At 43.1% G+C, this 143,101-nt stretch overlaps 7 protein-coding genes across 19 annotated transcripts in view; 3 read left to right on the forward strand and 4 right to left on the reverse strand.

Annotated features, from left to right (window-relative positions):
• Positions 1 to 645: 645 nt before the first annotated feature.
• ankrd13a (ankyrin repeat domain 13A) lies at positions 646 to 9,019 on the reverse strand. Of its 3 annotated transcripts, none has more exons than XM_034541642.1 (16): positions 8,901 to 9,019; positions 7,459 to 7,615; positions 6,409 to 6,544; positions 5,984 to 6,108; positions 5,830 to 5,875; positions 5,401 to 5,544; positions 5,126 to 5,315; positions 4,147 to 4,213; positions 3,951 to 4,032; positions 3,797 to 3,858; positions 3,583 to 3,713; positions 3,293 to 3,450; positions 3,008 to 3,160; positions 2,763 to 2,923; positions 2,568 to 2,632; positions 646 to 2,402 (listed from the first exon to the last, which is right to left on the reverse strand). In XM_034541642.1, the coding sequence occupies exons 2-16, from the start codon at positions 7,564 to 7,566 to the stop codon at positions 2,204 to 2,206; spliced, it is 1,827 nt and encodes a 608-aa protein (XP_034397533.1). In that variant the 5' UTR covers positions 7,567 to 7,615; positions 8,901 to 9,019; the 3' UTR covers positions 646 to 2,203. The 3 variants fall into 3 exon arrangements, with proteins under 3 accessions (XP_034397533.1, XP_034397531.1, XP_034397532.1); XM_034541640.1 differs by having other exon boundaries at positions 7,459 to 7,649; positions 8,901 to 9,013; XM_034541641.1 differs by having other exon boundaries at positions 7,459 to 7,652; positions 8,901 to 9,008.
• A 161-nt stretch (positions 9,020 to 9,180) lies between these two features.
• Positions 9,181 to 23,850, forward strand: git2a (G protein-coupled receptor kinase interacting ArfGAP 2a). Of its 5 annotated transcripts, none has more exons than XM_034541637.1 (20): positions 9,181 to 9,654; positions 11,999 to 12,132; positions 12,487 to 12,599; positions 12,744 to 12,849; positions 12,966 to 13,052; positions 13,148 to 13,278; positions 13,473 to 13,567; positions 13,902 to 13,947; positions 14,399 to 14,450; positions 14,537 to 14,609; positions 15,738 to 15,835; positions 15,952 to 16,063; positions 16,162 to 16,304; positions 16,391 to 16,540; positions 18,048 to 18,296; positions 19,184 to 19,273; positions 20,797 to 20,879; positions 21,020 to 21,211; positions 22,067 to 22,130; positions 22,488 to 23,850. In XM_034541637.1, the coding sequence occupies exons 1-20, from the start codon at positions 9,603 to 9,605 to the stop codon at positions 22,698 to 22,700; spliced, it is 2,283 nt and encodes a 760-aa protein (XP_034397528.1). In that variant the 5' UTR covers positions 9,181 to 9,602; the 3' UTR covers positions 22,701 to 23,850. The 5 variants fall into 5 exon arrangements, with proteins under 5 accessions (XP_034397528.1, XP_034397529.1, XP_034397530.1 ...); XM_034541638.1 differs by lacking the exon at positions 19,184 to 19,273 and adding an exon at positions 21,465 to 21,599; XM_034541639.1 differs by lacking the exon at positions 16,391 to 16,540 and having other exon boundaries at positions 14,402 to 14,450.
• Positions 23,851 to 23,873: 23 nt separating this feature from the next.
• tchp (trichoplein, keratin filament binding) lies at positions 23,874 to 28,916 on the reverse strand. Of its 4 annotated transcripts, XM_034541647.1 has the most exons (15): positions 28,737 to 28,891; positions 28,253 to 28,444; positions 27,889 to 27,978; positions 27,221 to 27,431; positions 27,063 to 27,119; positions 26,689 to 26,757; positions 25,919 to 26,092; positions 25,725 to 25,837; positions 25,561 to 25,627; positions 25,288 to 25,460; positions 25,116 to 25,197; positions 24,830 to 25,015; positions 24,518 to 24,661; positions 24,370 to 24,430; positions 23,875 to 24,103 (listed from the first exon to the last, which is right to left on the reverse strand). In XM_034541647.1, exons 3-14 carry the CDS (start codon positions 27,891 to 27,893, stop codon positions 24,398 to 24,400), a joined length of 1,314 nt encoding a protein of 437 aa, XP_034397538.1. In that variant the 5' UTR covers positions 27,894 to 27,978; positions 28,253 to 28,444; positions 28,737 to 28,891; the 3' UTR covers positions 23,875 to 24,103; positions 24,370 to 24,397. The 4 variants fall into 4 exon arrangements, with proteins under 4 accessions (XP_034397534.1, XP_034397538.1, XP_034397536.1 ...); XM_034541645.1 differs by having other exon boundaries at positions 23,875 to 24,430; XM_034541644.1 differs by lacking the exon at positions 27,889 to 27,978 and having other exon boundaries at positions 23,921 to 24,103; positions 28,737 to 28,899.
• Positions 28,917 to 29,482: 566 nt separating this feature from the next.
• gltpa (glycolipid transfer protein a) lies at positions 29,483 to 34,178 on the forward strand. Its single transcript, XM_034541648.1, has 5 exons — positions 29,483 to 29,767; positions 31,991 to 32,049; positions 32,146 to 32,279; positions 32,393 to 32,543; positions 32,693 to 34,178. Exons 1-5 carry the CDS (start codon positions 29,665 to 29,667, stop codon positions 32,873 to 32,875), a joined length of 630 nt encoding a protein of 209 aa, XP_034397539.1. The 5' UTR covers positions 29,483 to 29,664; the 3' UTR covers positions 32,876 to 34,178.
• Positions 34,179 to 35,646: 1,468 nt separating this feature from the next.
• On the forward strand, positions 35,647 to 48,120 carry trpv4 (transient receptor potential cation channel, subfamily V, member 4). The gene is made up of 17 exons (XM_034541444.1): positions 35,647 to 35,921; positions 36,938 to 37,019; positions 37,458 to 37,906; positions 38,446 to 38,621; positions 39,750 to 39,902; positions 40,514 to 40,654; positions 42,062 to 42,360; positions 42,472 to 42,651; positions 42,816 to 42,974; positions 43,358 to 43,450; positions 43,584 to 43,657; positions 44,019 to 44,184; positions 44,271 to 44,337; positions 44,939 to 45,243; positions 46,270 to 46,397; positions 46,482 to 46,603; positions 46,725 to 48,120. Exons 2-17 carry the CDS (start codon positions 37,011 to 37,013, stop codon positions 46,823 to 46,825), a joined length of 2,622 nt encoding a protein of 873 aa, XP_034397335.1. The 5' UTR covers positions 35,647 to 35,921; positions 36,938 to 37,010; the 3' UTR covers positions 46,826 to 48,120.
• Positions 48,121 to 51,286: 3,166 nt separating this feature from the next.
• fam222a (family with sequence similarity 222 member A) lies at positions 51,287 to 116,760 on the reverse strand. 4 transcript variants are annotated; one of them, XM_034542199.1, is made up of 4 exons: positions 99,047 to 99,945; positions 75,525 to 75,667; positions 57,057 to 58,108; positions 51,287 to 56,960 (listed from the first exon to the last, which is right to left on the reverse strand). In XM_034542199.1, the coding sequence occupies exons 2-4, from the start codon at positions 75,619 to 75,621 to the stop codon at positions 56,643 to 56,645; spliced, it is 1,467 nt and encodes a 488-aa protein (XP_034398090.1). In that variant the 5' UTR covers positions 75,622 to 75,667; positions 99,047 to 99,945; the 3' UTR covers positions 51,287 to 56,642. The 4 variants fall into 4 exon arrangements, with proteins under 4 accessions (XP_034398090.1, XP_034398089.1, XP_034398087.1 ...); XM_034542198.1 differs by lacking the exon at positions 99,047 to 99,945 and adding an exon at positions 116,704 to 116,760 and having other exon boundaries at positions 51,287 to 58,108; XM_034542196.1 differs by having other exon boundaries at positions 51,287 to 58,108; positions 99,047 to 99,961.
• A 24,118-nt stretch (positions 116,761 to 140,878) lies between these two features.
• Positions 140,879 to 143,101, reverse strand: part of mvk (mevalonate kinase) — an 8,152-nt gene continuing 5,929 nt past the window's right edge. Inside the window, exon 10 of the mRNA XM_034540751.1 lies at positions 140,879 to 141,805. Within this exon, the coding sequence (XP_034396642.1) occupies positions 141,654 to 141,805 (152 nt within the window). The 3' untranslated portion in view covers positions 140,879 to 141,653. The remainder of the gene's footprint in view (positions 141,806 to 143,101) is intronic.

The following is a 143,101-nucleotide window of genomic DNA, read 5'->3' on the forward strand; positions in this document are numbered from 1 at the left end:
AATTTGCTTGTGTGACACATAAGGACTTTAAATCTCATAGTTGTAAATAAGTTAATTTTGTTGAACCTTTTCTTTAAAAAAAAAGGAAATGTGCCAATATTAAAAGGTGGAGTCCTGCAAACATTTAATTGACAATAGTGGGATTACAAAGTGAGACGGCATCCATGCAGATTAAATCCAGTGGTACCAAGAAATAACTTTTCCCCCTTGAAATAAAACCTCACATCTATGTACATATCATTTTGTTCTGGGTTGATTAGCCAGATGAAGATGGCCTTTTCATTCTTTTCATTTGACTTTGTGTTAATCTCTAAAGTTGATTTAACAAACTAAAATACACAATAAAATTAGAACGAGGAAGTCATCAGTATATCCATTTAGAAACCATTGAAACTGGCTCCCAATCTAAAATATATTTTTGACAACAATAACAGACTCTATTTTTATTGTTAGCCGTTTATAATTAGCAACTAGCCAAACATAAAATATATTCAATGCAGATAAATCAAGTCAAGATCATGTTATCCTCAATAGGTCAACGCTTGACCTGAAAACAACAACTACTGCAATAAATATATAGAAATCCAACTATTTACAGTGTGTTTTGTAAATAAAGCACATGAACAAAGTCACATTTAGTCCTCATGGAAATAAAGTGCTTTTATTTTAGAACATTTTTTTAAAATTTAAAACATATAAAAAAAACTTTGCAGGTGGAACGAAACATTACAAAGACCTGCATTAAATTACCCAACGCTAGCCTTTTTTAAGTTGACGGTTCAGCAGTTTGGAAACTTGAGCGTCATATAATAATTAGTTCTTCAGACACCGCTACAGAGAGACCTTTGATAAGTGGTTGGTTGTCAGTGAAAGCAGCTATAGTGGTTAATGCATGCCACTCAGCATCGCCCTGGCAACTGAAGCCTCTTCATCTTGTTTAAGTTACAAAATTGAAGAAAAAAAGAAAAGTTTTGTTCAAAGGTTTAGTGGCACCACATAAAGTTGTCACGACCTCCTGCCTCCACCAAGCGGTTTCAGATCAAAGCATCCCATGGCACATGCTGAAGTAACTAATCCTAAATATGGCAGACATGCTTGACCTTTAGAGTCTATGCTGTCTTTTCTTATGCTCAGAGGTCAAGAGTTGTTTGTGGCTACAAAAAGCTCATCGTCTGCCTTTAGAAACGTGAATAATCTCTGCAGCATTGGTTGTGTGACGGATACAAATCCACAGACGGACCGGTCACTGCAATTTAGTTTTTTACACTGAGGTGCAGTTGCTCAGTGACGGTTAACAAAAATGTTATTTTTCAACATTAACACGCATCCGTTTTAAAGTTTCTCTCACAGCAGCATGCCTCTGTTTAACCATCTGTAGAGTGTACATTCACAAAGTACAAGAAAATGCATTTACTTATGAACCTTTGACTCCATGAACTCAGCTGTCTGGATTCAAATAGACATGCATGAGGGACATGATTTTGCACCAAAGAAACATTTCGGATAAATTTACAAATTAATTCCAAAGTAAAAGGGAAAATGTGTAAAATTGGAACCCTGAGATTACCGTTATTCAGTGAGCCCACAGTCCTCAAAAAAGTGACTCTGCAGGAAGACCTCATAGTGAGCACTCAGATCTGTATTTTCAGGTCCACAGTACTATTAGCTTTGTATTGTGCCAGGCCGTTTCATTAACGCCATCCAAAACACCAGGGACTGATGCAACAGGTAGCGTGAAAAAAACAACAACAACAAAAACAGTGCTCTGGACCTTAAGTGCTACATTTGACTGTCAGAACATGAAGTCAACTTGCGTTGTCATTTTGTTCATAGAACCATAATTACACTGATTTGGCCCCACTCTGGACAACACACGTGGGATGCTGCTGTGATTCCGATTTGGATAGGAAATTAATAAAACGTTGAACCTACCAGAAATGATCTGAAAGAGTCCACGAATTGAGCTTGAGGATGGAGACACACTATGCTGAGATATAAATGTATAAAGGAGTATGCTCTTACCAAAAATACCTCTTGGAAAATATTGGATAGTGAGAATCTGATATTGCCTGTGCAAGAATGATCTGCTACAGAAGGAAACCTGCAGTTGCATAGATGACTACAGTAGTTAGGAAGGAACGTTGAGGTGTCGTGGTTTCTTCTAAATCTAGAAAGGTTGCAATATTATTCCCTCTTATTCATTTTACTTCTCAGTGAGTGATAGCTGCAAGATCCTCTCCAGGTCCTCTTCCTCCCGCTTCCTCATCTTGTCCTCTTCCTCTTGAGCTTGTGCAGAGAGCTGCATGGCCAGGTGGAGCTCTGAGTCGGGGCTTGAGGCAGAGGGGGAGCTGACAGGGCTGGGGGGGTCTCCATATTCCACTAGCACCCCCTCTGGGATACTCCTAGAACGACATTGACAGGAGAAAGTGAGAACCGGCTCTGGCTGCTCCGACACGTACAAGGGGTGAACTGATACAGTGTCATCCTAATCCTCGTAGGACAAGAGAGTAGCGAGGACTGCTCCTTTTACCACATGTGACTATGTAATTGCACACCCGTGTTCCTACCTGTCACTCTGGCTACTGGGCATTACATCCGTGAATTCCCCATCAGCCTCATCACAAATCCCCTCCTACAATGACACAGACAGCAGGGACATTTAAAGAATGCAGCTAACTGAGAGGCGCGCAAAGGAAAGCGATGACAACAGATCTGTATGTGTCGAGGTATTTGCGGGAGAGCCGAGTGACGATCGTTCTGACCTGGTCCGGCGCGGTGCGAGTCTCCAGGAGGCTTTGATGGATGGCGTACTGCAAAAGCTCCTCGTCGTTGTTGGACATGGGTGTGTGTCGGCTGCCTCCTCTGCGATGATAACTGGCAGGCACCTCAAACACTGAAGGACAAACCTGAAACGGAGGCAGCGCTGGATGGATGAAAAAAGAGGTTTAGGAATCACAGACATGTGACTATTTTAAACATTTAATGGTCAAACTGGCTGTACTGCAACCTGCAGCTTCTTCCTCTTCCTCCTCCTCCTCTTCCTCTTCTCCGGGGGATGTTGGTGTGGCTGCTGGTGTTGTGTTTGCATCCTCCTCAGTACTGCATTTATTGACATTACCAAATGTAATTCTGGCATTCAGCACATGAAACAGGGGGATCTCTGCAACATATGAAAGGACAACAGATTAGATATAGAAAATAAAAGATTTAAAAGGGGGGGGGGGGACTAGGGGTTAGCTTTACATGCTTCTTGAAAGGTTAGCTTCTATTAAACTCGATAAGAATGTCATACCTATTTTAACAGGAAATCCAGGAGGAAACTTCAGGGTTACAAAGTCTCGTAGACGTGCAAAATGGGAACTGGTCCGAGCCATGAGGTCGATAATGGGAGTTACCTGCTCCACCAGAGACAGAGGATGTTCCTCGCTCATCCACAATGTACCTTTGAACCTGGATGAAACAATATTAAAAAGTGAAATACTGTTGCAATGTGCACACATCTTAATTCATTGATAAAAAATAACGTACGGCAGTGGGGAATATAAAGTATGATGTTTTTGTGGCCTTGAAGCGTTTTCTTACTTCTGTGTTCGAATGCTCAGTTCAATGGGTCGCCCGATGTCTCTGTTCCCCAGGTCAAAGTCGGGATCAAAGTATTCCTCTGGAGTGATGGCAGTGGGATTGGTGGCAGTTGCATACTCAAGAGTCAGGTCCTATAAAGTTGAACACTTATCAAATCAGTAACCAGGTGGGAACAAAACTAATAACTTTAATGCAGATCCAGAATGAGTCTTACCCCTTGTGCACTTATGTGCTGCTCCACAGTCCCAAGCAGAGACTCCAAGATGTTCCTTTCACCTTTGAACAAAACAGTTTGAATTCAGCCCACTGATTCAGTTCCCGTCAATTGTAGATTATATAGTAATAGATGTAGAATATTTTCCACTTACTTTTTATCCTAGCTTTCTCCTCGTCTGTAAGATGCTCGGTCCTCGTCCTGATTACCACATTTACATTGTTCACACTGAAGACCTAAGAAAACCACCAGAATCTTAACTCATATACTATTATAAGTGTGCTCCACAGTTTGAAGTGGAACTAATATGTTGTTGTAATGAAAAAGAAAATGTTTTAAACCCTGCTCACCTTTGCTTCAAATCCATTGACCATTTCCGTTTTGTCAGCTCTCCAGCCCCAAATCCCAGACTTGTTCCTGTGAGAAACAAAAACAAAACATAGTGTGTGAAAACTAAAGCATCATTACAGGCAAACTCCACCATCATATCCTTTAGAGATAACACAGAGAATGCAACAATGCAATACAAGTTATAGATGTTGGATATTTTAAGTTAATGTTAATGCATTTAAATAATTTGCAGTGTTGCAGCCCATTGTTACGTTTTGGTGTTAGCTAAGGTAAGTTCCATATAGCGTCAACAATTTATTAATAAGAAAAGATACGCTCTCATTACGATGGCAACGCGGCAGCATGTCAAGAAGGAGAAGCACAGCTGTAATTAATACCATTAACGATAACTGAGCTACGACACAGGATGTCCAGGCTGTGGCACCGAACACCTTTATGGAGCGCAGCCATCGCTAATGTTATTAGCTGCATCCGTGTTTGACAAGTCAGGGCCAGCGGACGATTATTCATGACCACTATAATCACAGTTGTCTGTCGACTGCTGCTAGTGTTTGAGGACGTTCTCCAGATTAAGATTAGCAAGGTTAGATGGAGACAATATGTGACCTCAAGATAATTACATGATGTATGACCAACATGCCAAGTTAAATTTGCTCACATTATTAATATCTATTAGTTAGTTTGGTTACACAGGGTCAGACAACCTCTGACTGAATAAGTCAGTGTACACAATGCATACCAGACAAATGGCTGCCAGAATTCTATTGAGTTATAGACATCAGAGCTAAATAATAATGAATAAACTAAGTGGCACCACAGTAACCTCACTCAGGGAGCAACGACATTTAGTGTGTAAATGCAATGAGATGCCAACACTTATTAAAAACTGTCGCTCTAGAGCTTCTTCTTGGCTGATCAAGGAAATTTTAAACTGTGCATGTTGTGAGAAAAATCAGCAGAAAAAGATGTGACTCTTGCCTCTCAAAAGCAATGTCCTTGGTGTCCAGGTAGGTGTTGACAACAGAAGTGGTCAACCTTTTGGCAACTTCCTGCTCAGCTGGCTGCATTGACTCTAGCGTGACATCCTCGATTTCTTGGGATATGTTGAAGCGTTCAGTTTCCACGATTTCATCATCATGGTTCACCTCCATCAACTCGGCAAACAAATCTGTAAACATTCATGCAGGGATAGACTGATATCATTTTACAGGAACAGTACAAATCAAAGAGAGAACTCTTTTTTGTGCACATACCATCTCCTCGGAAGATGTAGCTTCTGCGCCCTCTGATCCAAGTCATGTTTTCAAAGCCAAGAAGAGTGGCATCCACTCGCAGGCTGGCCCCACTTTTCCAAATGCGACAAACATCACTTGGACAAACCCGGGACAGAAGAGGGACTGTGAAGCAACAGCATATGAATGTCCCACACATGAACAACAATGTCACTCAGAACTAAACCAAAGCAAACACCAAAAGACAGGTAAGCAGTTTTTCTGAAAACCTCTTAACGAGCAACACATATTTAATTGCAGGGCACAATATTATAAAACTTGGAGATACTTTTTTTTGCATACTGAATGTTGATAACCAGCCTGTTTGCACTACATGAACAGGCCACTATGCACACACACATTTCACTTTACTTTCATGATATACATTCACGCATACAAAAAAGGACGTACTCCAACTGGTGAATTCCCACTTCATTTCCATGTAGAAGTCTGGAGACTATGGAAGAAAAGATGGACAGAGCAATTATTTCCTTGGCCGGTAATTGTTTACACGCACTCGTACAGATGGATGACAAGAACAACAGGAAAATGTATAAAGTAAAACCTCTCGGATCTTTGACAGCAGCTCAGGCACTCCTCCAAGAGCAGTGGAGGCTTTGAGGTAGTCTCTGCGTTGAAGCACCAACTGAACCATCTCCGGGTCTCCGGTGCTGACTGCCTCCTGCAGCACTACACATAGACAGACAATTACAAACTATCAAACCACTAAACCTTTTAAGCAAAGCATTTGTTCTTTAGAAGTACCAACCGGCCATTAGAAAACCTCAACAATGATGGCATTAACCGATGAGAAAGCATTACACTGCAGTCAGAGGGATGGACATGTTTTATCAGAAACCCCATTAACAGCAGATGATGCGAGAAGGGCTCTAAGTGATGAAACAACCCGCAGATTCTCAAAATGGATTTTGGCAAGTGAAGGAAATATTCATAGCATCATAGCATTCTGTATTTGTTTTTGTGACTAACCTGTCCAATTCATGGAGTTTTCTTTAGTCACTTCAGCACCGTGTCTCAGAAGGACTCTCACTGACTCCAGGTGCCCGAGCGACACAGCCAGGTGCAGAGGTGTCCGACCTCTGGGGTCCACGGCCTCAATTTCATTCTGTGAAAAACAAGGAGACCCACACGTTAGTTCCCCCTGCACCTTTATTTGTATAATACAATCGGTTTACTCAGTTAAATACTGCAGTATAGACAAGACAACTTGTTCCATGAAAAAAGGAACATGTTATGCTGGCCTTGTAATATTACTTCCCTTGTAAGTGAGTGCCTTCATATTATAACTCAGTCATAGTTAAGCCTTTCAGTTAGGTCATCAATGGTAATGATGTAGGACTGAAACATTCAGTACATGACACTGACAAGCCTGAGCATCATGTCTGGCCCTCAAATGAGTCATGCTACTGAGGTAAATGTGTTTGTGATCAGCATTGCTACAGGCAGTCACCATGATAACGGTTCATAGTCAACAATATGAACTGTGGTGGGTTGCTGAGAGTGAAAACACAATGAGATTAGAGATGCTTTTGAGTCAACTCGTGAGATTAGACAGCTACAAGTTTGACAGTCACCACGACACACTTCATAATAATAATAATAATAATAATAATAATAATAATAATACATTCATATTCTGTAAACTGTCTGCTAATACACCACACATACATATATTTGGAAAAGCGTGTCGCATCAGATCTAGTCAGATTATAAACTGTGTTTGAGTAATCCAATAAATTGGAGTTAGAAGACTAAATGAACAGCTGGAAACAGGCTTTAAATCTTCTTTTTTTTTAAAGTAAACTTCCAAACCTGTTGACCGGTGAATCGCTGTGTCCGTGTAGACATTGTAAACATCGTGTGTGTGTGTGTGTGTGTGTGTGTGCCAGAGGAGCATCTGTCAACACGTCAGGCCTACTTTTACTGGATGGCTGCGGACGATTTACCATCTCACTCTGGGCTTCATTTAGCTAGCAAGCATCGGTGAAAGGTGAGACACACATTCCGTCTTTTACCAACCTGTGGTACCGCTATCTGCTCCTCCAGCGTCCTGTAGTCGTTCTCCCACACCGCGGAGTGGAGGGGGAACTCCCCTCGGATGTCTTCGCTAACATTAGCCGTGGACATGTTTTTCTCTCCGTAGACGCTCAGTGCAACGTTAGCCAGCGTCTAGTGACTGCAGCCATGGGACACACGGACAGAGCTACACGCTACTTGGGAAATAATGTACGACACATTAGACCCATGCCCTTAATATTTGACAAAAACAACGTCGAGGTGTCGAAAACGGTGTCCAACTTTTCACCAAGCCTTCCTCAAAATAAAACTTTTGAACAAGGAAGTGCCAGGAGCAGTAACGTCCCCGTAATGACAGGGGTGTCCTATATAGAGACAGCCTGACCATCTAATTAATGCTATCGCCTTAAGGTCGTCCACCGTGCCCTTTCAACGGAACTTAGCGCATGTGTAATAACAACTACTTATTTTGGTACATAAATACACGACACAAAACTCATTTGTAAATAAAACCATCGCCGTAAGAAAAAAGGAGTCCTTGGTTCCAGTTGGACGGAACCATTCAACGCGTATGCGTGGGGGTGTTCACACGTCAGACCAAATGTAGGATTCAAGAATAAACGAGATTCCGTGTCCCGCTTTAAATATCTTAAATAATTAAATGTAAACGCAATTTTTCCCTGCAAGCCCAAACAAAACTAATATTCTAAATGTTGTATCAAGAAAATACATTTGATGTGGACTATACTCAGCACTTTTACGTTTCGGGGAGGGATTTGAGATGTTGAGGGTGTTAGACTAAAGTACCACAGTGTCGTAGACTACATTACGACACTTCATAATTATACTTATATTAATCACAGGTTATATAATATGACCAGTTGCAGTTTGCTCTGTTAATGTATGCTTTATCTACAGATACGTAGCTTTTAAGCATCAACTTTCGGTCTGTTGATTCAACCTGCCTCGAGGTGGACCGAAGTTGTGTAATACTGTCGATTTATTGTTTTCTCGTTATTTTAAGTACAAGACAAGTATTTTAGTTATACTGATGAGCGAATGCTGTTTTAAGAGATGACCGCTGGCGATGTACATCCAGTTGGTGTATTCCCATAATTAGTTGTAAAAAGTATTCATGTGTACCGTGCCAGAAAATATGGAAGCCCATTTCTGTAGAGAAAATAAATTATGAGATAGTAAGGGGCCATGGCGCTGGCTTTTTTCTTCTTTTTTTAACCTTCTTTTTTTATTTTTATTATCTGCGCTGTCTTCACAGGTCTCTTCATCTCCTTGTCCAACACTTCACGGATGACGGCGCATTTTGGATTCTGATTGTCTAACAGTGTTATCTATCCGTCTTATAATTTCGATTTTATAGCTCATAATGTTGGTTTACAATCCCACTTTATATCTTTCTATCCCATAATTTCAAAAGTATGACTTACCGTAGGAATATATTTATTATCAAAGCTACATTTTCATCTAATTTTATTCTCTTCCTGTCAGTCTGGTCTTCCATAGATCACATGGATCAAACACACCTAGTTTGAGTAATTTATGCCCTCAGCTGGATCTACCAGGTTGTAGTCTGCGCAGACTCACAGCAACTGAACCAAACAAACTACGTGTGTTGCCTTTAGGTTTTCTTCTAATTTTAGCTCTAGAAGTCAGAACTACGATTAGTACAAATTCAAACGAAAGAGACAAGGAGGTGTGTATATTATGGGAGCCGGGGAGAGACGTTTATTTCCTGAATGGCCGAACTCTGGGCACAGAGTGCCCGTGATAGCAGGTCGCAGTCGCAGCTGCGAAGCTGCCACGGTGACTGCTCGCGCTGCTCGTGTCGTTGTCAAGCAGAGACTGCAGAGTAAACTGACGAACGGGAACAGGCTAGTTAGCTAACGAGGTGCTAGGTCAGCTCACTTGCAGACGAGCAGCACCTTACTATCGTGGGGTAACGTTATAATGGTTGTAACGCCAACGCGAGCCAAAAAGAAAAAGGCGAGCAACAGTTTAATGAACAGGCAGGTCGTTGTTCAGGTTGTTTTTAATTAGCTAGTTGTAGCTAACGCGGAAGGCATCCCACAGTAATCAATGGTTAGACCAACGAAACGGACTTAAGACTGGGCTCATTTGAAAAGGAAAGGATGTCTAAACGCCTGAGAAACACTGAGCTCTGCGCTGACTGCAATGTTCCAGGTGAGCAAATCCACAACACCCATGCAGGTTTCAGTCGTTATCCCTTAGTTATTCACTGGTGTGGTCCCTCGAGTAACGTTGAGACAAATGCTTGCACTTAAAATCAGATCGTCAGTGGTGGCCCATGCTGCTTTTTTCTTTCCAGTGAGTTAGCTACATGTAAGAGTACTTTAGTTGTGGTTGGGTTGACAGGCTACTAACGTTATAGCTCCCTGGTTGAGGATGCAATTAGACCTGAAGCAGCTGTCGTTTTTAACTGTTTCCATCCGGTGTTACTTGCTTTAAATAATCAGGCGGGTGTTACTTACGGTTACTTTCTCCTGTCAGGGGGCTTTTTGTGCAGCACATAGAGGTAGTGCTCGTAAAAGAGAAGACTATCCCATATTGACAATGTGTGACTGAATGTAACCAATTGTGTTGATGAGGAATGACTAATGTGGTTTTTCCACCACTGAACTTAAAAAAAATAAAGTGTCTTTCGAAAATGAATCATAATATTGCAAAACATTAAAATGGTCCATTCTAAAAACTTAAAACGTTTGTCAGATCACTGCACTGTGGTATGTGAAGTCTAGTGATCGGAGGGTTATATATCAGTCTGTGTTAACAGATTAGTATCTGTTTGATAATGTAACGGTAAATAGTTTTGGGGATGAGAGAAAAAGTTATTTAAGGTTTTACAATTCAACATTTCCGTGAAAGCCAAACAAGTATTAGACTAGTTGTATTGTGTTTAAGGTACTTTCAGCAGCCCCATTTATATAAAAATGACGTGATGTTTTTCAGCAGGCACAGGAAGCAAAACAGGATACTGAGTAAATTGACTGCAGGCTTTCAATGCAGAATATATTTTTTTCTATTGTGGCACCACAATATACAGAACATGTGATACACTGTAAGAGTGGAACATTAATAGTTTTTAGAAATGGGCAACCAATATAAAGAAAATGTTATGCTGTTTACTTTACAAGTATGCTAAATATTCAGTAATACTTTTTAGTGTTAGTTCCTTGTCTATTATCCTGTTGAGGCTAGTTAAACCCCTCAGGTCTCCTCAGCAGCTGGCCTGGGTTGCCCTTCCATACAACTGTTACCAGTTGTTGGCATTGAATATTTTTAGAGTCAAGACATGGTATTAAATTTAGCAACACTTGTTGAGGAAAGGGTAAAAGAGGCATGTCAGCACCAACTCTCAAGTCTTGGTGGAGAGAAAGGAGGAGACTCTGAACACTGGATAGCAGAATTTGACCAGCAACCCCTGCAGCTGTTGTCCTACACCTCAGCTGCTGCTAAGCAGTCACAGTGCCAGCCACCCAATCCGCTTAACAGTTTATCGGCTATCCAAGTGTCATATGATTTTGGTTCACAGTATTTTCGGTCTTGAGATGTTCACTGTCAGAAGCGTCTCTGTGTAAACAGCAGACGGCACAACTCTGTGGCATTTGCATTAGATGAAGTGTGCTAAGCAGGTCGAGGTTAAGTAAACATTTATTTTGGTCACAGAGAAAGAGAGACAGAGTGCATGCATTTCCTGAATATGCAGCATCAAAATCATTGAAAGCATTCTGTTTGTTTTTTTGCAATGCTTTGAAAAAGGAAGTTGGTCTATTACTTGACAATAAAGTCGAGGTGCTTCAAGCTACAACTGCTAGTCCTCATTTCCTTGTTACACAATGCATGGCGTCCCGTAAATCTGGGGTCGAAAAGGTCTTTTATTCTTCCCTTCTAGTTAGATTGTGGTTATGGCTGAATATTTGCAAAATGTGTGGCCTATGTTGTGTTAACTGACTATTTTCAGCCAAGGTTTAATACACATTTGGTTCTGTGGGTTCTGTGGGATTAACTACAATACCCAAGTTCATCTCATTATGATACATCCTCATACAACGGTGTGGCTCGCTGTGCGATTGAGTTTTTTTATTTTTGGAATGGAAGTTTTATAACACAGAACAATGAACTGTATAATAATTAGGCATACAATACTTTTTAGTATTTACTTATTTTCTTCGACAAATGTAGAACACCGCCAGTATTATCCTTTCAGCACCTGCCTTTTGACACCATAAGTAAGCGTTTCTCCGGGTGCAGTCAGTAAGGAACTTAAAAAGGAGAAGTGGTGGTGCTATGACCTAGCATGCCGTTTATTTAAATAACGGTACTGAACGTGAAGGGAGCAGGGCATGACGTTACATTTAAAATAAAGCTTGAGCAAATCAAACCAGTGAGAGACGGGTGATACAATATTGTACAATTAGCTTCTCCTTAAATTACATCTTTAATCAGTAATGATTCATCAATTGGATCACTGTCATGGTTTTAACTCTGGTTGTTTCTCCTCTCTTAGAACCTCGCTGGGCCTCCGTCAACAGGGGTGTGTTGATTTGCGATGAGTGCTGCAGTGTTCATCGAAGTCTGGGTAGACACAGCTCCCAAGTCCGTCACCTGACGCACACACCATGGCCTCCTACGCAGCTACAGGTCAGAAGAGGGAAACAATTATATTAGTCTTCGCTTGCATGAAGCTACATGTCTTAATGCTTTGAGCTGTACAATTGCCTTCTTTAAATATTTGATGTGCTATATATGCTGACTTGTTGCTCCCAAAAATGCCTTGAGATCACGTTATCCTTGCACACAATCACTATTACTGCAGTTTTGAATTCAGCAGGCCTCAGTCTTTGCTCAGGATAAATCGGTTGACAACAGTTGTATTGATTTTGTGCAAATATAGAAAGTGTTTGTTCAGGAAGGGAACTGTTTAAAACCAGTCAGTATTCTTAAGTTTAAATCAATGGGATACATTTCACAGGTTTCTTTTACATTTCATCCTAGATGGTTCAGACTTTATACAGCAATGGTGCAAATTCAATATGGGAGCACTCTCTTCTGGACCCTGCATCTGTGATGAGTGGGAAACGCAAGGCCAACCCTCAGGACAAACTGCAGTGAGTCCTTATTGTTCGCAAATGTTAATGCGGGTGTTAATTCGAGAAACACAAAGATGACTGTTGAACTTCCAAATTCAGTATTAGTATTAATTGCTTCTTATGTTCTGGTTGAACCTTTATGTTTCATGGTGTCCCAAAAAGTCCAAACAAATCAGAGTTTATAAAAGCCAAATATCAAATGCTGGCATTTGTCCACCGCATGCCTTGCCGGGAGGACGACAGCTCGACAGCTAAGGATTTAAGCAAGGTGAGGAGAAGTGGCTGCTCAATGTGACCAAGACAAAACTGAAATATGTTTTTCTACAAAGATTTATTTTGAAGCCTCATCAATTCCTTGTAATTGTCTGTTGTTGTTTTTTCCAGCAACTTCATTCTAGTGTACGCACCGGGAACCTCGAGACTTGTCTCCGGTTGCTATCCCTGGGAGCACAAGCAAATTTTTTTCACCCAGTAAGATTAATTTGCTGTATTTAAACCAGAATTGTCCTCTTTGCATTTACTTTTCTGTTAATTTTAGACCATAATGGTTTGCCCTGTGCCTCTAGGAAAAAGGAAACACGCCCTTGCATGTAGCTGCAAAAGCAGGACAAGTGTCTCAGGCGGAACTATTAACGGTTTATGGAGCAGATCCTGGAGCCCCGGACAGCAATGGCAAAACTCCCATTGACTATGCAAGGTTAGTTATTTTAAATAGTTTTATTTGTTATGTATTTGTTTAACATTAACCAGGAAAATCCCATTGAGAGGTGAACTCTCTTTTTTGCAAGTGGGTCCTCCTGGAGTACTTTATAGTTCAAGCACAAAATATTATGGGTCTTTAATTTCACTTTTTGAAGTATGCAATTTTCTTTTTAAAATGTGCCTTTGTAGGGAAGCTGGCCACCATGACCTGGCAGATAGATTGGTGGAAATTCAGTATGAACTAACTGATCGACTGGCGTTCTATCTGTGTGGGAGAAAGCCAGGTAGGCCTTGAGGAAGAGATCTGTTATTTAAATGACAGGCCAAAGAATATGTGCATGTTTGGTTGGAGTGAAAGATATTTTTGACAATTAAGGCACTACAATGAGTGACGGAGTATTTCATGGTACACTTGTCTGTGATTGACAAAATAAATGATACGTGAGGATAAATCTCACTCATGTGGTACTCGAAGCAGATAAAAACAACTGCTCATTGTTTTAAATGTACTTGATTATATACTAGATTTAAATCATGCTTAATATGAAGTGTTTGTTTCCCATACCTATCGATGATGTGTTTGGCAGTCATCCAGAACATACTTGTTGTTCCTTTCAGATCATAAAAATAGCCAGCACTTCATTGTTCCACAATTGGCTGACAGGTAAGATAAGACCAGCTGTTAGTCAACATGATGCACGTGAATATGAAGTGATGTGTCTACGTGAATTTGATGTAAGCCAACCGAGCGAGCCGCTGTGGCAGTTGTTTATGGTTGTACTTTTGCTCTGAGGCCTGTTCTGACATGCTGTTGAGAACGCAGCAGTGTCTACTATCAGTGTGAAAGGATACAGACCCAGAGAAGTAGCTGGCATACCCAAACAATCCGTAATTGAGGCAAATAATGTTATTATTGTTAAACATTTTAAAACGAGCAGAACAGCCACTGTAAAACAACCAGTTTTCTTTTTCAATTTAAATGACACATTTGACCTTTTTGTACTGCTCTCTTTGGATGGATAAGGAACATGTAAGTATTACTTGAATGGAGTGTGCATGATGTCGACCTAGCAGTTCACCAGCATGTGTTTATGAAAGTTATGCTCTGTTTGCAGCAGTTTAGATTTATCAGAACTGGCCAAGGCAGCAAAGAAGAAACTGCAGTCTGTAAGTGTTTTTGCAGAGTTTCACTGAGGTATCTTTTCTCTCCTTACTTAAGTCTAACTAAGTGTCATTTATGTGTTTTCATGCAGCTCAGTAATCATTTATTTGAGGAGCTGGCCATGGATGTGTACGATGAGGTGGACAGACGAGAGACTGATGCAGGTAAAGTAGAATTATCCAGTAAAAGAGAAGATATTTGTACTGGCAGCTCTTCACCACATATACATAATGTAAAAATTGTGAAAAAGTGTCAAAAACCATTGCAATATGACTTACTATAGAAGATTTCTTGAATATCACTATATATACTGTATTGTTCTTGTAGTTCCATATATTAAGTACTGTGTGAAAGGAAACCCATATAAAACCTACACTATTCAGATGTTCACGCTACAGAAGAGAGCTATAAGAATTGTAAATCATTCGTATTATTACAAACCAAACAATGCACTATTTATTCATTTCCATGCTTTAACATTTTGTGATCTAGTTGATCTTTGAAAGGACGTTTATTTTTCTTCCTAACTGTATTCACAGCAGATATGAATTCACTTTGCAAATTACAATTACATTTTTTTTTATAAATAAGGTGATAAACACAAAGAACTGAGGTATGATAACTATTTTGTATGACATTTTAAGTTATTTTAAGTAGTGAAAGGGTTGCATATGTAAAAAGGGCTGGCAATATGTGTGAAAGTGACAAAAAAAAAGAAGATGAATGTAATGCTCTTACTTGATCAATGTTGAAGTGTATTGTTTTTCTTATTTTTAAAATACAATAATGCTTTGTCAAATATTGAAAACTATGATTGAATCCTATATTATACACCATAATAACTAATTGTTTAGTGTGTGCTCTTGATTATGCGGAGATTCTGTTCTTGTTTTATAGCAAATCCCAATATCAGAATCTTTGTGAAATCTGCGTCGGTGGGTTTGAAGGAGAAATCTAGGGTGTGGCGGAGCGTCGTTGTTTGACCAGCGAACGCATCCCCCACTTATTGGCTGTGGATTACACGTTCACATCCAAATGCTCAATGCTGACGCCCAGAAATGTCCCGAACACACCAAAATAGAATATAAAATACAGGCAGAGGGCGGGGTTGCTGATTGAGTCACCATCACACACGTTATTGTGGGTCACGAGTTACGTTTGAGAGGGATTTGTTTACACTCGTTTGTAGGAAATTGTTACAGAACCTTTGGTTGGTGAATGGGGCCCACTGTCACTTGAAATCCTCGACTGGGTTTGCAGCTGTACTATCAATCTTACCCTTCTACTCGTAGTGTGGTTGGCTACACAGAATCACAGCACTCTGGTGACGGAGACGACTGTGGTGCCTTTCCTTCCTGTGAATCCAGAGTATTCATCAACACGAAACCAGGCGAGTCAGCTTCACAACTCGCATGCAAATGTTGTATTGTTTCCCACTGCACACACTTCATTTGAAGATATGTAGTGATCGCATACTGCTGATGTGACTTTGTTTTTCTTCTTTAGGGAAGACAGAAGCTGGCAAGATTTAATGCACATGAATTTGCAACTCTTGTGATTGACATATTAAGTGATGCTAAGCGCAGACAACAAGGGAATTCACTAACCAGTCCCAAAGGTCAGCATCTTATTGTTACGTTACTCCAAGATCCTCCTGGTGCTGAAGTGGAGCACAGATATAAAACCACTATTTCACTCTGTGTCCCTTCCATCCAGACAATGTGGAGTTCATCCTGAAGAGTGTGGCTGTCAGGCATTGCAGTGACAGCCAGGAAAATGACCAGCCTGACTACGATAGTGTGGCGTCTGATGAGGACACAGATCACGAGCTCCCCTCGAGTCAAGGAGACCGAACAAAGGTATCGTGGCATCACACAGATTTGAACCCTGAAAGTCTCACTGTAGATGCCTTCACCGTTTGCTTTTCAACCCCTCTATCCAACAGAGTCTGGACTCTGACCTATCTGATGGAGCCATTACCATGCATGAATACATGGAGGTGAAAACCGCGCTCTCTGCCTCTGAAGCCAAGATCCAGCACCTTATGAAAGCCAACAACAACCTGAGCGATGAGCTGAGGCTGATGCAGAAAAAGGTATCCACCGTGCTCCACCAATAAGATCACTAACACCGGGGGCCGGACTGAGGGGGGGGGGCCACAGTGGTCCGCAGAGCTCTTCTCCTGCCCAGTGTGATTGCTCTCGGCTGTGACGCCCTGCTGGTCCACCCTCTGTTTTGGCCAGCATGTTCGATTTCAAAGCTTGAATGTAAATTGGAGATTTTTTTTTTTTTGTTGGTTTGTTTTCTGGATTTGAGAGGAAGAAATGCACCTTTTCTCCAGTTAATAATAGTTTACCAGTAGCCCTCCTTTTGTAATAAATCGGTACTGTCTAATGTTACTAACAAGCATGTTTTAAGAAAAAGCATGAAGTAATCAACATTGTTTTTTAATCCCTTCATAGTAACTAACTGAAATTGTATGTGTGTGCCTTGCTTCATCACATATACTGTGTTTTCTGTGTAGACTGTTTTTTGGATGATTTCCAGCTGTTGTTTTTGGTAACAGCCTTTTAATACATGTGGATTCATTGTTTGATGTGTTGTCTAAGTGGTCACATTTCATAGAAGTGTCATAGAAAGCATACTCCTCAGCTGACACAAACCTGGAATATTGTTACTCTGTTACACCAAACTGCTGATTTATAGACATGACGATGTTAAGTTTGAGATTCTGCACACATGTATGCAATGTGCTTCAACCTATATCCTGCTGAAAACCAAACTATTTTGAAAATGATCATTTATAGATGTGTAAGCATGTTATGGTTTTTTTATTGTGTACAATTGTCAGTGAGGTTAATTTTCCTATTTGATGATGTGATCTGGCTTTGTGTAGCTGAAAAGATTCACTTTAACAACCACAGGCTGGAGAAAACGGGACATATTGTATATGTTTCAACTTTAATTTGAATGTCAGCCTTTACCAAACATAGTCAGTCAGTCATTGTGGCTGAGGTTTAATACCCAAACCATATCTGACCAGTACACCAGATCGCATCCTCTCATAACTCTTGAGTTATTCCATCTGCATCTTTGACCTGAACTGCACCTGTGTTGCTTACCTCTGCGACAATCTTTTGCTTGCTTATCACTTGCTTTGCTTTTTGTATTACATTTTTTAGACCAAGAACCAGTCCCTCTCAAATACAAAACCATGATTTTTAGGCGGTTGATGGAATACACATACACAAGTTTGTCTTTCTGTCATTATCATCGAAGCAGCTTCAGGTTTTGTACATTTTTGTGAGAGCGTTGTCCAAATGTCGACTTTTTTATATCATGGTAATAACACAATCTCAAGTTTTATAGTATAACACAGATGTGTTGTATTCCTGCCAAATGAAAGCCGTGGCAGAATTCAATCACTATAAGCAGGTGGAGAGTGGTAGGCTGTCAAAGTATAATGTGAATATTTTAGGAACAATGGGACAGAAGCTGAACTATTGTGGTGTGAAGATAGAGCAGGGAACACAGGGAACACAGGGAACACAGCTTGCTTTGCTGAGAGCACCTCTTAGTGTATTGCTGACCGTCTCTTCCAGCTGCACTCTCTGCAAAGCGAGAACTCCTCTCTCAGACGGCACGTCCCAACCAATATCTATCAGATCCCCGGCGCTTCAAACTACCCCGACCCCTCCAGTCCCTCAGCCCTGAAACGCCGGCAGTCTGCGCGGGCCAGTCGGCCCATGTCTATGTATGAGACCGGCTCAGGCCTGAAGCCCTATCTCCCTAAAGGGGAAACTCTCTACCCAGAGGAGGGTCTCCCCGCCCTGCAACCCTTCCCACCTCATGTAAGTAAGACCTGTTCCCTGCTCTCCGTTGCCATTTCCTCTTCACTGCCATGTCTCCCTGACTTTCCCTCATGTCTTCACCCTGTCTGCACACCTTCCTCTCTGCCTTTTCTTTTTAATTGTTTTTTCCTCCTCATTTGCCACTGGGTAGTTTTTTGCAGCATCGAAGATGGAGTCATCAAAACCACCATGTCGTGCATTTAGACACAGCCAGTCACATCTCATCTTGTCCAGATCCATTTGATCTGCTTATATCTGCTGTTTACTGGAGTGCTGCTTGTTTGTCAGGTGAAACTTAGCTGTAAGGAGATGCTGTTATTATGATACACTGTGCAGGTTTGTACTGTGTTTTATGTTGATGAAGCATTAAAACTACCATACAAATACTCTGTGTTTTGTAATGCATGATACTTTCACAAACTCACTTTACCTTTCTCATCGGTTTGGATTCACTCTTTGATTTAAACGCCATATTTACACAGTCAAATTTGATCCTGTGAATCATCATTTTCTTGTACTTTTCACTTGATGGATTAACTCCCAGGCTCTTCAGTCATAATTCTTACAGCACGCGGTGTTCAAAAAGGAAATAATTCTGAGCTACGTGAAAAAAACAAAAACTGCATGACTTTTTTTATTTTTCTTAAAATCATCCCTTCCAACAAAATAGATTTTTCTAATCCCGGATTCAATGGTCATGTTCCTTGCACATATAAAGTTTTCCACCAAGTCAATTCTCAATATACAATTTACGGTTAAGACTCACTGGCTTGAAGAAACTATTGGGACATAACATGATCTCATCTCGTTCATCTCACCTTTTCGTTTGTTTCAGTTTAGTTTAAGAAATGTGTGTCCTTAAAGTGTGATTTGAACCCTGTCTTTAGACGGAAAGGGGCGCATTTGTGACCACCTCTTCATCCCTCCCCTCATTTCCATCCACCCTGTCTTGGTCGAAGGACGAAAGTGCTCAAAAGGTTAAGTACACCCTCACTCGGTCCACATTTCGTGGGACTCAGCAGATCCACTTGGAGCCATCTCAATCCCCCCTCCTCCCTCCCCCCCTCACCTCACCACTGGCCGCCATACACTCCTTACCAGCCCTGCTGCATGAGCCTCCTTCACCAGCTGCCCTCACCATCAGATACCTGCCTTCATCAGCATCATCCTCACAGGCTGTTAAACAACTGGAGTTGTTTGGTTTTATGAAGGCGGACCTCCGTCCCACCGCCGAACGTTGAGCAGAAAGTTGCGCTTGTGATGCAACAGCTGCTGATTTGACCGCTTGCTTTCTCTGCTCCACAAACCTGTGCAGCAGACGACGTTGAACAAGTTTCACTGATAAAGTTTGATGGTCGTGTTTGTTTAATTTTTTCACAAAACAACCTCTTAGAAAGGAAACAAACGGTGTAAATTCGATAGTTAGATTTTAATTTGATCCCTCTTGAGCTGTTGAACTCGTGTTTTTGATTTCAAACATTCTAACAGTATGAAGAGAGGTCATGTTTTAACCCCGTCTCTAACAATTGCTTGGCTTTTTTGCACTGTGAGCTTCCAGCGGCATGCTCTCACTTCTTCCAGTGACGCTCAAACAACATGGCGATCCGAGAGTTGTCAACAATCTCAAAAGATGAATCTTCTGTTCAGCAGCACAAAGTTTTATCTAAATATATATATATATATATATATATATATATATATATATATATATATGCAAATTACATTTCCTGAGGCGATCTTATGATTGCTGCGTTTCTTTTTGTTCTGTGTATGAGAGGAGGATTATTTTTAGATTCTTGGACATGGATTGAAAGACATGTACAAAGGGTCCGGTGTGGCTTGAGTGTACTTGTCTCCGCTTTCTGTTAATACATTTAGCTTTGAGTCTGAAAGGGAATCTGCATGAAGCTTAGTTCCAGTGAACGTCTCCGATGACTGTCGGTGTGAAGATGAGGCGTTCCTATTTTGTGTCACTTACTAGTTGTGCTGCGTGGGATTCACTTTAAATCACAAACTCACCTGAAGCTTGACTTCTCACTCAAACAATGACCCCTGCATGGGGTGGTCTCTTACGTTTGGAGAATGACTAAAGCTTGTGTGTCCGTCCTTAATTCAACATTTTTCACATTTCACTGAGGACGGGCAGAACATCAGGTCGCATTAGCGATTATGTCATACGGATGTGAGTAAACTATATGAACTCTGTGTAATGTGTTGTACTAATCCTCCATTGAATGCTTTACATTGATTATGTGCTCTTGCTTCACAGCTGTATTGGCTTATTTTAGTCAGAGTCATCTGCATCACTTTTACTTGTTTATATTCCAATTTGACATACAACAAACGGCAAGATGCACCTTCCCAATATATGTTTTTGTTTTTTGTGGACCACCATTGAAATTGGGATTTCACCAGAACTGTTTCCGGGTTATATCGGCAGTGACATGGGACGTCTTGGATAACGTACTTTATCATTTTGTGTCTCTTTTCTTCCCTCTAGGCCTCAAAGTTAGAGAAGCAGAGCAGCATGCCGGAAAGTGACTATGACAACACATTCAATGAATCAGAGATGGATGATTCGGGGTAAGAGCACCACTCAAAATGATGGTGAAAAACAATAGGACAGTTTTCTGGCTCCTAAAAACAATCAAATAAATAATGTGCTGTTTTAGCATTAGAGCAAAAGCATTCAGGGCTTTTTTTTCCCGAATCTCCCTCTGCAGTATGTGCAGGAGAGGGAGGCTGAGGAGTAGTGCCTGGCTGGGGGAGGGCAGCTCCATCCCAGAGCTGGAGGATCTGGAGATGGAGCCAGACCCGTTGCTTCCCAGCACGGAGGACGTCATCCGCAAAACGGAGCAGATCACCAAGAATATTCAGGAGCTGTTGCGAGCTGCTCAGGAGAACAAACACGACAGGTCAGAATCAGAAGAGAAAGGGATCTCTATCAGTTTAAGATCTGCTCTTTAGCTTTCATTTCCTCGCTTCCATTTTAAGTCCGAAGTTCCTCTTACATGCATCATTATTCTGTTGTGTTTAGTTGTTTTTATCTTTTATCATCTCCCCTTTTTCTTTGTTATCGCCACTCTTCCCCTTCATTCCCCTTCCAATCTGCTTCGCTGTTATGATGTGGTTTTGGTGTCGCTATGTGCCCGTCCCTCACCCTGCGAGCAGACCATGTGAGCGTGAAGGTGTACGCCGGCTCAGGCACAGCCTGGGATGTTTCAGCACCCTGGTGCCCTGGGCCGAGAAGGCCCCCCCTCCCCTTCAGCCGCTCAGCCAGCGAGCCCCTGACCCCGCCTCCTGGTACTCTGGCCTCTGTCCCTGCCTCCCAGGCACAGTTTGATTTTCCTCTCCCTCACACAGTTTCTGCTTCACCTGCTAACAAGCTGTCTCTTCTGCTTCAATGTGTTGACCTTGAATGTGCTTCACTTAATTGATGCAAAGTTAAGTGACATCTATGCACTGACTTGCTTTTGATATATAGGTACATTTTATTGAACACATTTTTTAGGTTGACGTTTCGACTGTTGCCATAAAAAATGTGCTATGGAGTAAAACTGCCTTCTTCTTACAATGCTAAACATGTGTGCAACAAATGGCATGTTCTGTTGATGATAACGCACGGTGTGGTGAGAAGACTATATAGTAAGTAGTGTCTTGCATGTAAACGCTTTTGGTTAATTTATATGTTATCCATGTTCAATAGTTCTGAGATTTGTATGACTGGACATGACAGTATGCTGAATTCGAATCTTTTCTCCTCCTCACAGCTTTATACCCTGTTCAGAAAGAATACATGTGGCTGTAACAGAAATGGCTGCCCTCTTTCCCAAGGTATGGAAACAAGTTAGTAGATATTTTGCTTTGAGAGAACGGATCAGTCAGCCATATAGTTATTTAAATGTATTATGAAGGTATCACAAGCATATATCATGTATTATTTTACTTGTTTCTTTATTAAATCAAATAGCAATGATTTGCACCTAAATGTACATGTTCTTGTGTCTTAAACTCAGTGTGTTAAAAGGAGAGAGAGAGAGCACGGTAGACAAACCATAGTGGTTTCTGTCCAGGTTCAAGCCAGCAGAGGTCAATTTGGTTCTATATCGCATAGAACCAAATCTCTATATCGCATCTCTTTGCACAAATCTGTTGACATTCGTATTAAGATATTTGAACCTTCCTCTGCAGAAGCCACGCTCAGAGACTGTGAGAGGCTCTCTGCGCTTGTTGACCTCCAGCGCGTACCGGCTTCAGAGCGAGTGCAGGAAGGCGTTGCCTTCCGAGGGCTGCCCGGCTCCGGACATGCAGCTGGTCACCCAGCAGGTCATCCAATGTGCTTATGACATTGCCAAGGCAGCCAAGCAGCTTGTCACCATCACCACAAAGGAGAACACCAACTAACGCTGTCAGCATCTCAGATTAGTTTTTAAATATATTTTGTAATGATTTTTTGGGGTATTAGCAGTATATGCATGCATCATTTTTTTAAATTTATGAATACATAAATACATCGGAGTGTAAAAGGAAAATAAAGCAACTTTACTTCGCTGTTGTAACAGCGCAATTTCTCTTAAGATAAAATAATAACTTCTACGAATCGTGTTAAATCAAGCAGCCGGCCTGGGGACTGTCATGGTTCATAGATTACGAGTAGACCTCTCTTAGTTATGAATCAAATGTAATCAGTCCATAATGTAAATACCTATAATTGAGAGAATAAATTAAGCACAGTACAGTAAATCCACATGATGAGATTGGCTAATGTCCAAAGCCAGAAACGGATGCTGGAAAGCAAAAAATGCTATGGCTAACACTCTTGTGGCTAAAGGTGCGTCCTCATTAAAAGCACTGTAAGCATCATCATACTGTGAAGTATATCTCAAACAAATGGTCGAACAAATTTACCATTATGTCTGAAACTTCATTATTGCACACATTGTTGCTCTGCAATGCAAATGTTTGTTGCATCAAAAAAGCTATTCATGTGGTTTATCATATGGTTTGTCCCTTTCAAAGTGAAATCAGTCTCAGTTATGTGTGCCCATTTGTCAATTCAGCGAATGCAAATAACGCTTGTTCAGGGGCCAAGTTGTATTCTTCACCAGCACCAAGATGTTGTGGTATTAAGTTCAAATGATCTGGTGTTCCTTCACACTGCACTGTGTTCTGCGGTCGTGTGTGCCATTGCAGTGTTGGTGATGTTACAAGATATTTAGAGCTAATAGCCATACTGTGTGTGTATGTTCTGGTTTGTTGTGCTTTCTTCCATTGCTGCTAGTTCTGTATTTAATGTGCAACATATGGGATAGAAGTCTTGACGTCTCTCGTATTCATCCTCACCAAGTGTTTCAGAGTTTATTGCCATTTTGAAAGGTTTTTAGGTAATGTCCCTCTGTACTTGACCGGAGTGCAGGGATACATGTGATGCAGCTGTTATGTTGCACTTCGGAAAAGTAATTATTTTCTAAATAAATTTAATTTATAAATATAGCCTGTTGTGATTTGCCAGATGATGAATGTATCTAGTTTAACTTTGCATTGTTTGAATACAACAACAAATGAAGTTATTAGATTTAAATAGTTTTATTTAATCTACAAATTCAGGATAGAAAAATATAGCTAAAGAAAAAAGTGCAAAACAAATCCATACATATGCAAGATAAAATTATTAACATAAGGATGGCTAATAGGACCTCATAACCTACATCATTGCATCATTAGTTAAAAAGGATACGGTGTGTAAGTTGTGAGACTAAATTCACAGTCCTTGACTTCAAATGGTTCTCCTTGTGTTTGTCTCGTCCCTGTGGCTCAGCAAGAAAACAATATTGAAAGAAAACATCCCAACTTGGTTTGATAAAGGTTGAAATGTTTTCATTGAATGAGGACTGTGGATTTTGTCTATAAGATACTTTGACTTGCTGTAGGAAGGAGTCTCAGGAGGAACAATTAAGGGGACCACTAACTGTTGCAATCCACATATAGGCATGCAAGTTTTGTCTTAAGACACACTTGGAAAAATCGCAAAACTGTTAAAGTTGATTTACAGGTACAAAAATACACATCTCACAATTCTGTCTTGACTTCAGGCAGGTTGCTCATGTCCATGCTGATCGAGGTCTGCTGTGAATCTGAAAGGGACAGTTTCAAGCGTATTTCAACATTAAAGAGCATTTTGGACCTTGGAAAGCTAACGTTCAACTTGACTCATCTTTTACCTTCTCCTGGTACCCTTTTTTGGCCATCCTCTGCATCTCCAGCCTCAGCTCCTCCTCCTGAATTTGAAGGGCCTCCCTGTCCTCCTCCTCTTCCTGCTCTTTCCTGCACTGCTCCTCCCACTTCTCTTGGCGCTGCTGCTCCACCTACAGTAGATGTACAGAAACACTTGTTTACACCGTTTAATTATACAAAGCATATAATCTGATCCTGTGCTGTGGGTTGAAATGCCTGTTAATGTTTCTTAAATATTAATTCTGCTGTGTGGGTCCAAAAGTGCTATGAAAACATAAACCACTGCACTCTGTGCCAACCTGAGCATTTATCTCTTGCATCCGTGCCGTCCTAAGCCCCTCTTCTTGCTGCTCCTCCTGGCGCCTGGTCTCCCTCTCCAGCTCCAGCTCCTGGATCAGTTGTTCTCTTCTCCTCAAGGACTCCTCCTGAGCCTCTCTGTTCTTTTGCATCGTAAGCTCTAGCTGCTGCTGTCTGCCCAAAAGTACCTTTCCAAGAAGAAGAAGTAGAAGATAGGAGAGTTGTTAAATAGTCACATCTTTTAAATGATGTTCAAATAGAGTTTCCTCTTAATTTGAAAAAATTCACCTCTTGCATGAGCCGTTCTCTGGCTTTCCTCTCCTTCTCCCACTGTGCTTCTCGTTTCTCCCACACATGTTGAGCTTCTTCTCTGAAATGGATGAGATGCATTGGTTTGTATTTGAGGAGAAGCGGGAGTCCCTCCATGCAGAGTCAGAGCTTGGTGAGTCTTGGTACTGACCTGTGTAGGATCTCAAACTCGGCCTCCCTCTCCTGCTCCAACTGAAGCTGCTCTTCAATCACACGTTTCATCCAGGCAGCATCAGCGATGGCCCTTTCCCTTCGAGCAGTCTCCATCCTCCTGTCCACCTGCTGTCCTTCTAGCAAGGCAGCCAAGATCTTACGGTCGGCCTCCTGGTGGCCACAGATGACATAGAGGAAGGCGTTAAAGCCAGTCAAGTTGGATTACATGGAGTGATATATACTGTAACAAAAGTGGGTGAAGTAGACCAACCAGTTCCTCCTGCACTTGCTGGGCTCTCCTCTTCAGCTGAGCACGATATTGCCGGATCAAGAAATGCCTGGAGCAACACAAACCCAATGAAACCAATGACTTACGAGAAAGAAATATCATATTCATTTTCACTTGAAGTAATCTACATAAAGAGCTTCCCTTACCCCATCTCGGTCTTCTTCCGTCTTTCCTCCACCTTCCTCCTTTCCTCCTCCATCTTCTCCAGCTCCCATTGTTTGACTAACAGAGCTTCCTGCTCCTTCTTCAAGCGAGTCGCCTAAAAGAGAAACGAAGCTTAAAAAAAACATATCTGTGATCATTTTTCCAAGCAAAAATAATTTGTCCAAGTTCTAAATACCTCCTCTTCCCTCAGCTTCAGTTCTTCCATCTGTTTGCGAAGTTCCTCCGCCCTCTTCAGCTCCTCTACGTTCTTTTTCTCCTCAGCTTGCTTCAACCTCCCCAGAGCCTCTTTTCGGGTCCTCTCGTACTCATTTTCAAAGCGTCTCTTCTTGTCCTGCTCTGCCACTTCCTGCTACATGTTTGGAGAGATGGTCACTTACAGTAGGTGTCTAACTTTCTTAATTATGTACCATGTTGAGCAGATTAACGCGAGTAGATTTCAGACTTGATACTGTGCTCAAAGATGACATGAGCACTGTTTAATTAAGCATGAATCTGTTACATAAATAATGAGTCACCTAAAAGGATAATGAAAAGGTTTAACAACCAGTGTGTCGCTTAAATGTACTGGAGAGCAATTTCTACACATTGAGTACAATTGAGAAATAACCATAGAAAGAGAGTAGAAAGGACATTTGCCATGGACTATCAAAGGAAAATGATGCACAGCACTGTAAACCGACCATAGAAATGTACAGTGCCGTTACGTCGCTCACTTTTTTGCAATGGCACATAAATAACATGTTGAGATGAATGGGAAAGTCCGTTTTCTGTGTTAATAATAAGAGCTTTGACCTGTCGGCCCTTGTTGTGAGTTGGAGATCCCTTAGGCCACTCACAACAAGGAGCTACAGTTCAAAAACACTTGTCATTTATATAAAGTTATCAAAACACTTGAATAAAAAGACAATGAACTATGTTGTCTCATAGCTGTAATGGAAGTCTTACCTGTTTCTTCTCAGATATCTGCTCCTGCCATTGGCTGACAACATGATCTTTATGTAATGCTGACTCGACCTGTGGACAGATTGAAAGGACATAGAGACACCAGAGATACTGATGAACATTGTATTCTTAGGTCAACACTGGACTCAGGTTAACAGAAAGTCATAGAATAGCTGCATCACAAGCCCTATTAGTTTCCAGATCAAGTGGACGTCTTCACAAAAAGTGTCTGTTTTCTCCTCTTGCAGAACTCTTCAGACACTGAGGATGGTTACAGGATTCCTGAGTCCATTTATCACTTCATCAACAGTGAGACTTTGAAGTCAAAGGTTTGGCAACTTGTTGCTTTTTTCCATTAATAGTTGAAACCTAGCTACCTCTCGCAACTCTGTGGTGTTTTTCTTCCAATGCTCCCTTAGCAGCTCTTGTGCAAGCTAGGGATAAAAATAAGAGAAATAACAAGGATTATACACTTATAGCAGAGCACCATAATCAGTACTGATACAGCAAATTCATTTAATTTAAGTAAAACTACCTTTTTTCTTCTTTCCTCTCTTGCTGTACGAAGCTCTGCATTCTTTTGCACCAGCTGACTTTCCAATGTGCTCCTGTCAGGAACGACTTCCCTCAGCTCCGCCTCCAGCCCGTCTTGCTCCTCTTGAAGCATGGCCCTGAGCCGATTCCTGCGCTGCTCTAGGCTGGCCTTCTTTTCCTCCTCCAGTCTCTGTTTATGGTATGCCGACATACTGACACAACGGAGGAAAGGAGACTTTAGTTCTGGCTTAATTTTCTCTCATTTGACTGCTGAAACCAACAGGGGTTCAGCAGACATACTAGAAGACAGAACACAGAATACATATTTACAAACACCATATAGCACATTTATGTGAGGTTACATATATTTATGGGGAGACACACTGATATTTAGTTACAGAGTCCAAAACTAAACATTGAAAAAGACGCATTGACTCTTGCTCTTGGTGAATATCATCAAAACTCTATTACTATAATATTTCACAGTGGAATGATTATTAATGCTGGTAGTCATGAATATACATTACTGTATGACTTACTACTTACGAATGTTCTATCTATGTTACGTTATTACAAGTCACGGAGCAATACGTGTGAATACTATTCACACGTGTGTTTAAAAATGTGTATTTTGACATTTGATGTATAGACAATTGATTGATCTCTCACCACATATATGATGATGATGATGATGATAATAGTATTTCCCTGAACACCTTCCTTCATGTGGCCAAGCTTACACAGCAGATTAGTCAGGTCCTGAGAGAAAAATCTAACTTTGTAGATCCCGGTCTCTCTTTAAACGTTACATACACCTTATATTTATTACTTAAATATCTAGTCTAGTGAGGGGCTGTTGAAGCCCCTTGGCAATCATAAAAATAAACATAAACATTAAACACAAAACACAAGACACTTTGAAGCACTGGTCTTGGCCTGCATTGCTTTGTTTTACCGCCTACTGTAGCAGAGATGTCTGGAATGAAATGAGTAGAGACAGCGGAGTGAGTCCAGTCCAGTGGTGCATAGTCACCTCTGCTGGTAGGACTGGCTCGAGCTCCAAGCCGCCTGTCTCTGGCTGCGGACGCCCTGCTCCCGGAAGTACTGGGCGTGCAGCTCCCACTGCTGTCGACACCGGGCCTCCTGCTCCCGCTGCCGGGCCAGCTGTCCGGCCAGCACCCGGGATCGATTGGGCACGTGGGCCGAGAGGGGTAGAGCCATTGACCTGAATCACATGATTAACATACATGAGGAGAAGAAGAAGCCACCTCAGCACACTTGATGTGTTGTTCATTAGTAACGCGACCTGGCCGACATTGGTAACCTGAAGTCGAGGCATATGCATTCAGAAAACAGAAAGTGTCACATGTAATGGGCCATATCGTTTATTATGTAGCCAGCTGAGGCCAATAAAGGAACATCAAAACGGTAACGCTAAACAAGACGCTAACGTGACCGCTCTCACTAGCAGCCAGCAACACGTCAGGACCATTTCATCGATAATAATACGTGCTTACCTTTTAGAGCTGAGTCGCTTTATCTCGATGTGTGTTCAAAGCAGTCTACGTGTTGCATTACTACGCAGACACATTTCCGTTATTCAAGTATTCAATCCATGGAGTGAATCCTACAGTTTCCATTAGTTACCCAGACGCTTCCTAGTTACTCCCACGCTACGGCATGAAGGAAAGGTCAAAATGGTCTACGGTTGAATGAAAACGCGAAACGCCTTTTCGCCAAATATCGGCGTACCCATTTTATATTTGAAATAAATCCTATCAATATACGTACTACTTTATTTTCTTTTATGACCGTTTGTTGAATAGACAGTTTTATTTTAAAGACAACGCAGACGTTACTCGTCTACTGGGAAAATAAAGCCGTAATGACATTTGATAATGTACTTCGCCATTGATTTTTGATTCACAATTAAAACTCTGGCAATATCGCCAACATCTATCAGTTAGTATTAGTGTTATTATTATTGTTGTTAAAATAAATCGCTGACTACAGAATGAAATGAAATACTTAATAAAATACATATATTAATGAAGTGGAACTAAATAGCAAATTGAGTCAAATGATCATGCTACCAACAGTGTAATTGAACACTTCAAGATGTTCCGCAGAATCCGTTAGTTGGCAGTAAAGAAGCACATGTGATTAAACGGAAGACCAGTCAGCTGATGAGATCACATCAGGAGCCTCCCGTCTCAACGCGGTGTGTCGGTCCTTTCACCCGACAGGTGGCGATGCCCCGGATCTACCAGGACCATCACACGAGCCGCCGGTTTGATAGGAGCTACTTACTGGGTCCAATGTCGGTGACTGTGCGTGCGTGTGCGTGCGCACACGGGTTTCTTCTGGTGTCACTGTAAATCCGGAGTGGAGGGTTGAGAGCCCGTTGCAATCTTTTCCTCTTCAGAGAGTCTGTCCGGACTAAAGATGGCTCTGCTAATGGAGCACCAGTTCAGGCAGATGCCAGCAGACGGACAGGTGGAAACGAGACCGTTTCTGGAGGCGGTGTCATACCTTCCTCCCTTCTTTGGTAAGTGAAGTTTCTACATGTGACACAGCTAACCCAGTAGTTCCTGGATAAAATGTTGTGTGGAAATACATATGAAAAATGCATTCCCAGATGTCACTGGCTGCATTGTATTTCTATTCAACTTATTTACTGAGTTATTTGAGTTGTGCAGTTAGAGTATAGACCAGATTGATGGCACCGACTAAGTGATACTTCTTTCTTTTAAGCATTTAGATTATAAATACTGTATGATTTCGGCCTGATGACTTAAATTGTCTTGACATGCAAGCTGTTTTTTAAAAATATTTCTTCCATCCATCATGCATCTTTCATGTGGGATTTGTTAAACTTTGATTAATAAACACTACACTTGATGTGAGAACTATCTGTCACCACACTTCCATCAAACCTAATGATACGATCTCACTCTTTCCAAATGATAATCTTTTTCGGATCGTATTTCTCACCATCAAGCCACAATCCTTTAGCATGCATAATTTAATCCACTGGCCTAGATTTTAAATTGTGAAAATTGATTAGTACGGTGTTGAGTTCCCCTTGGCCATTCACCGGAGGCAGGGTGCACCAGGGCATCTTTGTGTGACTTCATTCTGTATTAATATGCCAAAGGTCCTCTATTGAATGTGCCATGTGAAACCCCTGAACTAAGTCTGATGTCAGTAATAAGCCCTTTCCTCCTTGTCGCCATTGCTTTACCTGACCTCGAAATTTATTGGCCAACTTTCCTACAACCCATTAAAGTTCTGCTCACTCTGACAGTACATTCACTCGGGTGTTTTAAATTAGTTTGTCTACTTATACCTCTTCTTCAGGACTACATGGACAGTACTTCCTGAATCCCCTGTTAGGGTTGCATCTGTTTTAAAGCAGGGAAAATCATATTTTTAGGATTCTTTTAAGTATGGAGTAACACCTGTGTGGGTGTGCACTTGCCGAGAACTGAACAAACAATGTTGTTTGTTAATACAAAAGTATTCAAAAACTTTGTCGTTGTGAGAGGTTTATAATAGTTTTATTTTTTAAATGGTTTGGTTAAATGGATTTTACTGTAACTTTCCAGAGAGTTTAGTTGTTTCCGGATGCTCTGTGTCTTTGAAACCAAAATCTTGTGAAGAGAATGGAAAATGTAGTCAGAGCCACACAACATGAAATGTCTCCGAAACAAAATACGTTGCCATTAGTGCTGTGGTGATGACATTAGCACAATAGCGCAGACTTTGTCATGAGTAGTTTCCACTAACAGCTCAGGAGCTGAACACTCTCTGTTGTGTCGGTGGGTCCAACGGGAGTCGTGTGAGGTCGGGACTCTGGATGTCTCATTGTTCGCCATCCCGCCACCAAGTACTCCCCTAATGATAATACTGTGATAATGTGTCTATGAAGACAGCAGACACTGAAGACCTCCTCTAGCAATGTAGACTTATTGTAGACCACAAGAGAGTGTCAACCACTTTAGCATGTTTCCGGTATTCCGCTTGAAGAGTAACCTCCAATTGTGAACCGGCTTTGCATTGGATCCTCCTCGACAAATGAGCGGCGTGCGAGCACGGAGCTCCCGTGTGTATGTCAGCTCGGTCCACCACTTAACTAAAGCGATATCATACATAATGCAAATCAATTTAAATATTCAGGAGCAATGTAGTAGCTACATAATTTCATCAATTTCAAAAATTCTGAATGTCTTGTCCCTTTTAATCCTGCTTGACATTTTAGATTTTAAGTCTGGGATTTTGACTTGAATGTGGTGCAATGTGAGTTTTTAAAGACATAACTACAAAAGAGTCTGTAAGGTGGAAAGGTCAAACTTATTAGTGTTGCACCCCAGTTAAATGTATATAGTATTTACCAATTTGAAAATATTATATAATAAATGTTATAGGGATTTCTTAAAATGTTCTGTAAAGCTATAGCTAATGGACGTGTAATGCATTCCAGTGGTGCTATTGAACAATTTGCATGGGTAAGTGACAAGTTAAAATATTTAGACATTTTCATGATTGCAAATTTGTAAACGCAATTAAAAAAGATATTAGATAATATCCAACAAAAAGCCATTCTCGTTTTTACAGTTCTCTTTTCAGCTTCTATGTTGATAGGTTTGTGGTCACCATCAGATGCTCTAAATAATGTAAGAATATTCTCATATAGACTCAATAGTTTTGTTTACATGTGTGGAATTCCACTCTCTAAATTCTCACTCTGTGTGTAAATACTCCTCCTCAGACTGCCTTGGATCTACTATTTTTGCCCCAATAAAGGCAGACCTATCTGGTAACATCACAGTAAGTATGATTATTCTTCGATGTGACCTAAGTTAGATATCTGTGTAAATCTCAGTAACATTATATTACAATAAAAAGGTTCTGATTACCTTGTAGAAAATCAAGGCGATTTACGATACCAACCCTGGACGGTTCAAGACACTCCAGCATATTTTGGAGGCAGAGAAAGAAATACATAAAGCAGAATGGCCCAAAACTGGAGCAACGTTGGCGCTTATGTGGCTTAAAAGGTTTGAGAAATGTTACATTTCAGGTTTCATGGATTGTTGGGTTTTGAGTGTGCATTCAATTTTAAACAAGGTCTGCCCCCTTAACCACTGTGCACGTCTTCTTTATTGCCCAGGGGTCTACGGTTTATTCAAGTCTTCCTGCAGAGCCTGCTGGAAGGTGAAAAAGACGATAGCAACCCAAACCTCATTCGAGTCAATGTCACCAAAGCCTATGAAATAGCCCTTAAAAGGTATCATGGCTGGTTTGTGCAACATCTCTTCAAGGTGAGTTAAGACTGGTCTTCTATGAGAGATACATATATAAGAATGCAGATGTATCATTTTGTCTATATAATTTATTAAGAAATTTATCGTAGAGCGCACAAACTGCACAGAGTTGAGCACATATTTGGTATTTTGATTTGCTCTTCCAGGCAGCTCTTTTTGCCGCTCCATATAAGACAGATTTCCTGAAGGCCCTCTCCAAGGGTCGGGATGTCAAGGAAGAGGAATGCTTGGAAAAAATCAGAAAATTCCTCATCAACTTTTCTGCCACCGTTGATGCTATCTATGAGATGTACAGTAAGCTGAATGCTGATCTTGATTACACAGTGTGACACTCCGCTTTACTCCAGTGGTCCGCTTAGTTTACAAAGCAATTTACATTCTGCTGTCTGCAATCTACATCTTGAAATGGCTCCCTTCCGGTCATCGGACAGCTCGCTGTGTGCGTGTATTAACAATACTCTGTAGTTACACGTCAAATATGTCCACACTTTTAATCATCTGTGTGCCTGTTCTGGCTTTCTCGCGAGGCCTTCTTTTCCTCACTCTTGGTCGCAGCTGAAGATTTAAACTCAGTATTTCTTTGTTTGCCAGATATTTATGTTCGCGATCATAAAACAATTATAGCAAGAATAAAAGTGCAACTCAACAAATGTTTTTGAAAGCTTCAAGTAAGGGAGAGGGGTGTCTGATGTTAACAGATTTGATGAGCCAGATCACGATCAACACTGACTATAAAACAAAAATGTAATCTCTGTTGTTTTACAGCGGATTTTAAATTATAAATGTTGGGGTTCTTTAGTCAAACACAAGATAAGGGCTGCATTTAATTTGTAATCATACAAAAAAAGGACAAATGACAAAACAAAAATTAAAAATGTGGTATGACTTCTAGTTTGACAACATTTAATGCACATAATTCACATGATTTACAAGCAAGTGTTTTCATCATACACAACGAATACTGTGTAGTTGTCCCTGTTTTTTGGGTAATGATTTATAGTTTTTAGTTTTTAATTAACAATTTTACTTCTAAGTTATTACATACTCCTGAGTTATTAATTTAGTTGTACAAAACATACAAAACACACGAATAGAATGTTTTTCGGCGTAGTTTTTAAAAAGCTCAAAAAGTACAAGATTCTGTACTGTAAACAGCTTTTTATAGTGCACACCGGTTTGTGCCTTAAGCTGGAACTATGAAGCATTTAAATACAAAGGTCAGCTTTTCTGCCTTTTAGTAATTTATATTTTTATACATGTCACTTTTTGTAAACCAGGCAGGTTAATTAAAAGTAAAATGTGAATTATGACTAAAAGTGTGGTCTCTTTTTATACTTCCATGGACTCAAACAGGTATCTTAACTATTCTTCCAAAGCACTGCTTCATCAGCACTAAGTGCCTTCTGTCCACTCTGCTCTCAGGTGCTTATGTAAAAGTGAATTTACTTTAAATCTCTTTGTCAAGGGAATATAAAGTGTTACAATAACGTTTTGGAGTCAACATGGTTGTTGGGATACTTTGACAGCATATCAACCTTTAAATAAATGTTGGTGGACTTGGGTCAGTTGGTACTGTTTTGAGTTCATATGCTGAAATGCTCGTCTGATGTTTCTTTTGGGGCTGAAATTATGTTGCAGTGCATGTGTAGTGAAAAATAACAAAGCTTGTATTTTCAACTTTTCAAACCATATAATTTGCAATAAAAACATGTGCAATATTTCATGTGTTTGCTTTCCTTCATCTCTTCAATTTCCCACCAGTTTGCCCTATCACACATCAGAATAGGCAATCTGCAGTGGTGAAAACTACATTAGTATGTTTACTCCATTTTCACACCTGGTACAGGAGCCAAATGCACCCAAATGCACCCAAATGATGCAAGGTGAAAACTAGAGATTATCGTAAAAAGGAATATGGCGTTTTCTATAGATTTTGTTGTACTTTCCAATTTTATTGCAAGAGGAAATCAAGGCTACCTGTGGCGGATGGGCATGACCGACAACAGCTAGTAATAAACACAACACTCAAGAATCAAAGTTATTTACATTAAACTATTTGAAGTTAAAAGGCTCATATGTGTGTCTTTAATTGTTTTCCTTGTTGTGGGATAGTGTACTGTCCAGACTTTCTTCATGATTCGGTTGATAGATTTTCTCTTGCTAAAATTAGGTTTAAAAAGGTGACTAAAGTGTAACTTCACCCCCAGGTCTGAGCCTAATACCTAATTTGTACAAATACGGAAGATAACAATGGCATGGGGCAACTACATTTGATGAATTTACTGTTTAACAGATAAGACCAAGATTACACCCGTTAGTCCCTCCGCCTCATTCCCTGCAGGTGAAAGATTACTTCACTAGAGCAGAGTAGGCGCCATAGGTGAGATAGACTTATGTGGTTGTAGCAACTCGAATTCTCATTTTCATTTTTTTGGAACCAGCGTAATCTTAGTATGAAAACATGGCGTAATTAGCAAGCTAAATTTAGCTAGCTAGCTAACTAGCCAACCACTAAATAAGAAATGAAAAATTAACTCTATCTCCGAAATGGCATGGCAAGATTAGGGCTGATTTAGAACAGTAAATGGCATTTTGAGTCATTTTCAAATGACATTTCAATATTAACAATTGATTGTTTCATCACACTACAGTTATATAATTTAGTTTGTAGCTTAACACGTTTAAGTGTGCAGTTACTCTTTAATCTGTGCATGCGTAACATCTTCACAAGCAGTTTTCTATTTATGGAGCAGTTTTAATGTACAAGCTACAAGATTCACCTAATTCTGCCATTGCCTCAATAACCAGTAATTCTGGACAATATTTTAGGGCAACATGCCATGAAGGTAGTCACGCAAAAGCCACATAGCAAGCCATATTATTTGCTTGAAGAATTCCCCAAAAGCCACCAACACGACAAACACAGCGGAGACCTGACGTGTAACCGACGATAGCCACGCCCTTAATTAAGTCTACTTGTACACTTTAATATAATCTAAATGGCTTGTAAGTTACAATTGTTATGAACAACTAACGTTATATGAGCTGTAGAGACCAACACCGTTGCTGTGTCAGGCTGTGTAAGCGTGTGTATTCCTGCTGTAAAGAGGGGCACTTTAAGGGGGTCGAGGCAGCATCAAGTGGCCGTTGAATGAACTAAATAGTGTTTGGCACTTCCGCGTTGGCTTCACGTTTCAGCCTCGGAGGTTGCGGCTCGGGCGGCACACGGGAACCAGAGGGACCCTGTGGTGGTTCAGTGAAAGCCTTCAGTGTCACCCCGAGGAGGCACCAGAGGAGCGGAGCACCACGGCGAGAACACACGTGTCTAACGAGTTTATGGAGACACTCAACATAAGACCATCACATTTGATTGAGGTAAGTAACACCGCGTATGGTTATTCATCATTAGATGACTCCGAAGGCAATACATTGGTATGTGTTAGGAAAAATAACTAACTGACCTCCGTTTATTATTAAGACCTTGTTTGAGACTCAGTCGGCTCTTAATGATTCCTCAAGTGTTTTGAGATAATTTAACATGTTGTACTGTTTTATGTCCCTTGACACAAACACGGGCGTAATGTGGTCATCCTGCTCTGGATAATGTCTCATCAGCAGTGACAGTGAGCAGGAAGTCCCACATCTCTGAGGCTATTAGAAACCCACATTTAGAAACTTTCTCAAGTGGATTTCTACTTCCAGACCCAGTACGTGGACAATGTGAGCTTTAGGTCTACTTGTTGTTATTTCATTTCATGATCCCCCTTTTATCACCTACAGTTTTAATACTCAGTGGGTCAAACTCCCTAAAAATTACATAATTTTCTATTAGCCTGTTATACTAGTTTATCAATGGCAGCCTGTCTTTTTTCCTCTATCTTTTTTCAATACAAAAACCTGTTGAGGTGTAACGGTATGGTAATCCATGTGTGTCAGCCAGGGATGTGACTCATGCCCCCTTTAGTGGGACCCCAGCTCCCCTGTTTGTGTTGCTCCTCTGCAGCACAGTCTGGCTTGGATAGGTTGTCAATGTCATGAACAAACGCAGGAAAGCGTATGATTTGGAAGGAAGCTTCAGGGGCAACAAGTGATGATGTCATGTTGTCCACATTGCATTGTGACAGCACACTGTAGCAGTAAAGTGTGTGTTTGTGTGCGCTGAGTTGTAATGAGTAAATATCTCTAGTGTTAAACAGACATGTGGTGTGATTCTGCCTGCAAGAGAAAACATATTATGACCCATGACAGGCCGGGCTCACAGCCATGTTATTAATGTTGGCATCAGTCCTTTTCTACTACTTCTCATATATTCCATCCCCAAATGACAGAGCTCTCTTTATGTCACTTAGGACCTTCAGGTTTTGTTGTGTGACTCTTGTTTGTTTCTACAGGACACCCACATGCTTCAGCATCATTTCCAGTTTCCCCTGAAGAGGAATTTGGCACACCATTGTGATAAAAGGGATGAATGAGGTACAGAGGGGTTAAATGCCGAATTTCCAGGGTTCCATTGGTAATAGTCAAAATACAGTTAGTTGTCCATTTTGCGCTTATCATAGTGGCTATAGATACATTAACTGAGTAAATAAAGTAGATTAGTCTTTCATATTTACCTGAAGTTTCTAAACCCTTCAGTATGCAATTTGGCCTGCCGGCTTTATCTCACATCTCTTATTTGTACATCCTCCTTCCTTATGTAACCTGGAAATTGTCTTAGCAAATGTTTTATGAGGAAGGAAATACATTTACCTTAATTGGTACACTTCTATGATACACTCGATGCTTTTTAGCTGAGTAACTGAATGTATCGGCTACATGTAACTTCTGTTTGTTTACAAAACTCCACAGAGCACCTTTTAAAACTTATTTTTCAATTTGTACGAGACTTTCCTGACATTTTGTTTATTCCAGGGCCGTTCTGCTCTCCTCAGAAGGTGCCACCTTGCTTTGTCCAAGGCCGACACCCCCAGTTCTGTTCCTGCCAGAGCTGTTCCCTCTGTGGACTCTGGAGATGGCGCGGCGGCTCAACCTGAGAGCGATGAAGCACTCGCCCTGTCTGAGCTCTCCCATTTGTTTGAGAACGAGGATGGCACCCCGTCAACTCAAGACGCCGGTCCCGATTCAGCCCCGGAGCTGGTTCAGCCCGGCCAGCCGGCGGAGAGCAGACAGAACCTGCGGATGAAGTTCCAGGGTGCTTTCAAGAAGGGCATTTCCACCCCGATGGACCTATTGGAATCCACAATGTACGAGTCAAATGTGGTTCCGGGTGCCAAGAAAGCCCCCATGGACTCGCTCTTTGACTATGGTACCTGCAGGAACACCAGCAACCAGAAGCGACGCAGGAAGAAGCTCCCAAGAGGGTGAGAAGGACATTGCTGTCTCTAAACTACAATGCATGCGTGTCTCCAGGATTTAATAACCATGTGTTCCTTCAGACGTTTTAGTTTAGGGGCTTCTGGTTCAACAGTAGTGAACTTGGGCCGGCTTTTCTCCAGGGAGAACAGGGCTGGTTTGGAAAAATGTTGTCATAAAAATAAAAACCTCCTACAACTACCACTCTGTAGAAAGAGGTGTGCCACATGAGGAAGTATGCACGTGCACACACACACACACACACACACACTGTCCCTCTTTCAGCCCATTCACTGAGCGAACAGAGAGCAGGTTGTTGGTCCCTCTGCAGCCGTTGAGGTAATATTTAGGCTGCCCTACCTGTCCATTACACACAGAGGTCTATTTACTGAAGCACTCAAGGGTGTGGATGATCGCTTAAAAGATGGTTTGTGCATCAAACACCCATTCACTTCTTAATTTGATGTGAATGAAATGTAAAAATAATTCAAAGGGAATCTGTTACGTGACATGTGTGACATCATGTCATGTTTCTGTGTCTCCTCAGCAAAACTGAGACATCCTGTGATGATGGTCAAAGCTCAGACCCACCAAAAGTAATGAAAATATTCAACCGCGCTCTCCTCTTCGACTGCGTGTCACGTGCAGACCCCGAGGCCCTCGAGGGCCTGTTGGAGTACCTGCAAAGTCACGAAAAGAGGTTAACTGATGAGGAGTTCAAAGGTGAGACTGTAGGTTGTCGCTTGCATCAGATATCTGTACTTCTGTCTAAACCAACCACTGAAACCACACGGCAACTTTGGGTTTGGACAGGCGGGGCATGTAGTGATACAGATGTCACAAAACAATTGTTGACCCTTCCTTTGCTCTGAAGCAGAAACTCAGTTTCGTCGAGTGACGTTTTTCCCTTTGGCCTTTTGTATTCCCTTGCCCCCCCCCCTGTCTATTGTGTTTGGCTCAAAGAATGTTAGGAAATGGTGGAGTTGAGTCTCTGCGCTGTTCGAGGCCGGCCCGCAGAGCACTTCCTGTGTGTGTCTAAGAAGCTCTTTCTTATAACGAGGAGCAGAGAGAAATCACAGCAAACTGTCGTCTGCTTCAGATAGTTAAACAGAGCTTTTTTTTCCAAAAGAGAAAGAATACTGAAGGGCTTTCTTGACCCTATTTTGAATTCCCAAAACTCTGTTTTTACGTAACCTACTCGTTTCTCAGTACATTTCGAGCAACACACCAGAAGGTCACATTTTAAATGACAGTACATTCCCAATCAGGGAACCCTTCTATCCAAAGGGGTACTTCTGCAGTTGCCAGTTGTATGTAGGAAGATCTTAAGTAGTTTAAAAAAAGAAGGAAAAAAGGAATAACCATTTGATTTGATAAATTCAACTGAAACACCTTAACACCAGGTGGTGCTATTAAAAGTGTGTAGAAATTAGTTAACTTAAGCAAGAAAGTGAAGACATCTAAACCTGAATGGTGAAATAGATAGCTCAATGCATTAACTACATAGTACATATTAATGTAATTAATTACATACATAAATTGTTAGCTACAGGTAATGTATAAACTGTTGACATAAATATGTGAAATAGCTTAACATAATGAATAAATGGATAAAATCATTAGGGTTGAACAATTGAAACCGCATAGGCTACTGGATAAATGGTTAAATTGCCCAGCGTCTGCCAAACCAATGCACACTTGACTAACCATAAACAATTCAATTGAATGAAAAAACATATTCTAACAATATCCACTTATTTGTTGTTGATGGTGTTAAATATCATTCAGTAATTCAAATGAACATGGTTTTTAATGTTGTGGAAATTAATTTTAATTCCATTTTTCCACCAGAGCTGTCCACGGGTAAGACCTGCCTGCCTAAAGCCCTGTTGAACCTTTACGGGGGGCAGAACGTCACCATCCCACTGCTGGTGGACATAGCGGAGAAGACCGGGAACCTCAGAGAGTTCATAAATACGCCCTTCAGGGATGTCTACTACAGAGGTATGTACATGACACAATAATGACAACAGTCAGTTACATACAAGGGATTTGTAATTTAAAGGAGTTGTTGAAAGAAACAAGTCAGTTGTTCAACAGACGGTCCTGTGTATATTTACACTGCCTGGCTGGGCTTGAGACCCCATTAAGGGGGAAGGACAGTATTTACATCATGTATGTGCACTATTTACAGCTCTCGAAATGAGAAGACCCAGGCCTCATTTGTTTGGCTTTCATCAATGAAGGAAGCATTTCACTCTTTTTTCAAAAAATATGTTTCAACTCAAAATCTGGTGTTCTTCATCATGGTTTTCTCCATGATTTTATTTCTTTCTTTATCACTGTATTTTTCAATTGGATGAAAATCGGCTTCTTTTGCCTCATGCCCTTTTAATGTGACGACATAAACACTTTGTTTCAGTGCGTATTGACCCCCATAAATGCACATAAATATGTCAGTTTTTGTAATTCCCTCAAACTCAAATCAGAACACAACATTTAATAAATGAACTCTTGGATGACATCATTCTTTCAGCTGATATGTTTTCAGATTGAACACAGACCAATAATAGTCCAAATGTTTTCCTGTTGCTGTGTTTTCCTTGCGTTGTCAGGCCAGACAGCTCTCCACATTGCCATAGAGCGCCGCTGTAAGCAGTATGTGGAGCTTATGGTGGAACAGGGAGCTGATGTTCACGCCCAGGCGAGGGGACGCTTCTTCCAGCCCAGAGACGAGGGGGGCTACTTCTATTTCGGTAATGACCTTTTGTCAGCACATACATCTAGTGTGGAAACAAAAGAGTTAATTGTGCTTCTGGATTAATGCTTTCAGCAAACATTGAATCTATCCTAAGTGATAAAACACTGTGGGCAGATGGTCACAGGAAGACGTCTAGAGAGCTGTTACTGTATTTTCTGCTTTATGTGGTGGTCATGACGGTGACACAATAATGACAACAGTTTGTCTGTGGATTCAATGACTTCACTGGTCACTCGTTCAGTTTCCACGCCGGCGCTGAGTTTCTACGTGGTTAGTCTGTCTTTTACGGCACAGCGTTGACATCAATGCGTTGTGCACTACAGCAACTGCCAAGATAAAATAGTTGGTACATGGTCCTGGCAAGGAAACCTGCTGCCATGGAGAAATGACGTGACATAAGACCCCACCCTTTCTTAACGTGGCATGTTTTGGCTGAGCAAACACAGTCAGGTTACTTCTGTGGTCCAGAGGTAAAGTCCACCTCAGAGCCAAAAGTATCGTACGAGAAACCGTCATTAGTGGTGCTCCAAAAACACAAGAAAAGACAAACATTACGTCATATGTTCAAGGAGTTGTTCAGGGAGAGGGGTCCGTGTTCCACAGGGAAGCAAAGTCAACATCCTCTGCTCCCCCTTCCCTGGGCAGGACTTCACTGACCTGTAAGGTAGGGGAAACTGGACTCAACACTGCCCTCTGCGGTGTCTGTTCAGGCACAACCTCCCACACCACTGGAGGCTGCACCCTGTTTCGTGTCCTTTGAGCCTCCACAAGATAATTATAGCAGATGTACTTGATTTAAATGTTACTCTCCTAAAACACTGAAAGAACGGTATCTTGTTATGTTTTATATTTTTTACCCAACCCAATTTTAAGAATATTTTATTTGATTACATTCATGCATTATATTTCTCACTCATCACAGAGGAGATGATTTCTATTTGCACTTAGCACGGTTGTCATTCCCAAATCCCAGCGTGTCCGGACACAGTGTGAGTAATTTGCTGCGGAGCTTTGCAGTGAGGTGAACAGGAACCTGGCAGGGCTGAGGGCTAATGGGATTTAGACTCACGCTAAAACTCTGCATGCACCCGTGCAAATCCATGAAGAGGAGCGTCTCTATGTGTGGTGACAAAGTAATCTGTCACCCATGGCAACAGCTCATTTTCAGCAGCTGCTTTTGGCACTGTGGCCCCGTTGCACCCCTCCCTCAAACAACTGCTAATTGTCCTGTTTTCATTACCGGAATTTAAGTCAGATCTTTGATCCATGTTTAGTATGGTTTGCATAAGCACAGCTACAGTTCTTAATGAACCCTCTTGTTGAATTGCTTATTTTTAATCTAAAATACAGTTCCTTTAATATCCTGAAGTTGTTCTCTCTCTCTCTCTCTCTCTGCCTGTAGGTGAGCTGCCTCTCTCACTGGCTGCATGCACCAACCAGCCTGACATCGTGCACTACCTCACTGAGAATCCACACAAGAAGGCCGACCTGCGGCGCCAGGATTCACGTGGAAACACGGTGTTGCACGCTCTGGTGCACATTGCGGACAACACCAAAGACAACACGCGTTTCCTCACAAAGATGTACGACATGCTGCTCATCAAGAGTGCCAAGCTCTACCCAGACTGCAACCTGGAGACGGTGTTCAACACCGATGGCATGTCACCCCTAATGATGGCTGCCAAACTGGGCAAGATCGGGGTAGGGATGACGCATCAGTATCATAAAATAAGTTTTTATCTCGACAATTCTACAGGCCATAATATGTTTAAGTAAAAAGGTCAATAGGTCGGTTTCTCCATATTCCTACAGGTTTTTCAACACATTATCCGACGTGAGATCAAAGATGAGGAAGTTCGTCATCTGTCCCGTAAGTTTAAGGACTGGGCTTATGGGCCAGTGTACTCCTCCCTCTACGATCTGTCTTCACTGGACACATGTGGAGAGGAGCCATCTGTGCTGGAGATCCTGGTCTACAACAGCCGCAATGAGGTGAATAAACACATTAGGCTCAAGTTCATCCTTGTATTATATGAATGCATGATATATACTATAGCAATATACAGCTGTAATAAAGCATTGTTCTGTCAAGATGAAGAGGATTTTGTGTGTGCACAAACATGATATCAGTGTCACGTTTCTGGTCCTGTTGTCAGAACCGCCATGAGATGCTGGCAGTGGAGCCCATCAATGAGCTGTTGAGGGCCAAATGGCAGAAGTTTGCCGCCGTCACCTTTTATATCAGCGTTGTTTCCTACCTCACCACCATGATTATCTTCACCCTCGTGGCTCATTACCACCCAACGCAGGGAACGGTGGGTGTGAAATGACTGAACGTGTTGTCACAGCGTGGCCAGAGCTCATCGGGTCAGATACAATGCTTCATGATTGAAATTGTGGAATAAAGCAACAATTTAACTTTTCCTGTTTAAGTATGTGCAGTAGATGTAGACCACAAATGCGCTGTACGTCAGATGGCATATTACTGTCTGGACATGACATGGTTAATGTATCATTCCAGAACAACATTATGAATTTGTCCCAGTTTACTTACTGAATGAGTAGACTGGTGACTTACTGGTGAATAGATTTACATTTATTTTAGTTCCCAAAATATTGAACTAATCCTTTACGTTACGTTGCTTAAACTTTCAGATTGAGTGAATTGATAAGTCTCGTCCTTCTTCCTTCCTTCCAGCCTCCGTACCCTTACACAACATCCTCTGACTACCTGCGTATGGCAGGAGAGATTGTCACCTTGGCTTCAGGAATCTTCTTCTTCCTCACCAACGTGAGTCCATACACTCTGACGCCTTCCTATGATCATTGGTTGCTCGCTGCTGTCTCCGAGTCTCTTGCATCAACTCCAAACTGTGAGGACGGTGTTGTTGTCATTATGGAAATGTCTCTCCTGTTCTCTGTAGGTTAAGGACCTCTTTTTGAAGAAGTGCCCCGGGGTGAAGTCTTTATTTATTGATGGATCCTTTCAACTGCTGTAGTAAGTCTACATCCTCCATCCTTGCCCCACACTCCCACTCTTCCTCACCTCGGCCATTGTAGCTCTCGCTGACTCTCACTCGAGGCACATTTTGCATCCTCTAAATTTAGTCACCTAATTAATTTCCTCCCTGGCATGTTCTATAGTTTTCATCTTTAATTTAAGCCATGATCCAAAAAAGAGCAGACAATGTCGAGCACCTTTCTGAGCCGTGTTGATTTAAGTCATTAGCAGCCTGGATTTCTACATCCTGTTAAAAATGGCAGCAACCACGTCCTCCTGCCTTCATGTATTACTTCAGTATCACCGACTGAAGCATTGGAGCTGCTTCCTTGACAAACTTCCTCTCTGTCCTCTCCAGCTTCATCTACTCTGTCCTGATTGTCGTCACAGCTGCTCTCTACCTGTCTGGCATCAAGGCCTATGTGTCTGTGATGGTGTTTGCACTTGTCCTGGGCTGGATGAACACTCTTTACTTCACCAGAGGCCTGAAGCTCACGGGCACCTACAGTATCATGATACAGAAGGTTAGAAAATGGATGAAATTAAGTAATGAAAAGGAATTCACCGTAAATATCACTAACCATGTAATCTTTTTTTTTTCGGTTCACAGATTCTTTTCAAAGACCTTTTCAGATTTCTGCTGGTGTACGTGCTCTTTATGATTGGATATGCATCAGGTACAGTACAGCTCGAAGTGGGCCGGCACTCAGCGATACACAGTAACGGCACTAATACATATTACTCTTTGGCATTCCGGGTGATCTGGTTGATTCATTATGGAAATTCATAAACAAACAAAAAAACATTGTTGAGAGTAGTTGGACGAGCCAATGCATTTTATAGGGAAAACATTGCCAGAATAATTAAATGTTCAGACGAAGGCTGGGATATGTGAAAATCATTACAAATATTATTCAACTAAAGTAAGTTTTGTCTTTTGGGACATTATCTATAATAATGATTATGGTCCAAGATCATATAAAATTGTATAGTTTTAAGTCAAAAACCTTAAAAATGTGTGTTTGATCCATACAAAGAACATAATGGTCCTGTTGTGGTCTTACTGGGTTATGAGCCTGACTACTTCCCGCTGCTTCCAGTCTTTATGCTGAGCTAACTGTCTCCTGGCTGGAGCTTCATATTTAAGGTTCAGACATGAAAGTGGCATCGATCTCCTCATTTAACTTTAGGCAAGAAAGCAAACATTTCCCAAACTGTTGAACTGTTCCTTTAAGTGCTCACAGAAACATAACCCAACCTCCCGTTCCTGCCTCATAGCCCTGGTGTCCCTGCTGACAATGTGTCCGCCACCGGGCACAGAGTGTGAGGGGGGCTGTCCCACCTACCCCAACTGCAGGGACCCAGATACCTTCAGTGCTTTCCTACTGGACCTCTTTAAGCTGACCATTGGGATGGGAGAACTGGACATGATTCACGGTGCACAGTATCCTGCAGTCTTCCTCATCCTGTTGGTTACCTACATCATCCTCACTTTTGTCCTGCTGTTAAACATGTTGATTGCGTTGATGGGGGAGACGGTGGGACAGGTGTCGAAGGAGAGCAAAAAGATCTGGAAGCTTCAGGTGAGCTGGAAATAACTTTCTTAAAGGGTCGGTTCTCCCAAATTATGAAAAACACATATTGTCTCATTAACGCCTCTGGTATAGCCAGATCCCGATAGTTTGGGTTCATTTTTGGCAGGTTTTATGATATTCACCTCTGGGGTTTCTGGTCCACTCAAACTCATAAGAGGTTGGTGGTGCTTCTAGTTTTGAAACATCTTTTTGTGGATTTTCCTGCGGCGAAGCGAGGGACTCCGTGAGACTCCATCAGCATGTGAACTTGCTCATAAGGACAGCGCTAACGTGCAGATGTCAGCAGGTCTAATATTTTCCATCTCAGTGTAGCATGTTGGCTACACTGAGATGGGAAAGTGCAGCTGAGGCTGATACAAATGTCAGTGTTTCTTTTTCCCTCTGTGTTCGGCAAATAACCAAAGTAACGGACAAATTAAAATGTTGACCTTGAAAAAAAGTTAAATGTTCTACATTTTAAATTCAAAGCATATTTATTATCTTCACACAACTCTCAACATGGCGGCTCAGAGCTAACAGTGCAAACAACGGCAACAGTGCTGAGCAACACATACGAACAAATGTTATTTTTGGCCGTACCTGCTGCTTGGAGGCAGTGCGCCAGCCAGTATGGCAGATCCATTCAGGTAGCCATCACTCCAAGATTGATTTGACATCACAATTAGTTGTTTGCTGCTTTATCAATCCTCTGATTGTCGGATAGAGAAACGTTAACGGCCAAAGTGATTCCCATATGAATGTAAACATATTTACCATTTTTCCATGACAAACTATCCAGAAGTTGTTAAAATTCGTTCCGAGGTTTACTGATGCTGTGAGCACCACAAATGCATTTTAATGTACTTTCACTGTTTCTCGGTTGAGGCAGGAATCTAAAATATGAATAGCATATTTTATAACCTGGAAAAATAACAGGAAAACTATCTGCATGGCTAAGTGCCATAGAGTAACATATTTCTGTGTTATTCGAGGGGCTTAAATAGGTTACTCTAATTAAACAATGTTTATTCACAGTGGGCAACGACAATCTTGGACATCGAGCGCTCTTTTCCAGTCTGCCTTCGCAAGTCTTTTCGAGCCGGAGAGATGGTGACTGTGGGGAAGAGCTGGGATGGCACACCTGACCGACGCTGGTGCTTCAGGTATTATGCATGGCTCATAATCACAGTCACTCAGCAGCCACTTCAAAGACTTCTGTCATTCCCAATGGTGTCTTGTTATATCAGGGTGGATGAGGTAAACTGGTGCCACTGGAATCAGAACCTGGCAATAATCAACGAGGATCCAGGCAAGAATGAGACCTGCCAAGCCAACGGGTTGCAGCAGGGTGTCAGAGCCTTGCGGAGAGGTGAGATTCTCACTGTGCTCTCATGAATAAATGCATGGACAAATAAGTATATATTCATGTGAAGCGCACACTAACTCATTCATAAAGATCAAAGAAAACCCTTCTTTTTATCCCCCTGTAGACCGCTGGTCCACCGTGGTTCCGCGGGTGGTGGAGTTAAGTAAGGGTCCGCGGCCTCGTGATCTGGCGATAGAGATGGAGCCGCTGACGCCCAAATACTGACACCTGCAGCAGACTGGTGTAGTCTCTCTTATGAAGAGACAGCCGAGAGCCGCCAGCACCAGTGAGATCACTTTTCAGGGGATGAGTTGGCTAATAACTGTAATCATTTGCACAGATTTAATATGCATTTTGTTCAGAAAAAGTATAGTAAATATTACAGTTAGTCAGTGTAATAGGACTGAGCACACGGAAACACTGGATGTACAATGTCTTAAAGAATCAGTGATCTGAAAAACACCAAATTAAGTTAAAAACATCAAAATAGATTTTTTAAAAAAGGAAAAAGACAAGGCAGCTGTAATTAGTTTAAATTACATGTCACACAAGAATAGAGAATTTACAATAAATATGTACTGTACATCGGCATTTCAGACATCAGTGGCCGATCACTCAGGGATTCAAGAAAGTCCAAATATGTCAGCATTTAAGTCTCATTGTAATCTTATGGAAAACAGAATCATGTTTTTTAATAGCTAGTAGAAGCACCGTTACTGTATTATTGCATTAGCAGTCCAAACAAAAGCGTTGAAAGAAATGCCATCCACATGATCACAATGGGAGGTACTGCTTCAAGAAAGCATTGCAACAACTATTGTTAGGCTTATAGAATATCATTTTGCTTTTATTTGCTTGTTTTACATTTCAGAGGTCTCTAAATGAGATTATATTGTGTATATGGTCATTTTAATAATTGTTTATTGTTCATATCATGGGCGTTCAGTGTATAGAATAAGGATATATCTATTTCATAAAGTGTATTTTGCTAAGTTTTCTATACCGTATTAATCAAATAGTTGCAAAGTCTCTGCTAGTTGTCGCGCTAGCTCAGGCAGCGCAGCTTTCATTTGATTGGAAACAATGCAGTATGCCAATTTCTGATGTGTGCATTATTGTATGAACACAATGACATTGTTCTGAACAAGATGGGCATGATGAGCAGGTTATAGTTGTCAAGCAAATATGCAAATGCGAGACAATAGCCTCCCGTGTTATGGTTTGTCTTTGAATTTCTAGAGTTATTGTTCCTTTGCAGCTGGGGTATTTGCATAATCAACTCTCAGGCCTCGCCATTATGTGCTCCCCCTACTTGCTGCAGTGTTTTTTATTGCAATTGGCTCCTTGCCCTATAGAGCATCTTGTTTATGCGCGACTACTGTATGTATACATGTATTTGTGTTCTTGTACTACATGACATGTTCACTGATTCATCGCGGTCGAGGGTCATTGTTCACTGTGTGTTTATTGCTTTTATAAAGAGACACTATGCATGTTTATATTGTTTGTACATTACGGAAAAGAACAATAAACACACAATTAATTTTCAGAACCACACTGTAGTCTGTTTTCTGATTCCTGCATTGAATGATGAGATTATTTTTCTGAAGATATTGTGCAATCAGTATTTTAATTATTTTATTTGACTATATTTGTTACTAATCAGCATCAGCCAGAAATAATTTAAGATGACCAAATGTCCCAAATTAATTTGTGAGGGAAGGTTAAATAATAAAAATCCTTTTGGAAAGTGCTGAAAACAATACCCATAAACAAGAAAGAATAGTTTAATATAGAACATGTAAGATCTTTTGAGAGATACAGTTTAGTAAGATAAACCTTTAAATATCTACATTCATTCATCTCGCATGACGTGAAAAAAACCACTAATTTCATATTACCTCATGGAGATTAGGGACATTCTTACCATCTAAATAAACTCTCAGAAGGTTTTGATGACATTACATGTGACATGTGTAAAAATGTGTACTCTACACATTAAACCTAATTTTGAGCTGTCAATTATCATTTGCAGTTCCTTCTCTGACCTGTTGATGGCTGCAGAGGTCTAAATTCCTGTGCTGTGTTGTAGGTGGAGATCCCAGGTTAGGCAGACAGGTCTTAGCTGTGTCTCCTGCAGAAACTGTAGGGCACAACTACATTCATATATATATATTAATATATATATATTTTTAATTATAGCTGTTTATATTGAATTGTCAGTGCTAACAGTTATTAGCACTATAACCTATAATAGTTTGGAGGATGCAGTCCGCTTGTGAAACATTTTTCCATGTGGGTCTTGGGTCTCGTTGACCTCGCTGTAACAGCCAGACAGTAATTATGGGCTTTTGCCTTCCTAATGAAACCACAAGCTGGCAACAATTTACGAACTGCTTCACTGATTTCCACCTTTTATCATTACACCTCACCTTTGCTTTTCATCTTTAAAATGCTCCAGTGGTGATTCTCACTCATGATAACTAGGGCCTCACCCCTCACCCCTCACCTCCGATCCTCCTCCTCCTCCTCCTCTCTCCTCTCTCTGAGACCGGCAGCGCTGAAGGACACAGGGAATCTCTCACCACCTCAGAGAAGAGGCTAATCCTCTTTGCCCCAACTTTAACTGGGCCACTAATCCTCCAGGTTTATCTAAGCAGTGAGCACCTACGCTGCTGACAACTTGGCCTGCCCTCCTCCCCGCAGCCTGTTAAGTAGGGCAGGGCTCGGTCCTGCAAGTGTCACTGTCAGCAACTCTGGAACCGCACACTTGCACAGGAAGTGTGAGCTGTTAGCAAAATGGTTTACTTTCTTGCAGCATGTGTGTGCTCGCTGCCACAAATGTGTCTCAACAAACCAAAGTGAAAGCCAAGCAGGATCAAGTTGTAACGGCCCTCATTTAGCAACCGCACATAAGGGAAAGTTGACAGTCTCAGCCAGAGGTCTTAAGTAAACTAACTAGCTTAGATATTGGCAGCACACATTGTTCAGCTATTGTCCAGCCAGTGAAGCTTTAAGGTGTTTAGGTTGATGAGTCCCAAGCGGATACCGGGCTGGATTTAGGCCAACTCATTCTTTATTCACTAAACAGGACTCCAAACAGTCGGATGGCTTCGAGTATAACATCCCTTGTCTGCCTGAGGTCTAGCAGCCTGACGGAGAGAGAGGGGAACCCCCCGACATATTGGTCACACTCTAACTAAACATTTCACTAACTAATATTGTAAAAGAGGTGGGTGGATCATCACTGGGTAAATGTAGGCTAACACCTAAAGTCAGGAGAGCAGGTTTCTCACAGATTTAAGTCAGTTCTAATTTCCTTCCTTGACATAATTCCTTGAAATTCCCTCCATAATCCCCAGTGATGGAACTATTTCACCAAGGTGTGGTATTTCTAAATGGAACGAGCAATCACTGGAAGCACTGGGAGATGAGGAGCCGGAGACATATTGGTGAGGTGATGTGTGAGATGACCTTTCAGTTCATCTAAGATGAAACGAGGCTGCTGAACCCGAAATGATTCAGAGTGTCTAAACTGACAGGCGAGGGCACGGCCGCGCCAGAGCGTCAGGCTGCTGCCCGGCCTCTACAGGCATCTCTCATGATTTATTGTGAAATTGCCAGGGACTCAATGTGGCGTGCAGGTGAATGAGTTTTGCTAATAAGAGAAGCCTTTCTGCTCCATAGAGCTCTTTTTCTGTCTGAGCGCGCATGTATGAAATCAGTGTGCAGTCTCCCAGTCCCACACGCTCTGGTGGAGGCGGCTGGCTCATCAGTCTATGGCTTATTTGATGTTTTAGGTGGGTGGAGAGGTTGGGAGTGAGGAGAGAAATGAGGAGAAAAAGCGTCAATATTGAGTTCTTGGAGGTACCTGTGTTGTGAAACATTTAGACTGCGTGTGTATGTTGTGCTCCTTATCTTCAAGAAGAAATACAATCCTTACAAAGAGATGGAAAACAAGTTAACAAAAATGACATTATTTAATAGCTCAACATATAAACTATTAATGATGCCACTGCACCGTATCCAATGATGCCATAGAAATATAATGCAGACCTAAAGCACGATGCAGTTTGTTGTTTGTCATTTTGGTGGGTCTTTGGAGGAGGTTTAGGAAGCAGAGAGGTGTGAGCGACAGTAAAAGACCAACATCAGTGGCTGTGCTGTGTTTTGGTTCAGGTATTTGAGACAGATGAAAGTCCCTCATTGGATGACTTGAATGTCACAACCTCAGAGACATCTTGTCTTGGCCCCTTTGCGTAAATTGCATGTGAAGAGACTTAGCTTGCCTTTGTCTCTGCTTAAGAGTAGCCTCTCCAAATCCTTCATTCCTACAGTTCAGAAGGGTTCTGCCACTTCCACTGTGGGTTGCTTTCCAATGAGAAGTTGAGGCCACTACTGTAAAGGTGAACAAGGTCAAGTGAACAACAGGATTGTAGGGGCCCATTGTAGGGACTAATATGCTTACCTTTGTTGCAGTGAGGTCTCGTCCAGAGTCTAAACAATTGTTGAATAATACATTTACAGGAAAGGAGTTGAGAAGACCACCACGGATGAGTATGGCAACGAGACAGGCATTGAAGTCATCTGCTTTATTTACTTATGTCAAACAATATTACATAAGAGAGGAGAGATCAAATGAAAACCAACCATCTACATTAAAATAAAGAAATTTCAGTCCTGAGATTGACAAAAAGCAGGGAACAGACAAAATATCTACTGTGGTCATTGGGATGGAGGGGGGACAATGGCAGTTTCAGCAAATTGAAGATGATGGTTGTGGGAGATTATAGGGAGATTGCAAAACTGGAGGGGGGCAGAAGGTAAGCAATCACTGGGATGCTTGACTGTAGGCACATTCAAAAGTTGAAAACCCCACGACTAAAGGATTTTACAGCTTTTTTTATATTCAGACTTCTTGTTTCGAAATCTAAGACTCATATATTGTCATTTTCCAAAAAGCAAGTTACTCTTTACATTTTTTCATCCTGAGGAGACAACATCATTTTTTAAACATAAATACAAGACTGCAGGGAGAACAATAAGAGAGATGCTTAATAGATTTCCCATTTCCATATATATTATTTTCTCAAGGTTGCGGCACCCTCAGACTTTGGCAGCATTGGTGCATTTGAGATCATTTGGGGAAAACAGCCCTGTTTGTCCACAGGAACATTCGGAGAGCCACACAAACAGGAAAAGGAAAAAAAAAAAAAAATCCCCAGACTTTTGTGTTTAGATTGGATACAGCACATAAACTAGATGAATATTTGGAGGCCATAAGCTTTTTCAGCTGAACATACATAGTTGTGACGCTAAAGAAATAAAAAGCTGTAAGCTCCTGGAATTACGACCTGCTGCATTGCTTTTTAGAAAAGGGCTCTGGGACTGTGCCTTGAGAAAAAGATCCTGATTTATTTTGTGATCTGAGCTGATTTTAATGGTATTTAATAAATGCTTGAAACTAAATGTAAACATAATTGTCCATCCAGTTTCATCCAGTAGCACTATAGAGATGGCAATGGGTTGTAAGTCTGTAGAAAAACACAACAAATCTCTTAATGATATTGTGCAATATACAGCTATAAGGCTGGTGGGTTAACTATACAAGCCTCCTCAGCACCATCTTTTATTGATTAAAGTATGTTCTTGCTAGGTAGGAGCCAAATAGAGATGCCTGGTATCATGACTTTATCTTTTGCAGACGTTGAGGAGGGATGCTGGGAAAGACTCTGAGATGAGAGCCCCAGGGGCCCAAGGGCAGCCAGGGGACAGGACTAAAGTGGTGTGGAGGGGACGTCACCCCCCTGCCCACTCCCCTCTGTCATCTGTAGGTGCGAGAAGCAGCGCCAAGACTCTACAGAGCGAGCAGCTGCCTTTATTTTCTCTGTCCCTCCCGTCTCTTCTGCTTTGACAGTGAAAGAGCTGACCCTGTTTTGAACGGTCCGTCCGGGCTGCTTCCTTCTCAGGAATATCTGAGGTGCATAATATGCGACCAGACCTTTGCACTGGGTAAAGATCTTCATGGACTTATTGGGATTTACTAAGGGATTTTTACAAGCAGCATACGTCAATTCCCCTCCACTTTGCCCTCAGGCCATCCCAGAGAGCGTCTCATCACCCTTGATCACGTGCCAACAGTCGATAGCCTATAGCCACAGAGATAAGTTATAGATCTAAATCTCCTCGTTATATGGTGTTTGATTGGTGTTATCTATCCTTTCCTGGGTGATAATACTTTGAATATTTTTCCAAGTAAAAAAGGTCTCCTAAGTGAAGATTTCCCTTCCAAGATTTTAGTAAATTGAGGCACAATAAAAATCTTTCAGTGAAGAAAGTGATGTCCTCAGAGCTTGAATCTGAATATGAGGCAGCAGAGCCAAAGAGGGGAGGCTGAAACCAGCACCGGGAACATGGCAATTATCCTGATTACTGATGCTTCGAGGCTCCTCTGACCCCAAATCCCTCCCTGTATCTCTCTCCCTCTTTCTTTCTTTTGCTTAGATCTGTCACATTGCACAGGGCCCCTCAGCCAGGCAGGGAGCAACCATGTATAATCCAGCAGAAAACAAATCCCCTCGATCAAACACAGCCCAGCTTTTTAAAGCAGGCCTCTGAGCCCAGGCGCCATGGTGCGGTGCTGAGGCCCTCTGAGACGCTGTGGAGGCTGTGATTTAGCAACGCCCTCCCCTTTTTTTTTAAACCCCACTGTCCTCGCCTTCAACGCCAGCCAGCCAGTCCTAACCTTCAGTTTGTTTAAGCACTGCTGAACCCTGTTGGCCCTGGACAGGGGGAGGGTGGGCTTAGATAATGACATGCCATATGCCACTCTGCCTCTGCAGCTGACTGAGCTGTGCATGGATCAGCTCAGGCACAAATCTATTTGAAATTTAATTCTATTATCCTAACATGGGCTAAGCGTCCATTGTCCAAATCAGGAATTGTGGAATGGACCAGAGTTTCAGGACTAAGATGCATCCCATCAATAGGCGCTCATTAATGTGTGTGAAGGACCAGGGAGACAGACCGTTTGGAGCCGGTACAGTAGAACATGTGTCAACTAAGCACAGATGGTAAAGTATTTAAATGCCACCTTATATCATATAAAACATGTGAATGCTGAAATATTTCTACTGATAGATTAAAAAAATGCTTTATTTTGTGTTTCATTCAGTTAAACCTGGTTAAAAATGGACAGATTCCTCGCAGTATCTAATAGGAAACCCATTGCTATTTAAAAAGGGTTTGATTTTAACCCTTTGAGTGAATGAATACTTTCTACTGGCAGTATCCAGAAGCCAGGTGTCACCCAGTATTCCCATTAGCAGAACGGCCTGGTGCCTCAGACCTGCCCTGGTGGGAAAGGCCAGACACCAGAAGCTCCACTGCCTCAAGTGTCTCCTCTTCACTTCAACATCATGTGACAGGGTTTAATGCTCGGATGCAGAAGCCAAACGGAGGGGATTTAGGGACGGGATGTATCTGTAAATCTGTCAAAATATTTCTACAAGACAGAAAATATGCTTGAATCACAGTGTGGCTGGGATATTAAGCTGTTGAAACAACATGAACAATTTTCACTGGAATGTTAAGGAGGCTTACTGTGCAAATTTAAGCCAAGGGGCTTGGTATTCTCTCCACTGAAATCTGTGTCAGAATTCAAAGACAGTAGCGTGTCTAAACACCATTAGCTCAAAATGTAAGGCTCATATTTGAGATTAAGCAAGGGTTATCTTCAGGGGAAAACAGGTGATCAAAGAAACATAAATTTCTCCTTTGTCTTCAATATCATTGTGTAAATCCTTTATTTTTACAACAATGCTGTCTGTCCTTTATCTTTGGGTGGCCAAAGTATTCACATTTAAAAAACGATGTGTGTTTTCTCAATGGCAGTAGTCTACAGTACAGTAAAGGATCTACATCACACTTCACGCTCCGCTCTGGATCTCACAGAGCTGCTGCTGAAACAAGGGCCACATTTCCTACTGACTTCTAGAGGACATACGTTAAAAAATAATGACAGACTTCAAAGCCAAGATGTGGCTTCTGAATATATTCTTAAAGAAATTTATTTTACACCTCAAAACAAAAAGGGATAGGGATTAGGGAGGTGGTACATTGGGAATGTATTGACAACTGTAGTTTACATTTTTTTGGTGTAAGCTCAGAGAAAAATGTTAATACAGTCATAATAATTGCACTTTATAAATCTAGACTGATGCCAGTATTTCCCCATAACAAAGCTCAGACTCCCTCTCTCCAGTTGCGAAATTCAATTTAGCATTGAAATTTGACGGACAAAAGAAATGCTAATTTAAGACCAGAGGACTGCTGCACTGATCCAATTTTTCTCTTTCACTCGAGTCTCACAAGGCAATAAAACATTGCAGTAATTTAAGTGCAGTACATTCAAGGGAATCTCACAGTCATAATAAATATTTCACTGCTCTGAATCATCAAGTTAAGACTGGCCCGGGCTAAATGTATCCCAACCAGGGGCTGAAACGGACAAGGGAAAGCAGTGAGCCTTGTCTCATTTCATCTGATGCCAGAGCATGATTGTTTCCATATTGTATTTGTTTGCAGTATCAGGGGTGACTAGTACCCCCAAACAGAACTTTGATTTGTTCCCACCTCTTTCTGTCATCATGATAAACATTTGACAGCAGTAAGGGATGTAGCACAGTAACTACAGCAAGAAAGGAGTCATGTGGGATCTTGAGCTCTATACTCGAGCTCCAGAGAATATCTAAAGCCTCTGATAAAAGGGAGCGAGATTTGCAAAATATCTCCTGTAGATTACTAGAGATAGTAGATATGGTTCATGGGACTGGGGAATCAGTTTTTCAGTCTTGTTGGTTGAAATCTTATAGTGACACAGTTAAAAAAAAGTCTGAGGATTTTGAGAAACACAAACTAAAATGCACACACGCGCATGCACTCAGCCACATACACGCATAAACATACACGTGAGGTTATGTTAATAACCTCCCAATCACATTCTTCATTGTAACATTTCTTTATCATGTTTTTTTGCGACATTTTCTTTTTTAAATAAGTATTTCAAGATGTATTGTAGATTCCAGTGTTGGTTAGGAAAAAAGAGCTCTCTGACCAGGTTCTTACAGAACCGAAGCAGCGACTATGCCTCACATCAGGACATAAACTGCACATTAGCTTGAGGAGGAATTATCAAATCAAAAAAAAAAAAAGGTTTAAATTAAAAAAAGCATTCGAGACACTTTCCCCCATAGCAGCCAATGCATAAAATATACCTACAAATATATAAAACAAAAAAATAGGTTCAAGTTTTTCAAGTTTCTTAAATATATCATATCCAAACTACCCAATTCCAAACTTCAAAGTTAACAAGATTCAAGCAGTGCAATTTATGTATCAATTATAACAGCAATAACAACTAATATTGTACTATTCTTTTAATTCAACCCTATGATCCTTGTACATACACACCCAAGTATAATTTAAGTCTCCTCACATATCAGTACATTGTGTCTCTGTATGCGCTTGTCTATGTGTGTGTTTTATATGTGTACTGTTACATAGTTTGGGATTTTGAAAGCAGCCCTAAGCTTTGGCCCTTTTAAGACCCTTTCAGTGAAAACCTACACAGTAGCTTCAGCCTTAGTATTTGGAAGGGGGATACCATATGCACTTCATGTCAAGCTATGATTCTAATCAAAAAGTTCAGGCGAGTAAAACAACAAAAAAACGGAAGAAAAAATTAATCAATCCAAAATTCCTATTAATGGCAAACCACACGATGGAACATCTGGAGAATCTTGAAATCCCTTTTTCTTTCCCGTTGGCAATCACTACCACCTTTTATATTTGTGATTCCCCGCCTTGAAACCACCAAACCAAGGGTCACACAGCACAACTGCTCTTCTCTAAGCTCCCACACTAGTTAAAGCAGTGCCACTTTCAACAATCTGTACCTAGAAAAAAACATATCTGTTCTTTAACTTTGATTTTTTTTCACAAATTCCCAACTCTTGATTCTCTTCCTCCTCTTCTTCCCACTCTATCTGTAAACAGGGAGGCGGATGTGTGCATGCTGGTGGTCTAACAGACGTGGCACAGACACAGTCTCGTAGCCTTTGCCAAGCATCTGCTCCTTGATGCAGGGTGGGTGGATGTCGTTGATCAGGTACTCCAGAGACTGCAAGCTGCTGCTCAGCACTGATGTGTTGCACAAGCTCTTGCTGGGCAGGCTGCAGCACAAACCTCCCCCGCTGTCTACAGCAGGGTGATGATGATGGTGGTAGTGGTGATGGTGGTGGGGGTAGCCCATCTCTCTGTGCCCCGTGACCGGTCCTCCTGTGGAGTTGGCCAAAAGCTCCTGGGGGTTGTAACAGTCACTGTCAGGTGTCACCAGCACACTGTTCCATGGCGGGGCAAAATATTGACCCACTGAGAAATTTCCATGCATACCCACACAGTTCAAAGGGGAGGAGCTGACTTTGTCCATCCCGCCTCCTCCGCTGGCACTCGCTGTCAGGTGGTAAGGTCTGGAGGAAGAGGAGGACACTTGTGCCGCCACAAGTCCCCCTGGAACACAAGTTTCTGGGGACTTGCTGATGGCGCCCCCTCCTCCGCTACCTCCGCTGTACATGCGGAGCATAGCCTGTTGATGATTATGCTGCTGCTGCTGCTGCTGCTGCTGCTGTTGCTTCTGCCAAAGGATGTAGTCCATACCATCTGCGTACACTCCAGTCTTCAAAGCCTCTGCATTTTGAACCGGCAGCCCGGGCCCTGTGTACACCATATTAGCCTGAGGACCCATTCCTACCACGTATCCTCCACCCGAGGAGCTAGAAGAGAGCCCCATGACAGTTGTGCCCTGCTTAGATGGGCTGGAATTTGACGGTGCAGTGGCAGCCCCTTGGCACACCTGCTGCAGAGCCTGGGCCTGGCAATGCTGGTTGATCTGGTAGATGATGCTCTGGATGGAGGGGAGGTTGGACTGTGCAGGCAGGGCCAGGCCTCGGCCCCCTGTTACAGGAATCACTGAGCCAGCTAGAGTGACATTTGGGGGAACTGATAGTACGGGACCTTCTGGGGGCTTTGAGGGCCCAGTGTGGTATACCATTTGGCCGTGGCCACTGGCTAAAGTGCTACTACTAGGGGGTGGGTATGGGGCAACAGCTATATGGGCAGGAGAGAGCTTAGTCCGTCTGCCTTCGCAGTTCTTGAGAACACCTTTTGAAGAGATAAAGGTGGCTGTTGATGAGGATGACGAACAGGAGGCCTTGACGATGGCCAACAGGCCATTGTGGCCCCCTGTGTGGATATGTGGATAGGGAATATTGCGTGTCCCTGTGGTGTCATATCCATTCACAGTCCGATTAAGGTGCTTGTGCTGGGGAACCCTGATGTTGGTGGGAAAGATCTTGATGGAAAGAGGGCTGTTGGCCGTCTTCTGAGCGAAGGCATCAAGCTCTGCCGCAGTGGGATAGCGTGGGGAATGTGTGGGAACCACGAGCTCACCTGCAAGACAAACAGAGAAAAAAGTATGAGTGAAATGATTGATCAAGATGAAGAACAGAAAATCAGACCAGGAGTTTAATTCCCAGAAATATCGAAGGAGCAAAACAGCATCGGCAGCCACAAAGATTGATAAATCAATTGCAATATCCACTACTCTGCTGCAACAGTAAAACATGGCAGCATTACAGTGACTACATCTAAAGAAAAATGGTAGCATTCAACAAAAGCAGGTGAATAAAACCAGATGCAAACAGCAGGCACACTGCAGAACAACCCAAACAGAGTTTGCAATGAGTAAATCAAGGCTGACACTCATTCATGTTCCAGCCTTCCTCAATTTGAGCTTTCTTTCCATTCTTTCCATCTAATTTTCACACCCTCCTGTGGAAGTTCTTCCCTAGGCAAATGGATCCTTTTTAAAATTCATTCTGTCAAAGCCTGGTACCTTAGGCGCTGTTAAATCAGTGCATTGTGAAATTAATTCAGACTCTCTTTAGCATTGAATTGGGTTAGCCTTGGATACCAGGCAAGCAGGGACGAAGGGGAGGAGATGAAAGCTTGTTTAATTGCAGTGGCACATTTGAGATTTATAAGTGGTATCACTTACTGGGTCTTACCCTTGGTCACAGCATTTCCACATTTATTCAATCCAGGAGTGTGTGGAGAGGCCCTCACAAAAAAAACCAATTAGACGTCCATGGGGAATTAGTAGCCTGGTTAAGGTGAACTACATCAGACTGGAACCAAGGCAAGAATTCTAAAGTGCTGCTATTTGCAAACTAACAAACTCAAGGATAAAACTGAAAATCGGTTTGAAGATGAGCACACGTTGTTTTAAAAAACATTTAAAAAAAGACAGAAACACATCATTGTGATTGTATGAATCAAAAATAAGACATGCCAATGGTTTGCACTTGTGTGACGCAAATTACAGGCTTTTCTGTTCATGATTATGATTTCACGCATTTATTTTAGATATACAAAATATTACATGACAGAAAAGACAAAAGACCGGCGCAGAGACGTTGCTATGAATGCACATGTAAATGCTGTGTATTGTTTGCCATATGAAACCCAAAATTCAATTCAGCAGTAAACACAGCGAGTGTGACTAGCAATGCCACTCGCTCAATGAGCCACGGCTTGGCCATTGTGAATTGAGGTGGCAAAGAGGAAAATGGCAATTTCTAAAACCCCACCATGTGTCATTGTTTGGGGACTGGGCATGGAGGTGAGAGGCCGCGGTGAGATTGGATTTAAACGACATTATTCAGGCAATTTCATGGCTACTTAGCTCACTGTAACAAAAAGGGTGGGGGATGGGAAAATAACTCAATTTACAAGCAATATATCAGCAGTTGTATGATTGCAACACCTTCAAAAATGACATTTTTATGCAAAAGCTAACAAAACGCACACAAATTAACTGCCATAACTGTGCCGTCAGCAAATGTCTCGGCGACCTAAGGAGTGTGCAGGGTGCAGGCTGGGACTAGGACTCACTCCATTTGCTCTCGGATTGCAAAATCATTTTGACGAGACTCCACAGCCAAGTAGTCACAATTCTCATTTCTTTGCTCCCATTACAGATAGCATGCGGAGTTCATTTCAACAACCCTATGGGTCTCCAACTGTGAAAATGATTAAATCTACAAGATCCATATCATAAAAAAGAAATAAATTGGGAATTTAACAGCAGAGTGGGGAGACTGTGAACTTCCTGAGCCAAATTAAGTGCAAGACCTCTTCCAGTCAGTTTGGTTCATCCTGCAGACAGCATCCTTTCTAAATCAGAAACACTTCAAATTAGAAATGAAATATTTCCTTTTGAAAATAATTTAATAAAATTAATAAAAAACTAATAGAAATAGCTTGGAGTTAATGACTTGTTTTTAATCAGAGTGAGGGAACCTGGTGCCATTCTAATGGGCAACACTGAGTGTGCCAGTCCAGCCTATCTAACATCTAACCAACCTTACTGAGGCAAAGCTCCGCTTCCCTGGTGACGGCAGAGACGTTTGCTTTGATGTTCTGACTTGCAGTGGAAAACTGACAGAAGACTTATTTCATTTGCTCAGAAGATAAAAACATGCACATTTCAAAGCACATTGCTGGTCCACATGCAAATGGAATGGCAGCATTTTTTTCTGATCTTCTTTACATGAGAGCAAAAAAACCCATCTTTGATCATCACATGGTCTAAATGAGGAAAGATACTTGGCTTTCAGGCATATCAAGGGCCCGTGCCCTGTCGTCCCTGCAAGCCCCCAGCTGCAATATGCCCTTCATTCCACCTAATTACTGCCACATGAGGAAAAAAAACTATAAAAAAAGCCAGGAAATTCATTAAAGGGTGGCTAATTCTATTCCTTCTCACTGACTGGGTCCATATTTTCCATGCCCAAGCCTGCATTTCTTCTTAGAGAGACAAGAGAGCTCTCTCCCTCCATCGTTTCCTAGCTTGGCCCTTGTTTGTCAATAGGCAGAGCCTTTGGCACACCAACCTGGCATCAAAGGGTTTCACACTTCACAGGCCACAGGGATTAGAGGCCTTTCAGGCCTACAAAACCCATCTCAGCTCCACAAAGGCTTCCGGTTATTAGAACCCACAGGCATAAAGGAGGAAGAGGAGGAGGCAAATGAGCATCTGGATGCTTCCGATTCCAGCTTCCTCAATGAAAAGTTCCATGGTATAAATGTTAAAGCAAAGTTAATTACAGTCAGTATGGCCACAAACTGAGGTGTAATTTCCCTCTCATACATACACTGTTATACACTCAGTGTGATTAATGTGCAGGGTCTCCACATCTCTCTCCTCCAGAGCAGTACGTCTATAAGTGAGGCCATGGAGGTTAAAGGAGAGAGCCTCTTTTTAGGTTGGCACTTTGTGACTTATTGGTTGAGGCTGCAGTAGATCATAGCTGTGAGCAGCAGCATCCAGATGGTGCTGGCTGATAAACACCCTCCGAGGCAGCCTCCTTTGTGTGAGCACTCAACCCCTCATAAGGCAGGGGGTTTCCTGCACCTGTGCATATTCTCCAGCATGGCCGTGCATGCAAACACGTGCATGAAAACTAAGAAGAAAGGCAAAAACATATAAGCCTGCATCTGCAGTTGTGTGTCTCATTTGCCATCAGTGGAGCATGTTGTTATCCTCTGCTCAGCTCTCACTCATGAAATGTAGGGCAGGGACAACAACAGGTGCCTGTGCGGGCGACAGCCTGCAATGCCTCCTGGGCTAAATGCTTCACACTCGCTTCATTTCGACATGCGACAGCCTTGTAAGGATTAATTATTTCCCTGGGGATGGAAGAATATGTTTTTTCCCTTCCTGTGAGCAGGAGGCTATGTGCACTCACAAGCACATGAAACAGCGTACAGTAAATTTACGGGGAAACCTGGGCTAGCACTGCTTTAATAGCAATAAGCAAGAAGAAAAGTTTCACATGAAAGCAATATAAGCAAACCACGCATATGATTGAACTGCATTGGAGATGAGATAAAAGCTCAGGCAAACACATGCAGCACTACTGAGAGATCACGCGCCAGGGAGCGGAGATGGCAGGGAGGCAATTAATGGGCTGACCTTCGTCCTTAATCACCCAGTGCCTGGCACACAATGCCCATGTGTCAGAGCAGCACATCTCTAAATGCCACCACTCATTAGCACGATGCACATAGTGAGAGCGGCTATCTGTGCAGTGTTACACTCCAGCGGTGAGACAGAGATAGCAAGGCTGGGATAGGATAACATGGCAGCAAAGAGCCGGACTGAGCTGCAGTAGGCCATGATATGATCTAGAAATCCCATTTCACTTGGAGGATGGGCACTCTCCTTTCTCTCCATTTTTGATTGGCATGAAACTCCCCAAGCGCAACGTCCTTTGTGTACCCAGTGCTGTTACTGTGATTGCATGTGTGCGTGTGTGTGTGTGTGTGTGTGTGTGTGTGTGTGTGTGTGTGTCTGTGTGTTTGGTGAAAGGGGTACCCAATTCTGAACACTCAATTAACACTCCTTTAATTAGCCAGCAGTACATTTTGAATTCTGATGAACTAATTTTCTTGGTGTGAGGGTGGAGGAGTGGTGGAGGGCTGGTAAAGATGAGGTCCACTGGGTACAAAACAGCAATAAAGAGGGAACTGGTTAGATTAGACTGTAAAAAATCCATTAAATTCTGTGCACTTCTTCCAAGTGAGAGGTCAAATTGTGTTGATCACAAGAAGCAAAGGCAGACAGAGAAAATATGAGAGCAGGGAGTTAGGTGAGGTGGAAAGAGGAGGGTGGTGGGGAGATAGGGAGTCAGAGGCTGTGCGAGAGAGCAGCACCAAATCCAGAGGACCATGAGAATGCTTTACATTTTAATTAGAGGTTTAAATGAATAAGCAGAGGGAAAAGTCTGAGAGAAGTGCCTGAAATGCCCTTGCTCCCATTTATTAGTGTGCCAAGTGTTCTAAGATTAGGAGCAGGTTGGAGAAGTTTCTTCTTATTAGTGGAGAAAGCGCTCAAACACATCAAAAAGCCTGATCCATTTCCTCACTCACTACAGCCCGTATCCATGCTTACCGCATGTTTTATTCCCCTCTGACCATGTACATTGCTGAGCGGCGGAAAAAAGTGCTTGTTTAAATGGAGGGAGAGGAGCATTTGGTGGAAATGTAATTTAGTTTTCACAGAAGAACGAGTGCATAGTACACATTAACTTTGGTCGAACAAACAAGAGTCGCCTGTGAGGAGGTTAGGGCAAACCACAGGAGCAGAGATGAACGAAAATATGGGGTCAGCTTCAGTCCAACATCAACCATGTTCACTTGGAGCCGTCCCTGGTAACTGTGTGTGAGCCAAGAGGGGACATTAGCTGCTGTATTGATCACGTGTCTATTCAACCTACGTGCAGCTATATGGGGGATTGCTTTCTACCAAAGACCATCACAGGATTCAATTTCAGGATTCTTCAAATATGTGGTGTGCATTTTAGAGCACCGGGCCAGCAGGTTGTCCCTTTTATCCACAAGTCTTGTAACACATTCCACCACTAATGGCCACTTTGCCCTTAACGTCATTGTAATTAAGTTGTTCAAATAAATAATTCATGTGTAAAACAATCTGCAATCCCTCAGCTTGGAAAATGTCTGACCTGTCAAATGTGTTGCAGTCTAGATAGGGCAGAGTCAACAGCATTGTTGCATGGAGGAACCCTTGACCTGTGGCTATTGTTGAGCTCTTTGCAGATAGGATCAGGGTCTTCTCCCCGCCTCCGTTAGCCTGCTGTAAAAGGACGGGCAGGCGAGGGGAAGCCAGAGGCAGCTTCGCATCCTGAACAATACCTGCCTTGTGCTAATGGAGGTGTCATCTGGCACAGGGCTGATTAGTCAGCGATTACAGCCAGGCCTCAATTGCCGTGACAACTGCTGCAAACACAATAGGCCCTGATAGAGCCAGCTGTTTGGTCCTCTGCAATTAACCCTGCATCCCACTCGTCTCCGGCAGTGCGCTGCCTCTAATTGACTATCGGGCACACAAAGCAGGGGTTGTCGGCCAGACCCCCTGGACATAGCCCCCCACCCTCCACTCTGCCGAGGTAGAGATGATAATAATAGAGGCGTCCTGTGGACTCGGCCGCCAGTCAATCAAAGCCTCAGCGCCCCACAGGAGCTTCCTGAGGAGAGTGGGAGCAGAGGAAGCACATGTATGAGCCAGTGATCAACAGGGTACAGCAGCCTTGCAGGGGGCAGACATGTTGAATATGCCCTCAGCTGGAGTACTAATCAATTCAAGTGCACGTGAGGGGAAAGGGAACCCTGCTGCTTGCTTGATATCAGAAAAGCCATTTTTAGGAACACTCATCTCCCTCTGTTCATCTCAAGGTTGATTTTCTGTGCAACAACACAGCAAGAAGAAAATCAAGGCAATTATGCGTCAGGCCTTTGCTATCTATAATTGCAAAGATAAAAATCAAACTGCAATGATTTCTCAGAGGATAGAGCAGTCTGAATTCACGACTGCTTGTGTCATCATAATCATCAAACAGATGCACATTGTAAGACAGTGGAAACGAAAACGCTCTCTTCACCAAACTCCTCTCTGTCTTCTCTAAATTCTTCACATTTGTTTTTTTTAAAGGAGATTGACTTAAAGATTGAAATGCTGCATTCCACTTGAACTGGGTCGGAATTTAAGAGTTCCCAGTTCGAGTCAGATACAGACGACGTCCACCAAGCGCGACCACAAAATCGAAGACGGCTGCTCCGCAAATCAACAGTAAAAGCTCTGTGGTGGCATTCTGTTCATTAGCACTTCATGAGCACTGTCTTAGTCATACATATATACTGTCTGTGAACATTTTGCTACTGTGTTTGTATGTACAAAATACTGCAATAACATGCTGTTAACTGGTATTTATAGTAATGTCTGACCTGACTGGAGCAAACCCCAGTAAGGTGTCTGACTTGTTGTAGTGGAACGTAGTGAATTCGGATGTGACGTCATTTCAAGCTATTTCCGATTGCCTCATTATTTTTTTAAATAGTAAATCAAACACTAAATAAACAATATGTTTCACAGTCACATAGTGTTACGCTTTAATCAAATGTCAGACACTAACTAAAAGGCAAATACTTCAATCAATTGAATCCCTGCGTAAGTAGAATCAATAGTTGGACAACACGTTTTAACAGAGGGTGTCATGCTGCAATCACATATTGGGCTTTTAACCTGCCAACATGTTTCACAAATAGCAAAGAGGATAATGAGAACGTTAGAGCAATATGCACACTGATCCTTCACCGGCACGCAGACGTGGCAACATGTCAAAAATGGATTTAATCATTAAAAGAGTTTTTTATTTTTTTAAATGTGGACAAAACTCCCAAATCTAATCTTTCATTTCATTAAAACCAATTTAATCTCAGATTTAATTTATCTATTTCCTGCATATGCAGATGGAAGAAATACCCAATTGAGAGCCTAATTTGGGTTTCCTCCTCACACAGGCTGCAGCATGAGGTCATTTAGTTAGCCAGCAGTGAGGCGGTTAACACATTACACTGAGACAGAGATACGGTACAGATAACACGAGGAAGGAGGACAAACATGATCTGTTTCTTTTCTCTGTACAACGGGTTTACCCATCAATATTATAAGTCTTTTTCATTTTATCATGTATGTAGTAATATGTGATGATAAACAATGGATCCGATCAAAACAGCTAATTATGTTTCTATTATACAGGTTTTCTCCCAAGAAATGGGAAATAGTATACCACCAAGACACTGCCATGTTTACATTTTCTCGTTAGAATTTATCTCTAAAGCCAGATGTTTCTGAATCAGCCATGAAAATTAATTAGCTGGTTTGATGTGGCAACCTCATGCTCCTTCCAGACAGACCTGGCTTTTATGAGCTGTAGGGGAAATTACTGAGAATTGATTGATCCTGAAGGACTCTTCTGTACACATGGACTGGCTGGCTGGCAGACACCCACTCATACACACATACACACACACACACACACACACACAGACACGTAGATCCTGCTAACAACAGCTGATACAAACATTTTAGCCTCCAGTTGAAAATACATCATAATAGCTTAATAGCTACAACATTGATAACCATTAATCAGGTCAAAATCCACACATGAATAGAAGCTCCAAACATACATTATGTTTTAGTTTCAAAAAGCAGGAGAATGAATGAACAAATAAAACCAGGTTGATGTCTCTTCAGTCTCTTACTCTCTGTCTCTTCATCCTCCTCTCTGTCTCTTCAGTCTCTTACTTTCTGTCTCTTCATCTCCCTCTCTGTCTCTTCATCCCCCTCTCTGTCTCTTCAGTCTCTTACTCTTTGTCTCCTCATCCCCCTCTCTGTCTCTTCAGTCTCTTACTCTTTGTCTCCTCATCCCCCTCTCTGTCTCTTCAGTCTCTTACTCTCTGTCTCTTCATCTCCCTCTCTGTCTCTTCATCCCCCTCTCTGTCTCTTCATCCCCCTCTCTGTCTCTTCATCTCCCTCTCTGTCTCTTCATCCCCCTATCTGTCTCTACAGTCTCCCTCTCTGTCTCTTCATCCCCCTCTCTGTCTCTTCAGTCTCCTTCTCTGTCTCTTCACCCCCCTCTCTGTCTCTACAGTCTCCCTCTCTGTCTCTTCATCCCCCTCTCTGTCTCTTCAGTCTCCCTCTCTGTCTCTTCAGTCTCCCTATCTGTCTCTACAGTCTCCCTCTCTGTCTCTTCATCCCCCTCTCTGTCTCTACAGTCTCCCTCTCTGTCTCTTTATCCCCCTCTCTGTCTCTTCAGTCTCCCTCTCTGTCTCTTCACCCCCCTCTCTGTCTCTTCAGTCTCCCTCTCTGTCTCTTTATCCCCCTCTCTGTCTCTTCAGTCTCCCTCTCTGTCTCTTCATCCCCCTCTCTGTCTCTACAGTCTCCCTCTCTGTCTCTACAGTCTCCCTCTCTGTCTCTTCACCCCCCTCTCTGTCTCTACAGTCTCCCTCTCTGTCTCTTCATCCCCCTCTCTGTCTCTACAGTCTCCCTCTCTGTCTCTTTATCCCCCTCTCTGTCTCTTCACCCCCCTCTCTGTCTCTTCAGTCTCCCTCTCTGTCTCTTCATCCCCCTCTCTGTCTCTACAGTCTCCCTCTCTGTCTCTACAGTCTCCCTCTCTGTCTCTTCACCCCCCTCTCTGTCTCTACAGTCTCCCTCTCTGTCTCTTCATCCCCCTCTCTGTCTCTACAGTCTCCCTCTCTGTCTCTTTATCCCCCTCTCTGTCTCTTCATCCCCCTCTCTGTCTCTACAGTCTCCCTCTCTGTCTCTTCATCCCCCTCTCTGTCTCTTCATCCCCCTCTCTGTCTCTTCAGTCTCCCTCTCTGCCTCTTCAGTCTCCCTCTCTGTCTCTTCATCTCCCTCTCTGTCTCTTCAGTCTCCCTCTCTGTCTCTTCACCCCCCTCTCTGTCTCTACAGTCTCCCTCTCTGTCTCTTCATCCCCCTCTCTGTCTCTACAGTCTCCCTCTCTGTCTCTTCATCCCCCTCTCTGTCTCTTCATCCCCCTCTCTGTCTCTTCAGTCTCCCTCTCTGCCTCTTCAGTCTCCCTCTCTGTCTCTTCATCTCCCTCTCTGTCTCTTCATCCCCCTCTCTGTCTCTACAGTCTCCTTCTCTGTCTCTTCATCCTCCTCTCTGTCTCTTCATTCCCCCCCCTGTCTCTTCATCCCCCTCTCTGTCTCTTCAGTCTCCCTCTCTGAGTAAGTGAGTTTCATCTGGGGTGCTTGCCGGGCTAAATCACCTCAGGGCGAACACTTTATTATCTGTAGTCAAAGCGTCACCACAAATACCATTCTACACACACAAGTGTCACTTTCCATTTGTCTGCACTCTGGCTGCATTAGCGGAGCCTAGCCGGCACAGAGCCTCGTCTCAACAGCACAGCAGAAGAAAACCAACAGCGTGGGAAAGCACTCGTCCTGCATTCCTGCCCCATTAACACCACTGGCATCACCAGAGGAGGCCTACTGCCTCTCTCTGGAATTAAAAACATCATCAGCACTAACCTTTGTCAAGATAGCATTTGAAAAAGATGTTTAGGCAGACATCTTACATTCTTGCTCTTTGATGTTATTTTGTACGCAAAAAGTCCTATTCAAAGAGAACTTAACATAACCCCCTTTTAATTCAAAGCAGATTACTGCACGTGTTAATTACTGATGATCTAGCTTGGGTTGTTTATGTCCTCTTTGAGCCACAAAGGAATGCAGGCCAGCAACTTATTTTGTGGGACACCCGTGAACCAAACAAACACGGAAACTGGGGCAACATGTTTAGTTCACACTACACTCCATAAGGACAAACAAAAAGAAAAGACTCCATGTTGGTCCCCATGAATAAAAAAATGAAATTCAATCAAGTCGGAATATTTCGCCGTTTACAAACTCAACCTCATTTCAGGCACGAGTTTAACCAGGCTCTTTGCATTTGCGATAATTTATGGTCCTGGATAGGCAACTTTGTAAATTATAATGCAATAAAATACCTATATTCATCACAAAACTGCTTTCTGTTTCATAATCAAGTCTGACCAATGGGCTTTGTGGAGAGCATGGTTCTTTAGATGGGGGGACCTAGCCCCCGGTCTGTGGTCCGCCTGTGATGAGCTAGCCCTCAGGCCTGCCTGGGCCACCCTCATTGTGCATACAGCATGGTCTGGAAAGCAGGGCTTATCAGCAAATACCCCGAGTCAGCACAAGCAGCGGGGTGGTTATGCGTTGCGACTGGCACACCAGCCGATATTGTCATGTGCGATTAGGTCTGTGCTCATGGGCCTGTGAACTCATTCCTTTGGCATCATAGTCAAGCCCCCCCCCCTTTCCCCCCTCTCCTCCAGTTACATCCCTGCCTCTATGCTGCCCTCTCCCCCTTCTGAGGTTTTTCCATTTTACACTCAGCCACTTCACAATGTACCCTCACTGAACCTTGTGGAAAGCTGTGGTCCAGTGCAGACATACACAGAGTCAAAATACATTAATGGGTTCGACTGGTTTGATTTACAAAACAAATCTCTGCATCTTAATCAACTCAGTCCACAAGGGTCACCCACAAGTTAGAGCTAGTAGCCAGTGCACCAAGAAGCAGCCGGTGGCAGTTGTTTTGTCTCGGTACACCTCTCCAGATGACAAGGCTGATGGAGAGGAACAAAGGCCGGCTCACAGAAGAAAGAAAGACAAACTGTGAGGCCAGTTATGGGGAAACATCAGAAAAAGGAAACAGAGATCAAAACATGCAGTGATGAAGCAGAGAGCAACGCAGGACGCACAGCCGAGAAAGACAAACAACAAGGAAAAATCCTGACCTGAAAGATTCATATTGAGCCCTCCCTGTCCTGTTTTTATGAGAATATGCCACGCTGAGACACTATTCTCTCAAAGGGCTACATGTACAGCCAAGAGCGAGCAGCATTCATAGTCATGCACAAACTCAGATGGACGTAGAAACAACAAACACACACACACACACACACACACACAGACTTGAAATATGGGACTCCAGAGGTCGAGATTGTAAGCGCATACAGAGATAAGAAAAGGAACCATTGCAGAGAGTAGAGAAGAAAGAAAAGAGGGAGAGAGTGGAGCGAGAGGGAGCGATGAGGAGAGGCTGGAGGCGCCTGGGCCGGCCTGTCAGACTGGAGGAAGTGCTGGTGCACAGGCCTGCAGGTAAATGGAAGAAGAAAGGTGCCTGCAGGCTGCCTGAGGCAAGCCTGGGCCCTTCTGTTCTATCATTTAGGAGACAAGTCCTCCACTGATTCCCAATTAATATTTAACACCGCACAGACAACAAGGCACTCGGCTGCAGTACACATGCCAACGAGGAGAGGAGAGGAGAGGAGAGGAGAGGAGGAGGAGGTACTTCAGTAAGATACATTTCTTTTTAAAGATTTTGTGTCAATGGATTTGTGAAAGCAGAGATTTAACAGAAGCAATGTGGTTTATTTTAAGTATTGCTTAAGGCCAAAATCGGCAATGTTTCATAATTAATATACAATTTGGCAGTAAATAATACTTATGCTTTCATGTTCTCGGTCGGTCGATAACATTTTCAGTGCCTCGCAACATCAGCAAACTAAAACCAACACTACAAATTAGACACTTGCTGCTCCATGATGGAGCTGACAGATACAGGCCTGGGTTCCTCCAGGGTTAGGATTAGTGAAAAGTGGTTGTTTTTCCCTACCCCTCAACCTATATAACCAAGCAAATGTGATTCAGTATTTCTGAAACCAAAAATTATGATGCAACCGATGCATGAGAATGAGCCAGAGGAGCAAAGCCCAGAAACTGTAGTAAAATGTCCCACAGGAGAGATGCTTTCAACTGTGGTCAGTTTACATTCCCACGCTTTCTTCACCAAACCCTCTACACTATCAGAGTGGACTAAAATAACCACAGCCAGGGATGGTAATAAGATTCGGTGCACGTTAACGAGTGGTTTGGACAAAAACACCAAACGGCAATGGCGTTGGCTCTGAACACTTCTTAATTACACTCTTTACAAGAGGCCCTTAGTAACAACATACTAATCAATGTTCACCTTCTGTAAAGTTCAATCAAGGCCGAGAGGTTAGAATCTGTGAGACAATTTACTGCATTACAAATGAACAAATACAGTGTGTAGCTATGGTCGATGTCATTTATGTAACAATCAACTGTGAGAGGGCGCAACCCAGTGTGACCACAACGTAAATGTTGCTAACTGTACTTTGTGTGAAAACAACATTGTACTATATTTGTTTAGCCGGTAGATAATAAATGATTTTAAATGTGCTGTAATTTCTTCATGATTTGGATGGAGTGACAGGACAGAAATAGAATAAAGGTTGGACATCGAGTTTAAAAGCTAATGAAAGCTTTCTTTCTACTTACACACTTTGTAAGTCTAAATGTTGGCCCACCGAAACTCTCATTTTCTATTTAGAGTTTTGTTATGAAGACACAACTCAAACACACTAAGAGAGTGCCAGGAGCGTGCAACACCTTCTGATTGCCTCTCATGGTCAGTCTGTGGTGGGCTCAGCTCGGCGTTAAGACGGGCACAGGCTGTGTGTCGTTTCCTGTGGGACAGCAAGGGACTGCGGACAATGTCTGTACCCTGACTCACAGCCCCCCAACCCATCCCCACTCTCTGGCAGGCGAAGACAGAGGGTGTCCATGCCTTGCACCTGGGACGCCCAAATGCCAGCTCGGAGGCTTTGGAACCAGGAACCTGTTTTTCAACCCAAGTCCTGCTGTGACCAAAACTAAAGCAGAGCCCCTCTTCCTCAAACTCACCTCCCAAGGCAATAAGATTGCTTCGCCCCCCGTGTGCACAGCAGAAGGCAGAGGGCAGAGGGAAGGCATGGCTCTGTGGGACGCCAGCAGCCGGAAATGATCTTCTCTGTGCCAGCGCTAAGGACGCCAACATGACAGAAGAGCCAGTAGTATGCACGAGGTAAGACTAGTACAGCCAATATCACAGGGCAGTCCCTAGTGAACCTCGATTAATACTCTGAATTCTGCAATATAGCAATGTGATAGAGGTGTGAATTACATATTTCAACGCAGTGATCCCCAAAATGAGATTGAATAAGTAGGCACCCAGGAGGATGCAGGCCATGGATAGCTGTCAATCAACTTTCACTATGAAAAATACCTCATGACCTCTGCTTCCCTGCTGCAGACTGTGGAATAATGGCAGTCTGTGTGGGCACTCTGTGGAATTCCAAATGGGAGTTAGGACCGAGGTAGTTCAATCAGTGGGAAAAGGTCAAGTGCATGCAGATCCTCTCTCCTTTGGTTTCCCCCAGTTCCACTTTATGCCCTCCACCTCTAGGGCACTGAGGCAATCAGGGGAAAGGTTGTTATTTCTGCTGCTGCTCGTGACCACATTTAAATATTCAACTGAAAATGCGCTGGTTTCGGGTTTTTTTCCCCCACCTAACAACCGTTGGAAAATCATGCTGCAATTTGATACGGCCAGCTAATTCCCCTGTTATGTCTTGCATCGCCTCAGACAACAGTGTAAGAGAGATGGCTGGAGGTCATTACCTAAGCATATTCCCTCTCACTGGTAGTGTGGCTTAGGAAGAGAAGCTGCTAAAAGTAAAGCAAACTAATGGCTCTGGCAGCTCCGACTGCAGAGGCACAAGGCTATTAGGAACACTACAATCCCCAGGTGAACCCCGATATCATGTCCCGGGGCTGTGTGTGATATGGCCAGGTTGTCTCTGTCGATCAAGCGAGCAGAGGGCTGAACGTGGCCTGACATCACTTGAACCTGTGATATCAGGCCTTCTGGGAACTTCTCATCTACACCTGACTGATTGGTGTCACAGTGGTTTACACCTGCAGGTGTGCTAGTGTGTGAACATGTGTAGACACTTTCTGGACTTCACACCAGTTGATTTAAGACATAACTGGTTTTGTGCAGTTTGATTTTGTGATGTTCTTTTCTCAATTAGAGTTTCATAAGTCATTGAATGCAACCAAAAATATGTTGAAGCACTGTGTGTGTGTGTGTGTGTGTGTGTGGGGTGGGGGGGGGGGGGGGGGGGGGGGGTGGGGGGGGGGGGGTTGCAGCCAGGCCCTGCTGGGGTTAGAGACACAAGGGAACACCCAGGTTTGATTCAATAACAGAGCAAAAAGGGGAGGGGCAGCGGGCTGTGTGATTAACAAAGCAGGACCCGCAGCGGGCCTGGATAAAGAGCACAGACATGCACACCCTATAAGACAATGGTATTCTCAAAAAATGGCAGGCCTGGCTCTAGATCAGTTACCAAGTAAAGAATAAACAAATGAGAACCCGGTGAAATCTGAAAATATATCATTTTGAAAAATAGCCAGCCATAAATATCCCAACCGACCAGTCAATTGAGTGATCCGGCCCTGTTATTCTTTAGCTGACATGTGGCAGAGTAATTGCTGTCTGGGCCAGGGAGGAGGCAGGGTAGTGGTGGGGTCTGCTGGGCCTCCTGTCTGGCCATCTCACTGTTACTCATCAGTGGACCGGTGCACCTCCCTCTAGACTTCTGGAGCACCCCTGCTCCCTGAACCTTCAGACCCACAGTGGAGGACGGCAATCAGGGAGAGGGATGGGTAGCGAGGGAAGTTGCCGCTGGCCGAGGGTGGCCAGGGTCAGTGGCATCCATTCACCCCTCTCCCCTTGCAGGGCCTTTCTCTCTCATCCGTCTGGATGGGTGCCCTCTCTCTGGGGCACAACACGATGAGAGGCCCTGGCTCCGCTGACGTCTCTGCCTTTCATGTCTCCATCTAGGGCAGTGGTAGAGAGATGTGGAGGGGAGGACGGCAGAGGGGGCAAGCTACAAATGTCACCCATAAGGGGGGATTTAATTAAAAATGACATGGGCTGGCGCTGGAGAGTGCAGCCACATATGCGTGGAATTTGGGCGCAGTGAAAGCAAGTGCCTATGATTTATAATTCAAGTAATGATCTGCAGTCCTTTTAATTCTATGGCCAAAGAAAAAAATATCAAAAGGCCGCCTCTGTGAGGCTAATCCAATATGATATTTTTAAGGGCAGGCGGTCAATGGCTTTTTGAAAAGCCAGCTACTCCGTCTCTCATTCTGCTTCTCTCTCTCTCTCTCTCTCTCTCTCTCTCTCTCTCCCACTTGTCCGTCTTTCCCCATCTCCCTCTGCCACTCCCTCCTTTCTCTCTCTCCCCCCTCGAGTCCAGACACAGAGCGGGCTGTGATAATGGAAACATCCCGCTCTCCGCCTCCCTTTTCTCCCGCTAAGCTCTGAGCGCTTGGGGGAAATTGATTGTCTGGCGAGCCGATCTGAACGCTTCCAGCTGATAGTAGAGCCAGTTAAGTCCTTTTTTATTGGGGGTATGAGGGATTTTTAATGGGAGTCGCATCAATGATCTGTGCAGCCACTCGGCATCTGCATGCGGGGGCTTTTGCTAAAACCCTCCTCGCCCTCTGATCCCAACTGCCCTAGTCCTGACACCATATGCACACACACGCACTACTGTTGTGTAAAGGACAGCAGATGCAAATGAAACAGCTCACCTCTCACAGGTAATCCCCCTCCTGGACTCTCACTCACTCTGTCTCTTTGAGGGGTGTATTCTGGTATTCGGCCTCCTGTTGAGAGCCTAGGTCACCTTACTCACAACCCCCATCCCACGTTGGCACAAACTGGGCCACGAACAATCAATCATGGGGACCTGCTCAGCATGGTGACCTGAGTGTGCCCACTTCTGCAGCCAGGCCCAGTGTCTGCCTTTGTGCACCCCTTCTGGGCCTGGATGAACAATTGCCTTATTGAGGCCAAGAACTGCACAGTGGTCGAAATTCAACACTTGCTCCCCTCTTCCCCCTCAAAGGACAGAAAGGAGGCTATTATGTTCAAACATCCTTATTATGAAGCTCAAGTCAGTCGCTGTGGTAGTCATTCAATCATAGGGTTTAACAGGTGGAGAAAGAGAGGGAGAGTCAGACAGAGAGGGTCGGTAAGAGGGAGTACACGGGAAGACTGGAGACTGTTCTTTTTCTCTATTGATTTGAGTCCTGACTCCCACTGGCTGCTCCTCAATAGAGGATCCTGAGAGGAAGTGGGCTAATCCTGCAAGAAGGGAATCGATTAAGACGACTGTTGAGGACTCCCTTCATTTCCCTTCCTTCCTCTCCTCCTCTTTACCTTCTCTAATTCTATTTGGCGCAGTTTCTCTTTGTCCTCTCTTCCACTATAACTCTCTGAAAGCTCATTAGTGAGGCCGGTCGCACCCACTCAACTGAAGAGCTGCCCCTTCCAAATGCACTTGGAGCTCTGTTTGTGTCTCTGGTTCCTTCTGTTTCACTAACATCTATACAGCTCCATATGAGATGTCCCTACAGACCAGTAAAAAACAACTCAAGATCTGACATAAGTAGCACCCAGTCACCTTGTTGTTTGTGACTCTTCTGTGTCGGAATCGAGTTGAGTGTGATGTTGAGCTGAGAAGTAGCTAATTGGCCAGTGAGAAGCAGAGAAAGAAGAAGGCAATGCTTTATTTCTTGCCTTTCCCTGCTGGTTACAGGCCTGATACAATGTCCCACTGATGAGGAGGCACAGAACCTGCATCTCCCTCTAAGCCTCTCTAAGCTGAGGTAAAAACTGGTAGGTTAGTGCTGCACTGCTCTCCATCCGCCAGTCTGCTTAATCGACTTGAGGTAGCTCGTTGGCCTGCCGTGTAAACAAAGGCCACTAAAGACTCACGGTGCATTCAAGAGGGAGAAAAGACATGTCTTCCCTTCATCAGAAAAAAAAGACTCGCTGAAAAAAGCTTATCCAAAAGCTTAAACAAAATTAGGGAGAAATTCACCTTCCAGATGCCTGACTGCCGCAGCCCTCTCTAATCCCAAACTGGTTAGAACTAGTTTTGCCAGCTCTGTAACAGTTTTCAGGCTCATCTCCGTCCCTTTACACCATTTTGTGAGTGGACAGAGGGTGGTGCTCAGGGAGCAAACAGAGCAGCTGTCATGCTTTACAGGCGGCCGACACAGCCAGGGCCAGACACTGTAAATGTTTACAGACCCTCAGGGTCACCCAGGGCCAGTGAGGCACGTTAAACACTGTCTGTTCAGCCCTGTTGCCACGACTGCATGATCAGCACTGCTAAACAGCCCCCCTCACAATGAGTAGTCCAACAACATGGCAATCCAAGGTCTAAGTGCAGAGCGAATGAAACTGTTTAGAATTCCTCAGAGTAGCGAGCGAACAACAGTGACAAACAACAGAAACCGGAAAGTCTATTTTCCTTCACTTATTCACAGTGGAGGTTAACTACCCGGCTCCATCACTCACCATGACCGATAGATTAAATACAAATGACGAACACAAGCCTCACTCATTTTGGGCGAGCTGAACTCTTGACCTCCATCGCTCCCAGTCACTGTGTTAACTCACATTTCCGCCCAAGGGCTTGCAGAGGCTCCAGGGTCTTGCTGGCACACACCGGGTGCTGGGGTGGAGGGTTTTGCCTCCTCTGCAGACAGGCCAGCATGGCGAGGTGGGCACAGTACTACAGCCGGGGGAGTTATGCGGCCAACCTGGAGCAGAAAAAGAGAAAGAGAAAGAGAGGAACGTTGAGTGTGTTGAGCAGGATGATTCGAGGTCACAGCTTCATGGCCGTGTTCGGTAAGGCAGCAGCAGCTGGCTCTGGGCTCGAAGGGCTAGGGTTCTCACCCAAGATTTAATGGGGAAAGAATGCCTACAGCTGCCTGCCTCTCAGCTCTGTGTGCTGAATGATAAACACACACCTGCACTGGGGCAGCGTGGTTGACACGGGTTCAGAGCACAGTCCAGGGCAGTCACTCTGCAGCTTCAAACAGCACATCCACACAGCCATTCAACCGCATCGGCCGTCTATGAAAGCGTTCTCAAAACAAACACACAGGCACACTCAGAAAGAAGAAACGCTCGGGCACATTCCTTCCAGGGCAGCGCGCGTACATGGTGATTGATGGCGTTATCTATGGACAGCAAAAAAATGGTAATGCTGAAAAAACAGCAGTCTGTCTGCTGCAACTTAACATGCAACAGCTCTTGGGGACTGTCAGGAAAGGCCTGGGGACTGAACGGTGTCTGGATGTATGTGTAGCTGTGTGTTGAACTGTATAGCTGCATGTGTGTGTGTGTGTGTGTGTGTGTGTGTGTGTGAAATGCGATGGGTTGGGAGGGAGAGACTGCCAACCGTACATCAGGGCTAGTGACGGCACTAATCAATCTCCCTCTAGGCCATAAATCTCCAGCTCTGTACTCCCCCTTTTCCCCACAGCCACTTTCACTCTGGAACAGGGAGGCAGTTGCTGCTAGTTTCCTTTCAAAAAGCCCATCGCAGCCCCGATGTGTATATATTATAGATATATCTATATCTCTATATATCTATAGATATATTGCAGACCTCATTCATCAGCAACATGCCAGTGTCACATAACACAATGATGACTGATTACGAACTTCTACTTGGATTATGTGCCGGATGAGAACAGCTAAAGCAAACCATTTAGGTCCATGATAAGGATCGAGATTCACTCTTCTATCGTTCACTTTACGGATATTGTTTGGATTCTGGGAAACAATGGTCCCTTACTGTACTGACTGTAACTCTGCAGAAGCCCAGGCTCACCTAAAACGCATGGCTGTCTCTGTATAAAGCATTGTGGGTTTGATCTGCATGTGTTTGAGCCTCATGGCCTCAATGCATTGCTATGAAACACTATCGTTTCCATCTGGGCTGGTCTCCTCTCATATTAAAACAAAGAACAGAGGCAAATATTTCATCCGTGCTGTCAGTGCCAGCGTCTCCTGCCATGATGCGTGGCAGATTATTGAAAAATGATTTCTCATGCGCCTGTCACAGGCTTGTCCCCTGTTATTTATTTTCTCAGTGAATCACTAAATGAACATTTAGCCACCTGCCATCAGTCCATTACTTAGTTTTATAGATTATCATTTAAAGAAAGCAATTATAATGATTACAAGATAAATTAATAGCAGTTCATAAAGCGCCGGCTCCTGTTCTTTCTCATTTCAGGAATAAAGCTAAAATATAGATCACCACTGAAAAAACCTCCTATTATAAAACACTAATAGAAGCATTCGATCAAACTAACCTTTACACAAAACCACAACTATGAGTTTAAAATTATATCTATATATTTAGGTGCAGTTTTATCGAACGAGTTTAACAGAATCAAAGAATTCACATCCATTCAAGATGGATGTTACGTATCTTTTCAGACCCTGCTAAAGCATCCAACCTTCACATCCTGAAGCCACTGAATGTGTTAACTTGTAACACATCAAAAGTGCCATTTAAAATATAATAATATAATATAGTCAAAAGAGGTGTATTTGTATAAACCTTAACAGCGCTCTTTATGGTGTGTAAAGTGCTAAATTGTGATTGAGAAATTGAGTAAGGAAGCATGATAGACAACCACAACACAATGTACTGCCTATAGTTAAGTTTGAACAACTTTCCTGGTCTGAATAGTTAAAAGGCAGGTGTTACAGAAAAAAGCACCACCCCTACAACAATTCAGTCTTTCACTCTGAAAAGAGATGTTTTAATACAACATTATTCACCAGACATTACATTTGACCTCAGACCATGAAGCTTGTATAAAACACTTAACATTCAGTCAAAAATATGTATTTTTTCAAATGTGTCACAAAGCATCACTTTGAGCACAAACCTGGACGTATATGAAAATGGTGTCCACGGAAAAAAAAGATGTTCACCCTGATAAATGTAAGTACATTTTCTCTTTACACTCTTGTTAATTACACAGTTCACTCCCTCACACACACACGCACATGCTTACACACAAACACACACGCTGCAGATGGAAGAGAGGGGCCACTCTATTTCTCGCCAGGTGCTTGAGCAAAAAAGGTCGCTTGCAGTGCCATTTCCTCTCACACACAGGCAGGCCTGGCCCAAACACACTGGCACTTTGAGCTCATTACTGGCTATTCACATAATCCTTTCTCTGTGTCCTCTCTGTGAGGATACTAATTTCACAACGAGCACATCCTCACACAGCCCATTTGGTAAAAGATAGTGGTTGAGAGGCAGGAAAGGGACACATGGGGTAGATTGAGACTAAAAGCAAGTCTTAACTGGGGGATACCTCCACAGTTTTCCCCTCGCTGAAATGAAATACAATTGTGTAACTACCCTCCATTTTTCTCCATTTGCTGCTCACCAAATGTATTCTGAGGCATTATACTTTGCTGTAAGAGACCCACTTTTTTTCAATTCAATTTTCAAGAACCAATTTTCTCCTATTATTGACTTTAAGAGCGAGGCAGAAGGAGCAAGTCTTTGGTCTGTTTGTCATGTTCCCCTTTCCCCTAATCTCCTCCTATTAGGTTATTGTACTACTTAGCAGATGTCTATCAGAGGCAGGTAATTATCTCCAAACCTAAAACCATGTGACCCATCATCCAGCTGCCCTAAAAACAGCCCGCATACCCAGGTCAATCCCTGTGATGGTGGTGGTGTATGCGTACACACACATGCGCGCACATGCGCACACACGCACACGCACACACACAGCGCTTGAAAACCCACCTGCACTTCACTCACTCATCAAATCCACTCACAAGTCTCCTATTACACCAGTGTGGGGATATCTCAAAAGCCAGGATGTCTATCGGCTCTTTCCCGTTCTGCCAACGCTGCTGCAGGGTTTGCAATGGGGGCGGAAGATCAGTCCCCTGAGATGAGGGAATAAGCTGGAATCAAGAGGCGGTGGGTTTGGCAGAGGGCTATTTCTAAGTTAAAAGGTTCTTAAACTGCAGAGGAGATCAGAGGAGATGGCTCCCCACGCCCAAAGCTGTCTGCCCAGATAAGCATCCTGCCAAGTGTGGGGTGTAACAGGGTGGTCATGGGTGAATAGACGGCAAGTATGTGTGTGTTTTGAGCTACACGTGTTTCATGTGAAAGAAAGAATGAAGCAGCTGAGACTTGGGTATTGAAGCCCAATATTTGTAGGTATGGACTAAGTATGAAAAACTGTACCAACAGATGACACATATTCGGTTAGATTCAGTCTTGTTGAGTTATTGTTTGATCAGATTCCTGTGTGCAAAGCTCTTGTAGAGCTGCTTGTGTTTAGAAAACATTTAACATTTGTGAACTGTTGTCAAATTAAATTAGGATTTGTAGCAAAGCCCCCAGCCCAGTATGCCATGAAAAATGTTCACATTAGACATATCCGCACCTCAGGATTAATATCCAATGTCAGGTAGCGTTCCCTCTAGGTAGCCAGGCTGAACGCTAAGGAATGGTGTGGTAGATGGGCATTTATTTTATTTATTTATTTATTTGCACAATTCAAACAATAAAATCACAACAGAGATAAATGAATATCATAGTGCAGGAAGAGACAAAAAGCCAACTGGGCTTATTTGAAGCCTCCACCTATATAATATTTAACATTTTACAAAATTACAAACATAAAATGAAAAATGCATAAGCAAAGGTGCATGTAGGTTGTCTGACAGTTACAACATTGCAACTGATGTCCACCTTTTTCTAAACTTTCTAAACCCTAACCATACTGTCACCATATTGTATTTACCTGTAATCTTTACAACACCTTTACCATACCGTACATACATTCACAGATGCAGGAATTTCATTCATTCATTAGCATTAAAAAAGATAGAAAGTGAGAAATGTTGTCGAATACCAACGGACTCGTCTGGCGAGAAATGTGTTAAAAACCATACTAATATTTTTCAAAGTAACATATCGGAAAAAGTATAATTCTGATATTGAAAGCATTTTCATCGAAAAACCAATTGCCAAATTTATATAGAGGTTTAAAACGTAAAGTGTCTCCAGTGAAGTTCAATCTCCCGGTGGAGGACTGGCAGTGGCAGACAGCCTCCACAATGAGCAGAGGCGGGGCTTCGACCTAATTGAATGGTGACCCTGCCGGCTCACTGTGGGACGCCCCATGCAATGCTTTTAACAAGCTGCTGTGTCTCTCCTCTTAATAAGCCCAAACAAGTTAATCCAATCGACACACTCAAACCCTTTCTTTTTCTTTAACAAGGCACTGCCTCTACCCCCTTAATCCCCGGCTCCCCCTTCTCCGTCACCATGCCGTCACATGAATAGAGCGAGAGTGAAAGGCTCCATTAGGAAGGACTGGCAGTAAAACCCTTCAGCTCGGTACTTTTCACACATCCGCACTAAATAATTTGCACCCATACTTTTTATTCAAAAGACACACACACACACACACACACACACACACACACACACACACACACACACGCACGCTCACATGTGCCTGATATAAAACTGGTCCACTTGGATGTAACACACAATGAGAGGGTTGTGTTCGCCGACCCTGATCCACACACTAACAACAAAACACACAAACAAAAATTCTGAGGGGACGTTTGCCGACAGGCACGCACTCTGGGACATAAAAACGGCATTGTTAACAAACCCCCCCAGCTCCACAAACAAGAGCCACTGATTCCCAAACAATACAAGCCCCTGGATGCACTCACCCACCAGCTCTGCACAACCTCACACCAGAACAATAAATAACCTGCACAATAAAGCGCCATTGTGTGTAAAAGCCTACAGTTTAGGCATTATTGCCATGATATACAGCGCTGGAATAACATATTGGCAGCTGATTCTTATATATACGATGCAGCATATCACTGTTATTGGGGCTTATACAACCTTGTATGCTGTGCAGTCGTATTTTTTAAGAGGTTTCTCTGCAGATGAAGGGCATCTTGGCAAATACACTCGGCTGTTAGCTTTCTATATTCCAGTCAGCTTCAATAGCTTCACCCATGGGATGAAGGGTGAGGAATGTCTGGCAGTCCAATAGCAGCGAGTCGTCTGTCATCTCTAATCAAAACACGCCTGCCTAGACTAATGTCAACCCTGTAATAGCAATGAGGACTAATTGACTTCACAGACAACTGCTGCATCTTTGTGCTGGGTGAGGTCTCATTAATGGTAAATAACAGCCTCAGAAGGCAGCACGTCTTCATGACTGTGCGAGCGACCACATTCAAAATGTAGAAAATGCCGATAGCTGAAATCCAGCAAATTAAGAAGAATGGAAATTTAATTCAGATGAATCTGGAGGTGTTACAAATACTGGGATGAGGGCTTTTGAAGCTCCTATGAAAAAATGAGAATATAATTCTGTATTAAACTATATATTTCTAGCCTCTACCTGAGCAGCATTCAAGGTAAACCGTAAGCCTTAGTGTGGCCTGTCCACCAATCAAATGGTCTCGTTAGATAATAGCCTCTAGTTGTGTATGGTGGATTAGGGGCTAGTGAGTATCCCCACGGTGGTCCAGCGCACACCGTTCCGTCCACCTGGCACCTGCACCACAGATTTGTAATGAAAAAATGTCTTCACATATTGAAATGTTGTAGCAGACTTGCTTATCTACTACAATGGCTCAGCAAGCTAGTAAGGAAAACACTGCAATCATAGGAAAAACCACCAGACGACAAAAGCTGCCCAAAGTATTACATGTGCAGCTTTTGGTAGAGTTCCCCACATAATTTGGCTATGCAAGACTTTGCATACTCCTCCTGTTACACCTACCCCATGTGAGCCGGGCACAAGGGCATGCTGTGAGCTAAGCTCTGATCAGCTTCACCTTGACATTTACACTGAGCATACATGGGTTATGTGTTTTGATCGGAGAGCTAATTCAGAGGCCAAAGTAACACTGATTGAACATTTTGAATTCTTAAGAAGTTTAGAAATAGAGGCTGTGAGAGGCTGTCAATATCATGGTGATCATGCAAAACTATTTAATAGAAACAAGCTTTAAACTCATAAAGCTTAAAGCTCAACACTAAAATACTACAAATAGCAGTGTGACACGAGTCTAAATGCACAGTGCATCACAATAATTATAATCTCTTATTTATAGCTTTAAATAGTGGCACACATTTGCTTGTTTGTATTTAAATCAAAATTGAGCAATGAGATGTAAAACACCACTACAAACAAACAAAATCCACAAGTCATAATTGACATAGCCTTGTATTTCTGTATAGAAAGCGGTGTATCCTGTCCTCCAATCAGCCGCTCCCCTTTGGTAAATCTGTTGGTTTGCAGCGCAGTGTGAGCGAGGTGCTCTCACAACGTGACGGAGCCGCTGTGCTCCTGCTGATGCCAGCGAGGGACTTTGAGCAATGAGAGCGTGGCTTAAGATTGTCAGACAAACCACAGGGGAAACACATCCTCTACTCCTCTTATTGCCTCCGCCTTTGTTGCATTGTTTTGCGAGGCAGCAGCATCAGTTGTCATCTAATACCACTTTCACACAGAAGCTCTGCGTATGTTGTGACATATTGAATGCATGTGGAGGGGAGCTGTGGAGTTTACTGAACTGTGCAGATACACCGGAGGATACACCAAGGGACTGCTGTTGACAAAATACCTCCACAAAGGACCATTTTAAATTTGAATTAATTGAAGACAAATTTGGCTGCGTTAAAAAGTCCTTTCATATCAATCTAAAAAGAAAAAAACAGATGCAACATCACCAGGAAGGACTTTCGAACATAAATCACAAACCCTCAGCACTAACTTCAGCCAAATGTGAAAAATGAGCTGTGCTTTCTTGGTTTTCATGCGAGGATTTATATTTCCCCAGAAAACCTTATTACATACCATTTGTAAAGCATTGTTGATATTGCAAAAATGTCTTATCCCAATGTGACACAATCCTTTATTGTCTCAGACAGGTCCATTCACGGCTTAACGCAACAACAATAAAACAAGGGCTCTTTTTTCCCTCTACCCATCCTATGGTGGCTCACTTGAATATTCAAACAGTGTTCATTGTCTTTGTGTTTTGTGTTCATTGTTTGTTGTGCTGTCATTCCTCAGCTTGGCTCCTGAACTTCAAAGAAAGGCTTATGTCAATTTATGATGAAATGGAGTGAGCAGGCGAGAGAAAAGAGGGAGACAGAGAGAAAACCTTCACGCAAAATGGCCCTGCCTCAAAATGTATGCTTATTAATGGGTGTTCAATAAATCAATGGAATATAATTAAATTCAAACAATGTGATTTCTTCTCTCACTTGCCGAAGCCTGACTCCAAACATCGCTCTCTGCGGAGCCTAAGGTGACCCCAATTCCCATGGTCCAAAGGAGGACTGCGCCGTCTTTCTCTGGAGGGTGTCATAGATCCAATAGTCAGTCATGCATAACATTAGTGTGTTGTGAAGCCCACAAGGCAATCAAATAGTGCACCGTTGAAATGTTGACACTGATCTCATTTGATATATTTGAAGTGTGACAAAGCCATTTTTGCTCTGCTGGATATTACGGACTATAAAAGAGAAGATGACACAAACGCTCACAGCTAAGCTTGCTAGGAAAAGGAAGCAGGCATTCCCCCCCCCATATTTTCTCCACATTGCAGTTTCTGTCACCGAGACTCAGCCAGCCTTTCCCATAATGTGTGCTATCCAGCTGTTGTCATCCTGCTCCCTCTCAAAGCCGGCCCTGGCCATGCCAGCAGAGGGAATCCAATTGGACAGAGTGGGAGGTGAGTCTGCGGTTGGTAATCACCTGCTGGCTAAAGGCACAGATGGCACCAACACAAGCAAGATGTTGTCGTGCAGCAGCAATCCAAGGAGTCTTTTCCGACAGGCCGACAGACAAACACAGAAACCTGAGAAACCCACAGCGAGCTGAGGAATCGCAGCCTGCAGATTTGATGCAGAAACCTGGCAGCCTGGCAGCCAGGGAGCTACCTGAAGTGCACAGAGTTAAAGCATCGATCTCCTGTTTTCACGGGCAAGGTCTCGGTGTCACTGCTCAGTGATTGGGGAAAGTGAAAAAATGGTCAGGTTGTAATGATTTAAAATGGTCGACGCGTTCCATGACAAAAGCAAACTGATAAGAGTTCCCGTTATCAGCGAGCTTGACCCGCCACAGAGAGTGAATTGAGAAGCGAGGTCATCGCGGAGATAACAGCACACGAGGAGACTGATTATCTTTTCCTTTCTCAAGTATTTTTGGATACATTCCGATGATTTACGTGTTGGCCAAAGTCTTGCTCTCACGTTTCAGGTCTCCATATTAAGGAGAACACGGCTGCTCCACCTCTTCAGATTCACACTTGAGCTGCCGTGACTTTAAATCTTCTGACACACTGAGACAGAAGATATATTCATTTAACTACAACAGTTAGAGCGAACGTGCGACTGAATTCAGGTGCACGTTCAGGTTAGCTGTTCTCTCTCAGCTCCATGAAGGAAGTTGGACGAAGTCATTTAGTTGATTGAAGTCGCTAGCAGAGATTTCTTTATGGTACTCAAGGCTCCCAGCACATCAAACATACCAGAGTAAAAACGCCCCGGAGACATCCCTCTTCCTGAAGACTCCCCAGCAGATGAGCTCCTTCTGCTCTGTGTTACTGCTCGAGCCAGGGTTTGTCCTTCACAAGAGACAGGTAACATTGCCAAGACCCAGTAATTAGTGCAGATGGAGACTGTAATACTCTCCTCCCCTCCCTGCAGAAATGCCAAGGGAGGCAATCTATAAATTCCTGCATATTAATGCAATTTAAAACCACTCCAGACACCTTGCTGGAGGCGGGTGATAAAAAGGTGAAAGGCAGACTATCTGGCACACAGCTGCTGATATGTCGGTGACATCAGTCCCGTCTCAGCAACTTCCTGGCCCGACACCCCTCAACACACACGCACACACCAAAATAACTTGATAATCTATCTCCTCTCTCAGAAATGCTCTCCAAATCCTGACCTTAGGCCTTACAACTGGGTCTCTATCAATAATTAAATGGTAATCTAAAAACCCATTTTAGTTGGGTCATCTTTCTGCGCCATTGTCCCTGCTTCTCTTCTTCCTCTGTCTATTTTCTCCTCTTCTGTAAGATCTAGTTAGAGATTCCATTAGCATGAGAGAGCAGGCTGGTAATTGTCTTCACCCTACTGAGTGATCCCTGGATAGAGGATTAGGTGGAGAGAAAGCCCTGTTTCAACTCAGAGCACAGATGCTGCCCAAAGCCACCCACTCCAGATTAGATTAGACTGCAGAGAGATGAAACCGACGAGTAACTTCAAGCAACATTAGACAGAAAGTGTGGGCAGGAGAAACTTTTATTGACCTTACACCAACAGCTGTGACCCCCCTGCCCCCTCATTTTCTTTTTTCTCTTCTCTTTTTGGAAATTTTCTTTTTAATCTACTAATATGCTTTTCTGTTGAAAATTGGGATTTGGGGGAAGGCAGTTTATAATTTCTCTCTCTATGATATACGCAGAGTATTTAGAGCTGAATCTCCCTTAATCATCCCCCTGGGCCACCCTGTCCGTCACTAATCTCCCTACCGCCGCCCACTCATAAAGAGGTGTCACATTTCTGGCACTTCTCCATGGGATAAGCACTTCAAACACCAGAGCTTCTCCTCTTGACCTTTCCACGGAGATGATCGATTAAGCCCGTTGGATTTATTCCATAAACAGGCAACCATTACATCAAAAAGGCGAGGAATTTACCTCACAGGCAGAACTTAAAATCCATATAAGCTTCATGAGGGTTCCAGCTTTTATTGGCTTTTTCCACTTTTCGCAGCACATTAATAAGCACAGCGCCTTTTCAGGGCCTGTGTTGATATCTGAATCACTGCAGTTCTCTACCTGTAATTATTGAAGCAAATCACAATAACAGAGTGAAATTCAACTGCTATCTGTACTCTTTAAAACCTGTGATGCAGAACAAAACAGTTTAGTTACAAAATTAGTGCAAAACGCCTGAAAAGTTTTAAAAGTGAAACACTGCAAATGGTTGCTTTGTGAAAAACAGCATTGTGGAAAGTCTTCACTCTGCTTTTCACATGTCCAAGAAGCTCTGTGGGGTGAAACCAAGGAGCACCAAGGCCAGTAAAAGGTCTGCTTGCTGCATGAGCCATTAAGTTACAACACTGCAGGCTTCCTGTTTTCACGCTTGAACACTTTCTACATGCTTTCAGCAAGAACAAGACTAAACAACCTCGAGTGAAACACCAGGGAGGAGAAACCCACGAAGACAAAGAGTAGTTCAACAACAGAATGCTTTAAAGCACAACCAATCACGCGTCACTGCGAATCCCATTTGTTAAAGTTAAATCAGTAAATCTGAAACCAGTTTAATTTCCTCTGAGGAGCCCGACCATGCTCCTCATGTTTGTGGTCACAGTGGCCAGCAAGCTCTGCTTCAGCTCTGAGGGACTCCTGCTCTATGGTAATCATATCCTATTTGAATAATGAGGCAATAGCACCATTCCCCCTGCATCCTTGACTGGAGTCTTTGATAGACACTAATTCTAGCTCCATCTATAAAGCTCCTCTCATGCATTTTTAATAGAATCTATTACTTTAGGATTAAATTATAAAAGACTGTCCTCCTTAAATTTTTAATAGTTTGCATAATTGGTATCAGGGCCTGAATGCGAACCATAAAAACCCAGTTTGTACCGGTCTGTGCAGACAAAACCACACACTTTGCATGACACTATCGCAGAAAAGTACATATCTGCCTCCCCTCGTGCACGCACATGTGAGCATGGCCATTACTGCTTTGGGTTCATTGCCGTGAAGATAAAGGTGCTGTAAGCTCAGCGCTTTGAAGGAAGGGGACAATAAGGTCAGGGACCATGAGAGCTGCTTTTGGCTGCTGAGCTCCTGCAGGAGCATGAGGCAGGAGGAGTCACCTGGGGGAGACAGGAGTCATAAACCTGGCGTCCACAGACACCTGCTGCCACCATGTCAACTGTGACCACAACACTCGCCAGGGCAAACAGCAAAAACTACTTAGAAGGTTTACAGCCCCCCTTTTGTCACCAACAGTCACCGAAAACTGTGTTCAGTCAGCTTAAATGAAAATGCATGTCCCTCCTTGGTTCCTGGTTCCACGCAGATCAGCCATGAGTTAAATGTCATCTGCACCCTCTCACTCTCTGCATCTTCAGCTCAGCTCATCAGAGCAAACAGAGCAAATGTGTCGGAGGCATCTCTTCTAAACCAGAGCCCCCTTAGAAATCTATGCACGTCACCATCCCCCAAATTAGCACCGCAGGGACACCCCCCTCACCGCCCCCGCCTGCTGGCGGCAGCTCTTTGGCATATCTGTACCGGGGAAAATATTTCACACTCTATGAATTATTAAGTGCGGGGCCAGTGCTAAGCAGTGTGGAGATAGACCAGTTATTCACAGCTCTATTGGGACGGATGCGTCGGAAACCCGGGCCGCTCGCCTATCAGATCGTTTGTCACGAGTGATAGACAATTTACAATGAGAGAATTTTCCAATTTATTCATTCTGCTGTCACTGCAGTTTTCTACCTCCACTCATTCCACTCAGTAACCCCCCCCCCCCCCCCATAACTCTGTCTCGTCTGGCGAGGGGGCTTCACGCCTGAACCAACCGCCTTCTTCTCTGCCTCATTCTGTTGCTTACTTTGTCTTTCCTCAGCCCGGGGAGAGAGGTTGAGGTGTCACATGTGCAAAAGATCCCGCTACCATCTTAACTGTGGTAATGGTGTGTTGGGGACATCCTGTGACAGCTGAAGGGTTCGGGCCCTATTGGTGGAGCTGTGGCTCTGTGATAAAGGAAAGGGGCAGGTGAGGGTGCTTGTATGACCCACTTTCAATAGAAACAATAGAAAGATAATTGAATTAAACTGCAGCTGAGTTATTTACGCTGTCAAAAACACATTTGTGCTCGAAGGAAAGAAAGTTTTGTTAAAGTCTCGATAATAAATAAATATGTTCAACTTTCCAAAGGCAAAATCATCCTAAAGACATGTTTTTCTTTTAGTTGATGGGAATTTTATTCAGGAGAAAGAATAGGATTGCGGAGGGCAGTGTCCTGCTATAGAGGAAATGCCAAATAACAACTCCCACGCAGACATACACAGGACCTCAGCACTAATGTCTGGCAGACTTTAGAACATTAATTACTGAAGGTGAACCAGCAGTCAAAACAGCCACAGATTAGTTTTTTGTTCCCAATACTCAAACGCCTAAGCAGCAGTCTTCCAGTATTTCATGTGACGCAGCTCAAATTCATTAGAGACAACACGGATAATGTTTTCAAAAAGGGTTTCATTTATTTTTTTCTAAGCTAAAGATAAATAAAAATGAGATCAGCAGGCGCGTTGGTCTAAATGCTCAGTGAGAGCAGTTTGACCTGTAAAGTATCCCAGAGTGTTTCTCTATCTGTGATGCCCTTTGAAAGCCTGACGCAGACGGGCTGCACTGAATAGGCCTTGATGTGAAAGGCAGAGATGTTAGATAAATGTCCTCGCAGCCAAGGCCTCTGCCCTCTTCCTGATGATGCATTCTTATACTCAAATACACACACACACACACACACACACACACACACACACACACACGCGCGTAGTGCCAACAATCCCACTGAGGGCAGCATTTGTTTGGGGACAAGGTGACCCTGTTGCCTAGGGGCCTGTGAACAGGCACAATGAAGGCCTCTCATCCTGCACACACCCAGCCGGCTGTGTTGGGCTGATGACGGGTGGAGGGGTGGTGTGTGAGGGGCATCACAACACCCTGCTACTGCAGTTTTAAACCCCTATTCAGGAAGCCCCCTGAGATAGCTCCTTTCACACCCTGCACAGACGGAGCAAAATCCCCGCTTGTAACCCAGAGTCACGCAGTCAACAGATGGAGCAGCTATTGAGTGAAGGATCGCGCCGGCAGAGGCGGCTCCCCATCCATCCCCGCTGGAAACAATGGGGCAGCAGGTCAAGAGTGCTGTCTCCAGAAGGAGGGGTCAGGGAGGAGGGGGCATGCTTTGACACAGTCGAGCTATGCGAGCGCTTTGAAACTGGAGGAACTGAGAGAAGGGGGAGGAGGCTCGTGGCTGGCTGTGGGCATCAGACTTAGGAGGTGGGGGCTTGTGTGTGAATCTGGGACGGCAGTGTTTGTGTTTAACCTGCAAACAAGAACAAAAAGACATCCCTGTGTGCACACATTTGCATGTTGTGAGGAAACACAGACTTGCAGTTTAATGCACATTTCAAGGACCAACAGTTACAGACACTTGTTTGTCTTCTTCATTGTTGATAAAAATAAATAAAACACATTGCAGTGAGGCTATATATGCAGGCAGTCAAGAATACCTTTACAACTGCAACACAGTTGCAGTGCCCTCAGGAATTTGTTTCATAAAAATAACTTGAATGTGAAACTTGTGTCTAAAACCAGGCCACAATTAGTTATTAAAGTGCATAAATAAAAACAAATGCTTCACCAATTGTTCAAACTCTCAATAATCTCCCAGCAACATCACGTGAGATTACAGGGAAGTGCCGAAATAAAGCCTTTAAAAACAATGGTTTTGCATTGTTCTGAAGTCGTTATTAATGGATCGATTTTCTGTGGAGAAACAACTGTGAGACAGAGGGTGAACTACTATGAATAGCTACATGCTCAAATGCCCATGCGTGTATGCATGCACGGTGCGTGATCACACAGATGGTTCACAAAGCAGCCATAGCTCTCTGTAGGGGAAAGTATATCCATTTCCATTGAACAGCAGTCTTGCTTTCATGTGGCTCTGACCTGGGAGTCAATTAGTCATCTAGGTTGCCCTGCCTCACTGGGTTTCTATGGCTGGAGACGAGACAAAGACCCAGGAAAGGCCTATATAATGATCCCATAACTTCAAAATCTTCATATGTCGTAAACATCCCAACTACTGAGCCACCAAATGTTCCTCACCCTTGGCAGGTTTGGTTTATGGGGCTATTTTGCACAGGAAGGTTCTCATTACAAACCAGAAGGTGTCAGGAGCAATGCAGCCATCCTCCATTAACAACCACTTGACAAGAAAGTACAGAGACTCCAAAAAAAAAAAAAGACTTCCTACCTACCAATTGGGAAATGTTCATAAATCACACCTAATTAAACACAAAAGCCTAGTTTGTGAACTCAGAGTGCAGAAAGGCTTGTCAAGACAGAGGCCACATAGTTTTTTCTGGGTTGTAGGAAACATACGTTCGTGCAAGGACACCGCTATTTAATTCTGGTTTGTCAGCTCAGTACTGAGGGACATAGGGTTGAGCCGTAATTCTTCTAAAAGTCAGATGACAATACATAAATGTTTTGCCATTTCAGAATATGCCACTGCTATGCTGTTTGAAAAAATAAATAAAGCCTGTTCCTACCACACTGAAAGGGATCAATAATGGCATAGAAAAAGGAAATGGCCATAAACACAGGGGGCTTTTATTCAGAGTGCCACGATGCAGATGAAAGCACACAATGCACCTGGAGAGCAAAGCCGAGAGCGGCGGAAGACACGAGAGCCCACAGGGTCATCAGGTGGGGTCAGAGAGCGCTGTCTATGTTCAGGCCTCAGCACCATCTATCTCCACAGCAGCTATTAGATTTCTAATATCGTTGATTTTAAGGAGGCTCGGCTTTCCTGCCACAATGACGGGGATTCAGCCCCAGTTGCCCCCTTTTCCTTTTCAGTGTGGTCTCTCAAGGTCCTCTCGGTTTTCTGCAAACAATACCGCTGGGCTTCGGCCCTTATTTAAAAGATTAATAGGATGCTGTCTTGGCACAGAAGCAATCAGTGAGGTTTCTGTGACAGCAGAAAAAGTGTGAAAACAAGGCAAAGAGAAGAGACCATTGTCACGGTTACCAACTGGCTGCCGCAGCTCAATTGAGATGGCTGTGGCTTTCAAACCCAGCTGTCAATCACAGCAGCAAGCATCAATGGGGTAAATTTGAATGATAAAACGATAAGTCATGAGCAGCAGATTTTCCTGTCATCGAGACAGGGGCTGTTTGAGTGTAACTCACTATGGGTGGAGGGATTTCACTGCAGCCATATGGAATTTGGTTTTGCCTCAAGTTGCTGGCTTCAGCCCTCAATCATGACAGTATGTGTAATCACCAAATGTCTTCCTCTCAATCCCTGTTACAATTGGCAGCACGGTGCTGTCACCAGAGATGGGGGAACAAAATGGAAAGCTGACTAAAAGACAAGCTTTAAGTGACACTTAATTTGAGATACCCAGGCATTCTCTCAGCTCCAGTAAACAGGATCCATCAAACCTCGCCCAGAGCCTGTATGAGTCTACAGCTGTCTGTCGGGAGAGGCACAGTATGCCTGAGAGGACTGGGGAAGAAATCAAGTGCTTTAAAGTTCCTAAAGACAACAAAAAGAGGCACCGGATTGATAATGACACATTCAAGGAGCACATTTTCATCTCATCTATATCTATGGCAACGCGCGATGCCTTTTCTCCTTTAAAGACAAACTTGCCACAAAAAAAAACCAAGCATGACAGAAGCTAATGACAGATACAAATAAAACCCACAAGTGAGCTGGTGAAGAAGTGAGAGAAAAACACTGAACAGCTGCTTTCTGCCGTCTTCCCTTTGCTCATCCCAGGAGAGTCCCATGTGATCTCCCTGATCCTAGTTTGTGGCTGACAGAGGGGACCGCTGCTCTGTTCATCTCCCCTCACACGGCTCTGTGCCCCCCCCCCTCCTCCCCCCTCCTCCTCCCCCTCCTCCCCCCCTCACCGCTGCCAGGAGGAAAAGATGGTGGGGAGGGGGAGTGGGCGAGCTACATCAAGGAGAGACTCTCCCAGTGGGTTCTCGTCAGTTCCAGGCCATTGCACCTTGCTCGCTGGGATTTTGTTTACACACACAGACACACACACACACACAAACACACACACACACACACATGCACACACACACACACACACACACACACACACACACATGCACACACACACACACATACACACACAGAGGCAGATTGCCATCATGTGGTGTGTTTTTTTGGGGGCTGCACAGTTGCATGTTTAGTTTTTAAGAACTCTTGTAAAAATGTTGTGTTGGTGACAAAACAATAAGTGTGATGCCTCGCAGAGCTTATTAAAAGTGCCACAGGAGCAGGTAATGTTCAATCAAAACCCAGTGCTACGGTTGACGTGGTCAGCGGTATCGTGCAGCCAAAAGGCTTGACACACTTTCATGGTCTTTGGGGACGAGCAGAGAACGCCAGGCTGCCCTTGTGCAGTCAGTCTCTACAGATGTTGCCTCGGAGAGCGGCTGACTGGCTGGCTGCGGTGACAGTTGGACAGCTGTTCCTAGAGATGCAGCCACAGAAGCATGCCACAGAGATGGGGGTTGGGGGATAGCGCTGTATGTTTAGTTTATCTGTATGAAGTTCCCAGGACATGCAAAGCTGTCACTCTTAGCAATGGTGCATGAGCCTGGATATGGAAAGATGGCACCGAACGGGATATGGAGAGAGAGCACAGATGGGTAAATATCAGAAACGGCTGACATTATTTGAAGAAGCGCCATTAACAAAACAGATTGTTTTGTGAATTGTAATTTTTCTCTCCAAAAATGAAGCAACACCAACTGGCTACACTGATGTAAGTCAAAATATCTAACTTGATCCACGAAGTCTGTTTGAGCATCCACAACTTTTTTTATCATCATAAACAAGACAAAGTTTAATATGAACTTCACAGAGAATTTTAAATGATTTTTTTCTACTTCTTCATAAAAGAGTGGATGAAAAAAAAATCTATTTTCAACAGCAGAAAGGATAATTGGCTAACCATTAAAACAACTCTGGCCAACATCAGTGGCTGCTGGTGATTAAAAGCAGTTTAAATTGGGGTCATGTTCAGATATTACACCTTTTTCCTGCCACTTAAAAACACAGTTACCTAAAATGATGGAGACCTGCAGGAGAACGGTGCAGGTTAAAGAAGATGAACGTCCTGCTTTAGTTTGAAAAAAGCAGTTAAAAAAGAATTGAAACGTTGGAACACTCTGCAGTATTAAATGCTGTCACCTGCTGAATAAACACACTGCAAATCACGAGTTAAACTGCTTGGATTGACGCCAGTCACTTCCGCCAAAACTCTCTTTTGCTAAGCAGGCCGGGCTATTTATTATGCCACAAAAGGTCAGCAATTTGTTCAACTCAATAAAAATGTTAATAAAACTAAGAGCTCACAAGAAGAAGCACTCATAGCCTCTGCTCGCTTATCAAAAAACGGGAATATGTGAGTGTGTGTGCAGATGCATCTATTTGAATGCAACGTTGCCACTGCAGCATTACATTAGGTCAAAGGTTGTACAGCAGCAGCTATCTAGTAGGAAATATAGCTTTGGCCTTGTCGTAATCCCGGTCAAACTCCACCAACTGCTTAACACAAAGCGGATATATTGTGAACACACACACACACACACCCACACACACAGACACTACAATAACCAGGCGCTCCAATTCCAGCTCACACCCTCAACCCACTCCGCTAAATAAATGAAAAGTCCCATTCAGGCAGATTTCAAAGACTGGGAGTGCAAGGGCTTATAATTATATATGAAATCTTTTAGAGAAAAAAAGTGATTACTCTGGATGCAAGTCTGGGAGTGAGTGGTGGTGGGTTATTGCTAAGCAACCAGTCATTATCCTCCAGAGTGGAGCGAGGTGACCGACCATCCGTCTAACTCCGGTGGCTTGCCTGGCTCCTGTGCAAATGCCCCCCCCCCCCCCCCCCAGCTCTCTCCCTCTTTTCCTCTGCCACTCTCTCCCCCTCTTCCCCGCTCTCTCTCTCTCTCTGCCGTCTCCCCGTCCGAATACAAACAGAGATAAAGAACGCTGCAATCGCTCTTGACACACAAATAGGTTAACACAATAAAGCCGGCTTTGCCTGGCTCACTCGAGGGAGGAAAGCAATTCCAGCAGCAGGCAGGAGGTAATAAAACAGGGCTAGAGTGTGTGTGTGTGTGTGTGTGTGTGTGTGTGTGTGTGTGTGTGTGTGTGTGTGTGTGTGTGTGTGTCCATACATGTCCTCATGTCAATGTTCCTATGTTTTTATATGTGAGTGGAGGCACACAGGAGCTCTTTGGCCTCGGGGCCTAATATCCCAAGGATTTCCAACCCTTTCTTGACACAAATAATAACACAGTAGAAAATGCCGGAAATTCCAGGCTACTCCTCCATTTAGATTAAGGAAAGGGTTGCTTTATATTAATAATATAGCTGACCTGCATCAGCCCCATGCAAACACATAAACGTTTCCCTATGGGTTGTATGCCGGCTCCCTTGTAAATGGTCTCCGGCTTGGTTAAAATTCAACAAGTAAATTGAATGAGTTTTATCTGCTAGCCTCAGCTTACACTCCCTGATGCGGCTGCCATGCCTGGCAATACATGATCAAAATCTCTAGAGTTTTATTAAATCGTGTTGCATTCACGCTGAACTCAGGAAAATGGTGAGGTGGCTTCTGCAATTACAATCCAGAGCAGACAACATTGTTTTCTCCAGTCAGTGGAAATTTCATTACCTTACAGCAACCGTCTTAGAAATGGGTAATAGCCTCTTTTTGTCACAGACACAAACCGTCTGTGGGAGGTGTGACACTCCATAAGTGTTATCCATTTGCAACAATATGCATCCAGCCAGTCACAGTCCGGATGCGGGTCAGCATAATGTGTACCATTATTCAGTGATTGGGAGGAACTGGATGGAGGAAACAGCGGTCAATAGCTAATTCCTGGATTGAGTGTGGTGTGATCAAACGCATTGAACCTTAATACAGCCATGCAGCTGACTGTATCTCTCCTCCGGGCTATTATAGACATATGACATGGGTCACACATGGCCTCATTTCTTGCATGTCAATAAAGAGAGAGTGAATGACTGAACTGTGAAGAAACCCCAATTATCGTGGAAAAGTTTCACACATTTACATTATACAGTATAGCCATTTGTAAGTGTCAATCAATTCCCCTGCTTTTATCCGCTGTTCCTTCAACCAGGTAATCACACAGCAGAGATGTAAAGCGGTGGCCACAATCAACAGGGAATAAATTACCTAAGCATGACAAGAAAACACCTTATCTGTCTGATGTATTTCCTGCTTCTGCAGAAAGCTACAAAGCCCGAGGGAGGGCAGTCAACCAAAATGCTCGGAGATGGAGATTAGGATGATGTGCAGTTCCTTGTTCCATTAAAGTTTGATCTTCCTCAATAGCCGAGGAGAATCAGATATCTCCCATTGAAGATTAAAGTACACCAGCGTATATATATGCTGGTGTAGAGATTAATCAGAGGCCTGCATGAGATAAAAACACTCTTGCTTCTGGCATGGAAAACAGCAGCAATAAAGAGTTCAGCTGATAATGTGAAACATGGTGAGCAACAATAGCAAATCAAAAAGCACGCACAGGCCTCCAAAACAAATCAAAGCGTTGACTCGACTGCGATTCAGTGGCTGAAGAAGTACAGCAGGGGCTGATCTGATAGTAACCAAGGCCTTCATTTTATTACTGGTTAAGGTTGAAGAGGGCACACTGAGGATTTTCCCATGTTGCTCACTGTCGCCAGGCTCTCATTCCCTCTCCTCCTCCTCTCCTTGAGATCAATGGCGCTGGGGAGATTTCACAGCAGCCTGCACTGTCACCCAGAACAAATCAATGTGACCATGAGGAAGGCAAGAGCGGCATTGTTTTTAAGGAGAGCAAATGCGCTGTTGGAGAGCTTGTCCGATTTGCTTTATTCTCTTTCTTCCACCAAGAACACTTTAGAAGGAGCATGCCTCCCCTCGCTTCTCTGGCCGGGTTATGGAGTAAGCTGCAAAGCACTACATGCTACTGTACTCATTAACCACATATAATCGGCACAGTTGCTTTTGACTATATTTCACACGCACAAGAGCATTTATAAACAAAGGAAAATGGACTGACTGCGCTAACCTTTCCAAATTAAAGGCTCTATATTAACCTCGGGCCTGGTGAGACGTGACTTCCACTCAGCCTGACAGTGGGTGAAAGGGGAGGAGAGGGAGGAGGTCAGGGGATCGCCGCTGTCCGTCACACGTTAAGTGGCTACCGATAACCATGATGAAGAGCTGCCAACATCTACCATCGCAGCAGATTGGATCACATGAACAGACCTATGGTCAGGTGGACCTTTTACAACAGCCTAAACAACAGGAAATCATGGGCAGCGTAACGAGCAGAGAACCACACGGCGTCTCGCTAACACATAGCACTCATCAGAAACACTGCTGGGGGGGGGGGAGAGAGTATGCAATCAAATGCCTGTCGTCTGTATTTGCGTCGCTAAAGGTTGAAGACAATGACACATTTCACTCAATCTGCTTAAGATGTGCGTATTCAGTGCGTGACATGAAGCTAATAAGATTGAGGGTTAATCACCCAGCGTGCAGTTTGACGTATTGTAGCAGCAACATCAAGGAACTGCAAACACTAACACAACATTCACCAACAGAAGCATTGCTGTTAATTCTGCCTTTAAAAAGCCCATCAACACTAAAATCTCTGCTGGAAAACGACACAACGTTTTCACCGCTATTCATTCACAGACTGGCTGAAGGGTGTGTTTGTTTCTCCACGATCATTTCTGCGTAATGCTTTGGTTTTATGTCTCTGTAGTTTTTTTTTCATGCTCTGTCTTGCACATCGTGAGAACTGATGTGTAAGACAAATCTCGCTGCAGTGACAACGGAGTTTATATTAAATCATGTAATATTGTACAAATACAAGAAAGGGCACGTCTCTTTAGTGTTAAAACAAGGACTGTTGTAGACAGAAACGAAAGACTTTGATCAGGCATCTAATGAGCTGCTGGTGAACGTTCACGTTCCTTTAAGTGTCCGGTGATATTAAGAAATAAGATGCTTCTTGTGTTTCTAGGATATCAGATCATCTAAGAGCGCCTGTCTTGTCCTTTCTTTGACAGGAGAAGAACATGTTTTCCATGATTATTTACATCTACAGTATATTTTCTTTCTACAAATGGATGTGGACAGTACATCTGATTTAAAAATATTATTTAATTTGTGTGAATAAAAAGAAGAGCTTTCATTTATAGAATCTCTCTCACACACCCACACACATCTGTATCTACTATTTTAGTCATTTAAAGTGCCAAAATGAGTTTTGCTGCCTCTGGGTAGGTGTTGAGACAATCAACCCATGCAGGGATTAAAAAAGATTAATACACAGCACAGGAAATTAAACTTCAGTGAGCTCACTTATTCACTTCAAGCAGGCGCTTTAATAAGCAAAGAGTACAGTAAGGGACCCAACCGCTATCAATCAATCAAACTGATATGCAATTTAAGTAGCACATTGATAAAGAAATATATAAAGGTTAGGCTTCTTTTGGTGTATTATGTTTACTTTTAATAGTACGATGATAAAAATATGTTCTCCACCTCCCAGCTACTAACAGCAAAAATGAGTAGAATAGATTAGATTTTACTTTTGTAATTAAGGTGTTCATAATTTCCTCAGCAAGCAAATTAAAGAATAAATTGCTGATGTGTGAACAAATATCGTTCGTAAACATTTTAAGATTATTTCTGGACTTTTGCCATTGAAGGAACAGTAATGTGAGTAACGTCTTGCAGCGGGACACTTGAAGGTCCAATGTTACAGGAAAAAAAGATCTAACATTCAGACAGAAAATAAAAAGGCAAAACAAGAGCTACAAACTCCAAAAGGTAATTCAGTGACCTAGATATTAAAGCTTTTCTGCCATTGTGTTCTCCTCTGCCTTGTCCAACCTTCATGTTGAGTTAAGGCAAGCATTATGCTGGGAAGACTATTTGTTTAGGTGAAGAGCAGCCGCAGAGCTAATATGAGCACAATTTGCTCAGCAGGTCACAGGCGCAGAGTGGAGGAAGTAAATGAGGCAGTTCTGCCCCCTCGGGTGCAGCCCCTGCCTCATACATCACTGGATGTTTTATTCAATACAGCCAGGATGGCAGGTGCCCTGACTGTGGGGGCGCCTGCCCTGCTGTAGGGGCCCATATTACATTCAACGAGCTGCCTGTCTGCGGGGCTGCTGGGGAGAGAATGACTGGAGCCAGGGAGGAAGATACATTTTAAAGGACGCTTGTATAGTCTAATGATAAAACATACTGTGTGCAGCCTTTTTCACTGCACAGTCAGCATAATGCGCCGGCTCATTTGTGTGCAGTGTGAGCGATGAAGCTAAATATTGCAAAGCAACCTCAGCAACCCACGAGGTTCAAAGTTCACAGCAGTGGAAACAGAGTCAACTTTATCAGCCTGTATTCATATTCAATAAAAACGTGGACATCAGTTACATTCGCGATAATCAGACTTTTTTTTCTATTTGCATTCAAGACTCCGGCTGCTGAAGAATCCACAGGACACAATAACAAATCGCCTCCAGACCCCAAATGCAGCACCGACAAAGTGAAAAGTTGTACAGTGTTCAGCACACATCTCGATGAGTTGTCCTTAAAACAAGCCTGTCACAATATAAAAAAACAAAAACAAGAAGGAGATTGTATCATCAACACTCCGGGGTGAACGATCACTAATTGCAGCAGTCACTATAGTCACCGTCCCCACACGCAGTGACGCACGGGGGCGCGCAGATGAGAAACTCGCACCTTTTGCTCTGAGCAGCAAGTCCTCCAGAGCCACATCTTCCTGCCTGTGGTGCCCGCGGTGTGATACCCTCGACAATTCACTTAATTGCTACCCATACTTGAAAAGACCAATATTACACATCAAAGCGGTTCCTAAAGCCATTCGGGAGCGGCGCTCTAACAAGTCGATTTTACAACACTTCCTTTATTGTGGGTCACGCATGGACACAAAGGCTTTAAACCCGATACCTCGTTATGTGGGCAGCATCCTGGGAAGAGGGAGCATTTACAAACAGTCATTATTTGTCCGCTGTTCCTCTTTTCGCCCTCCCAAAAGGATTCAGCGAGGCTCTGGCCGTAACCACCCAAATGGTTACAAAGAATGACCCAAACCATTCTGAATCGGCAAGACGTAGAGAAAAATAAATGACCATAAAATATATTTACCATAAATTGCTCCGTAGTGCAGACTAGAACTCCATGCAGATTGTAGCATTCGCTGAGCAATCTGCCTCTCGTACTTCTGTGGTCTAAATTAAAAAGGATTCATTCTGTTCTCCAAAATCCAGCAGCTGCTTTGCCGATGTCAAATGTTGATTAAGTTTATCCTCTTCTTCCAATGGTATGCAAATATACCGGCAGCCCTGTGAATTAGATTCCACACTCTAGCCTCAAGCATGCAAAGTTAATAAGCTTTGCCTTTTTTTCTCGACTCGGTTGCCAATTTTTGTCGAGGGCAAAAGCGCAGGTCGGCAATTTCAGGAGCGTCCTCAGAAGGATTGCGCACCAAGTGCACTCCGGGTTTTCAACGTTCAGCCTCCGGGACAAAGTGAAAGGTCCTGGTGTCTCTTCTTTTCGCTTATAGATATCTCCAAATAACAACGCGGACAGCCGAAAGACGTGATGGTTGAACTGCTACGCAGTATTCCAACATCCACCGCTGTTACGCATGGGCTTAAAGTGGTCCGCCTGCTCGCTATAGGCGACCTCGGGTGAAATATAGCACGCGATTGTTAGAACTATGATCTACTATTGTGTGAAGGTACCCTGGAAGAAACCACGGCTGGACCGAAGCAGCTGCCTGGAATATCCTAAACTGATGCGATGTAAAATCCCGGTGATCTGGCTCCGCTCCGTCCGTCACTTTCTCCGCGGTGTCGGCTGCCTCTCTCCGATGTCTTGTCTTCCGATTCAGACTCCGATGTCCAGCTGAGGCTGTGGAGTGACCTCGATAGCAGAGTGCTCCGAGACACTCTCTTTGGTGTAATAACCCAGTAAGAAGCGGTGAAGTCTGAATGGAGAGCTAGCTGCTTCAGGCAGCTCCGGGATGCGGTCCTGCCCTTGTGCCGAACTGCCGAGACTGACAATAACCCGGAACGCTGCAGCCTGTCAGGCGGCGCAGACCGCCCACCGACCAATCACCGCGCAGGGGGAACAGAAACATTCCCACGGGTTGGCCAATCATCGGTAATTGAGGACTGTTACCATAGAGATGCGCTCGGCGTCCAAGCGTCTAAAAGCACGTTGTTTATTCGCGGAAGAAGAAAAAGAAAAACCCGTCTGATATAAATTGCCGTGGCAGAATACAGATTGAGATATTTAGTCTCTCTTTTATCAGTCGCCTGGGTAAAGGTTGAAGGCGACATCCTTTCATGGGAAGACCAGCAGCTTCTGCTCTGCAGGGAGACATTAAGTGTTATCGCGCAACCAGAATACAATTAAATGCGATTACCATGCAGAATTAATCTACTGTTTATGAATTGGCGACTGTAAAATGCTATTTAACTTAATTGGTTTTAAACTCCTATAGGAGACATTTCCCATACAGATAATAAGCCTGATAATAATCAGTTTATAATATCAGACGTTTCCCTGCTGTGTGAACAGCAGTGTATTGTCCTATATGAGCTCAGATGTATTAAGTCATCCATACTGCAGGATGCATCACATGCACTTTTCATTAAATATATACCAACAACATTGATTTGTCTTCCAAATATATTTCGGCAAGACAATCTTTTAAAAAGCATGACATATATGTGCCTGTCTACTTAACTTTGCAGAATTCCTTCACTGACACCTCCAGCTTATATGAGTCACAGGAAACCTTGCAAAATACCTATTTTTGTAAAATGTCATTACAACAGTTGGGAAGTGGGTTTACTGTGACAGAGGCCCTTAGCATTCCTCTTCTTCTTCTTGCTAACTGTGTCCGGTGCACACAGACCTCGGGACACACAAAGGCAGTACAAGCAATCACACATCATGGACTCTCATAATAAGCTGACGCTGGGAAGTGGGTGATGCAGCACTCAGCTTATGCCAGTGCTGATAAGAGCCTGAAAGTATTACCTCGGTCTGGCAGCCCGCTCCAAGAAATCCATCCTGAGCCAGGTCATCAATTCTGCCCTATCTGATTGCTCACCAATCCCTGGCAGCCCCATGTCGCTGCCCTGGCTTCTGCCTTTGAAATTCTCTCTATGACTTGCACTTTCTAGTTCTTTTACAGAAAAATAGGTCCATGTATATGGGTCTTTTGTGTGGTCTTACATGACAAGAAATTAAATAAAATAAAATAAAAGTGTGCCTGGGGAAAATGATGACGCCTGAAATGTATTCCCTGTATTCACATTGCTCCAGTATACATATAGAGCAAAATAAAGCATGTGGAGTTCAATCACATCACCATTGCTGCATATAGTCAATCAAACAGATGAACAATTAATTGAAAAATACTCAACTAGAGCTGTGTTGTGCTCCAGTGAGGCACATAAGCCATTTGATTAGCTGATAAGCAGATGACTCAACAAACATTCAAGGCATGTTTATTGTGGTTTGATTAGAGTACGCCCAATATGCAGAAGATTGGACACAAATACGTTGTGAAAACACTCAGCTGTTCCAATCCCCAAGGCAGCATGAGGGCACATAAAAACAATGAATTATTTATGGGGGAGACTAGTGAAATATCACATTGGATAATTTTCAGTGGGCTATATTAAATGCAGTTTTCAAAATAATATGTCTGAGTCTGTGCCTTCCTCAGAAATCATTCCCAATGACAGGATCTAGAGCCCGTAGAGAGATTGGATAGGAAATCATGTTAAATATTTCCCTGCCAAGAAACCTATGCACATTTAGCTAGAACCCAGTAGCAAAGGTTATTCACATGCTAATTGGGTATCCATCTCTCTTACTAAATATGATCAAAGGATATTTGCTTTGTCTCTGTTTCAGGTATTAGCTCTGGTTCAAAATGAAAGACCTCACTATTAAGGAAAGCCTTGGGCATGACTCATCTGAAAGAGGGTTCACAATACCAATAAATCCAGGTTCAGCTTCAGTAAAAAACACTGCAGCTTCTGCTTGAATGGGGCATCTCATAAATAAAGCTCTTATACGCCCCCATCCAGAGCTAACATTAGTGTCTGTCTCCGAGCTGAAAGCCTTACGCTGTTACAATTTGTTCCTGAAAGTGAACTCAGTTTAATTGAGCAGAGTTCAAGTCTCCACAAACAGCAAAGTAACAGGAAAAAAAATCAATGGCAGCAGAGGCATGGAAAAAAGAGATAGCATTGATTTATCTGCCATTGATTCGCAGGGATCGCTGCATTGTGCCCTCTGGGTGAAATGCACGCTGTCTGCCAACTGATGGGGATGAATCTGAAAAGGTGTCAAGTGGTTAGAGGACACAGAGGTGTAGGATGAGATGGGGGGGGGGGGGGGGGGGGGGGGGGGGGGGGGGGGGGGGGGGGGGGGGGGGGGCAGAGGTGGCAGGGGAAGAAGAGTAGCATTAGTGAGTGCGCAAGGGCATGAAGTATCAAACAGAAAGAAGGCAAAAGGCTTGATAAGAAGGGATACTGTTGCGTGGATGACACCACCACTACACAGGGTTGAGTCTCTGTAGTGTTGCGTTAAATGTCTTTGACAGATGCAAGAAGAGATCAACATGAAAGCAGAGAGCTGAGCGAAAAGCCTGAAGCTAAAACTATCATATAAACCAAGACACCAGTTGAAACCAGCAACCAAGACTTTGCTGTCCTGTTGACACTATCAACATCTTAAATGAATAAACTATGTATGCTGCACCACAGCAGTTTTTTAAATGTACTTATTCAAGTCAAAGGCTGTTGGCTACAATGATAGTGTGTGAGTAAGCATCTATCAAGTGTTGCAAGCGCTTGACGAGACAAGCATCTTTTGCAATTTTCTAAGTCTCAGCAATTGGCAAATGTCTCCCTAGAGATTTCATACTGACAGACAAATGTTGAGAAGAGGAGGAGAAACCAGGACAAAGTTCAGAGGCCAGAGCAGCCACGCAGACCCAGAAGAAGAAGCCTAAACTTTGGTATCTTTACATCATCCCTCTGTCTCCTCAGAGGGCTGTTGGCAATCTCACATCCACACTGACACTGAAGGAGAAGTGTGTCTTTGCTATTGCGGGTCCTTGCTTGTAGAGCAATCTGAAGAAAAGGTTTGTATTTGGTATTTGGTATTTGGTAGGAAAACCAATACACTATTTCTTTACTAAAGCCTCGCTACTGTCAGCATGGTGACATTCCACCAGGTTTTTCAAAGTTGAATTGTGTCTCATGATTTCTATGTGAGTTTCTAGAAGTGTTTTAAAAGTGAAATGTAGTTGAGTTGAAAGGCAGTCGGCCACTCATTTGTACAAAAGACAAGGTGTTCATGAACAGCTCTGTGCAGTGCTTTGTAACCTTGTTTTTTTTATTCAAGGTGCAGTTTAAGTGAACCTGATTTCACTTGACACAAAGATTGTCACTTGTTTATGTCGAAGAAGGCTTTTTCCTTGAACAGTGTTTTGGTTCAACCCTCAAAAGCATCTGGTTTCCTGTGTGGCCAGTCAAGAGATGTCTTCCTGAGACACCACCCGGTGCCTCATCGTTCACACAGGAAACCGCTTGCAGACCTGCTGGGTTGAGGTCATATGGGGCCCTTTATGTATGGAATAAGTGTGCTTTTGGGTGGACACTGTTATTGCCATCCACAGGCCATCATTTCCTTTAAAAAAGCTAAATCAAATTACTGCAGTAGCATAAGGGTGTGAAAAGCAGAAATTGAACAGGAAACAAGAATCAGTAACATTAATCTCTGCATTTTAACAATTAAACAAATTCCAGACAAAACATGCAGGTGGTCAGAGAGGAAATGTTGTTGATTTCACATCGTCTTTGCATGTCAGAGAAGACACACCGAAGAGACGAAACTGTTTGAATGTGGTACATGTAGTTCAGGAAGTTATCTTTCCATTAATGGTTAAAGTTTGAAGAAGAAGTAGCTGTCTTTACCCTGTACGGAAATAAATAACGCATTCTCATTCCAACTATTCACATCCTGACACTTTGTCAGACCCCGTGGAATCACTTTCTAACGTACTGTATTCACTTGAAAATCCGTTGCGTCTCAAGTCAATTAAAGTGTTTGCATCATAATGTGTAAAATCAACATCCTACAAAATCTAAAGTGCCAAATATTAACGACTTAATTGATGCAAGTGTCCATGTGATCCCCCCAACACACACACACACACACACTGTGTATTTACGCTGTTGTTTTTCCTCCTAGCAGCAGCTGGTTGAGGCAGGTCTGCCAAGAACACAGCTAATCGTACTGTTGTCTGAGAGCTTCACATGCTGGACACAGTACAATGCCGAGTCAGCGCAGCACTGGTGTCTGTGACAGGTGAGGGGCCACTGAAAACACTTTGCTTTACTTAAGGCCTACTTGCACCCAAGGGAACAGCTCAAACACAAGCATTCACATATAATCAATATGTGTGTAAAAGTACAGCATAAAAGAAAGTCCATTTTAAATATCCACACATGCTCTGGCCTTACATCCCTCCTCCTCGTCTAGCCAAGACAGGTTGTGATGATATCTGCACTGATTAAATATCTTAATCTTGTGAAAGATGTGGCAGTCATTTCAATAGAAATTGATTAAAATCCTCACTCTATAAGAGCACATATATATATATATATATATATATATATATATATATATATATATATATATACACATTTATTTATTCTAAATGTGTTTCAAGTGTGTCCTGCATCCATTCCGAAAAGGTGACTAAATTAAGTATACTCTAAAAATATGGAATTACTTGATTTTTGAGTGTGGTGTTGAAGGACATTATTGTCCCACAATCCAAACAGGAAAACAAATCTGGAGGAGATGCTCACAGCTGGAAAATACATAAACAAATAAATATATCTAACTTTGGAAAATGTTTTTGACAAAACCAAAAATATCAGAGAAATTAGGGGATTTTGTCGTCCCTGTTACTGTGTTCATGTGCCTGTGTTGCATTTAGAATTGCTTCGGCTTGTTCATTTCAAGTTGAGAGGCAGTCGGTTGAACACTTTCCATGTCTCTCCATCTCAGCCAGTCAGGCTCCAGAGGACGGAGGGACCATCATACTCTGCTTCGCGCAGTGCTCAGTCTGCCCAATTTTGCACCTCCGTTCTCAAGTGATAGAGCACTATCAGTTCTGACAGCTCCCCAGAGCCACTGGGATTTGAGTGCTCCCTTTTTTTCACCCACCCTGCACCCCTAAAACACAATCACACGCACACACACACACGCACGCACACACACGCACACACACACACACACACACACACACACACCTCTTCTCTACTGTCTGTCTCCTTAAAGGAGAACGGCTGGAAATGAAAGGCGGAACAAAAGCTGTCAAAGTAAAGAAAGAAACAGAGAAGTGAGGATATCTGTATGGATGCTAAGGACAATGGAATACTTTGTCCCTAGTTTCATTGTTGGCTTGTGTTTAATTTGAAACCGACAGCTAATCACATTAGAGACAACCTCTCCACAACACCCGAGCACCGCTGTCTCCTCGAAGCAATCCCCACGTTGAAACCGTCTCATTGGATTCTCGGCCCGATTACTTAACTCCGTACTAATTGTCCTCGATGAAACTGAATTGTGAAGTTGCAATTATTACAAAAACCTTTATAATCCATAACTAGAGACGTTTAACTACAGGAGGCATAAACATGATGACAATGATGACAATCATTACTATGTTGATAACGATGACCATGATGATTGCCCTTTGTTGTTTTTTTTCAGCCATTTTGTATGCATTTGCCTTTTTTTGTCGCTGGAACACTATGCATTATAAAAAAGAATAAAAGTACCATCGGGATATAACATGTACCGTCTTCTGATAACAAATGACAAGTTGAGTTCATAAACCGTCAAACACGGCTTTGCTTAATTCAATATTCTCAGAGGTTTGCTGCCAAATCTTACTTGTTCTGGTATGACCAGTATCTCATGGTGGCTAATGTTAGCAAATATTAGGAAACTGAAGATACATATTGCTGTGTAACTAGAATTACTGAGGTGACGTTTCTTTGTGCTACCATTTCTGATATTTACTGTTAACCACTTGTGGCTGCTGCACAGCAAAAGGCACACATTCTCACACAATATGATATGATAACTCATTTTTTGAGGACAGTGAAAACAAGCTGTCGACACAACATTGCTATATCAACTTTTAAGTTGATTAATAAATTGGCCTGTTTTTTGAGTTTGTCTGTTTGCCATTTGTGCTGGACAAGAAGCGTCCAGTGTTTTGTTTTTGTTTGTCTTTTTATACACTGAAAACAACGCCATGAGAACCTTGAGAGTGAACCAAGCTAAAATCAGTTTTAAAAGCTCCACACAGCTGAGGAACTGCAGAGTCTGGTGCTAATTATCTGTGGGCTCATCACTGCAAGTGACTACTTTCACATACAAGTAGCCATGTGATAAATTAGTAATATCACACTCCAGTTGAAAATCAGCAGACATAAACGACATATGATGGTTGGGAAAAAAAATTGGTTTGGACATAACCACGAATGAGAGAGCAGGTTAAAAGTCTGTGTTAACAATCCCAGCAGGACTTCTTCGCTCAAAGCACAAAGTATGAATGAGATCAGAGAGAAATCTAAAGCCGAGGAGCTGGAGGCAGAGAGCCCGAGCAGGATAGACACATCACATGAGAAGAGAGACCAGCTGAAGTAAGCAGCATGCAATTACCCCGAGTTAGAGGTTGCTTTGTAAAAATTAAATAGACCATTTCCCATTTCACCATGACATAATTGACTCTTGGAGTGATTTGTATTTGTTCGGCTAAAATTACTGCGTGAGAAACTGGATCCAAAAGACACCCTCAGAAATCCAGGTGTTCATTTACATGTCCGTCTGCCGTTTACATGTCCGCATGTCAGCCGCTGGTTAAAAGCTGCAGAGACAGAGGTGAACGCTCAAGTTAAATAGAGGAGTGACCTCTGTCTAGCACCACGTCTTCTTCTTTCTCCAGCTGTTCTGTCTCTACTACGCTTCAGTTGCTTCACAGAGTTTTTATTCTACACCCACCTACTCATTTCTATCTTTCTGCACAGCTGCTTCTAACCTTTTGACTCCCACTACCACTCTTAATCTTTTTCTTTTGTTTCAAGGAAGGATCTTAACTGCATTATTCAATATTCATATTTCCATCTGCATTATTCCTCCTCGCTCAACTCTGACCTAAAAGAAAAGACGCCTTTCTTTTGCTTGGTGAATTATTATCCCATCTTCTGTGAGACCTTGCCAATCTATTAATCTAACTTGCCATTTACTGTCTTCTCTCCCCAGCTCTGTTAAAGGTTGGCTGCCTCTCCTCTCACTCTATCTGTCAGTCAGTCTTTGTGTGCAAATCCCACGTCTTTCTCCCCCAGACTGAATTATTCAATTTAGATGCCATTTGTTTCACAGTTGGCAATAGGGACTGTGTGTGCACTGTCCTCTATATAAACTGTGGTTCTAAGTGCCAACTGTACGCACCCCTTCGCCCCTTTGACCGTTAATATTCACTCATAATGCAAGACCATTTTCTATTTCACATTCATTGTATGTAACCCATTTCCTCTAAATTAGCAGCCTATACGTGTGAAGAGGGTTTTAGGAGCTGTTGTCTCCTGAGACAACTCTCTGTTTCACACATGGAAATCAATTTGTCGAGACGATTGTCGCACAGAAAGGTGCCATTAATATTCGCTTCATCAGTTGGGAAGGGGCGGAGCTATCGGCCCCAGACCTTACTCCTTTTAAATGGGTTTCCTTCGAAGGGAGGACACCGGGCTGACTGCAAAAACTGTTTTCTTGATGACGTACAGAAAGATGTCAATTGATATCAGCATTTTCAACAGCTGTTCTTGTATTGCTTTTAATAAAACATTAAAGAAAACAAATAAATAGAACAGAGGTGAATCTTACACATGTGGAAGGGGTGGCCTCCTACCGCTCTGCTGAATGTCGCTTAAGTACTATTTTATGAACGTTTCCCAGTTCACGCCATTCAAAGTAAACATGCACACTACAACAAGAGCGTTTTTGTTTCAGAAATAATCTCGGTCAGCACAACCACGCATGAAAACGCCTCACACACGACCATTCACATGCACGTTAACCATGTTGGCATCAACCACTGGTGGTTATGGCTTGTGTTGTTTATCATGGGAGAGAGGCGTGACTAAGAACCAATCACAAAGCAAACGTGGGTATCTTTGTTTTCAAAGACCTCTCTCTTGACACATTCAGACTAAAATGCAACAAAAATAGTTTTCAAACTACTTTTTTAAAACACCAGGAAAAAGTTTGGCATTGTGAATTGAAAGATTGGTCGTACAAGAGAGGACATAACATGAAAGATGTCGTCGACATATCTATTCAAATGTAAATGTCTCTGCTGATCCGTGCCAGTTAATATGGTCAACAGTTGGACCGTAATGCACCAGAAATACTTCAAAGATCTTCCCCTCCAACGCTACATTTAAACTGTGAATTGATGCTGGTAGCTCTTTCAGTGCCAGTAATGCACTCTGCTACCTGAGCTCTGACAGACCAACCCTGTCTCACTCACACTCAATTATGTTTGGAGGGAAAACAGTCACAATGTAAAACTGTTTCAAACCCTGGTTAACAAAAGTAGGTGAAATAAGTTAAGGGAACCAAACTACTGTGTTGGGTTTATGGTTTGAACTAAAAGGACTGATACTAAACAAAACTACTACTTGGTTATGTTTAGGCTGCAAAAAGACTTCAAAAGACGAGCATCAAGCTCCTGGGTGAAAGCCGTGTGATCAGACTCCTTCACCACCCTGACCTCCTCCATTACCCTGACCTCCTCCACCACCCTGACCTCCTCCACCACACTGACCTCCTCCATCACCCTGACCTCCTCCACCACCCTGACCTCCTCCATCACCCTGACCTCCTCCATCACCCTGACCTCCTCCTCCTACGACGCTGTCTTCCGCATTGAAACTTACTTGTGATATGACGCCTGTAATTTACAATGCATTTTCATTGTATGGGAACGTCATGGACAGGACTGGACAAACAAATGTATTCTTCTATAATCTTTGATGCCATGGTTTCCAACTCTTCTAGTAACACCTATGCTCCAAGTGCAAATGGAGGCAATCCGTTGCCCGGGCAACAAATTCCTCTCCTTGCTTCTGTCATGCAAATCCCTCTAAAGAAAGTGCAAAAAGTTAAGGAAGCTGATCCAGACACTTTGCAAAGAGTTATGACAGAGACCAGATTTCGTGAAGGTGAAGAGACTCCTGTGCCAATAGAGCTGCAGGGTTGTCTTGCACTCATTTTCATTCTCTCTTCGCCAGTGTCCTCATCTCTTCTGGAAAGATGGTCCATATGGTGTGGAGATATTACACTCGGAATCGCTTACTGGCTCACACAGATACATGAATCAAAAAGCTACTTTTGTCAGGTACATTTTGAATTTCTCAAAACCAAAACGCATTGTTCTTTCATTAAAAAAAAAAGATTACAAAGAGGACCAAGGTAATAACATTCAAAGCTCTAATATCACAGAGAGGAAAAGGGAATGACTAGTCTGCCAAATTAAATCTAGGAGAGCCTCTGTGCACCCAGAGACCCTCATAGGGGCATTTTCTCCTCGGTGGCCTTAGAGCACCCTTCCTCCTAATGGAAGGGAAGCAGAACAGATGGGACACAAATTGCACTTTCATACACCTCAAGGTTCAAGGCAATTTCCCCTCTGCGCCTGTGAAGTTCTCGGATTGCCTCTCCATCCTTTGAGCCTTTCACTCTTCAAAGGGGTTTGGGTTTGTTCAGTGCCCTGACTCATCCACACACACTAAAACATACTCTAACACCAACATGTGTACGTGCACACGCACATGCACATGCACACACACACACACACACACACACACACACATACACACACACACTATCACCTAAAAGCAGTTTTCAAATCGGTCGCCCTGTGAGTTTTCTTCATCACATAGTTATTTGTGTGACTAGTTTTAATATCCACACTGATAGTATCAGTGTCGATATAAAACAGTCCCGTACTCACTGTTTTCTAGGCATTACATGTTGCTGGGTGTTTTTGCAGGCTGTAATAGCTTCAGTGTTGTTAGGCACGTTACAATATCATCATGTTAGTCTCCCATCTCACTAACCATGACAGCCAAAAGAATTGCAATTTATCAGACCGAGGAGATTTCTTCTCTGTCGTTTGATGCGGGCTGTGCTGTATACGGTTGAATGGCCCAGGTGCTAGCAGAGCTGCTGAGGAGGTAATAAAAGACTTCCAGCACTATTGTTTACTGCTCCATTAACAAACAAACATTAGGGCCCATTTGACTAAATAGTGCTGACAAAGAATATGGTGATCAATCACCATGGCAACCATCCCCATTAATTAATATTGTGCTGGGAGATTTAGGAATGCTTGCATGATGAGGACAGAGTGTGCATGTTGGGGGGGGGGGTTATTGGATTTTGTGGGTGGAGTTTCCAGTGCTCCATCTTTCCTTTCTGGCCTTTGTCCGACGTTGGCAGAAGTAGCCTCGCTCTGCATACCAACCAAGGGGTTAACTGAGTCCCCAAAGCAATTACGAGCAATTGTGGAGCTAGTTAGCAATTAGTGGATTAAATGTAATGAGTCTGACGTTACCATGGAGACTGAATTTTTCAATGGTACTTGTCAAAATGAAGAGCCTTTTTTTTTTTTTTTAAGTCGGATGGAGGCAGATAGGTCCAGTCCATTTAGTGCGATCGTCACTTCAATCACAGTTTGTTATTGAATGTAATTTGTTGTTTTTATGTGAACCTGAAAATTACAAAAAACATTGTAATTAACCTACAGAATCAATGCAACCAGTAAAGAAGGCTAAGCATAAGAGGGACCCTCATCTGTGGATAAGAGCACCTGGTGTGGGCGGCTTGAAAACAACTGCAAACTCATTTTCAGTGTTTCAACAGTATTGTGTTTTGAGCTCTTTTGTATAATATACAACATACAATGCATTGAAACCATGACGACTTTGAATGTACATAAGATTAATAACGAGGCAGGCTTGTATTTTGGACAAGTTGTGTGCGCTGAGCTTGTATGTTGTTCACTTAGCTGTCAACCATACTTATTAGACTGTTCAGTCATATGCATATTGCACATATACAGTACCATCTGTGCTTTTGTCCCTTCAGGGCCCGAGCTGACATATTACAGTGAGAAGACTCTTATTGAGGAGTATAATGGATTCCAAACTACAGCATTTCATATCCCGTGTAATTTGATCGCTATTTAGTCTGGATATCTGATGCCCATTCCTCTCCCTTTATGAAACCGTCTGTGCAAACGGGGCCAGAATCCAAAAATGATTTATGACAGATTCATGAAGAGAGGCCAAGGGGAGAGAAACAGATTAGGTAGAAATCTGGAGAGATAAAGATGAGACGTCTGTCTGCTGCTGAGGGCAGCGAGACAAGCCCTGTCTGTATCAAGCTCAGGGAAATGTGCTCAGGGCCTGACAGACAGCATCGAACCATCTCAGAGCTGACACAGACATCATCTTTCTATTCTTTTCCTAGGGCAAGGGGAGAACAGTGACATTGCCAATTATAATGTCCTTAGGTGGCCATCGTGTGCTTTATTTTGCCGTTTCTGTGAACGTATGCAACCCCGATGAAGGCTCTTGTAGACATTTCTTCTCAATAAACATGCCGTCATGTTTCCAACCAGTGAGTGTCACGAGAGAATGGTATATCATGCCCAGAAGTGTGTGCAGTAGACGCATCTGATAGCAGCTGGAAACGGAGAGGTCTGATCCTGTCAGCCTGTGCACATGAGGAGTGGACAACATGATTTATCCAGTGTGCTCCTCTGCTGTACTCAGCTGCTAACGCTGTGGTATCAACTCAAGAGTGTTCGGATAGCGTGCAGATATCCCCGTTAAAACAGCAAACAGCCACTGCCTGGCATTCAAAAACCCTTATCAATCAGGGAATGTCTGTTCGAGTCATATCACCGTTACATCACCCCGAGCACAGGGTCGGGCGGACTATGACATTCGATCACACCGAAAGAGTTGATGTTTTCTCACTGTGTGAACTGGCATCTGTGCTGACAAATCAACAGCAAAACCCGGACTGATTCAGCCCATTTTTCAGCTTCCATCTCCTTTTCATTTCTCCCCTCCTCTCAGGTACGATGACTGTCAGCCATGATGCCGGTCAGCGTGAGCCCGGCTGCAGTTGAGCAGAGTGCTGGAAGGCCTTTGCGATTACCCCTGCCCCCCTGCAGTGAGCACTGCAGAGGTGGAGGGACTGAGAGGGAGAGTGGTGAGCTTTTAATACCACGCACAATAGGGCACCTCAACCCCAGACAGGCACCATATTTACACTGAGCTAAGGCTCTCTCTGAGCCTTATGACAGAGCAGGCAGAATGATCACCCCTCGCCTTGCAGCCAGGGATCCATAATTCATGAGAAGAGGTGGATGGGGTGCAAACAGGGCATGCTTACAGAGGGGGGGCCGCCGCCTGAGGAGTGTGTCCTGAGCCCTGTGTGTCTAAGTAATTAAATGGGATTAGGTATGCGCTGAACCCATTTTCAGAGAGATTGGCTGGCAATGCCATTATTATTGGAAAGGATCAGAGGGGCTTATATGCATTGGGGAGGAAGGTAACTGAAGAGAGAGGTTTGAGAAGATTTATTAAAAGAAAAAAAAATACTCTCTCAAATGTGGGTGGCAGGTTGGAGACAATCATCTTGTACGTCCTATTTAAGGGAGAAAGAGGTGAGAGACACTTCAGCTTCCTGTGCAGGTGTGGAGGTGTGTTAACAAGTCAAAGAAAAGAACTTTGTCCACAGACTTTGCAACTCTGCTCTGCCCAAAACATCCGTTTCTAATTTGTGTGACAATGCCACTGCGGATAGCACCTGATTTGCAAGAGGGTGCCCGGAGCAAAAGCTATTTGAATAAGCACACATCCGAGTTATCAGGGATCAGGAGTAAGAGCTCCCAGACAGACAGGGCGCTACATCTTTCCTCAGTAGCTCAACAACTCAACACACTTGGCTAACAATGTGTCTCTGTGTGCACCTGGACTGTAATCCTAACAATGCAGCTCACAGAAAGGTCTACACACATCGTGTATTGGTACCTTTTTTCCTAATCTGAATGCATGGTAAATCCCAGTTAATGTACCCTACTGAGGGATGAATTCCTCTTGCCAGAAGAGTTGAGGCAACTTCTTGTTTGTGCCTCCTTTTTCCCTAACAGAGAGAACCTTTTGGCGACAGCAACCCTGGGAGAGATGCAGAAAACACATCCCCTGGGGAGAAAAGCTGCCTCAGGCTTCAGAAAGCCTATTTACAACAAGCTGTGCTTGTTACTTTCATCAAAATAGAGCACTGAGCTTTTCTCCTGCCTTGTTTTTTTGTGCTATTGGCAGGAGGTTGTTATTGTAAAGCACTGACTCCATTGTGCTCAGCGGTGCGGTGAAAGTCTAGCTGTCCACTGCCATGGAGAAGACAAGAGAGGAGAGACGGTTGGAGGAAGACACATCTTTTTTTCGCTGTGAACCTTTGTCTGTTTTATGGACTTTGAAGGCGCGTCTTTGGGAGGAGTAGAGAAACCTGCTATGTCACCGGATTCTCCCAACCTTTTGATCCTCAACTGTACTCCATTAGGTTCAATTAGAGGATTGTGGTCTCTGGCGGGCACGTTTGTCATAATCTATTGGGTATGGTGCGTTCCAGATGTTGAAGGAGAGGACAGAAAATCAATAAACTGGATTGGGCTGCCAGGCCCAGAGGGAGGTCTCCTTACCCTGGCTTGCGTGACTCAGACTCAACTCTCCTCCATCAAGCCTCTCCTTTTTCTGCTGTTTGGGCCATCAAATTGAATTTCATCAAAAGGTCTCAACAAAAAAGGGGATATATATTGCATAAGGCATTTGTATTCCACAGAGTCTCAGTTTGCCATCGAGACAAATATGCAATCAAATGTAGTCAATGTTCAGGAAGGGCCGCTGTCTGCTATAAGCAAACCCCATCTGAGTTATCACTCCACCAGGAGAGGGTAGACCCTCACCATAGTTTGTTATCATCAAACAGAGATACACCTTGCATGGCCCGGGTAAAAGTCTGAAATATTTTACATTTGCGTTACATCTTCCATGTGTGGTGAGACAAAAGTGTTGATCTGACATATCTTTTGATGCCGCACATTTCCTGTTTGCTCTTATCAACCCTGAGAAGAAGGAACGGAAAGGAAATCTGGGAGAAAACAAGGTCAATGACTCCTTGACAACCGTTCCATCTGCGAGGTATTATCATTTCATTACCTGCCCACGTCAATAGCCGCTGCTGTTTTGTTTATGGATATTTCCATAGTGACCAGTGATTCATTGTTTGTAAGGGGCCAATCATTCTTGGACAATTGCCTCTTAATGGTGTATTATCAGTAGAAGTGTTCAGCTGTCTGAACACTTCTACTGATAATACACCATAAGGACGAGGCAAACGGCAACTGTCTATTGTTCCTGAGAGGTAATAATCATTGAAACAGTACGCCATTTTCCAACATGGCGGAAATTTTCATATACATGACTGAGTGTGTAGCTGATCTGGTTATTGTCACTGTCACCATCAACCTCTGTGCCCGCTCCACCCTTTCTTCCTTTTTTACCTCAAGTATGTAGAACAAAAGAGAAAAGAAATATCACCCAAAGGAGGTGGTCCACCTACAAAATCTATAAAGTCCTCCATCAAAATCAGCTCCCTCGCTTTATGAGGACATTAATCTGCTGCTGCAGTGCTCTGCTCTTCAAAGCACCTTGACAGTGTGATTGTCCTTTTTTTTCTTGTGGCTGCTGTTTCTTGTGTGCTTTGTTATACAAAATCTCAAAAGTTTATCAAACGGAGGGGAGGCTGTAAGAAAGAGACAGTGCCTCAGAGAGAAATAAAGGATGGAGATGAAGAGAGGACAGAGATAGATAGAGAGGAAGAGAGGAGGGAGGAAAGAGCAGCGCTTCTGAGTAACAGCCCTGCCAAAATAAATCCTCTACGGGAAAAACAAAACATCCTGTGAAATAAAACTCTGGCATCCCCTTCCAAAAATGCTGCAACCTTCATCTATTACTCTCAAGTGTCAGATAAATGTCTGAAAGAGATGGAGAAGTTGTCCTTGCAGTTGTGCTTTCTCTGCTTAAACTCTGCATGTGCCCTCTCCCCCAACAATACGCAACTCACACAGCGAACACGCACACACCTGCCAACTGTAGCTGGGTCAGTTGAGGGAGAGCATCTACCGTACACCGATCTAATTGGCTGCCTGCAGGTGGGGAATGAGTGATATCTGTCAAACTAGAGAGCACAAAGAGGAGACAAAGTTGAAGATCCATCAGTTCTGCCAGATTCTATTGTCTTCCCATTGGTCATGATAAATGCAGCTCACGAAAGCTCCCCATCCGCTATTATAATCAGATACATCTCTGGCTGCGCTCAGTGGCCCCAGTAAAGTCTGCCACGGAGATTATTTACGACACACGAGGAAAGCTTTGTTCTGTTTTTTAAGAGCCGTGCCGGTGTGGAGAGCGTTAGCGGGAACAAGAGCGGCGCCAAGCCAAAAGCACTGCTCCGTTTAGTAAATAAATTAAGTGGTTAAATGAGAGCGGCAAGCGACAAGAGTGGGAGCCCACTCCTGTTAATCAGGGTCTTGGCTGCAGCTCTGGGACTCCTGAGCCGAGCAGGTAGGGAACCGGGTTGTGATGCTAACGTTTCCAGGTGGGATTGACAAATCAGGCCCCTCTGTCAGCTGGAAAGAGGGAGGTCTTCAGGAAGGACCTCAGCCATATTACAGTCTGTGCTGTCGATGGAGAGAAAGCAAATAAAATACGGGCAGAATAATCTTCACTAAGGAGGCTTCACTCAAGTCGTTTCATTTAACAGCCTGTTCGTTTTTTTTTTTTAAATTCACTTTGTAATCACAGATGAGAGATGTGCACATCAAACAAGACGAGCGACTTTGGTCTACACAGCTGCATTATAAAAAGCAAACAAGCTATAAATAAAAGAGAATTTTATAGAGGGGCGTCTGTCGGGCATGTGGGGTTGAAATAGGGAACGAGAAGTAGAAATGAAAGGAAAGGGAAGTGAAATATGTGAGACATCAGACCGCGGTGCATGACATTACCTATTATGAGTACGATGTAAAGCTATTTAAATGTGATGGCAGGAACAGGTTGGCTCAGGGTGGGGCTGGTGTCACAGCTCATAATGAGATCCTTTGATGTGGCAGATAAGGTGGAACTGAATAAGGGAGCAGGCCCTCTGGGGAGGAGAGGTGAGAGGACATCCGGCCCCAACCACCACAGCAGAGGAGAAAAGTGTGGGCGGAGGCAGGAAGATGTTTAATATCTACCCAGACAGGGTCACGTATGGCTCATGTATGGTTCAACTGCCATGACATCATCTTCAACGCAACACTCGCTGAATCCTTTCACCGGGAAACCAAACAGAGAAAGACCTGCACTTTGTCAAATGTTCAGCATAGTGTTTTGCGGTCGTCCATTTTGTTAAAATCTGGGTCGACTCGAGGGAATACCAAAATTGCAGTATATTTAAATATATTGAATATTGTTAAATGGCAAAGTAAAATGTTCCCCTTCTGTTAGTGGCGATCATTTGTATTTATTTGGGTCCCTCATGCTGGGTATTCTAAAGGAAGAGAGGCTTACCTTCATGGAGACACCAACAAGGTTTCCTTAAACGAAATAACCCGTATTGCTGCTTTGTACATGTTGTGGAAGTCCCTGATGCAACAGGAAAACCAACCGCCAGCTAGTCTGGGTTCATAACATCATCCGGAGGCCCTCTGTAAATTTCATTATTCACTGTATCGAGCAAGCCACATATCTGCTAGCTCACTACTGCTCTATGAGCCCAAAATAAACAGTTGTAGTTGCAATAAACAGATAAAAAGGATGGGGACTACATAATGATGCAGATTTGAAAAAGTCTGAATTCACGATTTGTTCGGTCTATCTGCAAACAACTTTTAAAATGCTTATTTTCTGAATGAAGTTCGCCAACATTGTAGCTGCTTCATTAACACAAAATAACATTTATCATTTATACACTTACATACACAGTCTCTGTACTTAAATGAGACAACGTAGAGCTCTGGGTGTCCACAGACACTACAATATGTGACAGGAGTATCTCAAGAAATGTGCATGATGCTGTGTCAACAGCCTATCGGCGGATAGGCTGTTGACACAGCATCATGCACATTTCTTGGTTGAGTTGAATTATTTCAACTTGCACAAACACACAAATGACAGCATATTTAGCATATTAGCCTAATTCGCATTGCATTATTTGTCTCTATTTGCGTCTTGTTTGGTGTGAAATCACCATAAACATCCCAAATAAAAAGCAGGACAACGTTATGCTGTAGTGTACCGGCCGCCACAAAGTGAAGAAATATTACACTTTGGATATGTTATAGTGAGGGAGCTTTTTTCTGACACTTGGCCTTGGAAATAACGCCTGGTTACAAATGTACGCGGTAAGCTTGTTGGCTAGACATGCTAATGTTAGCAGCTTACATTGGAGCAAATAAACACACTTTAAACCATTAATTAAACTTACTTACAGGCTTTTAGTTTTAGTTTTGGAAAGGTTGGAAAAAAGACACTACCCTCCAAACTAGTTATATACGGTACTTGGTATCCTTCTTTCTATAGCCCCATGCACTAGTTATGGTTCCTCGAGAGAACATGCTGCTGAGAGAAGTGGGGTTTTAGTTAACGGTCACTTACCTTTTATTCAATGAATATGATCCAAAGAAACATATCCTGTATCAAACATTATGCTAAGGTCTAGCTCTGTTTGTTGTGTGTGTGTGTGTGTGTGTCTGTGTGTGGGTTCACACACACAGACACAGACAGACACACACACACACAGACAGACACAAACACACACACACACACGTTGCCTGACCTTAAGAGCACTATACTCACTCCAGGTGTCTCAGAGGAGTCTGGCTGGGCCTCTCTGCCATTAACAGAAATCTCCACCTGCTGTCTCGGCGTGGCTTGCTTTATTTTTGACAGAAATCAATCGTGCCGTCACAAGCCATCATCAGCTTGTGTTTGAGAGCATACCCACTGTGCACATAAAATGCATGCACGCACACAATCTTATATACAAAGATAAACAGAAGCCTGAAAACAACATGCTTGATGTTTTTTGATGGCAAACAAAGTGCAAAGACAGAGAGCAATAATTTGACAGAAAAAGGGAATGTGACAGTGTGTATTCGGATTGGATTGTACTTTTGACACCTGCGAGCGAGGCAGTGTTATTGAAGCTTACTTTGAAGGCAAGGGCAGAACAATAATCAAGGCCTGTTTCTGAAAACACAGAGGAATCTCAGCACAAGATGTTCTATCTGATTGAAAACAAATGGGTTTTATTACCAATGTCACTACACATGATCTTTCATACCAAGAGGCACAGGTGGCCTTTGATTTTTCGGTACTCATGAACACAGACTGCCTTCATCTCTAAGAAGTTTGTTATCCCCAAATGTTGTGCTTCAGATGATTTTAAGCTGGGGTATCTTGAGCTGATCAAGGCTCCTTTTGTTTCTATCTCACCATCTGGCCAGGTGTGCGGTTATTGTGAAGCCGGTTGCCCAACTGTGTAATCTACTGGGCTGCTGCAGACGAAGCTCAAATATCATAATCAATTATCAAATAATCAGAGACGATCTCTTCCCATTGTTCCACACAGACAGTCCGGACCACACAAAACAAAGGATAATAATCTACTGCACTGTAATACAACAAAGTTCTCAGGAACACTGTGAATAACACATAAGGTGAAATAACATGAAAGGGCGTGAAGGGAAAGTCAAACCCCTACTTGTGTGGTGTAGACAATAGTAGGATATTTACAGTCAACGTCTGGGACAAGGAGTTGCGTTTCACCTGGAGACCCATAAGCTCGCAGGATCATCAAAGCAACAACTGCCACATCCTGGCGTGTGTGGGCCCGTGTGTCACGCCTCATTTCCCCCGAGTCTTCATGTCTGTTGGCAGTCAAATGACTCGAGGCAAACATTCACATTTAGGTTATGTGGCAACAGAGCCCCATATGGAAATGTGACTCTTATATACTGGTAGTTGAAGAGTAGTTGCACACTTGAACATGTTTTGTGAGCTATAAACAAAATGATATGACTGTACTTAGATGAAACACACCAATGCTGATGTTAATATTGGTCATTTATGGGGGAGAGTGGTCGTCCTGAGACCACAAGGTACCCGGTTCGATCCCCGCTCTGCATGTCAGACACTGCTCCCTAGGCGCTTCACAGCATGCAGAGAACACATTTCATATATGTATGTAACTATATGAAATACGGTTTTCATATTGACATTTTGGTCAAATGTATCAAAATTCACAGTTGAAAATGGCTCAAAGGTTGGCTAATGCTAGCTTGTTTTCATGCTAACGTTACACTGGTTACAGAGAATGACAGCGGGCTGCTCTGGAGACAGGGCTGCTAGGGTTTGCTCTGGTTGAATTTGAGTTGCTACAGCCGGCATTGGTCCGTCTCCGAAGCTAGCGCCCACTCTCCTCCCGGCAAAATAGTCCCCCAGCTCTGGCTGTCATATTAGTCGATGCTGTTCAGGCTTTTGTCATATGGAGGTGGGCATGGTTTCATTCTCCAGTCCCCTGCCCGGTTTCTTTGCATATTTAAAAACTATGCAGTGGCTCAGACCTGAGGGGGGAGTCTGATTTACAAACTGTTGGTGATATCATTACAATGAATATTAATACAATTCTAACTTGTTTTTTACTATCAAAATATTAAAGACAATGTTAATAATTGTCTCAGCATGATTTTGATTAAATATTAATACTCAACCAAATATAATTACACTATAATAAGTGAGCGGTTACGATGGTGTTGATATGTAGGGATAGGGCTTTGCTAAGCTGACAGTCAACTGATATTAAATTCTTTATATTGATCGCTAAGAAACTCTGTTTGTTGTTGTTGTTGTTGTTGTTGTTAATTAATAAATCATGATTTCATAATGCGGATCCAAAAAATGGAACATGCTAGTGCTTTGTCTGTTAAAGTAAATAGCACTACATTTTGGGAAACATGCTTTTTTTTGCTTTCTTTGCTTTTATAATAATTTGATTTTTAAAAAGCTCTAAAACCCTACTGCATGCTACCTGGTCAGCACCAAACACAGTCAGATAGCGGCTTGTGAACATGGTCGAGCACAGAGCAGCTAAATAAGCTGATTTCACATGCTGTCATGATGGTGGTATTCACTTCATCTACCTCTCAGCAAGAAATCAATGTTGAACTATTAGCTTGATACTAAGTTAGCATTAGAACTGAGAGCAGGGGGAACAGCTAGCCTGACTCCCTTCAGAGAAAGAAAAAAAAGGCTCAATGTAAACAATAAACATGTTGACACTCGAGGAGGTCACAGAAAAAGCAACGGCAGCACCATTGTAGATGGTATGTAAATCAAGCACCACGTGTGCCCATATACGTCATGAACGCCTTCTTTCATCTTAAAAACATCGCCCGTCGAAGCCCCTCCCTTCTCCTCTTCAGCCGCTGGAACACTCATCCACGCCTTCATCACCACTCGACTGGACTACTGCAACAGCATCCTGTACAATGAGTCCACCAAAACATCAACACACTACAATACATCCAGGATTCAGCTGCTCGTCTGCTCTCCCACTCCCACACCAGATCACATCACCCCGGTCCATCAAAAGCTCCACTGGCTCCTCTTACAGCACAGAATCCAGTTCAAGATGCTCCTCCTCACCTACAAAGCCCTTCACCACCCTAAACCCCTTCATACCGTTGTGACCTTCTGCACCGACACGCTCCCACCCACAACCTCAGATCTGCCGACGCCAACCCCCCCCTCTGGTACTCTCTCCCCCATCACCTCAGACATTCTCTGTCACTCGCCACAAAACTCATTTATTTAAATCTGCCTTTAACCTGTGATGCTAGTTAAGTATGTTTTTGTTTAGTTTCTTACTGTAATCTCTCTTGTTTATATTGTTATTGCTATTATTGTTTCTGTTTGTACCACGTAATGTGGCTTTGAGTACCTTTTAAAGCTATATACAATGTATTATTATTGTGTATTGTATCTCGTGGATTCGTAGTGTTAATTTCTGAGGATGTGGACAACCAACACTCCAAACAGCCTTCATGCGCATGCAAACACACACAGAAGCAAGCATATTTCTGGCTTTATTGGGGAGTCCAGTCTTTCCAGGCTTCATGCTCGGCCAAACATCTCGTGACTCCAGGTCAATAATGCATGCACTGATGTTTGACTGATTTCTTATCATCTCACTAAATTTCTTTAATGGATTCTACTAAACTCTTACAATATGTGACCTCTTACTCTTGAGAGATGTTCCTGAATTGTCCATCATTATGCTAACATGGTTGCATATAAAAACAGAACATTTGTCTTCTGGTTCTCACGTAGATACTTGTTGCTCATGCAAGACTTTCTCATGTTTTATCACTGGGCTATAAACACCACAGAGAGATGCAGCAGGAGTCAGTGGGTCACGGCCAGCGAGGGCAGAGGGCAGCCTCCAGCTGTGATGCTTTGGTACAAGTTTCACTTCCTGCCCTCCATCCTGACAGCAGGGGATAATCTTTAAATCTTCCCTTTAACAAAACGTCTTCTCTCCAGCCCAGGTTTCCACCGGCGTGCCCTGACATCCCCCGCACGCTGCAGCTGTGACCTCAGAGCTACTTCTGCACCGCTTTGGTGGGAGGAGGTTACACCGCGGGGAGAGCGTGGCAGGGATGGCAGGTACTTTTACGCCTTTACTTAAATATGTACAAACCATATATTCTTTATGTTCCTATGATAATGATAATATACATTATGATGTTATTTTCTAATGTATTGGGACTAGTGTATAAATAACAACATTTCCATCAAACAAAACATTGAATGAAGAAGTTGCTGTGCTGCTGATCCCACTGAGGATCAACACCCATCTTTCAATGTTTTGGTTCACTACTCATTATTGTTGAGTCGAGTGGCTCTTGTTGAAGTGCTTATGTATCTACAGGAGTTGGTGGACTAAACAGGAAGTGGAGTGCCACAAGTACTCGGGACATTTCTTTTCATGTAATTCTACTAAAGCTTTGCAATTCCTTGACTCCGTCCTTCATTAAAATGCAGCGTTCTAGTTTATCATACAGGAACACCTAGAAAGAGAGTATCTAGTAACAATGTACGCTGAGTGGTACACAGTTAATATTACCAATGGCTTTTATCAAGGAATACTGCTTTTATATGTATTCATTTAAATAGTAAATAATCAGCCTCTATTAACGTTTTAAAAACCAGTGCAGTTGTCCATAGTTTAGAGATCTAGCAGCACAAACCTGTCAGCCCGTCTTTCTCAGAGTGTCTCTTGAGTTGATGACCTCTGCTGCTAGATTTACTGTGGTGAGGTGACAACAAGCTCCTCCAATTCCCACTGATCACCAGAACATGCTCCTCTCTGATGGGTGGGATCATAACCTATGATTGTTTAATGTTCATACATGAAAGGGCACAGAACAAAAATAGATAATTCATCAGAAGGATTGTTTTCAGGTTTTGCTTGGAGAACAAAGGGCTCTGTAAATCATTACTAATCAGACACGAGAAAGCAAATTAAATCGGCGGAGGGATCAATGGGCTTGGATCGATAGGTGCAAAGGACAGCTGATTTGGCTCCAGAGAGCTGTGGAATTCCAGAGGCCATACAAAAGGCCTCGGATCTGTTTCCACTTTATAGCCACAGCTGTCAAAACTCATTCCCGTCAAGATTGAGCACCGTTTCTGAAGGTAGCTCAGATGGGCCTAACTAAAGCAGAACCTCAGAGGGCAGAGCAATAAGGGGAAGAAACCAGTCTGAGTGGATCCGACTGGATAGACAGAAGATTAAGGTAAGACTGTCTCTCTGTCTCCCTCTCTCCTCCACTCCTCCTCTGGAAGTAGACAGACCTACAGTCTGCAGATGTGCAACAGATGGCTTTAAGTTCACTGATGGCCCATTTTCACATCTTTAAGGTCACAGACAATCGCTTTACCGACATCAAGTGCAAACATTTAGCACCCCATAATGGAAGAGAAACATAATTTAGACTGAGTAGTATGATATTTTGGCCGCACCTTGGATACCATTATGTTTAAATGAATGATTCATCGCTCTTCTTGTCCGTCCATCTATCTGCCTTCCCTTCTGTTTTGGATTTTAATGTTTCAGCCATGCTCACAGTATGGCTCTGTGGATGGCAATAATGGTCTGTCAGTTGGTGTCAGTTGGCTCTAACTTTTACAGAGAAATAACACAAACACTAAATAAAAATATATAATTAGCTAGGTATACATAATTAGAAAATGTGTTATATTATATATTGCATTACATGAAACCATTTAGACCATAATCGCCCCACTTTATCCAAACTACCAACCACAGGTCATGCACGTTTACTCCCACACACTCATCCCACACAGTGTGGTTGTCTCACACAGTGAGATCAGTATGTATGTTTCATGAAAAATATAGTTGTGGATTCCACCAATGTTTCACCTTGTTAGGAGCTTACAATTATAGCACAGACCCCTGAGGCAAGCCTAATCTCAAAGTGAAGGAAAATCTTCTATCATATCAAGTGAAATTACTGTGAGCTTTTCTCAGCCGATACCGATAAGATACCGATCAGCCAAATAGATTGGCTTTTCCATTATCTGCCGGGAGATCTTGGAAGGCATTGGGTAGATAATTTGCTAATGTTTCCTGTGACCTCCCCAGATTTAAATGATGTCTTTGGCTACATGTCAACTGAATCCTTCTGTTTACCAGGGAGCAAGCACTCAAAGAGCCATTAATATTCACTGCAACATGACTGTCTTTTCACATATTTCTCTGCAGCATTTACAGACTTAAAGGAGAGTGGTCTCCATGCTCGTTGAAGGGTATGGATTGAGCTGGCTGAGTGCTTTGTAGACCTTGTGGGTGTTCAGAAAAGAAATGACAGAGTCAGAGAAAAGAGGAAAAGAGGAAAAGAGGAATAGTATAGAAGATGGGGGCAGGGGAATAGTAATATAATTTAGAAAGTGAAAAATCACCTTTCGCTCCCTCAGATGTTGCAAAAAACTAGGCTACTGAAGTCAAATCCATATTTCAATGAACAACAGAAATCTGCTCTCATTTGCTGCATTTTTTAAGTTAGGTTCAATTATTCTTGGTTTAATTAACACATTGTAATGAGCTGCTTTGATGTGGGAATTTACAGAAATGAAAGTGGTAAAATAATTTTAATAATAGAGTTGAATTGTCTTTTCACATTAAAGCAACTGCTTAATTACACCCTTGTTTTTATGATAAATACACGGCAGCAGTCCATAAATAAGAGAGGTTAGCTGCTTAAATGTTGCTCATAAACAATTTCATTTCATTAAAATATGCAAACATGTACACGTAAAAAAAAAGGGTTGATTTGTTTTGTCATGTTCAATTGCTGCCCTCAATAAGAAATGCAGTCAGTTAAATTCACACCACACGGACATTTTGTATCAGATCCGTAGTGTTAAGAAAGCAGCACAACCCGGCTATTGTTGTAAAGTGTTGCATCCATTCAGCACGACTGGGAGTGAATGTCCTACTCCTGGTAGAGCATGTTCTCTGCTCCTGTACCGACACATGCTCTACCTCTAAACAAATCAACCTTGATTATAACATGGCTTTCCCCAGTGGAAACTTGTCAAAAACATCAGCAAGTCGGTGTGATCTTTCAAAGAGGACTTGAATTCCCATTGGCCCCCGCAGGAAAAGGGAAAGCAAATAGCACATACAGTGCTGCATTAATACAAACCGTACCAAAAATTGGCATGAGAATGACGGAGCGACAGCTACACAGCAAGGTACAGGAACTCAAACCAAAGAGAAATGAGGGCAAGTGCCATTTATTCCCGCAATCATACATTTTAAAAAACCGTGCACAAATTTACATTTAGCCGTGCGCCAGCCCCTCCTCTGGACTTATTAAATCAGCTGGAAGCAATGCGGCTCTGTCACACACAGTATTAGAACCCCCCCTCCCCCCTATTACCAGGTGCAGCCCTGTGATTTAAAGCTTTGATTCTGTTCAAATGACAACAAAGGTGAGCCCAGAGCTGACGCTCCTAATTCATCATTCACTGCTTGATAAGAGCAGGATTAATGCTTTTAATGCGACGGTCGCAGGCAATCATCCATTTTAAAGCTGGCTCCCTGGAGGATGCAGCTAAAAAGGGAAAACACCTGAAACACAGGGTAGGGAGCGGGCACATCACAGGGGTATGCGGAGCTCTATAGGGCCTGAGATGGCGCCGGCTTCCTGCTCGCTACCACTTGCCCTGTGGCCTTGGCCTGCATCCCAGGAGCAGATGGTTTCAAGACCCGAGGTAAAGCTTGACCTAAATGCTGAAATCTAAAATTCAAAAAGTGTCAGAATTGCCCCGCTCAAAAAAAATCCATCCTCCCCATATCCTCTCCCCCGCTGGGCCGACTGCAGGGGGTGAGACTTTCAGATGGAGTCTTTTGACCGTTTGGGATCTGTGTGCAAAATACCACCATATTTAGGACATGTTTTCTTGCCTTAATAGCTCATTATGTATTCACTCCATGCTTAATTTAACATCTGCTGACTCCTCCACCCTTGCTCTATACCCCCTAACTTGTGCAAACGCATGGGAATTGGTATGAAAATGATCCATTAGCCACATGCGTTTGGAGAGTGAGCATTATCCTAGCTGTTTCTGTCTGTAGCTGTGATCTCTGCTTTAATACACTCTGAACTGCCTCCAAACCAAACCACTCATGATAAGATGGCAACTGTTGATCTTGACAGAAATTGACTTGGTGAAACTTGCCCTTGTCTCTCAACTGTGATACTCTTTCCACTCTTTAACTGTGTGAAAATCTAAACTGCAGTCTAAGCTGCACCTTCATACATGTGTAGTAGATGCATTTAGGAAACAACTATATATGTACAATAAAGTGGGAAAGCGGCCTCCACCTCCTCAGATGTGGAAACCCTTTTCTGTCAGCCTCAAGAATGATGTAGAAGTTGTAGAAGGATCAGACTATTGTGATTTAATTATACTAATGTCCAAAGGGAGATACATTCAGTACAGGTGACTATGTGTTGACTATCCATAGGAAACATTATATTGTATCATTATAATTTCAGGTTATTTCAGGAGCAAAGTACAATTTGCACTTTAAATGACCAATAAATTGATTTGTATAAATACTGTGACAAGACCAACATGACAAGCACATGACACCCTCAATATCCTGAGATAAAAACAAGCATTACTATCACAATAATACACTCATACAGGGTCACTTCAGAATCCAGGTGTCAGATGGCTTTAAAGCTTCTGTGGCTTTTGGTACAAATTTCAAAGGACTCACAGCTGATGTGACCCTCAGTAACCCACAGAGAGGAGACAGGAGAGCACAGGTGTCTGTGTGACACCACAGCTCAGAGTCTGGACACTATGTGTAAGGCAGTCATCCATTTTATTCCATGCTGTATGAAAGATACACTTTGTTGAGCCCACTGACATGTTTCAAGGTGCAGGCAGTGGCATTTGGGGCTTGGTAGATTATCTTAAAGGAAGATAAGAGGAGTCAGGCAATGAGGATGACTCAGTTTTGTGTGAGATTGTTGTTGTTGTTGTTGTTGTTGTTGTTGTTGTTGTTGTTGTTGTGGTGTTGTGGTGGAAATAGTGACCTTAGATAACTGTGAGAGTTTACATTTATTTACTAATCCTCTCAGCTCAGTTATAATTGGAGTGGCCAGGTAGTGTGTACATTTTGTTAGACACACATCAAAGGAGCCTGTGATCACCTAACATTTGAAAGCAGCAGTGTGTTGCTGTGAGTCTGAGTATTACGTTTTTTAGTCTAGGAACAACCTACACAGTGAGTGTGCCGCTAATCAGGGCTTCAGGCCAAAGTAAGGTGCTGCAGGCCAGCTCTCTATGAGCTGCAATGTTTCATTATTATCCCCCTTTAGCTACATCGACAACACAGTAGGTTGCTTTAATTACTCTCCATCAGTAGGGGAGTCAAAGACACTTCAGAGACACACTCTAATCCCCCCTCCATTCCTTTTCTCTGCAGGGCACTCATTGTCTGCTAAATATCATTTCCCCGAGCTCTATGCGCACTATTGGATTAAAATGTGGAAGTTTTGCTGAAGGGGTTGAGGGGGTGGGGAGGGAGGAAGGGTTGACATTTGGGTATTTGAGCTTCGCCCGAGGACCAGGCTAACAGCATTTTAGCTGCATCTGCTCTGCACCCCACAGACGAGACGCCGACTCGCGTCGCCGTTCCTCAGTTGGCCCGACAGCAGCAGATTATTGCACTTTGTGCACAAACAATCATTATTATCAAGCTCTTCGCATTTTAACCTCTGCATTGTTGCAGTGCAATTTCAGTTTTGAGAAAGAAGGTTTACTGTATTTCACCCAGTAGACTAATAACAATATCGACTGCCACAGTTACATCCAGTTAATGTTGAGTATTGACACTGGAGGTTGGAGACAGACAAGCCCTTCTGACGTAGTGGCAAAATACATGTTTTACTCTTTTCTGCTTTCATTAAAACTATGCATATGTGGGAGGAGAACCATTTAGCACAACATATCATAAGCAAAGTAATTATTACACGAGTGTACAGAGATAGTTGTCTTGTGTGACTGTCGTATGGTAACTCCAGGGATAACATAAGACGTGTCACTACCACAATAGTAGTGACTGAATGGCACTGAAGCTTGCAGCGCTGAAACCAGTACGCACTCATGCCATTGAAAATCACTTTGGAAAAAAGAAAGGTCTTCTCTATGAATTAACGTGCAGGGATTGTCTCTCTACAGAAGATAGGGATTTGAGTGTTCACTAACCCAGTTCAGAGGGGACAGCTCGTATTGTCTTCTTTTACTGCCAATGATAAAGCAGTATTATAATTCCCACTTCCTGCTCCTGTATGCATGCCAAGGCTCTTTGTTGGACCGAATGCAGAGCCTATTCATCTCAGAGCACACAACAGCACACAGTAATAACACAGTCGTGAGTTTTGACTGATGTCAGTGAGGCGCAGGGCTGCTTTTGTAAGCAGGAACCAGAGCTGGTACAGAGGCCCCTCACACCTTCTCCTCAATGCCCAGTTGACTCACTGAGGTCTGCTGACCTCTGCGTGGCCCCACTCCAACTCTAACGCTGCCTGGTCCTTTACAGACCCAACAATAACAGGCGCTAAATCCAGGTTAACCTCCCTGCCCCACTTGGCCCCTAGCCTTCTGTGGCCCAAGTAATACTGGGTTGATGTGTCCCGGTGCCATGTGTTTACAGCTAATGATGTGGAATGATATTTGTATTATTCGTTGTGTGAAGCATCAGCAAATTAAATTTTGCTTCGCAGTGTTGATTGCCACATACAAAGAAATTACAGCTGCCCCAATGTTCTCCTTATTTACTCTGTGATGCAGTACATTGCATTCTACATATATGATGTTATGGTAGCAGATGCTGTGAGCATCACACAATAAAGAATGTGTTAGGAGCTGTCATCACATGGGAACTAGGTCACCATTCAAGCCAACTCGCTTGCATTGACTGTTTTGAGTGACTATTGATTTTCTGACTAAAGCAATGACTTCATTAATATCACCATTAGTCTGCCATCTGACACAAATGGGTAGCTTGGCTGCAGGGCCAGACAATAATTCAAGTGGATATGAATCAGAGAATGGATGAATTAAACATACAGTACATTTCACAGCAAATGTGCTCCACACCACACTACACTTATATTGTGTACGCTACACTTTGTAAAATTGGAAAAGGTTGTCAAGCTCCTTCAATCAACCGTGTTCGAAACAAAATCCACAGAAGAAACAAAGTCAACGTTACCTCTGCCTTAGCATGCACAAATAACAAACAGACATTACCAGCAAATTCCCCTTTCATCGTTCAATTTAAACTTAATCTGTGAAAGATGAGAGACAAATCAACAGATCGCTTTTCAGCAGGTTTTTCAAAACAAAAACAACAATGAAGGGAGGATTATTTTCACTTTAATCCGGGGGCACCAGTTTAGCTAAAACAAAAGCATGACCATGGGAACGCGTGGAGGAATGAGAAGGCTCGCTCTACCCACCAAACCCAGCTCTCCATCAAACTACAAAAGAAGAACAATGAGATTGTGTGTGTGTGTGTGTGTGTGTGTGTGTGTGTGTGTGTGTGTGTGTGTGTGTGTGTGCACACATGGAAGAGAGAAAGCGAAACGGGATTTGAGATCTATATTAAAACTGCAAATAGCTTTTAAAGATTAGTGACGGGCACAAGGAGGTGACAGCAATGGGATATGTGAAAATGGATTGCCCCTCCCTACTGTGACTATTTTGATAGCAGTAGCGTTGACAAGCATCGACTTGATTGTGAGACGGCAATGTGCGCTGAAAAGCCTTGACAAGTTTCTTTGAGGCATGTACAGATCTTATGGTGTCTGAAAGAAACACAAATCAGGATTATGTATTACATAGCCACATTCAAACAGCTGGCATTAGGATCTCTGAAGTGTCTCGCAAGATACTGTTGTTCAAGGATGTGCCTCCCTCCCTCTGTGTGTGTGCACTGTAATTACCCAGATCTGGGCTTTTCGGAAACCATTTCTTACGGAGGCATGCAACCATGGCCTGGAAACTCACATGCTGGGAAACCTAAGTGTTCACTGACCATTTAGTGAGCAAAATATTCTCTTGTTTATGGCCATTCTCATGTTGTTAATAACAAACGTTTTTTTTAGCAGAGCACATGCAGCTATTTTTGCTGTGAGTGCATGAGAGTACGCTCTGTACCCTGCTTATTTAAACCGATCACCATGGTCATCACAGGCTGTGTACAGTAGTTGCTCTGTTGTGAGAGATGTGTCTCACTCTGCAGCATTTGTCAGGATTAGACAGGACTAATCCCTAACCAAACTCCAGAGGATGTCATTTGGAGATATGTGCTGGAACTGAAACTGTGTCGGCTTACTCCCACAAACCCCATCTTCCAACCCATCTGAGCCATCTCACTCCTTTCTGCCAACCCTCAGACACGTCCAATATTTTTGAAATGGCAGAAAATGTATAATAAGGAACAAAAAAAAAGAAGTGGAACTGCCAAGTGCCCTTCAACTCACTTTCCCACCCCACTCCTTAGCAAACCCTCCTCCAGGCAGGTGGGGTGCTCTGATGTCAGGCCCCATCACCGATATCCGCTCTAATATCCCTCAGCACTTGGCTGTCGCATCACCGCCCACCATTAAGTCATTGCTTGTGTCCGATACACAGGGGCCGTTCTGTGTGCTCTGGCCCACTCCCAGCCCTGTGCCTTTATCACACCCAACCTCTCTGTGACAGACAGGACTGATCTCCCCTGCAGCAACCCTCCACCCTGCCAGTAAAAGGACAGCAGTGGAAAAAGCCCCCCAGGGCCCACTGAGGATGGACTCATGAATCAAACATGCGCCCGAAGCTTCCCTCTTATCACCGAGGTCAGCCCACGCATTAATACGGCATGGCTCGAGGGAGCTACCTACTGTGACCTCCCCCAGTATTCCTGAACAGAAGGGCACGGTCCTCAGGAGCCGGTCCAGTGAGAGAGGGCCTCCCTCCAACACAGTCACTTCACATTACGTCCACACACTGAGAGAGGGGGCGATGGAGAAAGATAGAGATGAAAGAGAACAAAAAGAGGTGCAGAAATGAAGCATGAAAGATCAAATAGACAAAGGAGGAGAGGAAAAGAAAAACAATATTCCTTGGTGCAATGCTGGGCAGGGAGTAACATGTGGGTAAAATCGACTGTGTGTTCAGACCCTTTCAAACACCACCAATCTTCATTGGCCAGACGGGGTGTGATATATGTGACTGTCTGCCAGCGTAAATTAGGCAGTCCAGCCCGCTGTGTGGTAAAGCATGACGGGGCCGGACAGTGCACTAACTCAGGCGGCCTGGTGCCATGCACACCAGCTTCTCTCTGCTCTGCCTTGCCATAAATCACCAGCTGGGGGAAATGAATCGCTGTCCGTCGGAGCTGGATGCACCAGCTGGCAGCGCCATCACCTGACCAGCAGGAGCCCATGCCGACACTGGAGCGACTGAAATCAAGAAAAATGAGGCATGGAGGCAGACGGAGCCATACCCCTGCGCTCTCTCATTAGTCTCCTCTGGGCTTCCTCCACACTGAGCTCGTCTGAAGTGAAAGGGCACACAAAATATATTTCAGAGTGTCACCTGAGGGGAGAACAAAGAGGGGGGCGGGTTGGGGGGGGAATGATCACCCCTGGTCTCCTCACAAATCTATGTAGAACTGAACTGGCAGACAGTATTAGTGTTTCTGATCCCAAAGCTCTGGGAGACAGCAGGAGGTACTGCAGCTCGGGGAAAAGTAGCGGCTGCGTGTGGGGGACAGCTTTGTGTTCGCTCTTATTTAATGGAGTTATTTTACTGAAAGTAATGACTCAACCCTATTGGGGATTCCACTCTGCATTCAGATGTAGTTAACGGAAAAACATGTTGATGAATAGATTTTCACTTTTCAATATTGCTGAGTTGCTGGTGGAGGGCCCACTTAAATGCTGACCGCTGCGATTATGGGAAGCTGTGTAGGCGTCAGAACTGAGGCACTCATCAGGAAAATGGGTTGAAATTACATCGACACAGCCATACAGAGTGTTGGAGAGATCTACAAAAATACATACTTGATCCTCTCGTATGGGCATAGGGCTACTGTTTACCTCAAATTATGAATTCCAAACATCGTTCTACATTAATCTCCACATCACATTAAAGCAGCAACTCACTTTTTAGTGAGAGGGTAATCAAAGTCAGATATGGATGCATTTGCATTATGAAAATAGGGCAGTGTAAGTGAACAGATGCAGGCTAGATTAACATTAAATGTGAGTTGCTGCGAATGATTGGCAAGGCCAATTTCCTGTGAACCCCCACAGCAGTTTTAGCCTAATTTCATTGGTCCTGTGGAGCAGCAAGTCTATCACTGTCTCAGATATAGAGGATTAGCCTCTCTTTCCCGCTCAGATGAATTTGCCTGTCATGGTGTGGTGATGAATGGCAGGAAGGCAGAGGAAATGTACTGTGGGCTCATTGGAAGTGGCACGGTGAAGTCTGGCCTGGCAGCCGGCCCCAGGCTCCACCCACACTGCCGTTGTGACCCCCCACAGATGTCCAGGTGTAGGTTCACATATCGGCAGCCGGCTCATCGGTCGGTCAGTAAGAGACCACAGCATCAGTTTGACATCTGTTTTGACAAAGAATCCGATTCCATCAGCGTGTCTCAAGGTCCCCGGCTACAGCAGATAGTGTCCACTGCTTCGCCTGCATTCACATGAAAGGGAATGTTCAAAGGTCAGACGCACTTTGAGCACCTGCACCTGCCTCCGGTTTAAAAGCCATATATTTGATCTTGTGCTGGATAACAATATATTACAATTAAGCTTAGCTGAACTTAAGCTCTATTTAAACTGAGATTTAATAAGGAGAAAAAAAGTGTTTTTGCATCAAAACCTCCCCGTCATGCCTCTGTGGATGTGGCTCGATGGCAACAAAAACCACTGCTCTCCATTTCCTGCCCTCTTCTCTGCAGCTGTTACTGTCACCACCTTCCATCCCCTGCCCAACCCTCACCCCACCTCCTCCATTTCAGCTGTAATCATGTCGCCATGCAAATGCTGTGCACTGAGAGGTTCATGTTGCCCTCTCCGGGACATCATTCCCATCTGCCTGAGCCCTTGAGTTGACCACCCAGGGGAGAAAGAAGAGGAAGTCATTACCACTATCACAATCAGACACGGTCCCCACACTGCCAGACAGCCCCTCCAACTCATAAAGTCCTTGACGACTTCACTAAAACATCCAATTTCAGTCAGACCCAATTTATAATGACAAATAGAAATCAATCACTCCAACCACGACACACTGCTCCTGAATCTGTCTGCTTATTTGGCAACCCAAAATGGACCAGAAAAAAAGGAATTTTCTCCCTCCCTAACGCTGGTATCCTATCCACATCTCCGGGATATTCATAATTCATCATCTTCGATTCCTGACATCTGCCACTGATTGTGCCGACGGGTTGGCTGGAATTAGCCACTCCTGGGAGCAGCGTTAATGTGCTGGTGGGCCAGCACATGAAACCCAGCTGGGGAGGGGTTGCGGGTTGGGTGGAGGATTGAGGCCGGAGCGGCAGGAGCCTTTCACACTCCTAATGTGTAATTAGGAGCCATTTTGGAGCGCTGCCTTCCTGCACTGAAATGATCTGCCTTTTATTAATCTTGCAGACCAGTTGAACGGCACGACGAGTCTCCCTATAATCTAACACAAAATGTTGTTCTTAATTACAGAGCAGGAGAGACAGCGGCGAGAGGGCTGCAGCTCCTGCACAATCCCCTCGGGTAAAAGTTCTGAACTGCAGAACACAAGACAAATTGAACATCTACTGCAGCACAGCAGTCCACACACTGTGCTAAAAATAATGGTCAATACTTTGTCAATCATTCTTGCAACCTGAGCTTCACAGCCTACATCTGGCTTGCTTTACATAATGGGTCTATACACGTCATACAGAGCATGCAGAGAGCAAAACTCTCACCGTTCCATGAAACATTTGCCGAATGTCAGCTCCACTTGAATGAGAGATCATACATATTATGTGATTACAAGCACTGGTCCTCCTTTGGAGAGTTAAGTGCTGTGACCCTGACCGTGCTCATCAGTGCTGACGCCCTCATGACTACAGATGAGGACTAAATACTTCAGTGTTCATCCTCAGTGGTTGTGGGTTATTTTTACAACGGAAAAAGATCACAAGTGCATAAAAGGCAGTCGAGGCACAGAGAAATAATCACTGTATTCCTGATATGGATGTTATACACGATTGGTAAAGACAGGATATTCTAAAATGTGTTCAGCAAGACTTGAATAATGTTCTGCTTAACATCATCAGTAATAATCGCTTGAACTGTGAATTCATTCTCACTTCCTTAAAAAGTAATACATTTAACTGCAAAGCTGAGACTGAAACTGAGACATTAAATATGGCATTTAAATGTCATCCATTTAAAAACGTATTATAGACATAACTACAATATCTAATATGATACTCAATAATCAAACTAATATTTTAAATGTATTGAAGTGTCATAATGGACATTGTATATTTGAATACACTGTATCATAGAAACCCTCCACACAGATGTACACTCTGGTATTGGCTGCATCAAAAAGTATGTTATTTTCTTCCATTCGTTTCCTGAAGCAGAAAAACAGTCACTGATCTCGTTGGCTAATCAAAGAGTGAAAAGGCTCCCTCCACAATGTTATGTAATGTAAGTGAATGCAATCATGCAAAATGGACACTTTTGTGTTTCTAGTGTTTAACAAAGCCCGATGCATATTTATGAATATTGAATAAACATGAAAATACCCTCAACATGTCTGCTTGACTAAAGTTTCTCTGACGACCAAGCACCCTAACAACTGATTAACAAACACTCATCACACCACTAATGGGCAGCGGATGATGGAAACCCCTTCTCTGATGGCACCGACTGCAGCAGGACGATTGCAGCGCTGAGGTCACATCTCATTGCAAGGTCGAGTCTGCTTTAGCATGCGACAGAGCGGTTGAATGAGAGGATAGCCTGCCACTCAAGCCTTATTGATGGAATCCAGAACAAAAAAAAAGTGATGCGGGGTCAATGAGTGAAGGTCCTGGCCTATCTCTGCTCAGCTTGAAACGGTGTCCAGTGGAACAGCAGCTGTCACAGAGTGCTCACACAGTCGTACACAGCAGCTCTGAGAAATTGGAAATTGTCAACACAATTTATGGATATACAAGAACTGAAGGCCAAGCTGAGACTGAATTATACAACCCCCTCGAAGCATATGTAAACACACACAGGCAGCCAGACTCATGAAGTAGAACGATTTTCAATAAGAAATAACGGATTATTACTATGGTAAGTCCAGTGACAACAAGCTCTAACAATCATGGGTTTTGTCCTATTTGATGACTCAAGGGCTGAAAATAAATGTAAAACCACAATAGTAAGAGACACATTTTCTGCTATGGTAAAATTGGTAAACATATTTAAATTAAATTAACCATGTTCCACCGTCAGTGTTGAAGTAACATTCAGATTGTTTACAAGTCAAACTAATCTCTTGAATTTTACTGCAAAAAGAACTGAATCAATAATTTCTTTATTGATAACACGATCAGATGAAATACTCGTAGTGCGCTACACAAGATGAGGAAATCTTTGGTTTCCAAAAGGTTTCTCGTAGAAAGAAGCAGCAGAAATAGTCACAATAATAACAGTTGCACTGTAACAGTTGGAGTATTATAATTAGCATTCAGAGTGAAAGCGGGATCACGTGACCGTTGGCAGAGTTTCCAAGTTCTGGCCCAATGGACGGAGAGTAAACTCCACAGGGGAGTCCCCGGGGAACGAGACGTGCTGGGTTGGAGAGGGGTTATTGGACTGTGCTGTCTCTGACTGTGAGCCACTGGGGACCAGAGCAGAGGTGCCTGATGGTGCACTGAAGCCTGAGTGTGACACCTGGGCTGTCTGTCACGGCCACAAACACAGACAATGTGACACTTGGAAGGATAGAAGTTGAGGCTGCAACACCAGAAGTCAAGACCCAGCTGACAGTAAGGATGAGAGGTGTGCAGTTCAACTCAATTATTTCCCTGACGCACTTAAATCCAAGCCTGTTTGTCTCCTTCCTCCTTTCGTTTTCTTCTCCTTTCTTCGTGTGTCCATGGCCCTTTAAATAAACCAGGGTCATCGGGAGGCTGAACCCTTTAATTACAGTGGTCTGATGAGACTGTGTGTGTATTAATCAACAGTGTGAGGCGTGTGGCAGTCTGAAAAGAGACCGGATGAAGGGCTGCAGCACTACTGAGCTTTAAAAGGAGTTCTGACAAACAGGCTCTTACAATGAATTTCCCCGTCTGCATCGCTAAACTAAACTGATATCCAATTATGTTCCCAACATCGACAAGCTAACGGAGCAGCTGTGAGCAGCATAGGCTTGCAGTGTCAGAATTGGCCAGGCGCGAGGCAGAGAAACCCAGGACCTTGAAGGAGATGTCACAAGGAGGCCGGAGTCAGCCGCTTGAGTGAGCGATGGTCCACACGCTTGCCTGAAAGCATGACATTGCCGAAGGGGGAAAAACACCATTTTATCATTCAGTGCGATTCGCACCCTCTCTCCCTGTCAAACATGCCATATGTCCCCGTCACAGGTCGTCTTGCTGGCTTATCGAGTGTGACAGGGCTATTCACACACTGCTCCCAATCAGACACCATCTCCTGCAGAAAAAAAATCACCACCATAGCACAGTGACAGGCTGTCAGGCAGAGGGCACCAACCTCCACAGGGCCCTGGCTGAGAGTCTGCCCGTGCGGGGGAGGGGGCAAAGGCCAGGGGTTAGGATGGGAGACGCAACGCAGGCCTCCACACGTCCACACACCTCCTGCTGTTGACACTTTTACTCCGTTATTCAATCAGCAACCAGGCAGTGCTACAATCCGAGTTCAAACAGAAGCTTTAATTGAAATGTCTAACATAGCTTTTATGTGTGAGTCCTTTTAAGTTTAACTCAGCCTCACGTTGAGCTCTGGGAAATGCATGTGACTTGGCATTTCATTGGATGACGTAGATCACATGAACCTGGTTATTTGCCTGCCAGGAAACAAAAGTGGTATGTAAACTTCAGCTGGGACTTCAAGCTGAGACCTGGTCACCAGCCTATTTTCCTAACCACTAGACCATACGAGTCCCTGATGTGTTACGCCATTCTGAGGCTTAAAGTTGGGACAACCAGAGGTCACTGAAATCCATACGCAGGGAGCACAATCTCAGAGCTTTGAAGAAGATTGTCTTCTCTCTGTGCCCTTCTGGAGTCAGCAAATGTTGACTTTGATGCCAAAGAATCTCAGTGGTACTTAGCCACTTGGCTTCAAACACAATAACACTGCAGATGCTGAATATATTCACTAAGTGAGCAATCAGTTGCAAAGTGGGCTGAAAATTACACGTATCCCCGACCCCATGATGATATGCATAGAGAAATAAATCAGAGAGCAAAAGAAGGAGCAGAGGGGCAAGGGGGAATCGTGGTATCACCTGATCCGTCTTATCTTAAGAAGCGGCGGGATGTGTCACCTCAACTCTTCAGAAAAAGAGATAGAACCCTCCTGGCACATTTTTATACGAACGATTTCTGTGAAATGATTGTTAATCTATGCAAAAAAGCAATCAGCGACTCATTCATAATGCATGAGCAACGAGATACCAATTTTGCAACGCTTTTGGATTATGAGATGTTATCGTGAATGCAGCAGATGAAATATGAACACTCCTACCTGTACCATTGTGATTACATGACTGCAGTGGTCGTGAGACACTGGGAGAGGGGAAAATGTGCAGAAAGATACATAGAGAGAGACAGACAAGCAGATAGAAATCCATTACCTTCTGACTGTAGAAGAGCTTTAAATGGGAATATTTGTTTCTAACAGCTTTATGTATCCATTTGTGCTGTAATTTATCAACCTAAAAACTGTGGTTTTAAGTACATCTGGCTGACATTTTAATGGTCCATCAATCACACGGTGTCATGTGATAACATTTTGAGATCATCCTCCTCCCTGAGCTGCAGAGAGAGAGAAAAAACTGAATCCAATAAATTGGCTGCAATCCCAGGGAAATGATGAGAACCTATTTCTAATTCAAAGCGAGTTCAAAGTATGAATGTTGGATTATCTGCTTCTCAAATTAATGCAAATCAAATTTCATTAAGGATACTTTTGTTCTACATAGACCCCTAATGCACTGAATATATTTATTTTTAAACTGCAGTTTATAGGCTGACAAAATAAATAAATGTATATATTACAATTCCTGTTTGGATTACTGGCGTAATAAATGCAATGTATTGTCAAAGTATAATCTATTTATTTTCCAGGAGCCATACATTCATAAACATCATATACACATTTTTGTTACAGAAAAATACTGCAAAACTCTTTTTCCAAAGGTTTTAACAACAACAATCCAAACAGGCAGAGTGATGAACTTTGACCTTCCCAGTCTGATGAGGGTGTTTCCAACACAACCACTCGGCCTTTCTTCTCCACAGAAGCCTGCCTTGTTGTTACCGTGTATGAATACACATGGAAGCTTTGGGGAAAAGCACCGACAGATTTCATAATTTTTACATTCTGGGCAACTTTGACGCCAGAGATTTGCTCTTAAAACGAGGCGGAGCAAGGATGAAGGGTGGTATAAAAATCAATGAGGCTTTTCAAAGGCAACAAGAAAAACCAACGCCTTAGCCTGAAATTAAACAAGAGCACTCCCGGCACTGAGGGACGACGGAGTATGTTGCAGGTGCCCTCGTCTTCACAGGATCAATTACAGGATCGATACAATGACATGAGACAGTCAATTACATGATGGAAAATGGGACGTGAACTGGGCGTCACTCTGTTTCATGTGTTTCAGATGTTTCCAATAATACAGCTCAAGCAAGTCTGTACACTTGCTTGAGTGAAGCCCAGTTCTGGACCAATCAATCCTCCAAGTGCAAACCTCATATGAAACCTGTTTTTCTGAGGTGGAGAGTAAAAGGGATTGTTGGGGTGTTTTGAAGTGGGGTTGTTTAAGGGTTTGGAGAAACTGACCGGAGTACCAACATGACAGCAAAGTAATGAAAATAAATAAATAAAAATGTAGACACCTAAAAAAAAAGTCAATATGAATTTCAGTGTACACTGTAATTAAAATATGTTTCAATCTAGAACAGAACTGAAGGTTAAATGGATTTTAGGCTGATAAGATATCTTATCAGTGAAGTTATCTTACTCTCGGAGCCTGCTGGCTTTGATTAGCCACCAGGCTCAGGATGTTAACGTTGCCATTTTGAAGCATTGAAATATTCAGTTTGCTAGTTTGGTTATAGTCTTGTTTTTGTGGTGTATATATTATTTACTGGATCCCTTTGGTAAACATATGCAACTAATGATGCTAATGATTTGAGGTTCATTGATGCTGAAACTCGTATCCCAACTGCCTATTTCAGGGAAAACTTGGGACTAAAGGAACAATTCACTGTTCCTCCCTAAAACTAAATCCTCTGGCAGCATTCTTGTACCCGGCTGTCTTAATTGAACCCCGGCACCTAACACCGTCTGCCACCACCCACTTACCAAAAGGGCAAACACACCCCGGAGGATCATACAGCCCGTCATCACTGAAAGGAGCTCACGGTGTTGATGTTGCCTCAGTCAGTGAGTGGATAGAAAAGCTGGGACACTGGTGACACAAATCTTTCCTGCTGCGGCCAAATGCACATCCCTGACATATATATTAATATACACACACGTCATTTTTCAATACGAGAACAGACAACATACTGTGATCCATAGGCCTCGGTATGTTAATGCAAATGCTCACTCTGGGAAGTCATACACTGAATCCCTTTTAGTAAAACCAGGAGCCAACAGCAACATGATATATTGTCAGTCAGGTCTAATTCTGTGTTCAAACTTAATGGTTCCTGACAAGCATTTCACCAGTCGACTGAGGGACCAGAGGGAATATGCCACACTGAGCATGACCATTCAGCAAATTCACATTTAACATTTCATTCCTCCAGCTTGGACAGAATGAATTATACATCCTCGATTCTGCCACATTGATCCATCCAGACAAAACTCCCTAAACGTTAAATGTTAAAAGATCGGACGGCATCTCTCTCATTCTGACATTCTCTCTCTATCCTTGACCTCTTTCCTCACTCCCTCTGTTATCTGAAATAATCTCAGGGCCTCTTTAGATTCTATTCATCAGAGCAGAAAGAAGCAGGCGCTGACATTGATAAAAAAAAAAAAATACCATCTGTGCCTTGCAGGGGTATAAGGAGTGAGAGAGAATGAAACGGGCTCTGTTGTCTCCCTCTTGTCCCCCCTCGTCAATGCCATTTCAATTGAAAAGCGCAGTGGTAATTAAATTCCAGCAGGGGTTAGGGGCAACTGTGCGGCGCACTGACGGGGGGCTGCCCCGACATAAAGATGACACAATTCAAGAGGACAGAGGGGGCGCCAGGCGGAAAAGGAGGGAGGGGGTACACATGTTGTGTACTCGCATACACTGCCAGATTCGTACTACTCAATCTTCATGACATTTAAAAAATAGAAAATGAAATGGATATTCAACTCAACTGAATCCCACTATGACCTTTTCCCTAAATCAGGGATATTCAAAACAGATCCTTCTTCTGCATCTGCGGCATTTGCAGTGTATTTCGTAATGCTTAGGAGGATGAGCAATTAGGTGGAGGAGAATTTGGGAAAGCTGGTGTGTGTGTGTGTGTGTGTGTGTGTGTGTGTGTGTGTGTGTGTGTGTGTGTGTGTGTGCATATGTGTCAGCACAAATGTGTGACTCACAGAAGGACGCTGGTTGTTGATTCACATTTTAGTGGCACTAATCCAGAGGCTCCAGAGAGGCCACACACTCCTGCTGTCCCCTTCTCCCCATCCTCCATTAGCAAAACAAAACAGCTAGTTGGGCTTTAACTGCCGAAACAAACAGCGCTTGGCATGCAGTATTTTGACTTTTTAAAAATTACCATACCCTAAAAGATGATTCATACAATTCTTCGAGAGAAGTTAAATAAATGGACAGAAAAGTATTTGGTTTCAGCATTATTTTGTATTTGCTTTTATGTTCACGGTAAATCAAAATAACACAATAGGTTGAATGTTGATTCAAAGCAGCATACAACTGTATTTATAATAACTCATCAGAATGTATATTTATGCCATTTCCATCATTTCCTGGTCTCACCAACATTGAATATGATGCAAAGAAATATCAACGCACAGATACTTTGATAAACCTCTTTGTAGAAATCTGAATAATAAACATTGGATTTTGTTAAAGAAGCAAAAACAATTACATTTATCAATCATTTTCTGTCAAATAACCACCTTCACTCTAGCGATTATGTTACAACATTGCATGTTACAATGCTGACGGTGAGCAGTTGATGACTGACAGTCTTCTGATCCATTAACATGTGTTGGCTCCCTTGCATTTAACATTTGAATGAAGATATAAATTAATTCTGCCAGTGCTTCACATATATATTAATCAATTTATCAGAGCCTCTTACCATAAAAATGTTCCCATAAAAAGCAGTTGTGCAACTCCGATGCCATCTAGTGGACAAAGCGCTCAATACATATAACTGTGCCCTTGAGCAATCATTTCCCCACATTTCAAAATGAATATCAGTAATTTGTTAGAGACACAGTTGCTTTGTTGTTAGTTTAAAAAAAGATTTGATTGTTGGGAAAATCCATGAAGTTCTGTGCAGCTCCACTCGGTGCACTCGTCGCACTTCGTTAGTTGAGCATCGCTCTCAGGTCTTGAGGTAAGAAGACAAAGGGTCCTCTTGTTCAGCCTCAGTAGCGGTTTAAAATCTCCAGAACTTCCTCTTTAACCGAGAGTGCAGAGTGCTGCTGGACACCCGGCGTGCCAATGCTCGTTTCCCAGCAGTCAAAGCCGCAGTCTTTCAAGTCCTGCATTGTGGTCTGGACAACAGAGGAGTCCGTTTCTACAAAACAAACAAGTCATAATAAAGTCATGTCAAAACAAGTTATGCCACTGTGGGCTACAGTTATACATTAAAAGATAAATGGATTACAAGTTAACGAGACAGATGTTGTTTGATGTCCGTGACGAAACGGGCTTTCAGGGATGGACCTGTCACCAGCAGCAAAAGGACGACAAAACCTCTTCAATAAAGTCAATGACCTTGCAGATGTAGACAAAGTAAGACGCTGAATTGTGTGATCCCACCAAACGCCCGCTGTCTGATGCAAATGAAATGGTGAATGCTAACCACACGTCTCCCTCAAATCCAAAGCTTTAGATGCAAGAGCAGCTCTACCGCAACAAGAACTTAACGTGGTGCTTTCCACTGACTGAGAACATTAGAGAAGACGGAAACCAGACGATCTATTTGAAAATAACTTGCTGAGAAAACAAATAAAAGAGCATTTGAAAATATATTTAGAGGAATTTACATGCATATAGATGCAGGCTGCCGGCATAAACAACGACTGAACTCGCAGGTTCTTTGCTTGTTTGTTTTGTCAGAGAGAGGATGATATAGTTTCCTTTTAACCAATTCCACAGCAGTACCCGCACACAAAGGGCCGCTCTTGTGCAGCATTCTCATCATTTCCTGCCACTCAAGTTGTTGTTTCAGAGAGGAAGAGCGAGGGAGCGTTTGAGGAAGACAGAACGTTTGTTGTCAGCAGGAGTCCGACAGTTTGGCTCATCAAACTTCCCTTAAAAACTCAAATCCATTACAGGGCAAATCCATCGGAGGATGCAGAAAGGCCTCGACCAAATGAGATCTTCATTTTAAAGCAAAGGCTGAGTAACTAACAAAATACAAACTAGTTTAGACAACAGGATAACAAAAACAACTGTTGTATTATTCATTAAATGTTTCAAAATAAAATGATTAATACAGCCTGTGGGGACCATAGAATAGTATATCTCTTCCTCTAATAAGATTACATTTTTCATGGCCAGTCAACCGCAGAGAGGAAGGTGGGCCATGGTTTGCCTCCATGTGAAGGTGTTTTATGCTTAGAAATACCTACTTGAAGAGCTCTTTTAGTTTGTCCTATATAAGCCTTATAATAAGAAAAGCAGGTCAACATAGAGACACATGTGTAGAGTTGCAGTTGATAAACTGGTCAATAGAAAACATGAAGTGTTTGCAGCTCTTACACTTTTATATTACATCGTGCACGATGTCCACGTCTAGAGTCAGACCTTCCACAAGAGAATGGAGGAGGCCGTTTGGTGATCTCCTGAAGCACACAGGATGTGTCCA

The sequence above is a fragment of the Cyclopterus lumpus genome, chromosome 9, assembly GCF_009769545.1.
Source record: "Cyclopterus lumpus isolate fCycLum1 chromosome 9, fCycLum1.pri, whole genome shotgun sequence".
Lineage (NCBI taxonomy): Eukaryota > Metazoa > Chordata > Actinopteri > Perciformes > Cyclopteridae > Cyclopterus > Cyclopterus lumpus.

Excerpts from the sequence above, each read along its gene's own strand:
- ankrd13a (XM_034541642.1), bottom strand. The coding sequence starts at position 7,566 with ATGTCCACGGCTAATGTTAGCGAAGACATCCGAGGGGAGTTCCCCCTC. Across the intron at positions 4,214-5,125 it reads AAGGACATTGCTTTTGAGAG|GAACAAGTCTGGGATTTGGG; the intron begins GCAAGAGTCACA and ends TGTTTCTCACAG. Across the intron at positions 2,633-2,762 it reads CTCGCACCGCGCCGGACCAG|GAGGGGATTTGTGATGAGGC; the intron begins GTCAGAACGATC and ends GTGTCATTGTAG.
- git2a (XM_034541638.1), top strand. The coding sequence starts at position 9,603 with ATGTCTAAACGCCTGAGAAACACTGAGCTCTGCGCTGACTGCAATGTT. Across the intron at positions 13,053-13,147 it reads AAGCAAATTTTTTTCACCCA|GAAAAAGGAAACACGCCCTT; the intron begins GTAAGATTAATT and ends CTGTGCCTCTAG. Across the intron at positions 16,541-18,047 it reads TGAGGCTGATGCAGAAAAAG|CTGCACTCTCTGCAAAGCGA; the intron begins GTATCCACCGTG and ends CGTCTCTTCCAG.
- tchp (XM_034541643.1), bottom strand. The coding sequence starts at position 28,440 with ATGGCTCTACCCCTCTCGGCCCACGTGCCCAATCGATCCCGGGTGCTG. Across the intron at positions 27,432-28,252 it reads AGCCAGTCCTACCAGCAGAG|TATGTCGGCATACCATAAAC; the intron begins GTGACTATGCAC and ends CCGTTGTGTCAG. Across the intron at positions 25,628-25,724 it reads CGGAAGAAGACCGAGATGGG|GCATTTCTTGATCCGGCAAT; the intron begins GTAAGGGAAGCT and ends GTGTTGCTCCAG.
- gltpa (XM_034541648.1), top strand. The coding sequence starts at position 29,665 with ATGGCTCTGCTAATGGAGCACCAGTTCAGGCAGATGCCAGCAGACGGA. Across the intron at positions 32,280-32,392 it reads GCGCTTATGTGGCTTAAAAG|GGGTCTACGGTTTATTCAAG; the intron begins GTTTGAGAAATG and ends TTTATTGCCCAG. Across the intron at positions 32,544-32,692 it reads TTGTGCAACATCTCTTCAAG|GCAGCTCTTTTTGCCGCTCC; the intron begins GTGAGTTAAGAC and ends TTGCTCTTCCAG.
- trpv4 (XM_034541444.1), top strand. Across the intron at positions 44,338-44,938 it reads TATGATTGGATATGCATCAG|CCCTGGTGTCCCTGCTGACA; the intron begins GTACAGTACAGC and ends CCTGCCTCATAG. Across the intron at positions 46,604-46,724 it reads TGTCAGAGCCTTGCGGAGAG|ACCGCTGGTCCACCGTGGTT; the intron begins GTGAGATTCTCA and ends ATCCCCCTGTAG.
- fam222a (XM_034542198.1), bottom strand. The coding sequence starts at position 75,621 with ATGCTGGCCTGTCTGCAGAGGAGGCAAAACCCTCCACCCCAGCACCCG. Across the intron at positions 58,109-75,524 it reads GCAAGCCCTTGGGCGGAAAT|GTGAGCTCGTGGTTCCCACA; the intron begins GTGAGTTAACAC and ends TTTGTCTTGCAG.